The sequence below is a fragment of the Furipterus horrens genome, unplaced genomic scaffold, assembly GCF_987537825.1.
Source record: "Furipterus horrens unplaced genomic scaffold, mFurHor1.1.pri manual_scaffold_10, whole genome shotgun sequence".
In the NCBI taxonomy this organism is placed as follows: Eukaryota; Metazoa; Chordata; class Mammalia; order Chiroptera; family Furipteridae; genus Furipterus; species Furipterus horrens.
The window spans coordinates 13635047-13779225 of record NW_028327180.1 but is presented as its reverse complement, the minus strand read 5'-3'; the positions used below and the strand labels follow the sequence as shown (position 1 = coordinate 13779225).

General features: G+C 40.2%; 1 protein-coding gene, 1 long non-coding RNA gene and 1 pseudogene across 2 annotated transcripts; 1 reads left to right on the top strand and 2 right to left on the bottom strand.

Annotated features, from left to right (window-relative positions):
* Positions 1-31645: 31645 nt before the first annotated feature.
* On the bottom strand, positions 31646-110569 carry HHIP (hedgehog interacting protein). The gene is made up of 13 exons (XM_090288650.1): positions 109763-110569; positions 103866-104058; positions 97866-98022; positions 96845-97046; positions 54730-54881; positions 54148-54321; positions 53556-53699; positions 50175-50296; positions 47748-47871; positions 46699-46829; positions 44551-44632; positions 35694-35842; positions 31646-32580 (listed from the first exon to the last, which is right to left on the bottom strand). Exons 1-13 carry the CDS (start codon positions 110042-110044, stop codon positions 32387-32389), a joined length of 2106 nt encoding a protein of 701 aa, XP_090144776.1. The 5' UTR covers positions 110045-110569; the 3' UTR covers positions 31646-32386.
* A 98-nt stretch (positions 110570-110667) lies between these two features.
* Positions 110668-113600, top strand: LOC149999259 (uncharacterized). Its single transcript, XR_016513353.1, has 2 exons — positions 110668-110969; positions 112855-113600. It is a non-coding gene; the product is annotated as an uncharacterized LOC149999259 (long non-coding RNA).
* A 3944-nt stretch (positions 113601-117544) lies between these two features.
* Positions 117545-118068, bottom strand: LOC149999258 (ferritin light chain pseudogene; annotated as a pseudogene).
* Between the last annotated feature and the right edge of the window lie 26111 nt (positions 118069-144179).

The window sequence follows — 144179 nt, the reverse complement described above, 5'->3', positions numbered from 1 at the left end:
TGTTGTTTAAGCCACCCAGATAGCCCTAGCAACAATGGATACAACCACAAACAACTTGATGTACTTTTCTGGATCAATAAATATTTTTGTCCATGTGGAGTATTAGACAAATACTGAGTGTTGTAAAGACAACCAGGAGATCATGCCAAATAGCCCCTGCAAATTTTCTTCACTAAAAATGGACTGACAACAATGTGAACTCATCCACACACAACACACGTGTTGTCTTAATCTGAGTTCCCGCAGAATCACATATGTAGACGGAGCTGGGGTGTATGTAGGTTATTTGGGAAATGACTGGAGGAAAGCATGGTCAGGGAGTAGAGAAATGACACAGAAAACTTAGGTTAAAAAACATTGTAGGTAACTGGGGCTTAATCCCATGGAGAGCGGTGGGAGAGGGCATAGGACATGCATCAGCGTTGTTGCTTTTGAAGAGTGAGGCGAATGGAGTATTTACCAACCAAATCCCTTCATCAGTGGTTGAAAGCTGTACCTGTGAGTGGAAAGAGGAATGGGCAAGAAGGAGGGAGGGAGCAGCAGTAAAATAAAAGATGTGCCAGGGTCCCTTTGACTTCTGGACGCCAATCCAGGGTTTCTGAAAATTTGAACATCTGCGTACATGTTTTTGGGTGAACATATATCAGATCTCTTGGCTTTATATCTAAGAGCAGAATTGCTGAGTCATATGTTCACTATGTTTAATTTTTTGATTAAGAGTCAAACTGTTTTCAACAGAGGCTGCATCAGTTTACACACCTACTGGCAATATACGAGGGTTTTAATACTGTTCAGTGCTCAACACTTGTCATTGTCAGCATTTTTTGTTGAAGTCATCCTAGTGCGCATGAAGTGGTATTTTACTGAGGCTTTTATTTGCGTTTTTCTAATAACTAATGATATTGAGCATTTTTGTATGTATTTATTGCCACTTACATGTTTTCTTTGATGAAATATCTGTTCAAATCCTTTGCCCATTTTTAAATGAGGTTATTTGTCTTTCTATTGTTTAGTTATGAGTTCTCTAAGAACTCTGGATACCATTTGTTGAAAAGACAATTCTTTTTACCATTGAATAGTCTTGGCACCCTAGTGTAAATTCATTGACTATAGATGTGTGGGCTTATTTCTGGACTCTCAATTCTGTACCGTTGATCTGTATATCTGTCCTTATGCTAGCACTACACAGTCTTGATTGCTGTTGCTTTTTGTAAATTTGAAATTAGGAACTGTGAGTCCTCTAACTGTTTTTTCCTAAGATCTTTTGTTTATTCTGAGTCCCTTGCACTTCCGTATGAATTTTAGGATTAGCCAGTTAATTTCATCAAAAAGAAAACTTCCTTTGGGTTTAGTTTACTTCTCTTAAGATAGAAGGGCTATTGACTTGAGATCTTTTCTTCTTAATATAGACATTTATAGCTATGTATTTCCCACTAAGCACTGCTTTAACTGAACCCATAAATTTTGTTATGTTGTATTTTAGAGTCTTTCATCTCAAAGCATTTTCTAATTGTCTGGTGATTTCTTCTTTGAAACATTGTTTTTTAAAGAGTGTGTTATTTAATTTTCACATATTTATGACTTTTAAATTTTCCCTTTGATACTGATTTCTAAGTTAATTCTATTGTGGTTAGAAAGCATACTTTGTATGATTCCAGTCCTTTTAAGTGCATTGATACTTGTTTCATATCCTAACATATGATCTACAATTGAGAAGAATGTGCATTCTACTGTTGTTGGGTAGAGTATTTCATAGATCTCTGTTATGTATAGTTGGCTTAGAACGCTATTTAAGTCTTCGATTTAGTTGTTGATCTTCTCTCTAGTAGTTCTGTTATCAAAAGGAGAGTATCGAAGTTCCCAGCTATTATTGTAGAACTGTCTGTTTCTGTCAGGTTTTGCTTCATGTGCTTTGGTGCTCTGTTTTTAGATGCAGTTAAATTTTATTTATTCTTTTATTTCTACCTGTGTAGTTACCTTTACTGGAGCTCATTTTTCTTCACCTAGATTTGAGTTACTGTCCAGTGTCCTTTAATTTCACCCTGAAGGACTCTCTTTAATATTCCTTGTAGGATAGGTCTCAGGTTTATTGACTCATTTCTCATTTATTTCTTTGAGAAAGACGGCCATGTAACCATAGGAGTAGCAAGGAAAATCATTAGAACTGACTGATAAAATGATAAAACAATAATTAGCTTGTGGTAGAAAAATATATTTCACGTTCTTTGGAAATACTGTAGTTCTTTTATTTTGAAGCAGTTTTAAAGGTTTTCTTGTTTTTAAAACAAACAAAAAAATTCTTTTCTGTAAGAGTGATGGAAAAACTCTTCCTGAATGTAGCAATACTAATAATTAAATTATGAAAAACACTTTAGTCTTAAATTACGAAATAAATTCTCTGTGAAAGCAAATCTGGGTCTGTAAACAATGCTGTTTATTTGAAAAAATGAACAAATAATGGAAAGTTTGAATAAAATCACATATTTCTTGAATATTGAGTGGTAGGTCTGTTTCATAACTCCTTTCAAAGTGCTTTATACATGTAAATGTAAACCTCACAAGTGTTCACTGGTAGATCATTTATCTACAAGTATTTGCCAGTAGATCATTTATCCCAGAGATAGGAGATGAAATTGAAGATATAACTAATAGAGTTTGTAACCATAATTTTCTTACCAGAAGCAAACGTTGTTTCCCTCTGAATAGCCCCAGACTTTTAGAAAGAACTAGTAGGCACTTGCCTCATAACATTTGAATTTAAGGATAGACAAAGAAGAATCTAAAATAGGCTTCAGCACATGGCAAGTGTGTCATAGAAACATGTTCATTTGCTGTGTACAGTAATCCCCCGCTCTATTTCTGATGCTGTCCATCACAGAGTCATGTTTCCTCGGCCACGCAGGCAGGGAGGCAACTTCACGCCTCCCAGTCATGGAGAAACTGCTGTCATAACACATCTGCTGATAACGCGGGAGCCAAGCATGCACTGTGGATCTCACTCAAGAATAGTACTTTGCTCAAAGCCTTTCTGGAGCCTTCCTTTTCAGCATGACTCATCAGGAAGTTTTCTCAGAAACTTAGCAGCTGTCTGTGAGGTCCAGCCACTAATGATCTACCTTCCTGTTCAGGCAGGATATTTTCCCTTAGCCAACTACAAAAATCCCCTCTATAAAGAGTTCTCCTGCTGAGCCTTTGGAGGATTAAGTGCCTAGCTGAGTGCCCACCACCAGGGAAAGCTGGAGTGGATTATGTTTATTTCCGAACTCTGTGGAATCCATTTTTGAAAACTGTCAACCAAAGCAGATTAACAGAACGATTACCATAAGCTATTTGTGGATTCCAGCTATAGTTCTGAGGGCTTGTGCTGAAGGCTTTCCTATCTTGAATGTGATGCGTTTGAACAGGGAAGAGTAAAATGACTCATTTCTATGAATCTTGGCGTTTTATGAAAATCAAGTCTAAAGCTAACCCAGTAGGATTTGTCAAGGAAAGCCTTGTTGATAGAGGAGCTCTTTTTCTCAATGTCTCCCCATCCGGCAGGTTACCTGAGGTCTAGCTTATTTACTTCTTCCACTAGGTGGCAGGACTTTTAAGCAACGTTGCAAATGTGTCCCAGAAAGTTCCCTTGTTCTAACAGAGCAGACAGAATTGTCAACATCTGATGCAGGTCAAGGAGTTGAACTGGATTTTGCCTCTGGGTTTCTGCGATGGCCTTGCTCTACATTCCTCCCTGTAATGCAGTTTATTTTTCCAGGCAAACATGCATTAAGAATGTGTTTTTTGTTTTTGCCATCATGTCTCAATTGCAGAAGTGATTTAAATCACAGATCTTTGAAACATCTGTGGTTTCTTGTTTTCAGGAGGAAAAGGAGTGCAGTCTTTACTTTGAACTGACAGGGATAGGATCTTTCATTTCCATTTAAAATGTAGCAAGGGAGGAAGATGGAATGTTGGTGTTGGTTGAAGAAGGTTGGAGTGTTTGGGCCTGAATAGAATGAAAATACTTAAAAACAAATAAAAAGAATGATAATTAGGATATGGCAAATACTGCAAATATAAGAGAAAGTCCGTTGCTTTTATGAATTAGGATCTTGTGGGTTATTGGGTTCAAATTCAGTCTGGCTTAAATTTCATCACTGAATAATGGCCTTTTGGGCCAATGATTCAATGTAAGAGGCATTTGGGGTGATCCTGGCTATTAGTTAGTATGGTTTAGGAATCATATCATCAAATACAAGTGGAAAATATTTTCCCAGCTATCTGAAAATAAACTGGTGAAAAACGAAAAGGTCAAATTGCCATAAACTCCTTGGCTTTTGTTATGGCCAGTTGTGAATAGCATCACTCACTCGCAGGTAACTGGAGCTTGAGTTACATGAAATAATCCTTTGGAATTAAGTTGATGGGTGGTCTTTAGTTTGTTACTCTGGCACTTGGGTACCAATACTTAATATTCATGATTAAATCCAAGGAGGAAAATGCCTGAAATTACAAGTTCCTTTTGTGTTTGGAGAAGAGTCTGGTTTCAGCCAAACTTTTCATTTAACCAACATGTTTTAACCTCCCTTCATGGAGAAGGGCTAGAGTCCCAAGTACTATTAAATGTTTACCTTTGGTTCACTTGCTGTAGAATGTGACAGGTTTGCAGATGTGTTTCCAATACAAAGACAAGGAACCAGTTTCTCTCTCTCTCTCTCTCTCTCCTGCAACACAAAACCTCGCCAAAGTCTGTACAGAGCAGCTACAGCCGCTGGGAAAGTTCAGGCACATAAACTCCCCCAACATGGAGTCTATTGTCTCCTCCGCAGCTCCTGTGAATGCCTGGCTTTCACAGACAGGTGCCCTTGTTGATAAACACCTCCCATGAAGACAGCCAAAGGTGTAAGGGGTGCCTGTCAGCGTGAGTGATGGGTGCCCTGTGAATGAGGCAGTTGGCGGGGGGAGGGGTTGAAACTTGAGCCCTTCTCATCCCTCGGAGCGGGACACCTGGAAGCTCCTCCCGCCACTGCCCCCTACCAGCCCCTGGTTTTGTCAGATACGGGAGGGTGGAGAGAGGTAAATAAATAGCCAGCCTGTGTTTGTGGGGGGAGGGTGGGATGAGATGTTTGGGGAGTTTAAGCCCAGCCAGTGAACTTCAAAAAGCCTCTCAGGGCCGAAAACAAAGCTATCAGGGGTCGTTCTTTGATTTTTCACTTCGGTGGTCCTTACACTCTCCAAGGCACGCCTTTGACCTGCTGCCCTGCAGCCGTGCTTCTTCCTCCCGCTTCTTCCGCCCCTTGAAACTCTCTGGGTTGAAGTCAGGCTGAGGTAGGGGGGTGTTTGAAAAGAACGACCGGGGTGAAGTCTGCTCAGCCTGCCACGCAGTCTCTTCTGTGACTTGAAACATTGGTTGGATCTTCCGCCAGGGGGATCATACATCGCTTTTCCTACTTGCAAATAAGAATAGTCCTTTCTTCTTTATTTTGAATTTAGGTTAGTACTCACCAAATCCAGTACTTGATGCCTGACAGTTTAATAGTGTTATAAGATTTTTAGATTCCTCTGTATTCAGTTACCTTGAGAAAGGAAACTTAGATAGCATGAATAGGCTAATCTTCTCCAAGAGGCAAAGCACTGCATAAACAAGCTCCTGTGTTGTAGAGGAAAGGCTTAGGAATTAGGCACATTTGGTGTGAATTTCTGTTTCAGCCTTGATGGCACATAAGCAACCTTAAATAAGTGATTATACTTGGTGCCTTAGTTTTCGACCTCTGTAAAATGAGGATTTCGTATTCTCTCTTTAAGTGTTGTGATTAGATGAGTCAGAGAATGTTAAACGTGGGCGTCCATTCTGATGCAGAGTAGGGGCTCAGCACATGCGGGCTCCTTCCTTCAATTCCCGATGGAACCCGTTTTAAAAGCAGGATTAATCACAAAGCAAAGCCTCCAAAACGTTGTCATCTTGGTTGATTTTTTTTTTTAAAGATTTTATTTATTTATTTATTTATTTATTTATTTATTTATTTATTTATTTATTTTTAGAGAGAGGGGAAGGGAGGGAGAAAGAAAGGGAGAGCAACATCTATGTGCGAGAGGTACATCGATCAGTTGCCTCTCGAACACCCCCAACTGGGGACCTGGCCCACAACCCAGTCCTGTGCCCTGACTAGGAATGGAACCAGTGACCTTTTGGCTTGCAGGTTGGCACTCAATCCACGGAGCCACTCCCACCAGAGAGGTTGATTTTTAATCATTGTAGATAAAGTTTCCCTGGATGCACTTGAATTTTCTGCTGTTTTCACTCTTGGAAGAAACCCTGGGTCCAGAAAGCAGGGAATGTTTGGGGGCTGGGAAATCGATAGAAATATGAGTGGTGTCCTAATCAGGAAGATTTTTTTTCTGGTCATAGAACTTTTGTTTTCCCCTTAATAACCATCTCCAGATAGAAGCATGTACCCATGTGACAGTCATTCTTGAAGATATAGATGTGTTCCTGCCTGTTTAATAGAAATCTAGTTTTAGGGATAATAAAATAAGCATCAGAGCTGGAAGAAATGATCCTCATTATTAAAACAGAACATTAGAAGGCTCAGAAGGAGTTTGAAAACCTGGCGATGCTGGCCAACATGTGCATGGGGGAGCAGGAATGAAAGTCCAGATTATTTGACTTTTAATCTGAAGCCCTCTATTTTGGAAAGGGTGTTCCAGTATATGCGTTTGGTTGGCTGGCTTTTCTCTCAGTTGCCTCTCTTGGTTGACCAGAAAGATGAAAGCCAACAGTGAGAAGATAGGCTTTTTTACTGATTTGGAAGAGAGGAGGCAGGTGGATTCAAGTTGAAAAAAAAAAAGAAAAGAATCAAGAATGGCCTTTCCAGGCTGGAATTCCCACAGCAGCTTCTGATTGGGGCAATATTTGAATATTGAATCTTGAGTTGGTTGTTCATTCTACTAATTAATGATAAGCACAGATTCGCTGATTTGAGGAGCAATTAGCTCATCTCATTTGTGGGAAATCGGAAGGTATATTTCTTAAAGCTATAGAGAGACTGACTATCTTGTACACGGATGTGTTTTGATTATTATACAAACGAAGTCACAGTGAGATTTCTCAGGCTTCATAACTATGAATTAAAAATGAACAACCAGTCTCTGGCCCAAATCTTCCCGCTAACCTGTGTTTTGCATCTTGTTCCAAGAGCTGGTCCCTGCCAAGCATACCGGACGCAACATCTGCAGCAAGGATTGGAAAGGAGAAGTTGGCCCGGAGTTGGAAGGTGTTGTTTTTCCCATGGTTTGATTTGCCTGGCATTCTTTGCCTGGCCTTTTTCCCCCTTTTCCTTTGCAAGGAAAGGGCGGAATGAGGAGCGCTGGTTGCTGACGAAGTCAAGAGGGCGCTGAGGCTGGCGGGCTTATTACTTTTGGCAGATGAACGGTGTGATGTGGTTTCACTTCCCATTTGCAGAGCCTTTCGAGAAACCTGGGCCCTGTTCTTCAGTGAGTCCTCCTCGTCAAGTTCTATATATTCGAAAAGGAGTGAATGAAAGTCCAAACAGAGGAAAGGAATTTTAAGATGCGGATTCTGAAAGAGAACAAGGAATGTAAAAATTCCCTTTCTGTCCAGTAGAGAATGTCCAGAACTCGCACACCTCGTGTGTCCCTCACAGCCGAATGCAGATAATAAAGATAACAGCATCAATGACAACTGACATTTGTGTATGCCCCAGTTTATAAATAACTTGTTTGCACACAGTTTCATTTAAATAAAGAAGGTATGAGATGCAAAGCTGACTTTTTGAGTATTCATATTAAAACCCACAGAGCTAGAGTCCCTGGATGATGGGCCGGCATGGCAGAGAGGAGGTGACAGGGGACTGGGCACCCAAGTGTCTGCTTTTGACTCAGCTCAGTCATTAAGACCCACCCAGGCCTGCTTTTCTCATCTTTAATAAGATAAAATTATACTGGGTGATCTCTAAGAATGCTCCCGGCATTGCTTGTTTGAATTCTACGGTCCATTTCCCGGGGTGGGGAGAACTTTCCATTCCAAACAAGGCACCCTTCGAATGGGGAAAGGCTGACTCTGCTCTTCAGGGAAGTCCCTTATTGTGGCAGCAGTTTATTCAGAGGTTTAGGAAACCATTATCTCGCCCTGGCTGGTGTGGCTCAGTGGATTGAGCATCAGCCTAGCAATCGAAAGATTGCAGGTTCGATTTCAGTCAGGGCACATGCCTGGGTTGTGGGCAAGGTCCTCAGTTGGGGGTCTGCAAGAGGCAATCATTCACTGTTTCTTTCTCTCTCTTCCTCTCTCCCCTCTCTCTAAAAATAAATAAAATCTTAAAAAAAAAAAGAAAGAAAACCATTATCTCTTCAAGCATGCAGCTAGCTAAAAAATACTACTCTCCACACCACCATTTCTATTTTGAGACGGGCAATCCTCCCCGACGAGATGTACATGGGAGCGTGTGTGGCACATAGTGAGTAAGCTCCCAGCAGCGTAACTAGACGAACAAAACAAGACTCACTTACTTGATGCCACAAGTCACGTCTTCTTGAAAGAGCTTCAGTCTGCACACATAAATACTCATGTTACTTACAGAGAAGGTTCTCCACAGCTGGGCAGGTGCAGGAAAATGAAGAGAGTGTGCAGAAAGGAAAGGACCAGTTAGGTGTGCTTCAGCAGTTATCGGGGGGGGGGGGGGAGTGTGTGTGTGAGAGTGTGTGTGTGTGAGTGTATGTGTGTGATTGTGAGTCTGTGTCAGTGTGCGAGTATGTGTGTGTGTGAGTGTGTGCCTGAGCACATGCGAGCGTGAATTAGGGAAGGTGGCAATGATGGAAAGACCAAGTGTGCATTGAGGGTTAAAAATAAAAAGGTTGGACTCTTGCTTCTTTAACTTGGGACATATGATTCTTCCACACACTTGTGCCTTTTTCACACACCTTAAGGGGAGATCTTAAAACTAATGGGAACAACCTGAAAGCAGCAGGAGAGAATGAGGGAAATAGTGAGAATATTTCTTTAGCAGAATATCAGCTTCTGGGTTTTGGGTTTCCAGACATATTTCTCCTTAGTTTCAGGAACAAAATAGCAGCATGTCATTGGGACCTATATCTATTTTCCCCATGCCTACTGGGTGCTTTATTTATTTATTTACTTATTTATTAATTTACTGCAGTGGTGTTTTGTTATGCATTTTAAGGATTCTGTTTTGAAAGCAAACATTTTTAACATGCACTTTTTTTATTTTGGAGAACTTTTAGAATTAGTTACCGAGGTAGTACAGAGAGTTCCTAAATATCCTCACCCTGTTTCCCTAGTGTTAACACCTCCATTGCCGTGGCAGGTTAGACAAAACGAAGAAATTGATGTTGGCATATCGCTGTCAGCTGAACTCCAGACATGTACAGATTTCGCCAGTTTTCCACTCAGGACCCTCCTGTGTTTCGGAAAACCACATTGTGTTTGGCCTGCTGTTTCACAGAGGCAGACAGAAGGGTCTGGGGAAATGGATTTCCTTGTATCTGGGTTTTCCACGTTATTCTAGAGGTTGCGCCGCACAACGATTAGCTAGGCTTCGCTTTTCTGACCAGCACCCATTGACCCCAAGCTGTCCCTGGAGGCTCCTCCTCCATGATAATGCCGGTTACACCTCTCGATCAAGGTGCAACCTCACAGTTAATGGGAGTCACTTAGCATCCAAGCTACATGTGGGCAGAGAAGAAATTCAGGCAATGTAGTGCATTTCCCAGGGGCTTGGTAGTATTGAGTGTGGGAGTCTTGGGCCTTTATTGATAGCTAGATCTAAAACTATTAGCCCCATGAAGCAAGGGACTCCTTCTGTTTAGGTCACTGCTGTCGTTCCAGGTGCACCTGGCGCCTGACTCAATAAGGACTCGTTGACGGAACAAATGCATGAAAATGTGTAGAAGGCGCAGAGCTGTGGTAACACCAGCAGAGAGAGGGAACATGCATTTGGCAAAGGAAGGGCGCTTGGCCCTCTCAGTCCCCACCCAGGTGGCCTTGGCAGTGAAGAGGAAGGAATCCTCCCCGGTGGGGGGCAGCTGGGAGTTCTTCAGCTGTTCACAGTTGGAAGGCTCACTTCACTGCATCACACCTGGCTGTATTTCAGAGATTAATGAACAGCGTCTTGTCAGGTTTAATATATTACTTTGACGATGTAATCATAAATTCCCCGAGCTGCGAATTACACCTTAAGGACTTAAATGAAGTTCTAGTGAGAACCAAAGAAATAGGAATCTCCATAAAATGTAAAAAGTGCCAGTTTTGAGAGAAAACTGTAAATTTTCTAGGACATTAGGTTTCAAAAGAAGGATTACACACAGACTAAACAAAGTAGAAGTCATAAAAATTTAAAGACACCACAAAACATAACAAAAATAAGATCCTTTTTAGTTATGACAGAATTCTAACAGGAAACTTACACCAAATTATGCCACCCAAGCAGAGCCATTAATTAACCTAATGAGAAAATATGTTCCATTTCCATGGCCAGAGCATGTCAGGAAGCCTTTGACATTTTAAAATAGGAAAGGAGAAAGAAAAAAAAAAGGAAAAAGGAAAGAAAGGCAATTGCACCATTCTAAAAAGTTTTAAATATTAACTTATCAGTTCAGGAAATCTGAAGAATTTCTGATAATGCCCTCAATGATCCCTTGGGGCAGTTTTTGCAATTGTTACCTAAATAAAATGGGGATTACAAAAGCAGTATTGGGAAAAAGAGGTTGGAATCTATGAACAGTCAGGAAACGATGGATCAGAATCCTAAGTGTGAGCTGAGCTACAGACCTTCGGGCAGAACTTCACAAGATGAACAAGAGCAATGAGGAGAGATAAAGCAATGACCTCCCTACAGTGACCCGAATAAGACTAAAGCAGAGCACGGGGAAATAAAAACATGTATTCTGAAACCAAACAATAGCAACAGCAAGCCAAAAGCCAAGCCTCGTTCTGTTTTTTAGTAATTCCATTGGTTCCATGGTCACTGTTGCTTACATTTCAGCTGCATTGCTTTCTGTCTGGGTGGCCATTCTTCTGTCCTCCCTCTTCCTGAGCCCCTTCCGTGCCCCAAATCTCTGCCTGCTCTTAACCTGGAGCCTAGTTATGAGCAAGGAGTGAGACCTGGGGCCATAAACAGAAACTCTTTTTTTTTTTTCCATCTGAGAAATGGAGATAAAAGCATCTCCCGTTTATGTCACAGAAGTTGTTTCAAGGATTTGAGAGATCCTATGGGCAGAGTGCTTTGAGGTCTTCCCATGAAAAGGGCTACAGGAGTCTAACATATTATTAGTCAGCGTTATTCGATTGCTGCGTAGGCTTGTACTAGCCTAGTTGTAGTCAAGAAGGTATGAGTCAGGGGTTTATGTATTTCTCCCCAAGATTACTCTTAAAACTGAAATTGCAAAGTGGTCCCAGTTGTGAAAGTTGAAACCAGAGAAGGTACGAAGCCTGTAGGCCTGACTCACAGGCGTCCCCGGTGGTGTGAAGGTGGCCTGGACAGGCTCCAGGTCCCACCTTCTCTGGTGACCTGTGGGGTAACATGCCCTTTTGCACTTTCAGAGGTGAGAGACAGTTAACGGGGTCCTGGCAGCCCTGGAAATCTTGCCTCCAGGCCTGAGGTGAGAGATGTTTTTCCAGCCTATGCTGGGAAAGTCATCTAATTATTACTGGGCGATTGATCCTGCCAGTCACGTAAGGAGGTCATCCACCTGGTTTATTCTGTGTGAGAAGAAGACGTGCCTCCTGGGACCACCCTTTTTCAGTCTGCGATATCATTGAGCTGCCTCTGTGCCTCCCTTTGGGGACAACTGCAGGTCCCTGGAAAAGTTCAAGGATGTCCCTAGACTCCAAGAACACCAGTGCTTCTTGGCCTGGTTTCTACACCTGGGCATCGAGAGCCTGGCTTTCAAGGTGTTGGGCGTGTCCAGAGTTCATATTATTGAACCAGAGGATCATTAAATGAGGCCTGAAAGGATTAATCTTTTTAAATGCAAAAAAAAAGTGCTGAGGATTTTAATGTGGAAGTTGCCTGTTGATGATAAAGATGAGATATTTTGAAAGGAATTTAAATCCTAAACTCTATGGATTTCTGTTAAATACCTCAGATTATTGATTCTAGAGTTGTTGATCATTAGATCAAAATTTGGAGGCAGCGGCTAAAATTCTTGAGTTCATCTGAGTGAATCTTGATTCTCAGACTTGAGAGCGCGCAAAATCCCCAGAGGGCCCACGAACGCGCTGAGTGCTGAGCCTCGCTGCTGCAATTTCTGGTCTGGGGCGGGGCTTGAGAATGCTCATTTTTAACAAGCTCCCAGGTGATGCCGACGCTGCTGGTTTGGGGACTGTGCTTTGGAAACCGCTGTGCTAGGAGCAGGGGCTATAAAATCTAGGGCCTACAGCAGATTTTTTACGCCCCTAAGTGTGGTCCTGGACCAGGGCATCAACATCGCCTGGAAGCCTATCGGAAATGCAGAGACCGAGGCCCCACTCCAGACCTACTTTATCTAAATCTGCCTTTTCTAAGATGCCCAGGTAATTAGTATGGACAAGAAAGTCTGAGAGGTGCCACTCTCGAGACCCCTCAATACTTGTTTTTGTCCAGTAACCTGTGCTTCTCAGGATGGAATTCTTTCTCTGAGTCACATGCCCTTCACTTTGAATACAGCTCTGATTGAACAAGGCCAAGCTCTCCTTGATAGTCAGCTTAATACAATATAGTCTAGGGTTTCACTCAACTCTCACTCCTGTCTCATCAAAGAGTGAATTGATACCTGTAAAAATGGCCGGTGAACAAAATCAAAAGGCTTAAGTACACTGACAAGCTTGCTTTTACCCACAGGAGCTAAAGGCAAAGGAGGGTCTCTAGTACTTCTGTCATTACGGTTGGAATGATTCCTTTTGAGTCAGAACCCTATGAACCAGGCAGAAGGCCGTGGGTGTCCACTTTTCAGCCCCCTTGTACAAGTCTATAGAGCAGGCACGACCACACTGCTCTTGCTTGGCAGGCCTGGCCGCTGCTCTGCCTGTGTGAAGGCAGGTGTTCCACATCAAATAACACTGCCCTGGACCTGAGCAACCCAGAGAAAAATGTAAATGAAACTAAACAGTTATGATAAGAACCAGTCGACCACCTGGTCCACGCTAGCCCAACTCATCCCTCCCCCCTCCACCTCTTTCCTTGCTCACTGAGCTGCAATGCCTGAGAGTATCTTTAGAATTTCCAATGTTCTTTAAAAAAACAGACACTACAAACCTGGGAAATCAGGGCAGATTTAGGGGAGGCCCCGGGTACAAAGGATTTTTCCCAGAAGAACCCATCAGGATATACAGTTGAGGACAGGGTTTTCAGATTACAATTTACTAAATGTGCAAGATTTGGCCGTGAAATCAAGCATTTGGTGTGTCTTTCACGGTTTTGCGTTGTTCTAGCAAGTCATTCATTCAACGAGTATGCATGCAGTGGTGGGGTCTGTGGGGAAATACAAAAATGAAGTTCCTTGTAGGGGAAATGAGCATGAAAATGAAAAGAAAATATAGTGCAAGGTTGAGAGAGTTCAGGGCCAGATGTCCTGGTCACCAGGAAACTGTAGAGAATAGAGTGCCAGTCTCTGAGCTAGGGAAGACACGGGCTACAGCAATGTGAGCAGAAATTGGTGATCAGGGTTCTGCATGTACTATGTCTTGATGTCACTCAATTGTAGGTTCCAGTGGACACTGAGCCCATTTTCTGGGAATAATGATCACACCTCAAGGGGGCTGCACCCTGGAGGAGAGGCTTGAAACCCAGGCAGCTGGAGGAATGAGTATGAACTGGCGGGAGTGGCTTTAAATCACACGAGGGCTTTTCAAAGTAGTTGAAGTGAAACCCAAACTCTTTATCAGTGCCTACGAGACCTTGCATGGTGGTCTCCTGCCTACACCTCCAACCTGTTCTTCCCTTTGCTTTCCACACTCCAGCTAGTCTGATCTCCATGGCCCCAACAGTCCTTTCTGCCCCCCTAGGTCTTGGCTTTTGCTCCTGTTTGGGATGCCCCTTTCCAAACTCTTCACATCTTCCTCCTGAGCTGAAATGTCTGTGGCCTCCCTCTTTAAAGCAGCTCTCACTCCCACTTTATCCCTATACCACCACCCAGTTCGTGCCCTCTTAACTGTTCCGTTTTATCAATTACCAAGCAAGATCTCACTCCAAAGATTACTGGTTGAAAGCAAAAGCAATTATTTTGTTATATCGCTGAGTTTCTTTAGGACAGAAATTGAGGAAAGGCTTGGCTGGGTGGCTTCTGCTTGGCGTTTGTCATGCAGTTGCAGGCAGGAGGTGACTGGAGCTGGGACAGTATGGGGCTGGAGCAGCTGGCCTGGCTGGACATCACTGTCCTTCATGCAGTTCCGTGGTCTGTTCAGAAAGACTAGTTTTAGCTGCTGCTTCTCAGCATATTGGGCTCAAGGGAGACCAACTGCTTGTATGAAAACCGAAGGCTTCCAAAGCCACAAGTTCCCTGTGAGCAAAGTGGAAGTTTCGTAACCTTCTATAACAGTGACATTGAAAGTCACTTAGCATCATTTCTACTTTTCAATGGCCCTGATTCAAGGTTGGGGGGATAAGACTCCATGACTTGATGGGGGAGGACTCTAGGAAAGCCTGTGGGAGGGGAGATCTTGTTGCACGCAACCTTGGGGAAGAAGTCGGCAACAATACCATTCCTTACAGTATGTAATTATAGTGTTCATTGTTCATTTCTCTATTCTGTCTCCCTCCTTAGAAGGTATGTTCTCTGAGGGCTGGAGCCTCGTCTGTCTTGATTATTCCTGTACCCCTAGCCTAAAGGGGTGTGCAGTCATTGAATGAATGCCCACATGCCAGGGCAAGTTGGTGCTTCTGCTCAATTCTTTCATGAAACCAAAATACGTCATTTGTGAAATGGTCTCTCTCCTCTGACTCGCCCAGTTTCTAAAGGATGCAGCCATAACTGCACAGCAGCAGTAAGAAGTCTCCCCTACCTCTCCCTTTTAAGTCGACATTTCTCCAATGCTGTTGAGTCCTCAGTTGAAAGACAGACATTCTGAGGCTCTGTCTGTGTTCTTTGGCATTCTTACCCTAGGAGCCCATGACCCAGACCTAATTAGAAAAGCAATGTTTGCTAATCAAGTACCTTCCTTCCTCTCGTCTTCTTCGTCCCTAGCTAGTTTTCCCAGCAGAACTCCAAGTCCTCCAGGGCAGGGCAGTGAGTATGCCAAGGGAATTCTCTCTCCAGACACCTCATTGAATGATTTTATTGGATCACATTTTACCTGGCCAGGTAGTGAGACTTTTGGACACTGACTAGCCTTCCATATAATTTTCCACATCTCATTAAGGAAGTCTTTGCTGGGCATTTTTGGGCTGCCTTCAAGTTTTTTTCCTCCTTAATTAGCTCAGCTCTACTGCATATACCCCGAGTGTTTTATTAAATTGCTTAGAAAGTCATTTGGGAACAAGTGGAATTGAGGTTGAATATGCCCAGTTTTTCAAGAAGGTATTTGGAAGAGATCTTGTGAGCACTCTTTAGGGATGCTGTACATGGAATGCATTTTGATGGTCTCCCAGAGGAAGTGTAATGATGTGTCTTCACATGGTCATTGTCATGTGAGGGTTCCTTACCAACATTAGCATTGCTGCTCTTCTAACAAGGAGAGAAGAAAATTGGATGATGTAAGACTGACAGTATGAAGTCCTAATCTTGAAAAGCTCCATATTCCTGTTTTGCTTCTGTAGCAATATTCAGGCTGTCTTTTTTCATTAGGGAATTTAACTCTGTAGAGCATTAACTGAAGACATTATGTTCAGAGCAGTGTCACCATGCCTTACTGTCCCTGGCCCTGGCTACCCACCTGCAAATAAACTTGCCTGACTCTGGGTTTGTATCTTGCTGCAGCTGCTTCTACCTCTCGTGGAGTGGCTCATAAACACGACAACAAGAAGAGCAGAAACCTTGACCTGCCGTTGAAGAGACAGGCTGGCATACGGGGCTGAAACCAGGAGCTTGTGACATCAGATATTGGTGGGAAGCTATTATTAGGCTGGCCCGTCCTCCAGTAGGCCTGGACAGTGATATGGGAATGGCAGGGAATCCTACTCATGCTCAGGGTGACCAATGATGATGCATTTACTTAATGGACTATGTGAAACTCTCACCTGGAGTCCGGATTGTAACACAAGATCTCATGCTTCTCTCTTGGCTGAGGCCCCAAACACAGGTCTTAAGTAAATAAATAACCAGTATGGATTGGATTGAATAAAACCTTTTGCTTTGGCTTGTCAGTACTTTTAGACATGAGTAGTGTTATCTTTACTATCTGGGTGTTGTCCCCCCGCCCCAGCCCCTCCAACAGTCTCAGCATTTTGAGAAGGAACAGTCTGCCCTATGTGCCCCTTTGCTTTCCCAGCAAGGCCCAGCTTAGTCTTCAGTGGTGATTGTTAACTGATTGGTGGAGTGTTCTGTGCATTCTTTCTTAATGTGATCCTGGGATGAAATCACTGTTTCCTGGTCTCAATGTCAGGCTTTATTGTGTACATGAAAAGGGAGAATGTATACAGAAAGCAGGCCTCCAGATTTCTTCTTCTCTTCCTCCTTCCTTTCCTTCCCTCTTCTGCTTTTGCTCTCTCTCTCTCCTTCTCTTTCTTTCTTACTTTCTCTTTCTTCCTGCCCTCTCCCCCCTACTATCTTCCTTCTTTGATTTTTCTCTCCCTATGGGAATGTAGGGCTGGGTTTATTTTATTTTTGTTTTTTTCTTTAACTCTGGTAGTCAAACTTTCCTTTCTCCCTCAACATTTGTGGTTTGTATAGTACATTGATATGAGTGTTTTTGGGGAAATCTAATACTGTAGAGGGAATCAATTAAGGGAAGCACATTAATATGAGATCCCAAGTCAAAACAGGTGAAAGAAGCCAACAGAAACAAATAAAGTCATTTCTTACAACAAAACAAAGAAGTGTAGAGGCCAGTCTTCACATATATCCATGGCGGGAAGGGGGTTAAGTGAGCTCAGGTCCAGGATGATAGCACAATGTTTTGTAAAATAAATGCAACAGACCATCCACATGGCTGCCGTGTTCAATACGCAACATGCCTTTGAAAAACCCTGTGGACTTGGTTTTTACCAAAGTTGGTAACAAAGCGAGTCCAGCTAGATAACGAGCAAACTTACCAACAAAGCATGACTGCATTGTCGTGTATTAAACTCATCATCAGAAAGAAATGTTTGAAAACAAGATGAGGATAAATATTATCATTAACTTGGCAGTCACGTTGCGGGAATCAACACAAATACCTAGAAATTTGGAGTGATTAAGTCATTGCAATTTTAATTTGTTTTTTTAAAACAGATAGACAAACTTAAATAAACTCCAAGTCCCCCTTGTCTTTTTTTCCTTATCAGAAATAAACAGTGCTGTCTATTTTGCCTAAGAGATACTGGAACGGTTTGGTCCGTCAGACATTAATACATTATTTTCATATCCATGAAACACTTTTTGGCAAAAATGTGACAGTTATCTTTATATCCAGTTAGCCAAATATGAAATAAGTTATAGATGATAATTTCTTCAAGTCTTAGCTTTCCAATGTGTCTTGACTGTGACATTGGAAAGACCACGGATCAGTGACTGCTGAGATTCTGACTCAGTTTCCATTGCTGGTCCACAACGCCACTACCATGCCATTATGTAGTCCAAATCATCTTGGGCCATGAACTATGAACGCAGATAAATTTATGTAGTTATCACTACTTCATAGATAATCTATATTATGAGAATAGCATGTGACCTTACATCACATTCTGAAGTCAAGGGAATATGAGAACTGCCACATTGACCCATCTGCCCTCTCTTTCTCTTGCTGGGCCGCACTTCCTGGTAGAATACTGTTGCTCTCTTTGAAGGCATCCTTAAAATTCCAGCGTGTTTCAGCTTCAGCCTCGTTTCAGGCTTTTCCTACTGCATGTGCCCATAGAAGAAAGAACACAACATTTCGTTTAACACTGCAAATACCTTATTCTAGCAATTTGGAGGTTACTTTCAAAAGAGTTGGAATGATGGGTCAAATTTCCTAAAATTTTGCTACTCAACGAGGGTCCGTGGGGCGGAGATGTTGAAATGACCTGAGAGATGATTACAAACGCAGACGCTCAGGCTTCGCTTCAGACTTCGTGAATCATAAACTGCTTTTCGCAAGCTCCCCAGGTAACTGGCAAGAAAGGACATTAAAGTGCCACGAGGACTTGGCGTGAAAGACAGAGCACTAGTGACCCGGGCTGGGGGTTCTGGGTCAGACACAGCATGTGAGTTTAGGAAATGGAGACCGTCTTTCGGAGGTTTGGTGGGGGACGCCTGCTGTTCAAGGTGTTAGGCACTAGAGGGTGACATTGAGCTGCACAGATAAGTGGGCAAGGCCTCTCTCCAGGAAGCAAATGGGCACCTTAAAATGGTGTACTGGAGTTTTCTGGGTCTCATGTTAGACTTACTGCAGTTACCAAATGGCGACTGACGTTTATTTAGCGGGAACTGTGTGCCAAACACTGTGCCAGGGCCTTTGCGTGAATGGCTTCATTGACTCCTCGGAACTGTGACTATTGCCTAACGTTAAAGACAAGACTGGGCCCCGGGCGGCCAGGAAGGATGTTTGTGGTCACACAGCTGAGAGGTGACAGAAACGACGGAGCCCAGATCCTACCCGGGCTGTGACTGGGAGCCTTTGCTCTGAATGCCAGCCGCTGCACCGCCCTCTCCGAACCGCCCTGCCAGCCCTCCAGGGCAGGCACCAGGGAGTAAACAACTGGGACTCTGTCAGACAATTGCAGTAGAAGGACAAAGAATTAAGTAAAGGTTATGTGCACTTTTAATGCACTTTCTCTGTGAGGCAGGAGAGCACAGAGGTGGTGTGCGTGGGTTCAAAGTTATTCCGTGCAATAGAGAAGCCATTAGCCAGCCAGGTGTGGCCTTGGGCACTTGCAATAGGGCTACTGTGACTTCAGAACTGAATGTCGAATATGCTTAATTCTAATCCGTTTACCTTTACACCTGATACTTGAGTCAGTTATTGGAATGGTGTTAAGTATGTTTGGAACAACTCGGGTATGTGAATCTACCTTTTCAGCTGTCAAGTATTTTGATAAAAATTTCCTGAGTTAATATATTGCTGTAAATGTAGAATATACACTGGCTTTCAAAGAATGTAAAATATTTCATTAATGATTTATATATTGATTACATGTTGAAATGATCATATTCTGGGTACCTGGAGTCATATAAAATATATTATTAAAATTACTTCCACCTGTTTCTTTTTACTCTTTCAATGTGGCTACTAGAAAATTTAAAATAATACATGTGGCTCACATAATATTTCTGCTGGACCCTGGTTCAGGGGTCCCTACCTTATGTGGTTGCTGAGGTTAAAGAGTTTGTATTGGTAGAATGCTCGTTGGATGACAATCGTCCAAGGGTCCTTTGTGTTTCTGCACATCTTGTAAGCAGAAGCACTCACTGCCTTTCTTCTGAACTATTTTTTCAAGGGTGCTTGTACAGCTAACAGCCTTGGAAGACAGAGATAGCTTCTCCCTCTAATGCAAAGGTCAGGTAGGTTTGTCTACTGTCCGTTATAAAAGATGTAGTATCCCTAATCTCAAAGTTCCTCTTCTGGAACTCAACCCACTGCTGTGCAAGCATCACCTGGCCCTTTCTTGGGAGTTGGGGCTCAGAGAACTAGTTCCTGGCTATGGCTAAGTCCCAGGAGTCTTGTGTCTTCCGCCAGCATCCATGAAATCATGGCAGGCTACTTTTCAGCTCCAAATTAGAGTGGAATCTTAGACTTAGACCCTTCCCCGTTCTTGATGGGACTTAGAAGAGGTACCTCGCACACAGCAACGGGTAAGTGGTAGGTGTCATTACTGTTACCCCCACTTATTTCCATTGAGTTTTGCTCAATCACTACTGTCTTATGCCTTTTGTGTCTATTTCCATTTAGGGAGAGATCTGCTCTGCACTCTCTCTTTGGGCCTCTGACACTCCCCTTGGCTGTAACTTCTTTCTGTGCCTCATGGTTACTTCAGGTTGCATGTGGTGAAATTGTTAGACAACCAAATGATTTTACTTTCTCTCTTTAAATATTGTTATTGCTCCAAAATTCTTCTCTTTGGGAGAATTTTATAGAAGGAAATGTAAAGGCACATAGCGCACTCTTATGCCCCTGGTTCCCTGGCTGTGTTTTCTCCAAAACAGGGGAGAGTATGGCACTTGACAAGTGTCGGCCCCTATCACTCCTATCCACCAACAATTCTCCGTGCATGGGGCAGCGCTGCTTCCCTTGTTCACACTCACAGGGGCATGTACACATGATCACAGTCCAGTTTCCACACTACACTGTACTATAAAACTATGCCTAGAGTTAAGAATTTTTGGTGAAAGGCCAATGTAAAAAAATTAAGAGCAAAGAGTAGGTATAGTGCTATTCGAAATAAGCTACAGGATCAAAACAAAGTAAAAGGGAATGGGAAGCATTTCACTGTGAATTATATTCCAGGGACCATCAAACACACACATCACCGAAATGTTTTAACTCAACTGTCTGAATTGCTTTTAGCACTGATTTTTGAAGTAGCCAATGTGAAAAGACAGTCTTTTTATACAGGCAACTTAAATTTAATTAAAATTAAATAAAATTAAGCACTTATGTCCTCATTCATACCAGCTGCATTTCAAGTGCTCAATAGTCCCACGCGACCAGTGGCTACCGTGTCGGTCAGTGCAGACATAGGATGTTTCCTTCATCACAGGAAGTTCTGTTGGGCAGCCCGGCTCTAAAAATATATGTGTTTGAATCAAATAGTAAGTGTTCCTCCATAGGGAAGAACACTAAGAGTTGCTTCCAACACGTTTTGATACAATTCTAGATGTGTTTACAACTTTAAATTGCCAGATTATGTCTTGGTGTGAAGATGAAGGTATAAAATCTTGTTTCTGAAAATTCAGTATAACACATAAGTTTATTTTCTTTTTTTCAAAGTTTGTATCTTTATTTAAGTGTGTTTACTCATAATGATATTTTTCTTTTAAAGTTTTTTTCTCCAGTTAGGAGTTGTTCATTGCTTTCTGTTACTACGACACACTATCTTTGCAGAACTTACATAATTTAAAAAAACAACGTACATTTTATTTTATGGTATGTACCACTTAAGCAACCCTGTTGATTTTGAACGTTCCAACATTCATGAAAATGTTTTCCTTGTTTGGAGATCGTGATGCTATTGCAGCTGCAGTCACAGCAGCCAGTGGCCCCAGCATGAGGACAGTGACAGACTGCCCCGCCCACGTGGTTACTCTGAGTGGTTGTGTAGTATGCATTCCACCAAACTAAGTGCAAGGTGGGAATTAAGATATAGGACATACCGTTGTCTGCTTTCTGGAGGCAGAAAGCCATGTTTCCATCAAGCCTTTTTCAGTACCCTTATTTGCCTTGAAGTTAACACGGTCGTAAAGCGTGCTTCAGATCTAGTTTCTTGGAGTGGGACCCATGGACCAGCAACATTAGCATCACCTGAGAGTTTAGTAGAGATGTGGGACCCCAGCCCCACCCCAACCCCACTGAGTCAGAATCTGTATTTTGGCCAAGGGCCCAGGTGACTGGAGGCGCGCTGAAGTTTGAGAAGCCCTGCTTTAGACAATACAAACTAGACCTCAGAAAGTCTGATGTGGTTTCCGGGGCCTGGTGTTATGGGTTGGGTTGAATTGCATCTCTCCTCCTCTCCCTCTCCCTCCTCACCTACTCAGGTCTTTACAGAGGTAATCAAATTAAAATGAGGTCATTAGGGTGAGCCCTAATCCAGTATGATTGGTGTCCTTATAAAAAGGGGGAATTTGGACTCAGAGGCATGTATAGTAGAGAGACTATGTGAAGATCCACGGGAAGACGGTCGTCCACAAGCCAAAGAGAGAGGCCCGGAACAGGTCCTTCTCCCATAGCCCTCAGAAGGACCCTTCTCTGCTGACACCTGGATTTCAGGCTAGAAAGCCCACAGCGCTGGCAGACAAGAAGGTTCTGTTTTTCAGTCCCAGCTGGTGGGACTGTTAGGGCCACCCTAGAAGGCACGTGCGTCCACATTCTTCTGTGTCATGAATTGGGTGCCTTTTAGATAATGCCTTGCAGGCATCAATGTCCTCTATCTGCCCAGAATACGGTATCTATCTGGTGGGTAGTGTGCCTACGACAGTCCTGAAAGCACAGTTCACGGAAGAGAGAATTACGTTTCTGACAGTTGTAAAACAAGACACGTAGGACCCTGGTGGGAGTGGCAGCCTCCTTGTAACCGTGTACTTGTTTAGCACAGAGGCAAAGGATGACAGATCAGAAAGTGTTTCAGAAATTTAGAATGAGAGCTGTAGGGGACGCTAAAGGGTTCAAAAACTGCCTTATGACCCAGCGGTTCCACTTCTGGGACTATATCTGAAGGAACCCAAAACACGAATTTGAAATAATATATGCACCCCTATGTTCACTGCAGCGTTATTTCCAATAGCCAAGATACGGAAGCTGCCCAAGTGCCCATCAATAAACAAATGGATAAAAAAGCTGTGGGACATATATACAATGGGATATTACTTGGCCACAAAAAAGAATGAAATCTTACCTTTTGCGACAGCATGGACGGACCTAGAGGGTATTATGCTGAGTGAAATAAATCAGAGAAAGACAAGTACCATATGATTTCATTTATATGTGGAATCTAAAAACAATTTAAATGAACAAACAAAATAGAAACAGACTCATAGATGCAGAGAACAGACTGATGGCTGCCAGAGGGGAAGGGGGTTGGGGCACTGGGTGAAAAAGGAGAGGGGATTAAGAAGTACAAATTGGGAGTTACAGAATAGGGAATAGAAGGAATATAGTCAATAATATTGTAATAACTGTGTATGGTGCCAGGTGGGGACTTGCAGTATCAGGGGAACACTTTATGAAGTACATGATTGTCTAACCACTATGCTGTACACCTGAAACTAATACAAAAATAATATTGAATGTCAACTGCAATTGAAAAATTGAATTAAAAAAAAAAAAAAGAATAAACCATACATGGATAGGAGGACCAGAAAAAGACCCAGAGAACACATCAGAGAAAGCAACCAAGAACCACAGAGGGAGGCAGAGAGCAGGCTGGGAGACTAGAGAAAAATGAGTAAGAGTGTTTTTTCTAATTAGCCACCACAAATTAATCAAAAGGAGTAGTTACTGGACTCCTGTCTGAAATTTACAATTTCAATTTTGCAACACATATGTGTGTCCCAGGATTAACAGTATTTAATAATAATACCTGATAGAGCGACAAGGAACCAAAGTCCCACGTTATGCGTGAGGACACAGTCCCAGCGCAGTGAAGGACTTACCTACTAGCAGCTGGTTAGTTATTTGGAGACACAAGGCCAGGATGCACATTTCAGAGCCCTGGCCCCAGGGTTCCTGCAAGTACCCCTGGCATGCATGGCGTTTGGTAGCTGTAGACCCTGAAACAGGGTATCAATGATCATCTAAATTGCTTTACATGAAGCATATGGATTTTGCATCAAGTAGTTTTAATTATAAGACTGTAAATATGTGGAAGGGATCTGATGACATCTTATTAAATTGGAACAGTGAGCTCACGTAGTTTCTGATGCAGGCAGAGTCTCAAGAAGAATGAGCTTCATAGTCAGGAGCGACCAGGTTTCTGCCTCCCTCTTCCTACCCCTTCTTTCCCCCTGTTAAATTCTGTCTCTTGTTTTAACCATAGAAAATATTGTATAGCAATCAAACATAAATCAAATTGTGAAAATGCATATTTCATTCAAGTTGGTTCTCTTCCTTTTACTCTTTCATTTATTTGAATGATAGTAGGATTTAATCTCCAGAGAGAACTCTTTAGAACACCAAATAGAAAAAACTATATATTTTTTGATCAAATACTACATGTGGCTGCTATTTTAAGTTGTACTTCCATTGTTAATAGTACATTATTCTAAAAAATTCTTTTACAAAAGTGGATGTAAAGAAGCAAGTTCATAGAACTCTCTCTCACATTAGCAATCAGTTTCCTGGACAAAGTGGAAACTGATGGTTTTAAGAGTACAAATGTGAGCTATGAAAGTTCTCAGGGACAATCAGGGGCATAATGGCCTCTTGCTCTGGGAGCCGCCTGGATCATTTAAGGGTGACACCTCAGGTTTGGAGGTGGGGCCCCTCTGACCACATCTCGCTCTGATCACAGTAGGGTTCAAGGTCATGGTTTTTTACTGTGTCCTCCTGAGGACAATCTCATCATGCCCCTTCATAATTCTACCATGTTATCTCTCTTCTCACATGTCTTAAATTATGTATATAGCTCACACAATCTAAAAAGGGAAAACAGAAACTCCTTCAGGTGTTGACCATAAAGGGAATGTAGGGCAGGGAATTGATTCCAGTGGTGACAGAAGAGCTGCAAAGTCAGTCAAGGGAGCGTGAAGAAACGCGGATCAGCAACAGCAAGAAACCCCTTCCGCCTCTAGGCTGTTATAGACATATTATTGTTCTATTCCTCACGGCAAGTATGCAGGAGCTGCTCCAAGTCTGCCAGGGTTTCTAAAAGTAGGAGACGTGCCCTCTGGAGATTTCTTATCTGGTTGTAGAGACCAGATGTGCACAAGGAACAAAGAGGGTGATTAAGGGCTCAACCACTGGGACAGATTCTAAGCTGCGGGAGGGCAGAGCCAATGGAGAGAGAGCTCTCTCTCTGGGGTTTCTTGGGCCACAGGGGAGTGAGTAAAAGGACACTTCTCATGGTGTCACACTGCCTAACAAAACTTCTAGAGAGTTACCCGAGCCAAGGAAATCAGTGAATAAGCTTGTAACATATTTTATTCTCTTAGAAATAGTCATCTCTTAGAGAGAAACGGCTTTTCCTCTCGATGAGTCAGAGTTGTATTTTTTCAGGGAGAAAGCAGATTTAATATCCATGTTCAAAATAGTGTATCTGACCTATAAATACTCCGATGGGGTCAATCGGAAGCTAAATGGCAAGGTCAGCAAAGCTTTGGGGTATCTGCAATCCCCTTTTCTCATACCCCACCCCCACCCGGCTTGCCTCTTCCCTTCAGGTTGGGCGCTTGGTCCCTCAACCCTTTCACATTCTTCACTTAGTAATTCTTTCTTATGTGAAAGGATCAGATTGAAGTCACTGACAACTTACAATAAATTAAAGTCAATATAACATCTTATGGCTGCCTAATATATCCATACAATGAAACTGACCCTTAACATTGGCATATATTGTGGGGAGTAAAATTTCAAAATTAGAACATGAAAAATGACAAAAGGCAAGAATATTGTGAAGAAGAAGTTTGTGTACAGACTATCTAAAAATTGGTGTTCATATAATCAGTATGAACATTTAGGAAAACTTTTAAATTCTAAAATAAAAAATGAATTTTAAAATAGCACATGTATATCAGGTCATAAGATAAAGTTTAATACATTTGATCATGTTAAAAGGCACAAAACACAGTCAATCTAACCAAATTTCAGGCATGCATTTACATAAATATATTAAATTAAGAAAAGAAATTATACACTTAAACATCCTTTTTCACCTAAAAGAAAGATCATTAAATCCACAGATCAACAATAAAAACCAATTTTCTGCATTTACCACTTCAAGATACAATTGTTCTATTTTGAAGATAACACAAATACACTTGTTAGAATTTATATGCATTATACATATATTATATATTACATAGTGTGTGTACATATGTAGTGTTTGTACAGATAGATAAATATATATACATGGGTGTGTGCACACATACAGATACACACAGATGTACTTTAGGCCATCTGTACTCTTATTGCTGGTCTCTAATGTTGAGCTGAATTGGAGCTGGTTGGGTGTGATTAGTGTCTTTTGATTCAAACATGTTTATCATAGCTATAGGGCTCACAATTTCTCACTATAAATGTCCTTGCCTTTCCTATATCACATAATCATACTAGGCACTTCAATAAATATTTGTTGAATTAATGAATGGCTGGCTGACTGAATAATAGAAGATTGATCAAAGAGAAATATATATTATAATAACTTGGTTAAATAAATCGGAATAATGCAAATGACTTTGTGTGTTACTTTTCAGAAGAACATTTATAGAAATCCCAACTGGTACATATGTTAACTCTGCTCCCTCAAACATGTACCTGTTTTGATACTTGTTCACACAGCCTTCTGCCTTTTATTAATAGGAATTCAAGAAAGGATTGGTTCTGGTATCTTCTGTATATGAGATTATGGACAGATTACCCTAATTGTCAACAACCTGAAGGAAAATGAACAACTAGGAAAATGAAAATGTATTAGAAGAATGATAGTTAATCATTCTTTAAAGCTGCACAAAATTAACCACAGATAAAGCACAGAAAACCAAGGGAGTTTCTTTTCAGATTTCACTTAACGCTTATTAAGGATAATAATTCAGTAATTTTTTCATTTTAATTAGATGGGTTTCTTTTAAATAGTCTCCTTTCACATATCCTAGGGACTCAAGCTCCAAAAATCCTATAATACCTCGGTGTCATTGACCTTGTTACTACATAGTTCTTGGTGAAATGCATGTCCTAAAATGTCCTATCAGTATATCTGATATCTGATCAAAGTTGTCAAAGTTTCTCAATAATAGTACTATAAATAGAATGTATTAATGTATTAAACAGTATTAGGCTCTACTATACATGAAATCTTACTTCATTCTAGGAAAGTTATGTCTCCGATTTTAAGAATATGATGTTAAGAAATATCCAAAATATATTTTGGGCGTAGACTATACCAAACCTGATTATATACTGTACATGTGAATGGAGAGTATTGGCTAGCTATTTTTTAGTTCAAAAGGAAATGTACAAGAATTAGTTTCTGTGAAAACAAAAGTTTTTATTTTTTATTTTTTAGATTTTATTGATTTATTTTTAGAGAGAGGGGAAGAGAGATAAGAGGAGAGAAACATCCATTAGTTGCCTCTCACACAACCCAGCCGGGGACCTGGCCCCAACCCAGATGTGACCAGGAATCAAGCCAGCAACCTTACGTTTCACAGTCCAGAGCTCACCCACTGAGCCACCACCCCAGCCGGGGCCAAAGTTTACTTTATATTTAGCTATTACGTATTTCCCATTACTGTTAATGCTCTATTCTTTCTATCCTATGTGCTAAAATATATTTTTAATTTAAAAGGTTATAGTCAATTGTGATAACTCACCAAACTTTTAAGTTAACTTGCTTTATATAGATATGTGTGTGTGTGTATATATGTAGTTTGATTTTAAGTAATACATCACCTACAAGTGCAAAAACATCCTGACTGTAACATGATGTGTGATTCTGTGATGTACATGAGATGTAACCTTAGAATTCATATTGATACTTTTTGTGGTGGGGGAGGGGTAAACAAACCACTATGTAGTCTGGCTAAAAGAAGCCATAACAGGTTTTAAGCTCAGTTTTGTGTTGATGCAAAGGATCCATTAGTTATTTTTTAAAATGTTTCTAACCAACTTATATGTGACCTATATAAAAGAAAGCAGGGTAAATGCTGGACCTCTCTTGGGTTTGCAGAAAATGAAGAATTTAAGAAAAGTGCTAGTCTGATAAATGAACAGATCTCTCATGGCAGGAGGGGTGCTACCACTATGACTAAATGTGGGGATACATCTTACTCTCTTAAACACTTACTGTAAGGCAGTTTTCCAAGCTGACAAGGAGATATTTAAGAGAAAGAAGTGTTGAAGTTGACCAAGACTAGTGTTTGACAGGTACTATGGTCATGTTTTTAATCTTTTTAATACCAAAATGTTTCTGTTCTTAGGTTTCCCACCTTCTTTGACCTTGTATGAAGTATTGGAGGTGTGACTAGTTCTTGTTGGTGTGATGAAGAGGACAAAGGTAAGAAAACAAACATATATTTCTTTTGGATATTCTAAAAAGGAACCGTCTGTGAGTATTGCCAACATTCACAAGAATCAGTCCACTAATTTCCTGGGGATGTTATAGAAATATGCACATTTTCTGGGCATGGAACTTTTGTCTGAGTTCTCTGTGAATTCAAGTCTCATCTGAGGTGGGAAAAAAAGATTCTAAAGTCTCCACTGAGGAGCTATTTCTTATTTTTTCTTAATATATTTGGAATAATCTTCTTCAAAGTAAACTGCATAGATGTAAATGGTTGTTGCTTGAACAGGAAATAGCTACTAGCTTTCTCTGTTATTAGCTGAAGCTCTCTCCTGGGGATATTTTCGTGTCTTTTCTGTCTATGATGGAACACCAGCTGAACTGGAGCATCTGGGCTGCTTTTGGCCATGCCTTTCAATGATTGTAATAGATCAGTCCAATATGTTCATATTTATCTACTATTCCTCATGATATGAAGTCTAAGCAAATGTGACACCAGGAGAGGGTGTTTTCCAGGAAAATTAAAAAAAAACATCATAACCAGCAAAATCAATAGCAACCTACCCTGGGCATCTTCATTATGGTGCATGGAGGACATGATTACTTAGTTAAAAAAGAAACAATAGAAATAGATAAGGGAGAGGTTAAAGGGAAGAAGGCTATATGGGGGTGGGCAAGAGGAGAGAGAGAGAGAGAGAGAGAGAGACACAGAGACACAGAGACACAGAGACACAGAGAGAGAGACAGAGAGAGACACACACACAGAGAGAGAGAAATAGGTATCATAGGTAACATTCTGTAGAGATTATCAGAAACTTTATTGATCAACCAACTATAACTGCCTGTGCTATACCTTATTTTTTCTATTAAAAATTTGGACTTGGTTTCTCTTCTTTTAAAACTAAGCAAGTTAGACTAATAAAAATTTAAATGAATATGTACTTTAAAAGACCCCAGATGTAGCAACTAGCCTCATGTCTTATAGCTAGTAGGCTTTGTTGTATATGATTCAGAAATTAAAAACAATATTAAAAAGAAATATATTAGAATTGATAGTCCATTACTGTCTCATTATTTTCAAAGAAATAAATACAGAAGTGCCTGTTCGGAAGTATGCAAATGAAAAGGAGTTTTCTATTTGGGTTGTGTGAATATACTGTATGTATAGGTTTCTTTGCTCTATAAGAGATAGTCCATTAATCTGAGAAAACGTCTGAGTACTCTGTGATAAAATAAAACATATTTTATAACAGCCACATTAAAACCAAATTCCAAGATGAAGCGGTATGGATGAATGTACTGTTTATCATTACTCAGGTTTCTGACATCGTTTCTTCTTTTCACTTTAGTGATGTGTCAGTTCTGTTTTCTTCTCATGACCTGATATAACTGGCAAGAAAACAAGGCTCTATTAACCAGGACAAAAGTGTGGTAGAAGCAGAGACAGAAAGCTTTTTTCCAACTCTTTATAACCTACCATAACAGCATTTCATATTAAACTGACACCTAAATATTAAGCTCTAGAATGGACAAAGGCATAACCATATACGTTTTCCTATTTTGCTATTTTTTTCTCCCACATCTGTGTTCACAACGAAGACATTGTTCTTCCATGTGGATCATGTGCTTTATGAACCGAGCTGGTGCAGATGCTGCCACTGTGTGTGGAACAATAACTTTTCCTTAGCTCATGCTTTTTTAACCAGTTTCTCTTTGTCCCTCATTATGAATCATTTAAGACAATTCTCCAGTCACATATTTTACAAATCTACTTGAGAAGTTTGAAAGGTTTTTGAAATGACCACTGAGTTTTAAAACATGTAGCCATCAGGTAACCATTGCTATTTACATCTCTCCTGAGAACAGAAGATGGCTTTCCTGTCTTTGCTCAGGTGTAATATCCACGGGCCTCGCTATCTTCTTTTTGGAAGATTTTGGTCTTTCATTCCCATGACTCACAAAAGAAAAGGCAATGACACCTGGTGTACATGTGTTTCTCTAAGTCATCTGAAGCTCTTTCACTTGGGAGAGACCGTGTAAAGCTTGTGGGTCTGGTCAGTTTAATAGAGATATTTTTAAACAGGAGAACTAATGGCAATATAACACGTTGCTTTTGGGAAAAGTTGTTTTGGAAGAGATGGAGAGATTAAGGATGTAAGAAGAAACGCTGGATTTTCCAGTTTTGCTGACCATATAGCAGTATCCTTGTTGTTTTCGGTGAAACGGTGACTGGGAGAATGTGTAATAAAACCACACGATTTGACAGATTTAGACAGCTGGCTCCCTCACAAGAAGTTCACATTTTGTTAATGTCACCACGTTGAATAAGGAACGATTAGATGGTAAGGTCCATTTACAAAAATGGTTGTCAGGACATTTTTTTTTTTTAATTGTAAAACTTTCTGTGATGGAATTCAGTAAAAGGGCTATGAAGAGAAAGCAATGGAGACAAAAGACTGCTATTAACCTACAGATGAAGGCTACTGCAGGGTTCATTGCAAGATTTGTCACACTGTTGGTCCAATGAAGTGTTAGCGTGACTCGAAGGGACCACCCCTTTTCTGGGGTAAGAGGGCAATTTGGTCTCCATGCTCATTTAATCCTGAGACTTCTTTGAATAGACTGTCAATTGAACCTAAATTGTGCAAAATTATGCATGCACTTTTTAATGCAGGCTATTGTTCACTAAGCACTGAACCAAGGTTTCTCAACCCATTTCCATTTGGCATGAGGTCACTTGAAACTTTAGTAATCATATATGGAAGACAAGAACAGTGTACTTAACCAATCTTTCCACATTGTGGTTTCTGGATAAATGTGCCCTGTGCTTTAATTGCAACTCTCCTGCTTTAAAACAATAGAGAAATACGAGTTACAAGATTTTATTCTTCTTAATTGAGGTTCGTATTCCTAAAAGTAAGGAGCAGGTTGGGAAAGTCAGCCCGGGCTGCATAATCTATACTACTCTCCAATTTAGATTCTGGAGGAAGAGCTGTTTACTGAAGGCCAGCCTATAGAGGGTGTGCGTGTACCATGTATGTGTTGTTTTGGGTAGTGCAAAGAGGCCTGACAATTTTGTTATAATCCAAACACGGAGGGCGGGCCTGGAAAGCCGTGAAGAAAAATGTCTTGTCAGACTTTTTGCAGCTGTAAGTTAGAACATAAGCATTTCTTTCAAAACCTGAACAGAACATTTACAGAAATTTATTCATACATGAACCAAGGAGGATTTTCATGGAGCCCTGAAGGAACATATACATGAAAAGTCATATTGGGCAAGAATTATTGTATTAAAAATGCACACAAGTGATCTCTTACGTAGCCAAGATTTGTTCAGAGCGACTGAGCTCTTGTCCAGTGAGATGTGACTGAGTGGGCGACCTGTAGCTTCCTAATCACACACACTGACAGTCTCGCTACGGCGACAAGCACTTGACACATGTTTAATGCTGGAATTTTATAAAGATTGGCCGTTCTCTTGCTTTTTCATCCGTCGTTAATGATTACATGTTGGTGCAAGGATACATTGCTAGGTTAGATCCACAGCACATTTAGGACCGTTTGCTTTCTCACTCCCCTTCTTTCCAATTAAGTTGGTGAAAAATGTAACTTTAGTATTTTACAGGACAGGGTAAAGGTGTTTCATCTAGGTGATGTCTATATTATAAAAATAAAATAAAAAATATAAATAGGCAACACAAACCCAGTGGCTATTGTTAAATAAAATATACAATAAAAGCAGACCTTTTAGGAAGATTGGTTTTAGAATATGCTATTATGATTTAATTATAAAACACTTGAACACAATCTTGATATTAAGCTAGAGTAACCAGATTTCTCCGCCAATAAAAAGTTAAGTGCATAACATTCTGTAATTGGATACAATGATAAAAATGAAGATTACAATTTTATATCAAGTTGCCCATAGAGAAACTCATCAGGGAGTTCTGAAACATTCTCACATTATAGTCCTTTAATATAAAAATATTGCCTTTTTTATTAGATCCATCAGATTGCACAGTAATGTTTCAAAACTCCATTAAAGTTGACCTTAGTTATTACAGACAGAAAATTCCTGGGAAGTCAAATAATCTCTTCTGGTGATATAAAAATTCCGTTATCAACTTACAATGGAATTTCAGTGTAAATTGCTCCACACAAGGAAATATATATTTTTAAAACCCATCTGTTATGCAACCACACGTATAGGGGTCGTGAGTGTGTGTACGTGCGTATGTGAACAAACGTGCCAACATACACACACAGAAACTGCACATTTCTGGAAACTATTTTTAAATTAATCAAACAAAATGAAATCACAGGAGTGTGTAGCAGGATAACAGTCTTTCTTTTTAATGACAGGATAAAAAATAAATGCCCATTGGAAAGGAATATTCGAACAGTCCCAGAAACTATACAATGTAACTTGTTAGATCCAGCAAATAAGATGTCATGTCAATGATCTGATCAAGAATACCTGCCCTGGTCACTCTGCGGATGTTTCTGTCCACTTGCTCACATTGAGGACCAAGATATCCTTTTTTACAGAGGCACTTGTTGGGTCTGACACAGACACCTCCGTGGCGACATGCTGGCTCGCATTTTGCTGGGAGTGGGGGAGAAAAGCAATAAAATCACATTCACATTGTGTATGTCAGAAGCAGCACAGATATTTGACGAGTAAGGGAAGGGAGGGAAAGAAGGCAGAAGCCTGTCACAAATGATCTAAAAGATAATAAAGACAAGAAGGGACGAACGCTCTCAGACCCACAGTTATTTGGGGGCCAGATCTCAGCAGAGAATGGGAGGCATTTCCAGAGACGCACAGATCATGGGAAACAATGTCAATCCCTTGCAAGACTGACTCTTTAAAACAAGGATTTCAGTTCTTTCAAGTCTTGGCTCCACTAGGGCATTTCTAGTGTGTGGCCTACTAAGAAAAGCACTGTACCTGCCTCACCAGGGTCTGATCTCAAGGTGCCAGGGGCCTGGCCCACAAGAGAGGCCCCGTGGCTTGAGCATCTCCAACGCGACATAAAGGAACGGTCAGATCTCCATTCCAGCTAGATGGAATGTCTACCACTTCAACTCCCCAGGATCCCTCCTCTATCCTCCGGGGGGGCCCCAGCTCATGCTGTCTCTCCGTATACTTTGCAGGTCCTTCCTGGGTCAGGGCCGTTGGCTAGCAAAGGATGTTCATTGCAGTCCTTTTCAGGGCTACTCTACAGCACAGATGCTCCTCGTGAAAGGACTTGACCGCTATAATATTGGTGGGAATGGAGATTTACTGCTAAAATGAGATGAAGAGAGAAAATTGGGTCTATAACCTAAATGTCTTTTACTGATAGGATACGTCTGGGCGTGTAGACAGAATCAAATGCCTTGAATACATTTCCTTATATGTTCAGGGGACAGGGTCATTTTAATCTTTGCAAATGCATTAATCAAAATCCAAGGGAAGAACAAAAAGGAAACAGATTCTTTTCTTTTTTAAATTTGCGGGAGATGAGTAAACTATTGAGTACAGGCATAAAATTCTTGTTTGGGTCACAAATATCATGAATGGTTTACTTTTATAAAATGGTTCTGGTTTATCTTCTATATTCAAATTATTTAAATTGGTTGAGTGGAAAGATTAAAGTACTTTATTGAAAGAGAACTTCAGGTTAACTCAGAGAATATCTGTGTTCAGTTATATCACATTATTATTATTATTAATATTTATTATGGTGTATATATAATGCCATTCATAGTCAAAAAAATTTGTTTACCTTCACTTTAAATATATTGTTGCTAGAAGGCACTTGATAAATATTTGTTATCAAGTAGTTTGAGAAGTTAAGCAAAATGCAAAGTAAGGAATAAAACAGAATGGATACTATACAAAAGAAACAGAGAAAATAGATATGGTCAGGCATCAGAGGAAGCAGAGGGAAGATATATTATCAGAAAGTAGAATATTAGTGCATTTGAACACTGATTCTCATTTTTTTGTCAACTAAGAAAAAGGGAGACAGACTGGGTCAATAAAATATAAGCATTTTAAAAAATAATGTAATTACTTAATTTCTATTAAGTTTTAATTATGATAGCTCTTTGCTGGGTAGGTAACCATAATATAATCAATCATGTGATGTTATTAATGCTGAAACAATTTAAGCTTAAAATGCAAATTGTATGTGTGACTTCAAATTTGGCTAGTTTTTGTCCTACAATAGATAGAGTAGACAAGTTATGGTTGTAATTTTTCTGAAACAAATACATGTTTAGGATTAAAAAGGGTAATATTTATGAATTAAGAATGGGGCTTCTAATTTCCATTGACAAGAGATACTTCGATGTTCAAAATAGCAGAGATCAAAATTTTTTTGTAAGTGATGTGTATATGCTGGTTGTTGAAAATGCATTATTTTTGGTCCTTATGTCAGCCTTTTTTCCATTTTAATTTGAGAAAAAAACAACACATATCATGGTATAAGTGTCAGGTTTACATCATGATGCTTTACTTTACATAGATCGTGAAATGATTACCACAAAACCTTTAGTTCACATCCACCATCTGATATAGATACAATGGAAAGAAAAGAAAAAGATTTCTCCTGAAAATGCACTGTCAACACATACATCTTCAACTCTTAAGCATCTAAATTTACGTAGGTTTTCAAGTAGAATTTGGACATCATCGCAGGTAAATGAGGAAAACCCTAGCGGAAGGACAGAGGAACCCTGGAATAACTGCATAGCTGGTTGACAGTTCATAAGGGAGTGGCAAATAGGATTTAAAAATCTCATATATGCCTCTAGGTAATTGTGTTTCCCCCTTTTATTTAATAATACCCACTGAAGAACCCTGTTTTTAGTGCACTGTAGCCAGAAAGCAAAAGAGTGAAGTGAGAGAGGCACTTAAGGGTGTCCGGAGAACGCTGACATTGGGCCAGGGGCTGTGGCAGGGAAATCTCAAACCCAGGACTGAGAGCCTAGAGAGATGATCTGTTTTTAATTCCTACTTTTTGAAAGGATGCAATTATTTAAGTTTTTATGTCATGGCCAACTTATGCATGCGAATTGCTTACATTAAGAAAATGGGAACGATTTCATTTATTGCTTCAGGAGCAGACTGAGCATTCGTCGTCGGCAGCCGTCCGTCTCGAGAGACGATGGTGTAGCTTCTTAAGAGTCTATCTGCACCGCCGAGAATGGCTGTGCAGTCCAACTCGGGAGTGACACGGTATCTGTCTCCTCCCGTGTTGAATCGACATCTTGCGATGACGCTGGAGTGTCCTCTCCAGTGAAGCTGAAGCTACAGAGCCTGGGCAGGGTGATATGGAGGGTCTGCTGTTGCCCATGCAGCAGACCCCCCCTCTCTTCGCAGCTGAAGGGTCCAAGGGAAAGATGGAATCAATACAGCTTGGCTTCAGGTGCGCCGCAGGAGTTGCCGGTGTTGACTACAACGTCAAACCGCCTTAGGGACTCCGGCTCCGGATTTTCTGTCGGGGTTTACTCCCCTAGCCTTTCCCCTGAAGAGGTATGCCGCAAGGCAGCGGAGGTTTTTTGGAGTCAGAGTTTTCCTTCTCTGATGTAACTGAGCATTAATAGTATTGGAAATGCCTGAATGTGGAACACTCGATAATTCTAGGAGAAATAACCCGGTGTTAAGTTTTTGAGTTCCTGAGGACCATCCCATGCCCACTCTTTCCCGGGGACAATGGAAATACTTACCGACCCTGCAAAAACCCCCTTCCCATCCTGGGCTGCAGCAGCAGGTCCCCGTGGGGGTACAGTAGCCATTGCGACAGAGCCGGGAGCACTCGGAGGCCAGCGTCTGCGCAGGCTGCACGGCCGCTCTGCACGCCTCGGGCACCAGAGGTCTGCGTCGGGAGAGCGATAGAAAGAGTATTTTGGTTGAAGGTCAATACTGGAATGAATCTAGTGATTTTGTAGCTGACAAAGCCTATCTCTTGCTTTCTGAGCAGACCTTTCTTTTAACTGACTCAAGGAAGATTGGCAACCTTTTTTCTTTCTTTTTTTTTTGACAACTTTCTAAGAGTAGAAAATAAGCTAGCCAGTGTTAAACTAAAGGGAACATGACAAACATCACAAGAAACTTTATCGTGATCAAAACTCATGGATCAAAAATGTAGTTATATCAATATTTTACATTTACTGGCTAAGAATTTCTAACAACTATAATTTAAAAAATAAAGATGTATAGATTTTTTAAAACATTTTTTCCCCAGATCTACATAAAATTTTAGGAATAGTATCTGATATAGGTTTCACTTGCTATTGGCACATTTGGCAATATCACACAGCTGAACGTATTCATCAAAATGAATGCTTGTAGCCTAAAGAACTTGGGAATCCATTTTGTTTCAGGTTTACATTTGTTTGCAGACACTTTTTTTAGACTGAGTTTTTTGAAAGGATACCACAATGCATGTGTGAATGTGTGTTCTATTAACTCAAAATTTCAACTCCTTAATACAAAGAATGATACATATATAGATGAGTGTGTATATATACATTTAAAGTTTTAAAAATTGGCCCTGCCTGATGTGGCTCAGTGGATTGAGCACCAGCCTGTGAACCAAAGGGTCACTGGTTCAGTTCCCAGTCAGGGCACATGCCTGGGTTGCAAGCCAGGTTCCCAGTTGGGGGCGTGTGAGAGGCAACCACACATTGATGTTTCTTTCCCTTTCTTTCTCCCTCCCTTCCCTTATCTCTAAGAACAAGTAATAATAATAATAATAATAATAATAATAATAATAAAAAAATCTGCCTCCCGTTGGGCAAAAAGTAAATAAATAAAATAAAATAAAAATTTTAAATTTTGTCTTGCTGTGAATAAAAAGAATGTTATTGGTAGCAAAGAGAAACATCTTATCCGCCAAGTAGAAAGTCGTAGATTTTCTTTTAATTGCTCTATAACCAATATGCCTGCAGGAGATTTTTATAGTTCTTGCTGTGTTTGAAAGAAGAGGCGCTGTCTTTCAGGCTGGGTCAGGCTGAAACCACCTTCGCAATTCTTATCAGTCCCTGTTACCTGTTACCTGTGCCACAGTGTGGTGAGAAAGGAATGCAAACAAACACATCCTTACCAGTCAAATTGCCATCATTAGAATGGCCAAGGTGATTGGATTCCTTAAGGTGATAATTATAGGTCAGAACAACCATAAGAGGTAAATGACATAGCTTTCTGAGAGAAGAGAATAATTAGGCCCTTTAGACTCAGTTTTCCCGAGTTCTGTTCCTATAGGCACTGTGAACAGCAATAATAATTGGGGGGGATGACCTCAGGATGTTTCTCTCGTGACTCAAAACCATACTTAAAATATATAGTGACATTTTAGCTTCTCTCGCCAATAAAAGTCCCAACCTAAATTGAAAGCACTGTGTTTTATAACTAATGTCACAATTCAGAAAAACCCCTTACATCTAATTCAATCTCTTATTTAAATCTAGAAATAGTCAAGTTTGATAAAGATTCCTAAGGCAGTCCAGGGACTGAGCACATTTTTACTCAGAAAACGTTAGCAGTCGTTCCCATGTGCTTCCCAAGGAGGTCTTCCTGTGAGCATGGGCAGCGGGGAGTAAGCTGGAGAGAACGTTCAGTGGTTATGCCCAGCAAAGGGGGGGCATGATCTCTGCCTTCTTCTCCCTGTTCTGGAATATCCCCACGTCCGCTCTTGTTCTTCCTCATCTAAAATTCTTCCTTTGTGAGACGGCGGTGGCATTTTTGACCTTCAGAAAAGGTGTTTGTCAAGCAGCCATGAAGTTCCTGAGTCAACAGGCCACGATCACTTACCAAGTGGCATTAGGTAAACAGGTGTTGTTCAAATTTCACTGGTCACGGAAGTTCAGTTTATCCAATTTCACTCGTTAATCGCTCATTTGCCCTTTTTATGGCTTATTCAAGAAAGGAGACCCAGAAGTAGAGTGTGTCAAAAATATCTGATATGTTATATGGGATGCTCGTGTGTACTCGGCAATATGGCTTATGCCTGAGCAGAGGAAGCTAAATAAAAGACCCCGTTTAGATCAAGAATGTAGGGGGCTCAGGTTAAAAGACAAAAGCCAGAAGATGTTGCCTGTTTGAGGCAGAGTGTATGGGAGTTGATTCATGTGGGAGTTCACTGGGGAAAGGAAGCCGGAGATGAGAATAAGGATCCAGTTCTGAAGAGCCATTCTTTGGGGTGGCTGTCTGATCCTGGTTCTCATGCTGACCCTCCAACTGGAGGCTTTGACTACTTTTTGCCAAATATTCATATGTATGGAAATACAGATTATGGGTGGATTTCTAACTTGTTTTTCTGCCTAAGATTTAGTAAATGCGTATCTACCTATGGATAAAACTATTTCATATTTGGGCTTGTTTACCTTAGCTTATATAAGATGCTGTGGCTGTCACACAGTTTTTATTTGAGTGCCTAGGAAAATTATCTTTTCCTTCTTTTATGAAGTTGACAACTAACATTCCTCAGGGCCAATAAATTTTTTTCTTTCTCTTTTAAACTGTTATCCTATTGAGAATACTTTCACCTGAAAATTACATAAAACATAGCCGATTTCTTATAGGACTTCATTTCTCTTAAAGAATGGCTTATCCTCTCTTTTTTCCCTTCCCAACTGGAATTAAATCTTTCTGAGGACAAAAACTATCTTCAAGTCCAGTCATTACTCAGGCAAGTACTGTGCTCTTCATGGGGATAAGACAAAATAAGCAAGACAGAATCCCGATCCTCACGGACACACCCACCGTGGGGAAGATAGACGGTGCAAACACGAAAGTCCAACTCAGTGTGACCTCTGCTCTGATACAGATGCAAAAGGAGTAACACAGGAATCCAGATGAGGGAGCAATTCATTTAGGATGGAGGGAGGTTATAGAAAGATAACACTGAAGCCACCAAAATATTTTATCTCCTTCAACCACTTACATTCATAGGGGCTAGGAAAATACTTTATAAGCATCCAGTGAAATTTTGTTAAATTGAATTGAATGCATATAGGAGAAACGTTCTCAAGTACTTTTTCTGGACTATAAACTGCATGAAGATAAATCCCCACATTTTGATGTTACGCTGTCTATGTTGACAAAAGCAAGTAATTTAAGCAACAGATTTTTTAACTCGACTGAAATGAATTAATAAAAAGAAAAAAGATGCTAATATGCAGTTTTTTTCTTAGAAAAGTGCACCTTCCTCTAGAAAACATCTTTTTACAAATATATGTGGCTGTTTTATGCAAGATAAAATCTGCCTTTGTCTCAAGTACTGCGACATTCGATAAAAAGGCTGCCTTGCAATAGAAGTAGAAGGTATTTAGACGGTCCTGATACTATTATCTTCCACCGGTACTCCCAGGCAGCGGAGAAACATGGGGATTCAAAGGAATGTTTGTCAGAGTTTTCAGCTCTTAACAAATGAGTCTCATTTTGAAGAACATATTCTTCACTATTCATATTCTCCATTTTATGTCTTGTTAACAAATGCCATTTATAAGTGGTAATTCAATCAAGTTTTCATAGCAACCTGTACAATTACTCTAGGAACTGAGATTCCAACATTTAAAATTGATAGTTTAGTAGAGATTATAATATAGTACGAAACAGAAAATTCCTTTAAATTCTCTGGCCATATATCACATCTCTAGGAAATAACATAAACATATAAGAAGAATTTTATAACCATTTAAAAGTCACATGATCATTTAGATCATTTTTTCATAAATTATAATATTATAAATTATTTTCTATTTATTTTGAAATAGGTGATGGTTCCATGTAGCATTGTATGGATTACATAAGTATGATTCAGATATAAACATATGCAAATCTTGGTAAAGTATTAATAAGATTCTAGTTATACTTAGGTCACTACTATATATTATGCATGCATGCTCATCCATTCATTAGAAATTTTTACTTTGTTCTCATCCCATTTTTTTGTAGTATCTTTAAAGTTTTAGATGCTATATTACAGCTTAGAAAGGATTTGTTAGTTAAAAAGGTATTGGGCACCACAACATAAACTATGGTACATTAAGAATAAAATATAACCTGGTAGATAGATACATTTTTAGTTACTGGCTATGTACAAAAATAATAATAGCAAAGATGTGGAATATGCTTCCTTGTCTTTTAGACTCCAAATCCACCACGCTGAATGGATTTTTATAGGGCATATACTTGTTCATGACCTCTAGTGTTAAGAAATTCTGTCATGTTTGAAAACTAGTCCCTAGTGGGCCTGTGTCCCTGTTAATAGCTGAAAGGTCAATGGAGCTGCTAAACAGTTTGTATTACTGTCAGGGTGGCCGTGAAAACACCGCCCGCAGCAAGAGGACTTGGCAGCTGGGTCAACAGGCACTGTGGGGATTTATCAACCTAGGGGGGCCACTTGCATAAAACTTTGACTGATGAATTGGGACGAGACTGGCTCATTGGGCTAAAGCCTCTCTATTATGCATGACTTTCTTTGGGAGGGCAGAGCTGCCTGCGGGCTCTGTGAGACATATGCCAAGGATAAACAGAACCCATTTCCTCTGACGAAGTGATTTTCTTTTCTTTTTTGGGGGGGTGGGGGGAGCACTCTTCAGCATCCAGTATAATAAGGAGTAGGATGAAGATATTTTAAGAAAATAAACAAAGGGCAGTAATTGGGGCCTTGGAGGGCGGCCGAGGGAGGAGGCAGGAGCAGCAGTTTTGGATATTGGTCACACAGGAGTTTGAGGTACAGCATTTCTGTAAAATGACCTCTCAAGCCTGGAATTTGCATTGTTAATTTATAGACCTCTTAAGGGAATGGTCTGTAAGGCTTCGGTAACAGATAAGCATAAGCGGTGGGTTAAAATACAGTACGACTGGCTACACAGTAATTAAATCAACATGATTAAGAATAATTTTGTTGTACAAATTCTTGGAGAAATAACCCTGGGAACATTTTTTTTAAAAGTCATTTGACTTACGGTCATTGGAAACAAAAGTGAAAGACTCTTTTTCGAAAGTGCAAAATAAAGCGTTCTATAACAATAAAACTTGGGAAATTCATAACTCTCTTAGAATTCTTCAGTTTCTATCCCCCAGGAGCATTGTTTGACCCTGAAACGATTTCATAAACAGCAAGCATCCAAGGCATGTCTTGGATATTTGAAAAGTAGGTATGAAGAGCTCTTCATAGCTCCATGGACACTTTTACCCTAATTTTGGAACCAATACAACCTTAAATGTTGAGAGGTCACCTGAAAATAATTCTTCATTGCATGGAATGAACACCAACAATACGAAAGAACTGAATATCTTTTAAATATATTATTTAAAGACCTTCATAACACACTGCAGAAAGGAGGCAGGGCAGAATGATCATCAGCACCTTATCCATGGGCAAAGGGACGCCCTGTGGGAAATTACTTAGTGCAGGGTCTCACGGGAGAAGACTCAGACAAGACCAATTGACTCCCAGTCCTGCCAGGGGGGACTTGCTCCTACTGTTGACTAGTCTCAGATGGCACTTCTAAGTGAAACTAAAATGACTGCCCAGCTCTTGTGCTTCCTGTATTGGAATCTGTTTTCTGGAACTGCCGGCTAAAAGAGCTCCCCAGATTGGGCGTGCAGAACCCCCTACCACAGACCTTGGGGGACCCGGTGCATTGACCCTACAAGCTGGGTGATTGGTATGGACTCGGTGCTAACGCCACTTGACTGAGACGTGACTGTGACCACTCCCCCTTGGAAGGCTCTCCCCAGGAGCAATCAATATTCTGACCTGGAGGCAAAATTCCTCCCTTTTCTGCGTTTTCCTTAAATAACTCCTGAGTTCTAGTTAAGCCTTAAAAAAATCTGGTTGTTTTCTCACTGAACTTTTTCTTTTTCTTTTTTGCATTTTAAATAACGGCATTTGATTTTTATAAGAGGTTATCAGGCCATCCTTTTCTGAGAAGGAGGCCCACTGTAAGTGATTTTACACGTATGTAAATGGTTATGTAACATGTAGCCTTAGACCATATTGTCCTTATGGACTGAGTTGGTAATGCTGGAACCTCGCCAGCTTTTGCCAGAATGACTTAAGAATATTGCATATGGTTTATAACTCCCTTATCTTTCTTAAATGTGAGTGAGTGGTGTGTGTGTGTGTGTGTGTGTGTGTGTGTGTGTGTGTGTAGGGAAGAATAGAAACAACAAATCCTATGGTAAGAAAGTAACTTCTATGACATCTAATATAGAATATAAAAACTGTATAATTTGTTCCTCTCTTTCAGGGCCAGGACTAAATGGATGTTTGAAAGTTATTCTGAAAACATTATTCTAGCAAATCTGGCTCCTCCGTAAGAATACAATTAATTTAAGATTTTAATTTGAGATAGATTTTTTGATATAACAAGAAAGGGCTGTATATTGTTTTTTCGGTCGATGAGGCTCTTTCTTTAACTTCTCCCTCAAAGGTTTTAGAAAAACGCTTTGCTTTGAGGCAGACAGCCTGAAAACTGTGAGGCTAGTAATTAGCTTGTGTTTTCAAAATAATCGCGCTCACATACACTAAAGTGTGTACTTATATAGAAATTCAACTCATCTAGGCAGAAATAGCATCATAAGAAATGTTGGCATCCAAATCAAAACAATGCAAGGCTCCCAACACATGTTTATGAAAACATTTGTTTTCTTACAGTCGGTTTAATTTTGAAATGGATGCCTATGCTTGAGTACAAGGACGGTGTCTTTGGGACTCCGTTCCCCCTCCCACCTTCCGAAAGCCAAACACACATCTTAACCCGGGCCCACACATGACACGACTCACCAGAAACAGGCACCATAATGAGAAGTCAAGCCTTTCGGGTATGTCACTCTGAGACCACCCTACTAGAGGAGGCCCGAAGATCACAAAGCCAAGGTCCCTCATGGCAACCCTGGTAATTAGACCCTAATAATGGGTTGAAGGTGTAAAATTCACCTCTGTGCACCACCAACAGACTAAACAGTCCAGATGAAGAGAGAAAGATTTTCGGGAGGAGGAGGGAGAATTAATTGTAACGCTACAGGAAGCTTGCAAAAGCAAATAAGCTTTGACAAACGTAATAGAATAACAAGGGCTATTTTGAAACTAATGGCATTAGATCGGAGTGAAATCCCTAGGCCTCATTATGAATCATTAGAATGCTGATATTTTGATGAATTAACATTAGTTTGAATTTTGTTCTTCATATTGCCAACTTCAACAATCACAGAGGTGTCTGATTTTTTTTTTTCAATCATTACTTTGCTTTTCATAAAGAGAACATTGGTTTCACACTCAACGAGGAAAAGAATCCCCGCAGGGTACAGATGGCTACTTGTCTCACTGGGAATGAAAACGTGCACCGTCAGAGTAGGGATGCAATCACTGTGTGGTCAATGTGTGTGTGTGAAACTGTGGAGAGACTATTTAGAACTGGGTATTCTTCTTTTTGTTCTGCAGTACCAACGTCAACCTCTGTTTTTCTCAGAAAAGAGAGTGTTTTGTGGCATGGTAAAAGGACAAGAATCTCCATTTTGTTAGTCGGTGACTTTTTCAGAAAAACGTACACAACTTAAACTTGCAAATAATTTAAAAACAGAGCTTAATTGTTCCTATAATTATTGCTTAATTATAAACTTTCCAGATTGCTAGAATTTATTCTTCTCAAAGATTTGAAATTCAGGAATTTAAATTAGCAAATAGGCTTATGCAGATAAGTTAGTACAGAACTAATTGGAAAGTCTCAGCGCGGTGTAGCTGGACCCCAACAACTGCTGGTGTTTGACCACAGTCATCTTTATGAGGACATGTGGGTTCTGTGACAGTTGTTCCTAAACTTGTGGCTAAGATCTATCTGACAGTATTTAATTTTCGTGGCTTCTGATAGTCCAGTTTTAACTATGAAATTAACAACTGACTAGTTATGATTCAAGATAATTTGAACATTGTGTGTGTGTGACGGGTAGGTGCAGAGGCCAGGGGAGGGACACATACTCTTTAAAGGATTATAACATTCAAATCTTCTTTTTGCTGAGGTATATGACAAAACCCTTTTTCCGTTTCCATTTGTTCCATCACAGAAGCCTGCATGCGAGCTGTGAGCTTCCAGATAGTTTTGAAACAAGGCTCAGGTGTTGAACTGCCAAAATAATTTTATCCTGATTACCTAACAAAAAGCATATTAAGCAGCTGTAACATCTGCCAGCATGTTTCTAGTTTTCTTGAAAGACAAGGAGGGTTTACTGTTTCCCACAGGAGAGCTGAAGCCACTTCCTCACATATCCGGGTCCTCCTCTGGCATTTAACTGAGGGCTCATTCCACAAATACAATGCTGCTCCCATATGTCAACGAGAATGATGTGAATACGTGATAGCAATCAGGCCTTTCGGTGTTTGCATATTCCAGTCTAGCCCTCCTAGACTGGGATCGAGGGTCCCCTCAGGACAATGCGTGGCGTGTGGACAGGGCAGAAGCATTCATCTTTCTTGATTGTTAATTGCAATTTGTCTATCACTAATATGAATGCACTAAAATAATGCAGAGAATAGTATTTTATGACTGAAAGGAATAGAAAAGAATATCTCACCTTTTGGGATCTACAATTTTGTAGAGTTTTCCATTGTGAGTCTGGGTCATGCTTTTACTACTTGATAGAATGTAAACTTCCCCTGTGTAGAGAGAAATATATAATAAGTTAATTCACAGTATTACAAGGCTCTACTTCCTGTTGACCAGCAGATATTTTATCTGTATAGTATATGCATTTGAATATATGTATGTATGTGTGTGTGTGTACACACACACACACCCTCAGGAAGATCACTTGCCTAAAGACTACGGCGATTTCACACGTCTGCGTTCACAGTGCACCCGGATTCTGCTCACCTCTCTCCGTCTCCCACCACTACTCTAGTACAAGCAGGTATTAACCTCTCACGTGGGTTATGGCAAAGCCTCCTGACTGATCTCCCTGCTTCTCTCCTGGGCCTTCTATGTTTTCTCTCACCATACCAGCCACTGTGATTCTTGTAAGCAAGTTAGATCCTATAAGTTGGATCACATTTTTGTTTTGATAGCCTCCAATGACTTCTGATCTCTCTCAGAACAAAAGGAAGTTCTGACAGGGCCTACACTGTCCCTGCTTATTGCTCTGACCTCATTTGCAATGTTTTACCCCCTGGTCTGCTCCTTTCTAGCCTCGCTGACCTCTTGGCCTTGAACACATGGGGCAGGTTCCTGTCCCGGGCTCCTGCTTCAAGTTCTGCTCTCTCAGGAGATCACCGGTAGGTTCAGCATCTGCCTCCTTCACGTCTGTACTCACATATCGCCTTTCTTGACTGTACTATTGAAAACTGCACTGTCCCAATCTCTAGCCATCTCTGTCTCTCTTCAAAACTAAGATTTTCTTCTAAGCACTTATTACCAATGGGCATATAGTATATTTAAAAAATATATATTATTTTTAATATCCTCCTTTAGAATATAAATTTCATGACAACAGTTTAGATTTTTTTTTATCTGCTGCTGTATCCACAACACCTAGAAGAGAGCTTTGCACAGAACAGAAGCTCAGTAAATATTTATAGAATAAGGGTTGAATGGCAAGTTTTATCTCGATTTATTCTGCCCAGGACTGAAAGGTTTGATTACCATGTTGTCATTATTAATTGAAAATGTGAGGCCAGATGGAATTGAGGTATTTCTTTTTAATGTTCAGCTTTTTAAAACAAAATAAATGAACATAAAAATCTGGAAAGAGAGAGGGAGAGAGACCCTGATGCTCAGTCCCAACTCTAACCCTTGGGGCTGGTCTGTGTTCACAATAATGACATACAACAGATGAAGGACCTGCCAGGAGAGAACCACTCTTGTTTATTGCCAATACTTTCACGTAATTCAGTGTTTAACGTGGATCACGTGAACAGGGAATTATAAGCTGTACTTATGATTACATGTTTATAGGGTTTTAAGATTTATATTTGGTTCTCATTCATGAAATAGTCCTTGATTTAGTCAGTACTTCTCTATTCCCCATCATTACTATGTATTAAGTGAACTCTACTACTGTCTTACTTCTGAAAAGCATGTTACGGGGTTTATGCTAAAAACATAGACTCAAAAGAAAAAGTAAAAATGAAGCTAAAAAGCAAAGGAATATAAGTGACAAATTAGTATTTATTTCATCAAGTACTTTAGATAGTTTACCTCATTTGATCCTTTCAACAAACCCATTCTGGTTTTATAGTTAAAGAAAACAACAACAACACATAGTAAAAATAGACTCTCAATACTTTCTGTTTCAAAGAATGCAAAAATTTGCTCTTTGTCCTATATGGCTCTTAATTAAGTCCAGTTTCACTTAAAGGATCATTCCGTGAAAGTATATTTATTTTTAATTATGACGAATACAGGACGTTGTGGCTTTTGGTCAGTAAGGATTGTGCGTGCTTCATTTGTTGGTTCTGCTCCTGACATGGTCATTAAGTGTAGATAGACACCTGGGTATTTGAGCCAATGATGGTGATGCTAATAGGAGGACTGATGGCGAATCATAGGTAGTAAGGTCTGGGGAAGTCTAAATGATTCACTCATAACATCTAAATCTTCATCTCTAATTCTGCCACAAACGGTTTAATCCAAATCTGTATCTTAAAATAAGAATACGCCAACAAAATTTAAATGACATTGCAGAGGGAGTGAGAAAGGAACTTGATAGGAACAGTCTGTATGGTACCTAATTCGTCTTCTCCAAATCCCAGCACGTGACCTGTAAAGTACCCTCGACAGGAGGCACCGTTGCCCAGACAGAGTGGTTTTTCTTGCCATTGCCTGGTCCCAGGACTTTGCTGGAGAGTTAAGAAATTCCTATAACACAAACATACCACAAACCTATATGACTTGGCTGAAAAAACACAATCAGATGTTTAAAATAACACTCAGTGCGTAGTTGTTGTGCCATAGACCTGGCTTCTAAAGGGAAAAATAGTATATAGCTTGTAACATGTGTGAATGCTGTGGAATTCCCATGTGGGGAGAGCGTACTTGGAGATGAGGCCACTAAAAGTACCTGAGTCTGAGAAAAGCCCTCTCCTTCATCCAGAGAATGATACTTCCTCTCCAGGACTAGATTCACGCTGTGCTATTGATCCGAGAGAGAGACAGGGGGAGACTGTGGAGTCAATATGCTTTTCCTGTCCCTGGCAGCTGCCAACTAGCTCAGCTCTGCCATAGGTCCGAATGCTGACGACTTGGGAAACAAGATTCTTAATTGGGGTTTCATCCCAGAATATCTTAAAATTATCCTCAAGGTGACCTCTAAACGTTAGGCTGACATTTAATTTTGGAGTATTCCTACTGACAGACACAAATTAACTTGCTCTAAGTCCTGAAAGTCAGGCAAAAACAAAAATTCTCAGCCTTCCAAGATAATCTTTAAAATACTTAAAAACTCATGTAAAACAATAGTTTTCAAATCACTCATCATCATGGTAAATTTACGGTAAGGAGGAAGGGAGGAGGCTACATAATATAAAAAGTCCTTCTGAAGCCTTCTTTGCACTTAACAAAATTATTTTACGAACTTGATCAAGTCTGTTTAAAAAGCATCTTTTAGGTAGTTTCTGAAACCACCATACATAGTGGAAGTAAAACTAAATAATATTTATGTGTGTCCCAGAGCTGACTCCCAAAGGGAGACACTCATTTGAATATTTTATAGCAGTCTGCCCACTAGCCAATGGATATGTCATCTGATATATCAAATTGTGGAATCGGGACACCTACCCATCACGGTCTCCAAACACGTAGTTCCCGTACAGCCTTTCTGACTGGCAGCCTCGGTAAACAAACCCGCCAACCAAAGGACCATTACTGAATGGCTTGAATTCTAAAAGCGATGGCTCGCTTTCTGGAAAGAAAGAAACAGTAGCATTAGATCAAAGGTAACATTTTTATAAAGTGAAGGTAATAGAGACCGTTCAACAATTACTCCAGTCATTTACTTTAACTCTGAAGTGTGTTCCATGGTGCACAAGGTGGAACCCTGCTATAGATATTTAGTGAAACTAGTCACTCCTTTTGCTTAAATGGTATAAATTTAAAGCGCTTCCATGTACAGCTAAATGAAATGGGAACGCTCTGAAATGTTTGCTGTTATTGTAACTGCCAAGACATAATAAGTTTTCAATGAAATTCAAATCTGGACATTTTGGAAATCATGGTTATTTACTTTAGAACCAAGATACTTAAAAAATACTTAAGTTTTTTTATAGAAATTATTCTTCATCTATTTAGTTAATTGAGCCAGACCTCTATTACGTTATACAAAATGTTTAGAAGTCCACACTTCAACGAAAATAAAAATAAAGTACATAAAAGATCTTTAAAACCACATTTGTACATTTAAGACATTGTCACTTAGGTAATATCTTCATTGAAAACATTTTAGTAGCTTTGCTAGAGTTGCGTGGGTAACAAAGTCAGCTGCAGTCATTCCTTCTGTATCCCACGTGTATGGAGCCGTAACCCAATCTTCCCATGCATGTCATTATACACTTGAATATACATATGCTAATTGCAATGGAAAAGATCTAAAGCCAGTTGCAAATCAATCCGAATACTTCTTATTGCTTATTAAGTACATTATGTGCTTAATTTCAGTAAGTCACTATCACCAGGCAGTATTTTAGGCACATACTTTGTGGAAAGACAATAATTTAAAAGTACTCCCCCCCTCCCCATGTGATTATGGTGAGTATGATATTATGAAAACTAGAAAAGATAGGTTTTAAATAACCAGTACACTGAGAGGTAGAATAACTGAATGACGGAAGACATACACTCTGGAGTCAGGCGGCCGGGGTTCAAATCCAGGCCCTGCCACTTTACATTGTGTGATAATTAACCTTTGGGTTTCTCAGTTTCCTCATCTGGACAGTGTGGCCAATAATAGTGCCTATCACATAGGCTTGTTCTGGGGATGAAATGAGTAAAGTTTATAAAGTGCTTACTGCCGGGGCTGGCATATACTAAGCACTGTGGATTTGGTTCTTTGCTTTTGCTTTTTTTTTTTCAGTTTTATTGAGTTATAATTGACAAAGAAAATTATAAGATACTTAAAGTGTCCATCACAGTGATTTGATGTATGTATACATTGTGAAAGGATCCTGTGGATGTATTTTTAATACACAGATGTAGGGCTGCCAATATTGTAGCCAGTTTCAGCTGAACCCCAATTGATGTGCTTGTAGAATTTAGCTCAATCTACAAATATAGCTGGAATTCCATCAAGCTAGTGATTCATTAGATTTTTTATTGTAAGCCACATTATTCTTTGGTTTGGCTTTTGTAAGATGCACACATACACATACATAAATACCTGAAAAAAAATGTAAGTGAAATAACTCAATACCACATGAATGAACACAGCTGCTTCATTCCCGGTACTAAATAAATATCTGTATTGGATGAGTAAATAGAAGAAGCAATCAATTTAATAACCTTAATCTACTATGTTCCCTGAATCATAATATTTGACATATTGCTTCCTCCACAAGGAGTAAATACTAAAACATTGAAAAATGTTAAGTATCTTTGACTTCATATTATTCAACTTTCTTTTTTATATGTATCTCTAAATAGTAGTCATGTTAATTAAAAATAATGTCTAAACATCCCATTTCCATGACTGGAGTAAGTAACATGTTTTTATAAGGCTATTATTTGTTTTCTCTAAAATAAACACATTTAAAAAGTGACATTCTTATTTGAGACACTTATAATTTTCCTAATTGCTAAGACTAGCATGTTGGTTATTGAAAAATTTCTTGCCTCTAACACTTGCTTTTTCCTCTGTATATAAGATGATAAGACAAGTTCTCCCTTATATACTAAATAAATAGAAGTTATTCATGTTGATTCTCAGATGAACAAAATATAAACTGCTAACTTTTGAGGGTCCATTACATTTTCTGACCCTACAGAGCACCATTCAATCTGTGGGAAAGGTAATTACCCAGATGGAACCCCGAGGGCTTCTAAGAGTCACTGGACCTTTAAAGAGTGAGCAATTGACTCCCTCACCTCCGTTTGGCCAGTGTTTTCCTGCTTTCCCAATGCTCACTTTGCAGAAATCCTTTTCTCTTTAATTAATATACTGAAATAAGATACAGCCCGAGCTAAAGCAAAATCCACAAATGATGCTCTACTTACCATAATCTTTCCCCTTAATGATCTGTAGGATTCTGGCTGATGATCGGTTCTTTCCATTGGAGTCTGAACAAAGTATCGTTAGGTTGATGTTTACGTCAGTGGGATGTCGGTCCACAGCGCATCTGCATAACAGAAGGGGGCGCCCATGAGTTCCTACACGCGGCTCCCAAGCTCAGCCTGGACAGTCCGACACAGGACCGCTCTGTGGGTTGGCAGGACCCTTTGGGCTGCTTAGTCTGGATCCTCTAGAAAAGGCTGAAGGAAATATCCTGATGTGTTTGTTTACTCTCTTGAAGCTTAATCATCTTAATTTCCTTCGGTATCTCCCTCCATTGCGAATGTATGCACTGACCTCAAACACTTGTTAGTCTGTCATTAAGGAATATCCCATGTATATAAACTGCTAACGTGTAAGAACAAGGCTCAGCGGCAGCATCAACCACGTTTGCGACATACAATATAAATTAATTATAGTATTAGCTTTGTGTGTCTTCCATGGAATCACTACATCCTAAAACTCAGGCGGCTCTAACAGAGGGAAGTGTGCACTCCAATTTAGGGAATAAAATAAACCTGGTCCCACCACCTTGGAGGACTTATAGCGGACACTTGTCCTCATGTTCAGGACCAGAATTGATCCATGACTTAAGTTACTGACTATTAACTCTACTCGAGGACAGGAGCCACTTCCAGCTTTTTGATCTCTGTATCACCTAGTTGAAACCTGGAAATATAAAAAGAGCTCCCTATTTGTTCAGTGTTTAAGTCGATGAAGGGCTCAGGTTGGGGGGAAAATAAAGTTGAATAATGTAATGGTGAAGCTCTCACAGACAGTGCTGCATTGTTTTCAGGTTTCTCAAACTTGGCACCATTGATTGACACACTGGGTGGTGGGGGAGGGGCGCAGTCCCGAGCATTGTAGGGCGTTGAGCAGCATCTCTGGCCTCTACCTGCTAGGTGTCAGGAGCACGATCCCTTCCTCCCAAGTTGTGAAAACAAAATAATGTTTCTAGATATTGCCAAATCACCCATTAAAAATCACTGCTTTAGGCCACACACACACACACAAAAAATACACTAATGACTTAAAAACAAAACACAACCCTTGGGGCAATTAAATAAATTAAAAAATAAGATAATCTGAGAGTAGGTTCTGGGTCTTAGGCAACACATAGCAATTATTTAAACAACAACAGCAAAACAAAATCTGTTGCCTCCAAATGATCGTGTTCATCACAGGGAAACTATCAGCCTGACCTGCCAAAGGCGGGTTAGTTGTTCTGTGGCGACAGTCCTTTCATTGTCCTCTTTAACTGAAGGGTTCACAGCATGCGGAGCCTGGCAGGGATCGGGACATGGCCATGCTGTGACTTCAGGTGGGACTGAACCCATACAGGGTGGGAAAATGTCCCTCTACTGCTTTTCTTGTTAAGATGGAACTGACAATAGCAACAGAAAAGGTTGGACCTGTTTCTAACAAGAAAGAGCAGGTCTGGAAGCAAAGGCCAGGGCTCCCAAAGGCTCAGCTGCTGGCGGCCGTCAGGTTTTTACTCTGGCTGAATACTGGGTCCACTGGGAACCACTGGACCTTTCTAACCTTTAGTTTCTTATGTAAAAAAGAGTCTGAGAGTGAAACTTCTGTATGATACTGCAAAGGTCGATACATGTCGTTACACATTTGTCCAAACATTATACATTATACCATGCGCAACACCGAGGGAGCCCTAATGCAAACTGTGGGCTTGGGGTGACTGTGATGAGTCAAGGTGGCTTCATAAGCTGTCACAAGTGGGCCACTCTGGTGGGGAACAGCAATGGTGGGGGAGGCTGTGCATATGTGGCAGCAGGGGGTATATTGGAGACCTCTGTCCTTTCCATTCAATTTTGTTGGGAACCTAAAAGTGCTCTAAAAAAATTAAAGAGGTGGGGGGCCTGATGCCAGCCCCCTCGGAGCAGTCATGAAATGCATAACGAGATAATGAGTGTAAGATACTTAGCTCAGTCCTGTGCACCACAGTGCTTCATAAAAGTCAGCTTTATGTGTAGCCAATAATTATTTTTACTTCCCTTTCTGCTTTATTAAGTCTTCCTCTGTTTACAATAATCTTGGAGGGAGGCATGACTGTGTCTTCAGCCGTCTGCCGCCAGGGGAGGTGGGACCCCTCAGCTCAGGCATCCTGACACAGGTAGGTCCGTACAGAGCCTCACCCTGTGCGTTTACCCTGAGGGTCCAGGCCCCTTCTCCCCCGCCCCTCCCCCCCACCCCCGAAATTTGCACGAAGCGCCAGTGGGATGTGATGACTCAGGCCGCTTGACTTCAAAGTGCTGCTTTGTGGTGGCATCTGAGAGTTCTGAGCTCCGGGAATGGAATGTGACAGTTTCCTCCACATCCTGAACCCACCTTAAGTATTCCCTGTCGCACAGATTTTAAGATCTGCTGAGATGCCAAAAAGGAAATGAAGTGTAGACTTGGACTTTGATGGAGGGGAGATGAAGGGCATGAGGGATTATAAAAATAAAAAGTTCGAAAAATACTCACCTTGCACACAGTGAACACTCAATAAACATTAAATAGCAATAATACTTTAGCTGGTAAATGCACGAATGTGGCCAGAGGGCCCTTAGTGTGACTAACAGACTGCAGATTGGAAGAAGCTTTCATCACAGAATCGCTGTATTAGAATTCATAGCTTTTTAAAGCGTACCCCCAATTTTTCACTCTACATACTTCTAAGTATTCCTTTCTTTATGGTTCATTATAGTAAGTAGTCAATATTTCACTTAAAATTCCTTTAGTATTTGTAATTATTGTTGAAGGAAAAGAATGTCAACATTTAGTCAATTCCTTACAAATTGGTATCCTATCATCATATATATTAAGTGAAGCTATGATAATAAAAACTATAAGTTATTTAAAAATCTACCACGTGTGTCACACACTCCGTTTCATGCTTTACTTACCAATATGTTTTAAATCATTACAACATCCTTGCAGGGGAGCTCCAACCACCCCCACTTAATGTGTAAGGAAAGTATCATTTAGACGGACGGAAGGAGGCAGGGGGTTTATTTGGGCTCTCATTATTCGGATTGCAGTCTGAATCATTCATTACCCTGGTCCCACAACGTCTCTCTAATAATAGCCCTCCGAACTGGAAGGCGGTTTTCCTCCATGAATTTGTCATTTTCCGTCTCTAATCCGCCCCGTAATCTGCTCCGGGCGTAAAGAGAAGACCGTGCTGAACGCTGGCTCCGATGACAGCCGGTGCGATGGCAGGGGCACAGCCTGGCGCCCCACTCTCGACTTCCCTGTGCCGGGACCCCCCGCCCCCCCGCCGCCCCCTTTCTCCCCGGTTCCTGAGTCCCGGCGGCTGTTCTCACCTGCCTGGATCGTGGAGGCCGTGGGCGAACACCTCGGGGGGCTGGTTGGTGCTGTTGAAATGCGGGTTGCTCCTCGGGATGGAGTACGGCACGCTGCACACGTCCGTGTCCACATCCAGCCGGAGCACGGAACCCGTGAAGTCGCTGAGAAAGGGGAGGACGACGTCAGTGCTTTCGTCTTTGTCACATATTTCACCGAAAGCAAATGCAGCGAGGTTTGCTCTACAGCTCGTCCCCCTGCTGGAGACCCAGGGCTGCAAGTTCCCCGTTCCGGACGGGGACGGCCGCGGGGACGCGCAGGGCAGCTGCCGGGGGGGAACAGGGGCCGCGCGCGCGCTCAGACCACGCGGCAGCAACCCGCCAGGACGCCTCGGGCTTCCGTGCAGCTGTCTTTAGAAATACAACGGCCGCGTGCTATTGAATTCCTGCCTTTTCACGTTATAAATGCAGACATTGAGAACCAAAGTGAGGCGTTTAACCGCTGCGAGGCAACTCAAAGACTGCTCTTCGCTCGCTGGCCCCGACCCTCTCTCCTGGCACTTACGACATTTTAGCATCAAAGGGAACCTGTATTTTGTTTTTTGTTTTTCACCTTAACCCATCCATTTCTTCCATATCGTCCAGCGTGATCATGCCATCGCCGAGAATGATGTAAAGAAAGCCGTCGGGGCCGAACAGGAGCTGCCCTCCCAGATGCTTTCTGTGGAGTTCGGCGACTTCGAGAAATACCCTGGCGGTTCTCAGATCCACCTGGTGGGGGTTCTTCCTGCACAGGAGGGAGGAAATGATGGCATGACGGTTAGAGCTGCAAGGGGAATCCACTGGAAAGAAAAGAGTACACACCTAGGGAAGCAAACACCTGGCCTGTAAATAGGAAACACATACTTGAAGTGGGGCTAGTAAAAATGACCAAATAAATTACGTGATTTTCCAAGTTTCAGAAGTAGCATGGAAGTTGAAAGGGAATTGAGGTAAGGCACCAACGCTACCTTTTCTCTCATTTCTTTTTAAAGACACACATGAGGTTTTAAGCAGGATGGACATTATGGGTTTAATTATTGTCGTTGTATAGCTATCTATAATTTCTAAACAAGCAAACAAACAAAAAACGATGAAGAGATATAGAGAAAACCAGATTTAAAAATGTTTATGCCTGCCTGCATTTCAGTGATACCTGGATACTGTGTATTCCACAACTCGAAGAATGTGGTCGTGAGGCCCGATGGCCCACCGTTCTTGGTTGGTGGTATAAGACACGTACAGCTTGCCGTTTTTCTTGTAATTGGGGTGGAATGCGAGGCTTAGCAGTCCTCTTTCATCTCCTCCCTGCAGTCAAATGAAAAACACAAAGAATTGCGAAGTTAATTATGTTCTTTATTGTGTTTCAACGGGAACCCCAAAAGAGTCTTTCTTTCTTTCTTCTGGGTAATCTTTGCCCAAACTCTTTTCTTTTCTGCCTTGCCCACTGCACAAAAAGGGCTTATAAAACATTTCGCTTTGCGGAACTCTTTAAGGGTTGGAACAAGCCAGTTGTCTTGTGTGGTTATCGATGCACAGGACCCTTACACCACTTTTGTCAAGTGATTTGTGCCTGTAATCTTGGGAAGCTAGGAAGACAAGTTTAAGTGCTGGGAAGAATTCTCTGCTGGGTTACTAGGTTGCTTGTAGTCCATGGAAGACAAATAAAAAGGTTCATAATCAGCAGTCACTTCTAATCCAAGTCTCCAAAACCTAAAACACAGTGTGGGCTGCCAACTCCCACTGTCTTGGCATTATGTTTAGAAAACAGTTAAATTGCTTGTGTAATATGTAAACCTTTGTTTTACCCCAGAGGCAACTACATTAGTTGTCACAACGATGGTGGTCTGTTCATCATAGCTAGGTAATAAGCAGCTTTGGCCTATCTACATAGAAATGAGGCATTTTTTACATGTATCCCTTCACCACTCAGAGTGTTTCTTTATAGAAGGACGAGGAAATGGGAGGAGAGCTAAAAGCCAGGGCTGGGATGGGGGTGGGAGAAATACTAGAGAGGAAAGGGGACACTAGGAAATAAAAATCCCAAACAACTTTCTTTTGTTATTATGTGACTGTCAAGGACTGTGTACGTTAGGCATGCCAAATGCTGTAACAATTAAAACATCATCATGTTCTTAAATAGAAAGGCATTTTTATCTTTATCTTTTCTGCTAATTCAGCTTGAAACTCAAGATGGTCTTAGCATTTGCTTTATCCCACAAGTAGTCTAGGAATTTCTATAATGAAATCAAAGTATTTAAAGTTACCTAGATCAGAGACTTAAGTTCCTATCCTGGTAAGCCAGTGCGCACTCTCTGTGTAGTCTGACGTTACCCACAGGGGTGAAAGGAGTGACACAGAAATTGAAGGCTGCGAGTACATCACCTTAGACACACTCTTTCATTAAAAACACACCTCCTACGGCAAAAAAGCTATAAATCACTCCCGAGAAGGGTTGGAGGAGGGCAGACCATCTCTGATACTGCAATTCCCTCACAAGGTTATGCCCAGTGACGGGGGCATGTGTGTACGTTTGTTCCCAGAATAGCATCTGTTACTAGCAACGCATAAATCTCTTTGTAGTTTGGATTCTACATGGATTTGAGAATTTTAAGATTTAGGCATAAAAGCTCAGTTTTAGTAAACATTGCTGATTGATTTCCTGGATTAGAGAAAAAAAATGCTATCAATATATGCCATCTAAAGTGGAACCATCCAAACAGTAAGACTGTATAAATAAGAAAGTTGACACAAATATCCCAGAACTACCAAATCGTCGTTCAAATGTCAAAAAAAAGTCAGCTTCTTCATTTGCATATCACAATATGCATAATATTAATCAAAAGAACAATCTCATTGAAGGGTAAGGCTCTAATGACTCATTTATGTATGAGCCTCTATTTTTTAGGATTATCTTGTTATGATGATTTTAATATCAACTTGATGTTGCTGTTTTTCTTTTGAAATCTTCATTAAGCAAATATCTCTGGCCTTTCTTGTGAAACTTTGAAAGCTGGGATGTGTAACTAAGACTGGGCTGCAGAAAAGCCACTGCACATTTAAACCTTCTTGCCAGCTGCATAAGGAGGCCCGGGGGTGGGACTTCGTCTGTGGTTAATTCCTCTTCTGCAGAGACTTCCCTCTGAAGCTGTGAGTGCAGGAATGGTCTACGTTCCCACTCCACAAATGTTTGTGTTCCACTCTAAGGAGCTTTTGTTGAAAGTCGTTCTTTTGTAGTTTTAATCAAGTCATCTGAAATGCAATTGGAGTTGGATCACAACATGGTTTAGAACTGTGCTGGTTGCTTTTCAGGAATTAGAAATGCAGAAATCATGGACTGTGGGGTAGGCTACTGGGAAGAGAGATTTACACAAACCACGAGTGTCACCTGTCACATGAGGGAATTTGGGGCTGTCACTGACATTTATGAAAGTGCCAAATATGAGACATTTGAATGACAAGAAATAAATCAAAACAGCAATTTAAAACATGTCAATAATTTTGAAAATTTCAGGTTATAGATTTACATTTGTTTAATCATTACATATGATTTCCTATTTTTTACATGCAGTTTATTATTTCTGTAAATTAAAAAAAATAATTTCAACCTTAGAGGGAACTTGTAGAGCAATATAAAGAAGGCCCACATACTCTATATCCAAATTCACTAATGGTGAGCACATTTTTGAAATACACTTTTTCATCACATATACATTTATATATGCATATATGAAAGTATATCTTTTCTTTCCTTCCTTTTATATTTGTTTAATCATTGAATGTGATCTCATATCTTTTAAGTCAATGTCTAGGTACAAAGTAGAGTTCTGGTTGGTTTAGAAACATGACTAATTACTCTTTATCAGAGAAATATTAACTTTCATAATCATATTGATGAAAAATTGAATGTATTGTATAAATATCCTAGAGCGTCTCTTGAAATTAGCTTTTCAAGTTATATAGTATAACATGACTCCTAACTGTTCACAGATTGGGAATGAGGGATCTATGACCATCAGGAGAGGAAAGTATTGACAGGCTCACCTCTCAAATGCAAACCTATCTTTGAGGTCTGGGTCATTTTTCAAGCTTTATAGGGAGAAGTATGTTGACTGGCCATTGAAGGCTGAGCTTCGGACCAGGTCAGAAGCCAGAGTGCCAGAAACACCACCAGGCATTTGAGGCCTCGTGGGTTCTGTGGTCGCTTGGCCAGCTCTCCGGGGTCTCAGAAAGCCCTTGTGCCAACGTTACTGACTCTCTTCTTATTCCTTCTCATTCTCTCCCCTCGTTATATGCAGTTTATGGAAATGTCAGATGACGGGACTGCTTCTAGCGAACACCTGGGGGGAATGAACCTTGAGGGCTTAGCTTGGCCATGCTGCTAATAGGGAGAGACACACATCAACAGAAGGGCAAATGGAAGACAGCTCTCAGAGAGACACTGACTTCTAACATTATGCTTTCGCAAACTGTTAACTAATGTCCAGAATGTTTACGCTTACCCTGTGAACAGCAGCAGTTTGCCCAAAAGTGCCCATTATATCGTACTTTGGACTGCATTCTGAATACCGAACGCACTGAGTAGGCACTGTGCTCCTGGGAGTGGACTCTGCTAGACCCAAATGCAAGGCAAGTGATTTACAAACACATTAGGGTTTCCTCTGTCTGGGTCATGCCTTTTTTTTTAACTGACTGAAGTCTCCCCAGAGCATCGTAGACTACATGAGAGCCTCGTTCCCCTTTGCTCAGCCTTCCCAATACTGCATTGACTTCTAGACAGCCCCACCACCCCAAGCACAGATGTCTCCTCAAAACCAGGTAGTCGAATGATTTGAAAATAATATCCCTATACACTTTGGAACTTTGAGATTGAGCCATATTTCCGAGGAAATGAAAACCACTACCACCCGTAGTGACGCTTAATAAGTAGTTAATTGCCATTCAATTATCATTCAGTTCTCAGGATAAATTTCACAGAGTCAACAGAAAAGAGGCAACCCCCCCTCCCAAACAAAGAGTATTTATGACTTTACTCTAAGTACAAGATCAGGTCTAGTCTTATGGTTTTGGAATATATACTCTACCCTGTTGGACAGATCAAAGTTCTGACCACCAGTTGACTGAGAATCCTTCTGGTCTTTGAAGAAAACAAAGTATCTAGTATTTGAAAAAAGAGAAGTAATCACAAAATGATTATACCACAAAGTATTTTTCTTTTTTAAGAGAAATTGTGAAGCATAGTCTTTCATTGTGATATTATTCTGAAGGAAATATTTCCTTCATGCTTTCAGTGTGCTTATTAAAGTTCATTTTTTCTTGATTGCTGGCCTCTTTAAAAATTTTTCTCAGCTCTTTTAAGGAATGTATACTTTAGGAAACTGGACTGGGTGCCCCTGAATAGGAAGCACCATTTTCCATTTTTGCATAATTTTTCGTAGTGACCTTTTTGGCAACTGACTGGCTTCAAATTCAGTAGTCTACAAAGCAGCCCTGTAGCATTGAGAAATCAATGAAACGTCCTTTAAAGTAAACAATGTAGTTCTAAGTTCAAGATATTCCTTGTTATGGCCTTGTCAAAAAAAAAAAAAGTTTGTATTTAACATTTATTCAACAAATATTTATTGACTACCTTACTATGTGTTAGGCATCATGCTTGGTGCTGGGGCTAAGACATAAAAACCAACCCCCGCCCTTAAGGAACCTAGTCTGTATGAAAGCAGATACAAAGTGCAGCTCTGAGCTGTTTTATTCCCACCATACTTTCTTACGATGCTGATTTGCGGGGGAGGCTAAGCAATGCTGCGCTATTAGACATGTACATGCCCAAAGACGAATATTAAAGAAAATAAATAAATATTCTGGGTACCTTTGACACAAAGACTGATTAGTATATTAGCACCTGAGGTTTTTCCACTCAAAACTTGGCAATGAAAAGAAAAAAGGTTCGGTTATGGGAAAGCTAAATTACGTGAAGAATTAGGCAGACTCTGTAAACAGGAAGACCATCTTCTGATTTACGTGCATGACACAGGCATGCGGGTATGAATGAAGACCTCCAGTAGCCTTACTGTCCTCTTAAACATGAAGCAGCTTCTAAGAATTACCATAAGAACAGAGTGGCGGTAATTCTAATTCTCTGTAAAACATATTTTTATTATGAGGCAAGTCATCATGTTTCCTTGATGAATGGTCATTCACATGTCTGCATTTTGTGGGCACTCATCGGGAAAGAAGCATGAGGACTTGGAGACTAACATGGGCCCTCCCTCATGCAAACAAACCTTTCCTTCTCTTAGGCTGGGACCTTTCGCAGTTGGGAAATGTGAAATAGATTTGTTTTAGAATTGTTCGTGCAAACATACTACCAGATTGTATTAGTGTATTAGTTTTCTACCACTGCTGTAAAAAAAAAAAAAAAAAAAAATCACCACAAACTTAGTGGCTGAAACCACACAAGTCTATTATCTTAAACTCTGTAGGTTAGAGTCCAACATAGGTCTCCTTGGGCTACAATAAATGTGTTGGTGGGACTGTGTTCCTTTCTGAAGTCTCTTGGGGATAATCCATTTCCCTTTCCAGTTTCTAGTAGCCATCTGGGTTTCTTTTATGTATCTTCTTTACTCCATCTTCAGAGCCAGCAACAGCGGGCTGAGTCCTTATCCGGCACATCTTGTACCTCTGACCTCCTCTCTTCCACTTTCCAGAACTTGTGCTGACACAGCGTTCAGCCAGGGAGTCCATCCGTCACAGCCTTCATTTCCCTGTGCCATGTAGGGCAACGTAACACGGTCCCAGGTTCTGGAGACTAAGATGCAGACATCTTTTGGAGAAGGTCATTATTCTGCTCACCACTTGGATGTATCGATCTGTTTTTTAGAAAGCATCCTTTACTGATGACTTAGCTTGAGCCCTCTCGGCCATGCCCAACAGTGAGCACCCTGAAAGAGCTGACCGGGGCTGCTCACCTGTAAGGTTACAAGGAGCTGTGGAAGGAAAGCTCTGTCATTGTAAGCGTTCACTTTCAGAATTGCAGAGGACGAGGCAGAGGAGGAGACCGCCTGATGACATGAGCTCAGGACACTTTCATAGATGGACTCAGGCACAGGCAAATCTCCGGGGTTAATCAGAGGGTGCAAGGAAGGGAAAGAGTTAAATGTTAGTACGACTAACTGGAGGATATTAAGCTCACTGCCACTGTATTACTTTGCTTTGTTCATAAGTTTAGAAACACGGTAGAGTATTCTTTCTTTGCAATCCCTGGGAAAGAGGAGAAGCATTGCTTTTCACTGGTTCCCAAGTCTAATTTAGTCTCAGAAGAGGAGTCAGTCCCCTGAGGAGCCCCAGTTAGCTTGGGGAGTTGTTGCATGATTTGTTTCTGTGATAAAACAAAAAAATATATTTGGTCTTTATCCCCAGTTCCTGGCACAGGGCTCCTAAAACCATTGGGATTTCCTGAATGCTGCGAGTATCTTTTGTTATTCATAATGAACCCCTGTCAGCCTTACAGGAGTTTTATGCTAATAAGGTGACTTGGTGGGTCCCTGGAAATCTTCAGGATGGGGGCTGGTAGCTGGAGGAACCAAAAATATGTGATACAGGATTGTAACTTTCAGCCTCACCTCCACCTGCCCCCAGCCTGCTGGGAGTGGGGGAGGACTGGAGGTTGAGTTCAGGCAGCAATGGCCAGTGACTTAAGTGACTTAATGAATGATACCTATTTAGTGGAGCCTCCATAAAAACCCTGAACAATGCAGAATGGAGAGCTTACGGGTGGTCCCCACATGGAGGTGCCGGGAGGGTGGTGCCCCTGAGGAAGCATGGATGCTCCCCGCCCCTGGCCCCAAACATTGCTTCGTTCATGACCTTTAAAATAAATCAGTAATAGTATGTAAAACACTCTCCTGAGTTCTGCGAGTTGTTCTGGTGAATGACCGAGCCCCAGGCAGGGTGCTTAAGCAAAACCCTGAATATATAGTCAGATGGCCAGAAGTGTGGGAGGCCGGGGCACCCCATTTGTCGTTGGTGCCCAGAGTGGTGGCAATCTGTGGGGCTGAGCCCCTTCATCTCCGGTGACTGTCAGGATGGCGTCACAATTGAATGCGATTGTTGGGCATCCAATTGTTGTCGGATAACTGATTGGCAAGAGAAAAAAATCTTATCTGATGTCAGAAAATATTACCTCCCATACCCGCCCCAAAAAACAGAGGTTCCTTAGCCCATCCCCCCCTGTAGGGAGAAGGCAATCATGAACAACTACCGAACTGCACTGAAGTTAAAGTTAGAGAATAAACAAAATAATATGGAAGGCTTCCTTTCATACCAATCTTACTTTGGAACTCAACAGTTTTATAAAATATCCTGTGTCATTTTATCATTCACTCTCAGCTTTTCTTACCTTTGCTGTTCTCTGAGGGTGAAACCAGTCATTGAGGACCTATCCCTTATAGGACTAATTCTCCCCCTTCCTTTAACATTTCCCTCTACTTTTCCAGGCTTGACTTTTCTTTTGGGTAAGTCTTTCACTCACTGGAGTCATTCTCTGGTTTCCTGAGGATGGAAGGCTGAGGACCAGCTCATCTCTTCAAGGTCCCTTTCTGATTAACGGTATTTACCCGCCGCTCCAGATGCTCTAAGAAAGTACATATGATTTTCAGATACTGGCCAGACCCAGGCTCGCCTCCGCCTCACTCCTCTTCAAATGCAGAGCTGCTAGGAAGTACCCAGCAAGTCAGTGGTTTTAGGGAGTGTCTCATGGGGTATACAATGTCTGGTATGTAGCAATCGATCTGTGTCATATGTGTGTTTAGGATGACACATTTTCTCTTCCAAAGGTGGCAAATGCAAAGACAGCTTCGAAAATGTACTAATGTTGAAATGTATTCTAGATGGAGACCAATTACCAGAAAGTCCCACTAGCTTTCTTCAATGATTCTCTTCCCCACTCTCTTCAAATATAAACAAAATAAATCAGTCACCCAGGGTCTGGGTTACAACCTACACAGAAAGAAGGCACTAGAAGTGGTTATTTTCTAGAATTTCTAGTTTCCCAGCTGCTGCTTATTCCATATACGAATGTTCTTTTCACATCTCATGCCTATAGGGTACAATGTACATACATACTCAGTTATATACGTCAACATGATTATGGTTACAACAGTTGATTAATGTACATGATTTATTTTGTATAAGCTATGTATTTGTCAAGTGGAATTAAATCTCATATTTGTATTTTTCCCTGGGCTTTTTACCTGTTTGAACTGTGACCTTCGACACACTATGGCATATTAGTTAATGGATTGCTTGTGTCTTTTGCCCTGTCTAGGTAGTGGTTAGCTGCTGTAAGGGTGAGCCTTCGCTATACGCTGCCCAAGGAATCCAGCATGATATCAGGGAATGGTTTGAACCCTAGGGACTATGTGTCTCAGTATTTGTCAAGTATTAACAATATCTGTGATTTTCCAAAGTTCAGTTCTCCAAAACATCTTCTCTAAAAGATAAAATGCTTCAATAAAATCAAACCATGAAATACCTATTTGAAATAATAAAATAACAAAATAAGTAAAATGACAAAAAGTCTAAAGTCTTCTCAAAAACAAAATCCTAGCACTAAGTATCTTTTAGAAAAAGGAACATTTATAGAAAAATTGGCAACACATAGACGAAGCAAAGCTCTCATGCTTGTGTGTTTAGGCTTCATGAAAATAAATTCAAGGTTTCACAAAAAGTATAAGAATGTTTATGGGAAATTTAAAATAATAAAAATGGCGATTTAAAAAGCTTTGTAACTACACTTAACTCTTCTATTACAACCTACAGGTGTAATACTTCTTAGACCTTAGATTTTTGAAAGTATACATTTTTAGACTAAATTGCAAAAGGGTAAATATTGGGCTGTTATATTGCTAGACATGGCAAACCCTCAGATACGTAAATTAAGAACTAGATTAATTCTCTAGACTGTACGTTTCCTGAAGGCAGGGCCTCATCTTGGTATTTCTGGTGTCTTACAAAGGATCTCAGCTATAGTAGAAACGATGTCATGAAAGGTCACGTGTATTGTGCTCTTACTGTGTGTCAGAGAGGATGCTAAGTATTTGCCAAGCATTATCTTCTTCAACTTCATTACAACTCTAGAGTTCAACGCTATTTTATATTATCCTTATTTTCTGGGTAAGGGATTTGTGTAACTTGAACATGCACAACCAGAAGTGGCAGAGATTCTCTGGGATTGGAGGACAAATAATACCAACTATTGTTACATCACCCCACCACATATATCCTAAATGAAGCAATGAGCCAACAAAGACTAGATTGTCTTCCCCCATCACTACCCGTTGTTCTCGGACCGAGGTTTCCAGAACTCTCCTGGGGAATGAAACGAAGCTTACAGCTGAGTCATTTTCACTTGTGTGAAATATAATAAAGCTTATATCTGTCATGTTAACACAAGGGTTCACTTCGGTTTTAGGGCAATGTGCCAATAAACAGACAACCTGGGTGGGGGGATCCTGACTTGTGTACTTTTTTGTGGCACACATACTCTGCACAGCTGATCTCAAGTGAACAACTTGATGTCACCGACTGGTGTGCGGGGTGAGGAGCCACGCACAGTTAGCTTTCACAAACCCATGACAAGCATCGTGGGATTTCTGTTCTTCTCCAAACCCCTTTGATTCTTTCCTTCCATTGTTATTTTGCTCTTTTCTTTTTTCTCCTGTTTTCAAATTTTTCTCGTACCTGTTCCTTTCAACATGAAGCACCCAAATCTTTTGGGAAATTACACTGGGGTTTAACTGATTAAATCAACCGTTAATTAAACATGAAAGAAAAGGTATCTCTTTCTATATTTTTCAATGACACATACATAAAAACTAGCATACCACCAAGAAGTGAGCAAAACACTCTACAGCCCTTTCAAGGAGTTCATTTGGTTAGTTAATGGGGGAGAGAGGCAAAAGAAAACTCTTTGCTAAATATCTTTACTCTCTCGCAGAAGGCTGCTCAGATAAGTGAAGTCACTCTGTAAGTTCCAATGTGGTATTTGAACTGAAATTATAGCTATTACAACAGAGATAGGAGAGCTCTCCTTAAATTCCATTGATCCATGATAGGAGATTTTGGTAGAGAATATGTAGCCCTACATTTTAGTCTGATAAGGAATGCATTTAAATTATGTAGGAAGTATTATTATCTTGCTGCCTACCATCCAAAGAACTTTTGGACTTCAGAAAATTGCAGGCATGGAAAGGCACATTTATACCTATATTTAGCATCAGGCTCACCACATAGTTTTGATAATGATCTGTCTATATCTCTTCAGGAGATTTAGATGGTATATGTTACCAGTGGCTTATTAATTAATGACTTGCAAGACTTGAAGTAATCCGAATTCTTATTTTAGAGTTGAAACATACATGCTTGGCCACTGTAGGAATATTACTTTTTTTTTAGTTAAAAAATGTATACGGTGTTTTTATCCTCTAAACTTAGACATAAAATAATGCCTTTAGAAAACAAAGCAAAGGAGTAGTGGAAACAAATCGACCCCAAAATGTGTGTGTTCTCTAATAATACTGATGGCAAATCACAAGGATATTTTCTCCCACATCCAAAACAAACTCTATGTAAAAATGCACTTCCACGATTTAGATATGCATTCTTAATATTGGCAAACAGTTGTAAAAATTACCTCAGAGCAACATTTACACATATTTATATAAACAAGATATATTTATATAAATAAGGTACTGAATTTAGATTCAGACTTGGATATCCAATTAGAAACTAATGAAGAATATAAGCTTGCCCAAGGATTGTGTAAGAATACGCATATTGTTAAAAAAAAATACACATATCCTCCCAAATTAGAGAATGCTACAGAATAAAGGAGAGTTTGATTATGTTTGGGGAGTTTCAATTTTTGCTTTTCTTACTCTCTTCAGGATTTCCTTCTTAGGATCATTCTTAAAATACAAACATTTCAAAAAATTATTAAATTGACAAATATGGAACAAACCTTGTTGAAAAGCAAATAATTCCTTTGGAACAAGGAAGACAATTTAGAAAATGCTTTAACTTCTTGACCCCCACCCACACACACACCAAATTTATTTTGCTTGATGGGTAAGAAAAAGAAGGTGTCCTATTGTCTTGCAGCTTGGAAATAGCTTTCTTAGGATGACTTAGACACCTATAATAAAGAAAACTATTTTTTCCCAGTTTATTAATAAAAGTCTTATGAGCATAAGGACTATTAACTTTTATAAGAATAAAAGTAAATTTTTAATGGAATTATTTGGAATATTAAATTTTTGTATTAAAAACGAATGAAATAAAATGGACTCATATGATTTCATTTACCATCTTGATAGCTAAAATCTCTGTGGCATAAAGTCTGACCATTTTGTTTTAAACCTTAAACCCCAAAATATAAAGTATGTTTCCTTGATAGTTTCATCTGAATTATACCATTGTAGTTTAAAAAATGCCTTTTTTCCTCCTGTCAGAAAATGGAACAAAATTGTTTTTAATGAATCTGACCTCTTGCTTTTATAAAGTTTGTTTTTTAAGATGTGTGGCTAATGTCGTGGTCATGCAGCTAAAGGCATTATCTTCACATCATTATATAGAAATATAACCCTAGTATATTTGAATTTCTTAGTCATGTTTCACTGCTTTGTCTTATTATGTATTTCCTATTGTTACTCTGAAGAAGAACTCAAATTGACTTATACGAGAACAAACATTAAACAATTAAGTAAGATTATTGCTTTCAAAAAGAAACCTTGAAAAAAAAAAAACCCAACAGTTTAGACCACCAAGAAGCACTAATAAATTTAAGAAAATATGAGGTTTCCTCTATTGTGACTTCTCTTGAGAAGTTATGTAATAGATTGCTGGAACTTCAAGGTCATATAAAAATTATGGTAGTTTTAAAATTATTTTCTGAGTAGAGTTTGTGTTTACGTGATTTATATGTCAGTTAAGCTTGCAATGTACCAAAAGAACAAAATCAAATTCTTTGACTCTTTGATATTTTCATTAGTCACTATTTTCCAAAATGATCAAATGCAGAATTTTAGCAACACTAGACTAAAAAACGATCAATCTAACCATCCATCTTTATATTAAAAAATCATTCTAATTCTAAAATATCAGTAGTTACAAATCAACATTTAGAAAACAAACATTTGCCATGCCTCAGATATCCAACTTAAGCAACCCTTTTTCATGTTTGGTATATTACATACTTATACTAATTCTGAATAAAAGCAACTAATATATACTTCTTAAAATGCATCTTTAATATTAAATTATGTAAACTTTAAAATGTAAAGTTTTGCAGTTTCATGTTTTCTATAATCAGGACACTATGCTATTATTCCATTAAGATAAAATAAGTGTAGGGAGTTACATATATTATGGGGGTCTGAAAAATCTGAAGTCCATCTTAGAGATAGGAAAGTAATTATACAATCAGAGTAGGATTTATGAAGAAAGACTAAAGGAGGGTGGGTTGGATTTCTTAGGTTTAAAAACAAATCTGAGTACCCTTAACTTGCTCTAAATACATGAAGGTTTATTTTAAGGAGGACAGCGTCTGGCTGTTCACCTTTTCCATGGAACTTTTACTAGTAGGTATTGTCAATGCAAAGGGAGCTGTGTTCCCTATAATTCTTAACATAATGGAAGTATACTTTACATATCTAGGGATAATATAATTTTGGACCAAAAGGCAGAACTTGGGGGGAATTTCTGATATTCAAATTGCATGAGATTGCGTTCTTAGTTAACGGAGGGAAGAGCCAAACAGTGACAGGCAGGTCAGTTTCCCTAATATGTTCATAATTTAACATAATAAAGCAATTCAGACAAAATGGATGGCACATTAATGCCGCCTCTCTTCATTCACAGAATCACCACCGGAGAGACAAGTCCCTGGTTCTATACTGCAGGGCAAATGAAGTGTTTATTATGAAGGCTGCACCTTCCTACCACCAGCCCCTACTCTCTTCAACATCTACGTCATTATCGCGTACCCTCGCTTCCTGCACAGACTTCTTCTCCGATTCCAGCACTCTGCTGAGCCATCAGGCGGCGACCACGGTAAGCCAACTGTTGCTTCTGTGTCATGGTGCCTCAAATTCCTGTTCACTGGTGCTATAGGGAATGGACTCAGGGGTCTCGATGGCCTAGGGTGGCAATCTGGCTCCTCCACTTGTTGGCTTTTTGACGTGGGAAGGTTACTTAGCTCGTCTGTGTCTCAGTTTTATCATTGTCAAAATGGAGGCTATTTTTTATCCCATTGGTAGTTCTGAAGTAGTCAAAGGACAGAGCGTCCAGGGGGCCTGCATGCGCTGTTGCCGCCCAATAGAAGTTGGCCATCGCTGCTCTGCACCACGGCCAGGCTAGTGCATTCTAGCTGGGGTGAGAGACTCTGAACAAGCGTGCAAATACATATATACGTTTTGAAGAGGGCTATGAAAGAAAAGAGAGGGAAAGCAGGCTGGGGGAAGTCTTATGTAGAGCATGGCATCAGGGAAGGCCTCTCTGAGGGTGTACATTCAAGCTGAGGCTGCAAGAGGGAAGAAAATTCCAAGTAAAGAAAGAACAGCATCTCCCAGAGAGACACGTAATTGAGTCTGATTCTTTGGGAAGAGGGAAGTGTCAGGGAAGAGGACAGGAGTCCATACACTGTCCCATTCTCACTCTCTGACTGGGGAGAGTTTTCTCTGAGGGCTCATGTCAACAGAGGGGATCGAGGGTGGTTTCTCTATACTGGGGCTGGGTTTGAATCCTTGCTTTCTGATTTACAGGATCTTTGGCTTTGGGGGTAGCTTAGCACCTTTGAGCTTCAGGTTTTTTTTCTTCTTCTTCCTATTGTACATGAATTATAACTGCTACTTCATAAAGTTTCTTTTTAAGTGAAAAAGACATAAAATAAAATATTTAACTTACTAACAGCCAGCTGGCAGTATTAGCTATTCACTTCTCAGTTCTTTTCTTCCTCGTGGCAGAGGGTGGGAGTGGCCTTGTAGTTCATGCACAGGACAGTGGGTGATAGGAGCACTGTCCTTAAATGTCAGGGGAAACAGAGTTTAAGAGTATATGCAGGGATCAATAATCATTTATTTGTTTGATTGTTCTGTCAGACTTATAACCCCAAACCAAGATGCCTCCCTTAAAATATATAAGGTCAGCTCTAAAAGAAATGATAATTCAATTTTTCCACCTAAGCACTTGTAATTTTTTCATTTTGATAGAAAAAAGTGTTTTTCCCCATTTTGATGGTATCAAGTGGACAACTATAGTTGGATGAAGTATTTGATTTTTTTCCCCTTATTTGATGGCACATGTGGCAAAACGACTTTAGGAGTGAGAGTCCTAGTAGGGCCACTGCTGAGGGCACTTAATTCTCCATGTGTGACATTTGCAGCAAAGCTACTTGTTTTACTGTGTATTTTTAATATTTGAAATCAAAGGATCCAATTAAGAAAGGCCTTTTTATACATAAAATCTAAATTTACATAGACCTATTTAATTATGTCAATAAACAAGGATACTTATATTTATGAATATAAAAAAATAAACAAATATATTAGCAAAAACTACGTAAGTATTTCAAGAATCATCATATTAACAGAGCAAGTTTCTAGAAGCAGCAATTCATCAGCCTAATTATGACATACACAAATTCATCAGCAATATCAAAAAATTGCCTTATTCTGCTCTTTCTTAAATAATTACAGATGCAAAAAACATATTGTCTTTTATGTTACATCTATATGCTTGGTTAGTGTAGGGCATCAGGAAATACAAAATTACCTATCAAAATTAATATGCATGATATAAAATGTTTAAAGGATTTTTCCTTACACTTATAATGAATATTAAAAATCCAAGTGTCTGGGAACCCATATTTTATATGATTTAAAAAATTATTTTTTTTAATTGGAAAATTGACAATCTTCCCATCATGTGAGAAACAGTAGACTATCATGGATACAAGGAGATATTATTTTGTATGATAGCATACATCATTCCAGAACAGTCTAGAGCAGGAAAGAGCCTGAGATAGGACTGCCCTGCCCGATGCTGGGAAGACTGGCATCCATTGCTGTTGAGCTGGTTAAACACAGGTAAAGCTAAGTTTTCTTTGAGTCAGTGAATTTCCTCATATGAATGTAAATGAAGGTAGGGAAACCATGGACAAGATGAAGGACAGCTTGTGTTCCTTCTTTGGCTACATGAATTTTTGGTTTCTACTAGCTGTGTGTGATGGTAAGAAAAGCCTTACCCTGCTTCCTTCCCACGGGTTTGTAAATGACTTAACACCTTACCTCCCGAAAACCATTGCAAAACAAAACAAAACTTTCTGACTCTCATGAAAATAAGTCCAAATGACTGAACAGGGAACATGCAGCCCTTTCACAGGATGGCCCCCGCCTCTCTTTCTAGCCTTGGTTCTGCCATTCTGTCTCATGTTCTTATTCCTGCCACAGTCAAGTTCGATGCGCCCTGGGCTTCACATCCCGAAGCCTTTACATTTGGTCCCTCCCTCTGTTTGAACCCCCATCTACATAGTTGCTCAGGAAGAACCCCTCGGCAATCTTCTCTGACTTGAGTTCAGCATGCCCTTCTCTTTACTCCCGAACACTTTCCATACTATCATATCATTTTGTGTTGATTATCCTTACCAGTCTTCCTACCCCGTAGAGAACTCTTGAGTGGAAATCCAGTCTTACTATTCTTTGTATCCCAGCACTTAGTCCAATGGCTGCAGCTACTAGGCTCTCAAATATTTGTTGAGTGTATGAATAAAAGACAAGACTATTAGCTCCATCTCATGTATTATGCATATCTTTACCCCACACTCTTCTAAGGCTCAATTTTATCAATGAAGTCATTTAAAAGAATTCATTTAGAAAAGGTACTAGCATAAAGCTTCAGTAGTAATAGACTGTTAATGACTTCCACTTTGTAATAGTAGAACAAAGCAGCATATTGCTAAAATATACAATAAGCAGTATGAGAGGTTTCCCTCTGACAGCAAGAAGTGAATGGTCTATAAACTATTAATCTGAAATTGTTTTTTGGGCTGTAGACTAATTCAATCAGTAGTTCAGACCAAAAATAAAGTTCATTATTTCCCACTATGAGTTTTAAGAAAATTTGCGCTTTACTACCATGTTGTTTTTCATAATAAATGTGTAAAAGAAAACTAAAGATAATATGGTAATCTTAGAGTTACTTCCTAAGATTAGTGTTACTAGAAAACATCAGGTAAAGTGAAGTATTAAGGGATAACACCAGAAAATTTTTTTCTTTATAACTATTTGTCCAGAGCTTCAGAGCAAAAACACTAATAAAAGTCAGTCATCATTATGATGTCATTTTCATAATTTCCTTAGAAATAAACTAGCAAGTACAAAAAATATTTATAATGTACGACATCATCTATGTGCCTTTCCATTGCTTAAACTTCGGGTTATATTTAGTGAGGCTTCCTGTTTGTTATAAAGAACACTTTCTGGGTGAAATAAAATACATTAATGAAAGCCCTCTGATGTCAAATTATCTTTGAAAATCACAAGTGTGCATATGTAGCTTAAACACTATGGACTGAGACAACCGTATGACCTAATCCAGCAACTTATGAAAAGCTTTTTTTTTTCATTTTTGCAGCCCAAGCTCCTTGGAAAGATTTATCTGTCGCTGAAATGGTCTCAGTATCCAAAACCAGCCCCCAAATGATATTTGCCTACTGGTATGGTGTGGGCCCTAGATGACATTTCTAAGCCACCAAACTTGTTGGAGAAATGAGTGCTCTGATTACATTTATGGTTATAGTTTTTGGTGCTCCTGCTCAAAACCCACCAAACATCCATGGCAATTACCCACATCCAATTTATAAGTAATTACAACTTACACAGAACAGGAGACACAGAAGAATTGAGTTTTGTGTAATGAGAATGAATTCTCAACCCTTCCCGTCTTGCCTGTAACTTCTTAGATGATGCATTTCCTCATTTATCTCATTCTGCCACTGTTTCGTCTGGCAGAGTTCATTAACGTCTACCCATTTACAGTTTCTGTGACATTTAACACACTCCCATGACATGTGTCTTTTGGAGTATGACATGGACTTGGGAAAACAACAGAAGAGCCCCAGATTTCTTAAAGCAAGTTAGAAGGGCATAACCCTCCTCCATAAATTCTAATATGTAGAGTCTCAGTTTATTTCGGTAGGAAAATCAAACTTTTCACCCACCCAGAAAAGGGAAAGGCTCACCTCACCACGTGAGCCTTTTCTCTGAGACTTTCATAAGTAATGTATTTCCACCTGTTGGCTGCCTGGGACACCTCTGTCAACCAGCCTCAAACCGGGGCTCCTCTAGCAAGTCACACATAACTTCCTTTACAATTCATGTTGCTCAAGGCCAAATCAAGTGTAGCTTCCTTTTCTGTTTCAACAAGCTGTTCCAAGGTTGACACATACTTGGAAACAGAGGCCGATGGAGCAGGAGCATGATCTGAGTCTAACTGTGTATTTGTTTATTATGTAAATGCCCATAGAAGACAGCAGAGCTAGGCATCAGTGCTGATTCTGGAGCATATCATCTTCAAATGTTCACAGGCTGGATTTTGCATGGTTGTTGGATGGATTCTGCACAGTTACTAGTCAGACAGACATGAGTTTGAATCTTAGTGACTAGATGTAGATCATTGAGGAGATTACTAAGTTTTCTAAATATGAATGTTCTCATCTATAAAATAGGACTCATAATAGCCAGGTTATAGGACTATTGCAAGGATTAGATAGGGTGTGTCTTGTAAAGTCTCTGGAACCAGCTGAACTTGGAAAAGGTGCATGGCCTTCCTTAAGTTAAAAAGTGTATGCAAATAGAGTGTCAGGTATCAACTTTAGATTCAGCTTTGCTAATGCTGAATGGCCCATAGGCCAAGAGCAAAAATAGTCCAAAAGTTAGCGGGCACCTGGAACACCTAAGGCACTCACTAGACCCAATGACTCTACAGCTTCATGGTGGGAAGAGGATGTGATGGAAAGCGGGAGGAAGACATCAAAGCACCAGCTTAACCTGGGGCAGCTCCACGCAGACAGAACCCAAACTCTGCACGGGGCGGGCTTCTCCTTTCCCAGGAAGGCTCGATGACTTCCAAGCATATCTCATAAACTTTCTTAGTTCCTACTTGTAGGAGGCTGACATATCCTCTGCGAAGCTGGTAGAAATTAAGCAGGGATTCAGCCTTACGTATTATGCAAGTATACGGTTAATGCATTGTCTAAACTAAAGGTATGCAGAAGGCTGGCTGTGTGAGAGATGGATTTGCCAGGCAGTACATTCATTCAGTTCCTTGATTTGTCTGACCAGCACCATTGTGGGGTCATACTTCACATTGAGTGACAGTCCTTCTCCTCTACCCCATAACACTCTACATATATGAAGGCAATGTTTATTGCAATGTAGCCTTCCTGAGCAGGATACATAAAGAGAATATTATTAGGATATCGAAGGAGTTATTGCACGGATGGCTGATGCCTAGACAAGACACACGTAAGTAGGATTACCCAGTTATTCAGCAATAACCAGTGAGTGGTATGAGGACTCGCTGAATGGGACAATTATGTAATGTGACAAAGCTGTGGTATATTACCACAGAATAAATCACCCTTGTTTCTGATCATAAAATAAGCCTCGATTGTTTATTTTCAACCCATCTGCCAGGGAGCCTAAGAGATCAAGAGCAATGCCCTGAACAGCAATGGAAGGAAATCCAGTCTAAGCATCTTTCTTTTTAGTGTTTAAGCGTTCATCCGTATTCTGAGAAACCCTTGGTCCCTGTGTACCTCTGACAGCTACACAGGTGGCCTTGCTAAGATGCTGTGGCCTGTAGTGAGCCGAAATGCTCTCTACAGTTTCATTCGCCTGTCCCTGTCTTTCCACTCCGAGTCCTTTATGCCTTTAATAACCTCTGAATAGTCTATGCTAAGCCTGTAACTTAATAGTCCAAGTTGTTATCAGAAACTTTACTTTTAAGTACAATTTCACTTGGATAAGCAGAGAGCAAATGCCTTCCCAATAATTCCTTTTAGGACCATTTCCTATTTTTCCTGTTTTCAGCACTTCAGATGCATCCTGAATCTCCCTTTTCTCCCCTGTCCTCACTCCAATAGCATCTTTAAGCCTTAGACACCCTGCTCTTTTGAATGATATTGACTGAGCATACTCAGGATCACAGAAAAGAAAATATTGTATTTTAACCGGCCTTTTTCCTTGGACAACTTTTATGCTGTTTCTACTGCTTTTTTTTTTTTTTTTTCTAACTTTGCAACATTTCCCCAAAGACTGCTTCTCACTAATTTCCTGCCTCTTAAAAAATTCCTTTTCTTTAAGTTTGGTGTCATAATAATACTTCTTAGGGCCTCCAGGGAGGATACTGAACTTAATTATATTATGGCCACTGTAATTTGGTGGGTCAGCCACACTTACTTCCTTAACCAATTCATATGCTACTCAAGGCGAAACCAAGAGTAACCTCTCTTTATGCTTAAGCAACAAGCTGTTCCAAGAAAGCCGTTGTTTATAGTATTGAGAAAGTGTTCCTCCAAGCCACATCCCAGTGTAATGTTCAGTTGGCAAAAAGAAGGTTGTATGTTGTTCAACAGAGAAATCTGTCTCATTCGACCACCCAAGAGGGCAGCAAAAATAAGTCACCTAGTAAAGGTGGTCTTTTATACAAAGGTCAAACAGAACTTTACTGGAAACTTTGGGTGGACTGGAAAGTCCTGGCTTAATATAGTGAACTGCATAATTTAACATGTGCTCAAGTTTTACTGGATAAGTGAGGCTTACTGAAAGATCGATGCATGCTCAATTATGCCTTTTTTTCTTTGAAAAAGCAGTGATTAAAAAGGAAGAAAAGCGAAACAAGATGCACCCAACCCTTCACACAGCCCTTCATCAGCCCCCTTCTTCCTTCTGCTCTTTTCCTCCCACTTTTCGTGGCAATTGTCTGTGGTGACAGCCACCTGCTTTTCCTGACGGGAAGGAAGAGAAAGTCCCGAGACAGTATGGAAGTGGGAAGCAGAAGGAAGTGGCCAGGCCAGCCTGTTGCTTTTCACAGGCACAGAATACTGAGTGCGAGTTAACCGACATACCCTTAATTTTTAAAACATCTTTCCTTTTGGCAATTTGGTTGCCATGGTCAAGATCATTGTGGTGTTATTTTATGATAAGTATTTAGTAATCAGATATGGTATAGTTAAGGATACTTTTTAATTTGACAGTTTATGAAACTTAAGCTGACCATCTATCCTGGTTTGCCTGGACACAGTTCTGGTCTGTGTTCTAGTGAAATGATCACAAGACTGTCTTTACTCTCAGAAGTATCCTAGTTTGGATGATAAATTAAATGGTCACCCTTATTTTAAATACATATTTCCAGTAATGAGCATGGACAAAGGAGGGAAATTCTAAAAGTATGCTTTGAGATGAAAATATCAGCTTTGCATAGTAAATGGTGCCACAGGCTGGCATGTAGATAGATGACATCAGTATGGTCCCTGTACTCCAGGAACATGTGGCAGACAATGGCATGGCAGGTGTTTAGCACCACAGTAAAGGATGTAATTCACAAAGAGCATTCTTGGGCTATTTCATATCGTGCAGAAGGATGCAGTTATGAACTCAGTGGTGCACTTAGTGATGGGGAGCCACAGTATGTTCAGGGGGTCAAGACAACAGGGCTGGGATTTGAGATATATGTGCATAAAAGCCCAGGCGTGCCCATCGCCGATGGAAATCTCCCATAAGTCATTTAGAGGAGAAAGTTGCAGAATGCAATCAAAAGCACCGATAGCATGTTCTTTTCACTAGTTCCATATATGGAACTCTCAAAAATAGTTCTTTGTAATAATATCCTAAAAAATTCAAAGCCTCCCATATGCTAAGGTTGTGGGTTTGATCCTCAGTCAGGGCACATACAAGGATCAACCAATGAATGCATCAATCAGTAGAACAACAAATCGATGACTCTCTCTCTCTCTCTCTCTCTCTCTCTCTCTCCCCCCTTGCCCAATCCCTGCCTCTCTTAATATCAATAAAAAATCAATAACATATAAAAAAATTCAAAGCCCTAGGAAATATAAACCATAAAAAAAATTAGGATTCTTTTTGATAGAAAATGTGCATTTAGAGAAATATTCTAAGTTTTCGAGATATCCCTAATCTGTTCAAATATCACTGTGTAAATGATAGTCTAATGTCTTCAAAGATTTAAAGCAACATGACTTCTCAGAGAGGAGTATATTGAGAATAATTAACTTGGGATCAGCCTTTTTCTTAAAGGGCCAGATAGGGAATATTTAAGGATTTGCATGCTATATAGTCTCTGTATGACAACTCCTCAACTCCACTGTTGTAGTTCAAAAGTAGCCATAGATAATATGTAAACAGGTGGTGTGGCTGTGTTCCAATGAAACTTTATTTGTAAAAATAGGCAGGGGGCCAGATTCTGTCTATAGTTTGCCAATCCTTAATCTAAGTCATTACTACGTAGTATGTCTTAAGTATACTTTACTTTGGTCCACAAGCTATATAATATCCACATATGTGGTGTAATTTATTGCAAGGTTTAAATTAAGTTATTTAACTATAATCTTAAATTTAATTTCCAAGAACCAGCCCTTGTAACCAGAGTGATCTTTTGTGAATTCTTTAACATTACTAAAACAAACAAACAAAAAAATTATGTAATGAACTCCTTTTTTTTTTAACCATGGGTCAATTTTATATTCATAAACTCCTCATAATTATCCCACATTTATTCATTATTTATTCTATAAAAATGAAGAATAAAGTAAATAGCATTTGCTCTGGTCATTTATCCAAGTGAGGATTCAGATTGAGAAAACATTTTATCTCTGTTCAAGCTGATCCAAGATTCTTTATTTTAAAGAGGAAATGAGAAATATCAATCAGATCGCAGGTCAATAGTCTAAGCAAATTAATAAGGTTTACAAATTCTTAACTAAGAACATAGAAGATCCTATGCTCCAACAATGGGGCTCGATCTGGAAGTTGCTGTCTTCATGTGGGCCAGATTACAAAACCAGAGATTTGTTTTCAGTACCACATTCTCCCGGGTTTTGCCTTTCTTTCTGTGCTTAAAGCTATCTGTTTCTACCGTTCTGAACCCAAATATCGTCACGGTTTCTCCCCATCAAAATCCACATGAGAAAAGAGCTGAAATATGTCCTCTCTAAACTAAAAAGCCTGGTAAAGACAAGAGTCATCTTGCCAGGGACGTTCGCATTTTAACAGAGACCAAGCTATAAAAAGTGGACTGATGATCTTTACAAAGTATATGTCATACATCCTTGTTTTCGTAAGTACAACTTTAACTTTTTCTTAGTATCTTACTATCCTCCTTTAAAAACGGGATCACTCACTAGCTATCAGAGAGATGCAAATTAAAACCACAATGAGATACCACCTCACACCTGTCAGAATGGCCATTGTTAACAAATCAACAAACAACCAGCGCTGGTGAGGATGTGGAGAAACGGGAACCCTAATGCACTGTTGGTGGGAATGCAGACTGGTGCAGCCACTATGACACGTAGTATGGAATTTCCTCATAAAACTAAAAGTGGAACTGCCTTTTGACCCAGCCATTCCACTGCTGGGATTATACCCTAAGAATCCGGAATCACCAATTCAAAAGAACCTATGCACCCGTATGTTCATTGCAGCACTGTTTACAATAGCCAAGTGCTGGAAACAGCCTAAGTGCCCATCAGTAAATGGGTGGATCAAAGAATTTGGTACATTCACCCAATGGAATACTATGCAGCAGAAAGAAAGAAGGACCTCCTACCTTTCACGACAACATGTATGCAACTGGAGAATATTATGCTAAGTCATAAGAGCCAGGCAGTGAAAGACAAATACCATACGATCTCACATAAAAAAGGAACCTAATGAACAAAATGAACAAACTAGCAAAATAGAACCAGAGGCATGGAAACAAGGAACAGACTGACAGCAATGAGGAGACAGGGTGATAAGGGTGGAAAGAAGGGGAAGTGACTAGTCAAAGAGCACGTATGAATGACCCATGGACATGGAGAACAGTGTGGGAATTGACTATGGGAGTGGGGGTGGGGCTGGGCAGAGGAGAGCAAAGGGGGAAAATTGGGACAACTGTAATAGAACAACGATAAAATATTTATTTAAAAGAAGTGATCTCATCTGTATTTTGCTTCACACATACTTTTTTCCTGCAAATAGCTATCAAAAACAACACTTAATGTTCCTGTTTCATATCTCCCGAAGAAGTCTTGTCTAATTGAAATATCATTGACAAGTGGAGGCAATTCTTTTTTTCTTCTTTGATCTTTGGGGATGTTTTTTGTTTCTTTTTAAATTTGTTTTTTAATTGAGTTTATTGGGGTGGCATTGGTTAATAAAATTATACAGGTGTCAGGAAAAAATAATTCTACAATACATCATTTGTAATATTGCATTGTGTGTTTACCACCCCAAGTCAAGTGGGGATGTTTTGAAAGAAATAAATTTCGGATGGGCTGAATAGGTTGGCAACAAGTTGTGCCATGTAGACATTCCCTTTGTGTTCACGGAAAAGCATTGCATCTCCTTTGATTTGGAACACCCAAAAGATATTGTCACCCTGATGTGAAGCCATTAGTTGCGCTGTCTAGCCTTCAGGGTATGTTATGGTATGAAGTTTCTTCTGCCAAGCAAATCTGCTGCTTCTCTCCCTGCTATCAGTTTCCACTTCTCACTAAATCAGTCTTTAGAGCCCCCTCTATATCCTCCATGTTCCTAACCCACTGTTCACTGTTGCTCAGAAACATGAACATTCTGGGAAAACCCAGAACAAAACATCAGACTTGTTAACTAATGAAATTACCTTTACTTATAATTCAATGTCAGTATGGTTCTGTGTGCCTAACTGACCTCAAATTAATCATTTCACCTCTGCAGGCTCTAATTTTCTCAACTGTAGAATGATGCCACAGGCTCCCTTCAAACTTCTAAGAGTTGTATGATTTGGGGACTACAGCACTTAAGTGACAGCTCTTTTCTTTGAAGCTCAGGAGCCCTTTCTGCTAGACTTTGCTTTCCCAGCTCCATCCCTAACAGTCGATGTCGACCTGACTACCACACGAATGAGCCGCTAGAGCACAGTGCTGTGACCAAGCCGTCCACAATATCTTCTTGGCAATTTTGAAATCCAGAAAGCTTTGAAAAGCTTTTTTAAAAAGAAATTCAGTGGAAATTTATTTGTCAGAAAAACCAGACCTGAACTATTGTGAAGCAGTTTATAGTCTCTATTTATCCTACACAGTCTGACTATTCAGATGTTTTTCTGCAAATATACTAATATTAATAATAATAGTACGATCTGCTATCCCAGACCCCACCAGGAGTCTATATCTGAAAAATCACTGCATTCTGAAACTTATCTAGTCTCAAGGGTTTCATTAAAGGATGCCAAGGGATGGCGAACTCAATATATTTCTAATGATGACCTGAATACTACAATATTTAAAATTTCGCATCTAAGGATAAATAGTATTTGGTACTGTTTTCATCAAAATTTCATGTGTGTTTTTTTTAAATTGGTATTTTTCACCATGTATCTTTTCAATTATTATTTAATAAAAATATTAAGTTAATAAGATGTCCCCATTCCCTGTTACAAATAAATGGTAAGTTTATCCATTTCAGTATTTTGCAGGTCAATATCGGGAACAAGGAGACAGCTTCATGCCAAACAAGCGTGCAAGTAAATGGGGAGGCATTTTCCTGTCTAGAAAGTAACCCTGAGACACTAATCCAAATGCCCTATTTCCTCCACCCTTCTAAAATGGTAAATCTCTATCTGAATGTTTAGTTAATTCATTGTAATCCATCAACATATAAAGAATTTCTGGACTTTTCCCAGTTCCTCTGGCTCAGTTAGAAGTCCAATAGACGTTAGCTTGATGAACGAATCGTCAGTGAATGAATGACTCACCCACAGCCACTCCCCCACGGGGGGCTGAGCCATATTATTTTTTGCAGATCTACAAAGCACAGGGAAAATAGTCAGTGTATGCCTACACAGAGCCTTTGGGACAATCGGTTATTCCTCTGAGCTGAATTCCACAGCTCTGTCAGCTTTTTGATCAAACAGAGAGTAGCTTTATTACCATCTTCTAGATTCCTACAGTTTCAAAGGAAAATGCCTTCCCATCAGTTGACACAATCAGGTGGCAGAATGAGTTGTCTGACAAGGGGCCAGTGTGGTGAAATAAAGCAGAAGGGTCAAATCATTTCAACTTTTTACGTGAACACACTGAACACTGCTTTTAGGAGGAATGGCTATGACAGACAAAGGTATAATAAATGCTAAGGGAAACAAGTAGACTTTTTTTAGTGAGGGAGAGTGAGAACACAGGCCTGCTTTTAGGCAGAGGGCTAATGAGGAAGTCTGTCATACGTATGTAATACTATTCCTACCTAAAACTCAGACATAAGACAGAAACTAGTTTTTTTTCATTAAAAAGAAATTAGTTTTTTATATTTGAATGCTTATTGCCTATAGCCAGCATTAACTCGAAGAACGTGTTTAAATATGACAAAGGCTTTCAATAAGAAAATAATTGACTACTTTAAAATTTTTCTGACATAAAAGTATACACATTCTTGAGTCGAGCTAGAATTTGTGCTGTTTAGACTTTTTCTTTCATTTAATTGAATAAGTAAGAACATATTTTAATATGCATATTAAATACCTAGCAAAGACATACTGACAGACTCATGGGAATGAATATTCAAAGTGTATAACATGACAATATTACTCTTTTAAATAGCCTACAGCACACTGATCACACTGTTTCAACTAAAGAAAATTAAAACATATCATATTTGGTTACCAAAGTTAATTAAATTGCACACAATGGAGCTCAACATCACTGGAAAGAGAATGTGAACTTTCAGAGGCACAGAGTGCAAAATATTCCGGAATCATGTTACAAAACTACAAAACCTTATCATTAAATGATTCATATCCTCTTTAAGCATTTTGCAGGCAGACCCCATGTACTCCTGGTATTCTCGCAGATTTGGATGTAAACTCTATAGTACTCACTAATAAATACGATTAATGGATGGGATTGAAATAGAAATTTTACAAAAGCCTTTTATTTTTTCGAGATGAGGCATTTTCTGCAACTTAGTTGTTAGGTCAGTGTTTTTGACCCCATCTTTCTGGTGATTCAGCAATGCTTCCTGATGTATATTTTCCTTGTACATCAACTCTAGGTTTTATTGGTCTACATGTCTTAAAAATGAAAGTAAACACAAGTAAGAAATTAGTATTGTGTGCACATTAAGAAAGTGCCCTGGTCAGTGTGGGTCTGTAAGTTGGAGCGTTGTCCCAGACACCAAAATGTCAGGGGTTTGATTCCTGGTCAGAGCACATACCTAGGGTGCAGGTTCCATCCCTGGTCAAGGCGTGTGTGGGAAGCAACCAATCAATGCTTCTCTTTCACACTGACCTTTCTCTCCCTCTCTTTCTCCCTCCCCTCCCCTCTCTCTAAAAAGAAATAAATAATTTTTTTTTTTAAGAGAGCATGGTGATGAAGGAAGGCAGGACTGACTAGGAAGAGAATAGACTCTGATTTAAGGGAGGCTTATTTGTCCAAAGAGTAGTGAACGTCTGCTGGTCAGCACTTTGATTTTCCTGTTGGGCACCAACCCTTTCACACCTGGCCTTCAGTGCTTTCGACCAGTAATATTCAACCTCTTTCTTCTCATGGCACACATACACTAATTACCAAAATTTTTCAGCACACTAAAAAAAATTTCTTTTTGCCAATCTGACCAAAAAATAGGTATAATTTTGATTTGTTCACACTGGATGGCTATTGTTGTATTGGCTGTTTTTTTTTTTTTTGTTTGTTTGTTTTTTAACAATCTAAGGGAAAAGAGGTGAGTGCTCCTGACCAAACAGTCAGGTATTGTATATTGTAAACATTCTTGGGGCACACTGGCTGAAAAAATCACTGCTTTAGACCGTGATGACCATGTCCCCTGGCTGCAGAGAAGGGCACGTGGCTCAGGCTGATCATGGTAGCACAGGATTGGAGCCCATGAGGGGCGTCGGTTCAGAGACTTCTGTTGCAACTCGCGGGGAAAAGCTGCTCTTGCTCCTATAGCCCGGCTGAGATGGCAGGATATGAGCCTGGAGCTGCTGCAGTGTGTGCCAGGAATGAGGCCAACATGAGGGGAAAGGAAGCACTGGCAGGGGAAAGCAAAGCCCGTGGTTGTCTGGTTTTGTTTTTTGATTAAGCCCATTTGAACTGGGTTTCTGTTTTTCCTAGGATCTTCTCCCCTTGCGTTCACTTTTATTCATTTTTCATTGTTTCTGGATTCAGTTCTTAAGCTGCCTTGCCCTTCAGACCAGGAGAAGCTCCCAAAACCCGTCCAAGGGGAAGCAGGACGCCCCAGCAGCCTGAAGAAACTGACGGGTACTGTGAGGGCCTAACGCATTGCTGGGTGCTCGCCGTAGGAAGACCCTAGGAGTCCTAGCCGAGTGTGGAAGACCCCTCCTGGGCCCTGTCTCTTGCCTCAGGCTCCATGTCCAGCCTGGTCTCAACCCTCTCATGATGCTTCCTGCATGAAAGGCTCTTCCCTTTGTCTGTCCATCCCCTTTAAAATCATTCCCTATGTGAGGTGTCACCATCCTCGGGTGGAGTCACCTGCTCGTTCCACTGGGCCCTCCCACACTTGGCCTATACTTAGCTTTGACAATAGCACATGCCAGCTCATTTATTCTGTTTTTTTCTCCCTCATTAGATTTGAGGTTCTCATATTCCAGTTGCTTTTCCTGACCACCATGCACTGCTTCTGGTCGGAGAACTTGGATTTTCCTGCGAGGAACTACCTTCCCAGCCCAGGTTCTGTGTTTTGCGTTGGGTTCCAGAGTTGGCTCCAGAGACGGGCCCTCTTCAGTACCGAACACACATCATGAATGAGTCTCCTAGTCCATGTTTAATGGTAATTGAAGAGAAAGTCTCCAAACAATAATAATGTGGAACAGGCTGTAGTAGTTAAAGCCGTCAAGACAGTTTCACACAGCAATTGTGACAAAGCTGAACAAACATACAAACAAAAACCACAGAGCCCCATCTCAGCAGTAGAAGGCATGATGGCAAAAAAAAAAAAAAAATTGCTTTTGGTAGGACTGAAATAAGCAAACATCATAGGACAGTTTGAATATTAGTGTCTTAATGTGTCATCTGTTTCATTTTAATTTCAAATGTGTTTCAAAATAGTGACATGGAGTGCCCTTTTTCTCAAGTAAAATGTTCCTAGAGTTATCAATGAGTTATGGCTACATTGTGTTTTGCTACAACGTTTGCCAGATCCAAAGATCAACAACAGAGGTGGGGTCGGGGGAAAAGGACATTCTGGGCTGATTTGTTGGAAGCACAGGCCTGTGTCCTCCTAGCCTTCGTGTCCTTGGTTTAATATTTTCCTCCTCATTTAAAGAGTGTTCTCTGTTGACAACTCTTTTACCATTGAGTTTCACTCCTGGGTGGCATTTAAGCTATATTTAAAACTTACATCTTGTTTATATATGCTCTTGAGCCAGATCCTTTGGTTTACAGGAAAGAATTTGCTGAACTCTTTCCTTCCCCACTAAAAAATTACTGAAGTTACATTAATTGCTGCTATGCCTGCTTATTGTTGATCTCCTCAAGGGGTTGATATCAAAGGCAGAGCTCTCACTGCTTGGCTTTGCTTATGCTACAATATGATCTATAAATCAAAGAGATTATGGAAATATTCCACATTTAGTCTATGCGCTTATACACCTAAACATTGATTAAAAATTAGGTGTGTGATTTTTTGAAAAGTTTATCTTATTAGTATTTAATTCAACCACCCAGTGTACTATTTTATATATGTAACTGTATACACACACATATGTGTGTATATATATATATTTTTTTGAATCATATAATACTCTTATAGATAATAAAACTGAGCAAGGAAATATTTTTCTTTAGGGAGGAATTAAAAATACCGGTTCATTAAGCGTCATCCAAAAGTAATGGGAAAAGAAGAAAAATTAGACATTCATGGAACTAAAACATAGATATCTGGGTCCACATACCTAAACTGTGCCCTAACCATTAATGGAAAATTAATGATCACTTTATATTTCATATCCTGTAAAAAGCATTATTTTCCAATGTTTTCAGTCTAATATAGTCAAATGAGGGTATTTTTTCATCCAAAACTGAATCAAAATTCCTCTTATAAGTTCCGTGTACATTATTATCTCCAAATAGCACAATAAAACCTCTCTCATAATGGACACAACAGCAGGATTGACAAGACCTGTTTTCAAAAACTATTTAAACAAAAAAAAATTTATTATGATGGAATATCATCATTCACTGTAATGGCTCATAAATTTTCAAGTGCCACAATAAATTCAAATTAGCAAAATTACAGAGATTAAATTTTCTACTGTGTTTTCCAAATGGCACCCAAGACAGTCCTAATTTAACTATGAATCCGTTTTGAACTCATTCATATTTCAACTAATTAAATGTTTGGTATTTAAAATTAAACTGTAGAAATAAAAAGAGCCCTGGCATGCTTCACCTGGAAGTTTTAACAGCAAATGCGTGGTTAACATTGTCTTATGGGCACAGGAGAGGTCTCTCTTTTAATATGACCTCCACCCATGTGACTAAATGCCTCCCAGAAATTTAGAATTAGAAATGCAAAGGTCAGATAAAGTTAAAGGTCATCCCCCTGCAGGCAAGAGGGGGTCAGCTTCCTACCAAGTTTCTAGCAGACCTGCTTCCCTAGGGCACATCATAAAAGTAATTTACTGACAACTCACCTTACCAGGGGTCACTTGGAGCCTCAAGTCTTCTGGAATTCACTTTTAAGAAGCATGATTAAGTAGGGACAACTATTGGCCCTAAAGTATTTTGCTGAGAACAAATGTCTGTCAGAATTAAATTCTTGGTGTGTGGTGGTTTCAGACTTAAAAAAGATGCGTGGCCTGATGAAAAGCACATATATTCTGTTCACCAAATTAAATCTTAGAGTGAACACTGGTTAATTGATTTATTGGGTTTTAAAAAAATACTCCAGAAATCCAAATAGCCAAAACAGCCTAATAAAATAGAGAATGTATTTATTACCAAGTAAGTTAAATCCTTTTCAATCTCTTCTCATCCAGTTTTGTCTGACACTGGAGGGAAAATGCACTCGCCATATTTCAAAGAAAAATGAAGATGCCATTTAAGCCAAGAAAGTCAACGTACTTGAAAATTTTGCAAGAAAAGCTATTTCCTGATTAAAACAAATCTCCGGCATTTAGTGTTTTTGATAATTTTGACATGAACTATTTGGCTTATTATTAGGTAGAGATGGTTTTTCCACATTTAAAAAAAAAAATGACTAAAGGTTAAAATATGTGTGCACTGGACAAAATTAAAACAGATTACCTGACACTGTGTGGGGTAGAGCTCGGATCTACGCAGCCCGTGGAAACGGAGCTGGGACGTTCAATTGCAAAGCACACATCTCAGTAATAACAGGGGAGGAGGCATACAATTTCCAGGAACACCCACAATGAAAATTATTCTTTCCAAACAGAGAATTGTTTTGGAATAAGTTAGGTTAATTGGCACCATGGGATTTCTCTCAAGGAAACACAGAACCCTGAAAGTCTTCCATGTGCAAGGAAAACGGTCAAGCACTCGCCTCCTTGGCTTTTCAGTTTTTCACGGCTGGTCTACTCTGTCCACAACCGAATTAACTTTTGTAGTTCACTCGCAGGTAGAAAAGCAGCCGGTTCACCCCCCCCCCCCCCCCGGCTTAATTTACAGCCGGAAAGACTGATTAGCTAAACGAGGTTCCATGGCCAACAACAAAGGAAAAAAGAAACTCACTGAGGGTATATCTGGGAATTTCTACGTTCGAGAGTGAATTATGGGTACTTTATCAATCAGGCTGTTATTTTTATAATTTAAATAGTTAGAAATCCCCGACAACAACATATGCCCTTCCTTCTTAGCAGAGTCCCTAGTTTTGTAATTCCATCGTCATTTTAATCCTCTCTGACTTCAAGATACTTGGATTTTGGCCTTTTATATGCTAAATCCAAGTATAATTCTTTTTTGAAAAATAATCATCTGACTGACCCCTCTTTTTCTACTTAAATGTGCATTTCTCCAAGAAGGAACGTGTTTGTACGCTCGTCTTTAATTGTGGTTACCATTTTCATGGATTACCATTTACAGTTGGCATAGAGCAAGCCCCTCCGTTACATCACCATGCTGATATTCTTCTGTAATTCAAAACCTTCCACCAGAACCCGATAAAGGGCCTCTGCTGCAAATATACTAAGTTTCAAAGTTTGTCTTTTAAAACAATAGGAAAGAAGGTGTACATTTAGTAAACATCGGGTGTAAAACTGCTTACACTTAATAGGGTCCAATTATCGACCCACTGAGATTGGAATGGGTAGGAACCTCAGCTATTACAGATCCCCTCATTTCACAGATGGGACATCAGGGCTCCAGTGGGCAATGACTGGCCCAAGGGCACACAGCAAGTTCAGAGCAGAGCTGGTGCGGCGAGTCAGTCTTCTACCCGCTATCTGTTCTCTGGTTCCTCCTGGTCTACTTTCAGTGTGGCTGCTATTTACTTGTTTAAAAGGTTGTCAGATCCTGCTGCTCTTCTGTTCGAAATTCTCCAATGATTCTCCATTTCACTCAGAGTGAAAGCCAAAGACACTGTTCCCTGACGCGCGCCTCCCGCTCCCACCAACGCACCTGCTCAACTCTGCACACTCATCGGCCGCAGCCCCTGTCCTCTGCCATCACTCAGTCCACAGTGTCCTCCTCAGTGCCCCTAGTGCTGCCCACTTCAAGGTCATGGTATATCTTCCTTTCAAACCCAGTTTGAAAATGTACAACCTTGACAATCCTACACATGAAAGACATTCTCCTGCCGTTAACTAGAAACCTGAGGCCTCACTTAGGCTGAGCTAGGCGGCCCCTCAAAGTTTAACTGGAGGGATGGAGAGTGCATCTATTTGTCAGCATGGTGGGTGCTCAGTGGGCTCTGCCCTGGGAGAGCCTGACTGGGCTTCTGGATCAGATCCCAGGGGAAGAAATCAGACTAAAGCCGAGTGAGCAGCCCACTGAGCTTCCAACACCAGAGCCACACTGACTGCTTGCTCTGCTCTTTACCATAATTCTCCTGCATTGCTTTCTATTTTCAGAGGGTTTGAGAGCTAGAAGGGACCCAAGGTACCATTTAGCCTCGACTTCAAAGATGAGGCTTCCGAGACCCCAGAGAGTTAAATAGATTGCTCCAAGTCATTCAACCACTGGCAAACGGGTGCCCTTGGCTTGGCAGTGGGTGAGGGCTGTGGCCCCAGTGGCTAGTTCTCCAGCTGAGGTGGGATATTCCAGGAATGTGACGCATCAGGATCAAAGGAGTTGACAATTGATGCTGCCACCAAAAGTTTGACTTAGTAGTACCTCTAATAATTAATTCTTTACAAGGGAAAAAGCTTACATGGATAGTTATATCCAGAACTTGTTTTTGTTTTTGTGCAGAGGTTTTATATGTATTGATATTTAATCAAAGCCAAAATCTTAACACACACACACACACACACACACACACACACACACACACACTCAAAGAGACATTGTGTTTAGGTTGCAGTTAAGAAACGTATGCAATTAAGGAACTATGTCAGCTACTGGGTAAACCTTTCTGGAGTTAGCCACATTACTGCAAGTCACAAAATCCTAGGATCAGCCCCAGGGTAACACTCATAGAAACCCTGGGTGTACATACATTATTAATGTCATAGGGTCAATCTGATCTTCCAAACTCCTGGAGATTTAAACAGAAGCTTTAATAGGGGTACAGGGGAAAACCACAGACTGAGCAAGAGAGCGAATGAGCTATGTGGCTTTTTCAACCTGAGGTCACAGGCTTGAGTCCAGTCTAGGCTAGTAATTGATAACTTATGACAGATGTTTGGTGACCTGTGTGTGGAGGGAAGTCAGTTCAGGTTTTTGTTTCACTTTTCCTGAACAGGTGTGTTCACATCCATCCACAAAGACATTTCCACTGTGGGAGTCTTGTCGCCCTGTCTTTTGTAGACAGGCGAAATATTTCACAGGAATAAAATCTGGTTATCTTTTTATCCTCTTACGAGTAGTGCTTTTCTAATTTTTTCCAACCTCCAGCATCTTCTCTTCATATTGTGCACACAATTTTTTCTTTTCTTTTTTTAAGGAATTCTTCTGAACCCTTTGGCTAAGGGTTCTTAGAACAGATGTGTTTTCCCTATCTAGAAATAGCCTGAGGACAGATGTCATTTTATTTAAGTTTGTGATCCATTTGGATCAAAGGTGCTTTAGGGTAAGAGGCTGGTTTAGAAACAGCTTATTAGAATTTTTTAAAAGGAGTTTAGCTACTCTTAAAGAGAAAGCCAGAATATTTCATATTTGAATGTTTGAGAGGAATGTTCTTTCCTTAGGAATTTTGTGGCAGTATATAAATCTTTCAGATCCTTTGTCATAATGTTTTATTACTGCAGTAGCTTCAGTTTATTGGGTTCAGTTCTAAAATCAAATTAAATAATTTCAACTGCTAGTGATGATAGCATTAATTTAGATCAAATTTGTTGATGGTCTCTTTTTCTGTTCTTGTCCTACCACATATGATAGAATAATGAGTATATATTTTATCTTACACAACTAGGGATTTTTTTTTTCTTTTTTTTTACAGATTTTCTGTGATTTGGAGTTTAGGCTTGTGGCATTACACAATATTTTAAAATGAGTGAATGGATGGACTTAAAATTAAATTGTATATGGCATGCCCAGATAGAGAAAAATGAAAATTCACTTGCTTAGTGATTTAATTTTTATCTCCCTTTCAGTGGTAATTCCTGAGAGCCACTGTGACCATGTGAGGTGCACTGCCACCTGGCATCACAAAGTCATGCTAGGATAGAAAATTACACCATTTAGAAAAAGATTTTGTCAAGCTTTTCTCACTATAACATATTACAGAATGGTCTCGATAAATAGCACCTTATTTCTCAAAGCATATTTTGACTGAAAAGTCCAAAGTTGATTTCAATTTCTAGGCAATGATGCAGGTTTAAAAAATACCTTAGCCATGGGCCCAATTCTGGCCAACTTTACATTATGATAGTTCAACATAATCATAGACTTTAAAATAACTAAATGTCAATTGATGAATACTACCAAAAAATATATTAAAGTATATTATAGTAATTGATAACATTAATTATATATAAATTTCATATATTGTATAAAGAAATCTGTATACTTAATTTATAAATGTAAAAATGAAAGAAGCCAGTAAAAGCAAATTGCTACTTAAACAAACTCCCCAAATTGGTCAGAGGACAGTGGAGACACACCAAAGAGCATAACATGCCTGCAGATTTGGGAAATTTTCTCTAGAACACTGAGTTAATATGATAGAAGTGTCTGATGTAGGCTGGGTTCAAGAGGGTGGTAGCGCTGGTCATTCCGCATAAATATGCTCACCCCTGATCTTCAGCACACTTCCCGGATAAATTAAGTGATGTTTGTTTGTTGTTGCTGTTGTTTAATTTTGAAACCTTTCTTTAAAGTTCTCCCTCTCCTGACTACCTGGCACATTTTACTGATCTGCTTTAAGAAAAAAAAATTTTTTTGTTTGAGTACTAAACTCTCTGGATCATGGCATTACATATTAACTTCACAGTAACTTTGCTCAGGGACTCCCCTCCCAGATCCTGAGATTCTAAATCTGTGCTTTGAGCAGTAGTTGCTAGTGAGCAAAAATACGTGCCTTCTTAGTTTTCAGTCCCAGTATATTTCCTTTGCAAATCCTACAATTTATTAACTCCAGGGCAGATTGACACAAACCATGTTCCAAAATAAACACACAAAAAGACATACATTACTATAATATCCAGGTTTAGAAAAACTACTCTGAAAGCAAGGAAATTCTGATGAAAGGTTGCTGCCGGCCTCGTGGGTCAGCTGGTTTGTGCTTAATCACGGTTAGGCCTGTGCTCTGACCAACCCCGGAGCTGGGGGCTTTTGCAGAACGAGGTAGGCAGCGATGCCACGCAGCTAACGTCAAAAGGCGATGCTGTAAAAATGAAGGTGCTGTCTTTGTCTAGTTACACAGTTAAATAAAAACATTTTCTAGATTTATCTGTTTGAATTAAAGAAAACCCACACGCATCCATCAATGTAACTGTTTCCGCGAGCCTGCCATATAACTTTGGTGCAAATGCTAACACTGTCACAGAATTTCCATAAATTATTATTCAATCCCATAGTAAGGGGCACTGTTAATGCCAGGGAGTATATTCCCAGCGGTTGCTGGAGCTTTTGAGTCATTCTCTGAGCTGGCACGTTTTCCTTCCCTTCCCCATCTTTTCACGTTAGTAAGACAGACGATGGTGACAGCCAGTGCGTATAAAGTACTGCAGATCCATGTGAGATCATGCGTGTACAGGACTGGGCGCTGCCTTCTATTATCTAGTTTGCAGATGGAGAAACTAAGCCTAGAGCCCCCAACCCAGCACACGGTGTCAGTGCAGAGTCTGGGACCTGTGCCTGACTCCACATCTAGGTCCTCGGTCTCCTCCCTGTCCCACCCGTCAAGACCAGCGGCACTGAGCGTGCTAACACCAGCAGTTACAGATCTCTGTTTCTTAAACATCCTCCCCAGTCTGTCCACAGCGCTGCCAACAGGCGGCTCTGAGCGGCAGTGCATGGAGGCGGAGAGCCAGCATGGGACACATTGCCTTCAAGTCCAGCCCCAGGAACACGCTCATGTGTCACCTGCGGGCCTCAGTCTCCTCATCTGTGAAAGGGGATGTCAATACCTGCCTCATGGGGTCACGATAAGGATTATAGAAATAATCTGTGTACTAGCTTAGCAAAGTAAGTGCTTAGAAAATGGGGGTTATGATTAGTAAGAAAGAAGACCAGAGTGTGAGGCTAACAAGATGGCTTGCTTGGAGACGAGACTGTAGCCTTGGGAAAGAAAAGCTATTGCATGTCTCTGAAAGGGAGGGCTGTGCCACCTTCTACCGTTTAGAGAGTTTTGTGACGCCTGCCATTTCCATCTCATTAGATGAACTGGCCACTGGAAAACCGTCACCACTGTCACCAGGTACAGTGAGGGGGTGGCTGCCCTATCAGTCGGATGGGTTTTTATAGGTGGCAGAGACCTTCTCAGGGGCCAGATTTCTTGGTTTTCACTGGTTTTAAATGATTACCATAGGACTTGTCAGATTGATAGACTATATCCTCTGCCTTTCAAGTTTCAGACAAATATAAAGACGCTAATGTGCAAACTCCCCTCACCCCGGCTGTGACTTGCGAGACTCTCCTGCAGGAGAGGGCAGGCCTTTCTCTCCTCAGTTGGAGGCCTTGCACGCATTTAATTTTGAAACCTTCCTTTATGGAAAATAACGTATAGATTACACTGGCCTACATTGGCACACACCACCTATGCGTACATTCGTAGTTATAAAACTGTTTTAGCGATAGAATTGCCAATGCCAAAGTGAAGACCTAAGCCCGCCACATGCGAAAACTAATAACTAAACAGAAAATGACACGGGGGTTATTTCACATCACTAAGGGAATTTTTGCTTTTCTCTGTGGACATTCCTAGTCGATTTAAAATGAAAATTGATTTAAAATTGAAAACATTTTTCACAGAGTACAGGGCATTCTGATGTAAAGTGTCAGCAATACTCAATAATAAAATATAGCTGGGTTTAATACCATATCATTACTACTTTGATATAAAAATTAAGTGTATTAAAATGTTTTACTTGTAGACCTACATTTTGTTTACATTTTAACTCAGTGGTTTGGAACCAGAATTTTACACTACCAAAAAAAGGGGACATGGAAAAAATTTTAATTTAGGGGAGACTATTCAATTTAAAGTGGTAGGCCACTTTTTGAATAAATTTACCTGATGGTTATTTCCAGCACTATAGTAATTCTCTTTTAAGATGAGGTTTAATGACTTCAAATGCAGTAATTTGCTAGGTCAAACACTTTCGACATTCCAAAATGGTGATTCTTCTATTGTAATATTTACCACATATACTTTGCTGCTTTCTGTCAATGAACCCATGCTTTCTTCCAACCTAAACCACATTAAAAGTGGAGTTCTAACAGTTTTCCTGAAAAAGCATTTGCTACACGGTCCAGTCATTACCATGTGTACGTGTGCGTCCTATGTTTTCAGTTCTACGGTAACTTTGAATAGTCAATCGCTTCTAACTGAGGCTGTGAGTCATTTCACTTTAACAAAAACACACGAACAGTCCCCTGGGCTGTTATAAGATCGCAAGTTAACGACAGAGGACAATGCGAAAGGTGAGGTCTCCGACAAACTTCAGAAAAGCAGGGCGTCCACCATGAGCCCTTGATTTCACTGATCTGTCGATGCTCAGGATTATGCGTGTGATGTGCAAGTCGTGGAAGCAGAGGCGCCCGGCAGGGCTTGCCCAGGCACACCCGGCCTCCTCCCCACATGCTCCTGCGGCTCCCGGGCGCCCGGGCTGCTGTCTCTCAAGAGCCTCACCTCAATGGGCTCAGTCACCCGGACAATCAGCAGCTTTCAGCCTTACGCCCTCCTCCCTCCGGTAAAAGGACCGCTTCAAAAAGCATCTTTTGAAATGAGGATCCAAGTAGATAGAGAGGGACAGGAGTCCAGTCACACTTGTCCCAATGACAGACAAGTCTTTCAGCTTTGTCTGCTGCACACCGCAAGCCGGGGGCTGGGGCTGCGAGCCTCGCCTCCCCTGCCCGCCCGGGAGAGCTCAGCAGCAGAGCGCAGGGCGTGTTAGTTCCCAGGTGACAGGTGCGGGCTTGTTTTCCCTGCTGTGCCCATGAAAAGCTAAGGCACACTTTCCGATCCTTGGTGGCCAGGGGAGGCGTGGTGAACCTACGCTAGAGAAACGTCTGATGTCCTTGTCATTTTTTATAAGGGATTTTCAGGTTTAGCAGACTACATATTTAAGGAACGGGAATGACCACAGTTCTATCAACTAGATGAATACCAGATTCCAAAAGGGAACAAAAACAGGACAAATTTAATGGGCAAAGCAATTATCCAATTAGAATTAATTGTTGAGATATTTAAATACCATTTTTCAAAACTTTCTATTAAGAATCTTACCTGCTGCCAGAGCTAACGCACCTCCTCAATCAAAGTGAACAAGTACTATGTGGAAGATCAAGTAAATGCCTAAAGGCAGAGGACAAGTGACAAGTGGTATTCAACTATTTGATCCCAGTGGTCATTTCAGTATTAGGATTTGGGCATACACTGGGCTCTTGTGGATGGAATCATCTCTTCCTAAGTGAAATGGCAGTTTAAATTCAGAGTATAGAATTTACGCCACTCACCCAGCTCTACAATTTATTTCCTAGAGCTAAAAGAAGTCAATTCTTTAGTTTGTGCTTTGCATTTCTGTGTAGTACTTTCGCTCCATGAAACTACAGACGGTTACGCTCACAGGATACCGGAATCTCCCACAATCTAAGGCAGCACAACCTGGTGTTTAAAGCGAGGCATCATTTTGAGCTTCAGTTAGGACACATGTTGGGAGGAGCTGTCTGAGGCTCCTGAAGAACTGGCTCTTTGCTGCCTCTAAGAATCAGGGCTAGTACAGGTTTAAGGAGATCAACCAAGTCTAGTTCCTGTCACGAAAAGGTCAGTCCTTTTTCACGTGACAGAAATCACTATCAATTCTTAATTGACAATTAGCAGAAAAGAAATTTCAGATTCCCTTCCAGCCACCATGAGCTTTAGAAACTCCTATAATCAGAAATTCTCCTTTATGTCTGATTTAATATACTCATGCTGGTCACTAATTAATATCATGGGGAATCCCACTGTGGTCTCTCTTGTTTTCATTTCAAGCATATGAAGGTTGGGTTTAGTATACATTATTAATTCTGTGATCTGAGTATTGCCATCAATACTGTGCTCTGTTAAAACAGCTCTTTCCCCTCTCTTGGGATTTTAAAACTGAAAGAATAGTAAAGAAGTGATATGCATAATAATGTATGAAAATCCCTATTTGCATTACTTATACAAAATGACTGTTGACAAAGAATATTTCCATGGTCACAATAGCTATTCATATATCAAAGAGCCTGAAAAATTACGGTGAAACAACTGTGAAAATGTTTTCACTTCAGAACTCTCTGAAGGGCACACCAGGAAAGTCAATGGTGTGATCAGCTCATGAGCAAACTGGCACCTGCTCCCCCATCCCTACAGTTGCTTCTTCTAATGCTTCCAACCCATGACTTGTGGCAGGAGTTCCATGGAAACTGAGATGAGGGTCAGTAGCGGTTTAACCTCCCTGAATGATAAGGACACGGTCCCATTGCTCATTCGAGTATACACTCAGATATCCATGTGATAGAGTGGTATCTTACTGATACCACAAGGGTCCAATACTAAGGGAATTCACATACTGCACTTTAAAATACGTCATATAATGTTCATAGGGTGTTCCCAGGTGGCTGCAGGCAGCAACCGAAGCATCAGGCTTTCTTGTTCCTATCTAGGGAAAGAGAAAGTTCATCCTTAAGTGTGGAATAAGAGCCCTTCTGAGAGTTTAATTGGGCCACACCCCTCTTCCTGCACCAGTTGCTGGAGGTGACTGTAACTAAGCAGGATCTGCCCTTGGAGCTGGGGTCAGCTTCCCCTGGGAAGGGGGATTGCTGAGAGTTACCCTACCGGGTCCATTACATTAGATGTCCTCTACGTATGCAGGATAATGGATTTTGTAGTTGGTTTTAAGCCCCCAGAGCTCTCCTAGGAGAGGAGGGCCATAGGGGGGGGGCCTGCAGGATTCCTGGAGGCCTGCAAATGTGGGTACGGCAGAACCATGGCCTGTTGTAGCCTGGCCGTGCGATGCTATTGCATGATGCAAGGTCTCAACCACACAGAAGATAAACTTCCACTCAATATCCTGATGAATGGGCATACATTTAGAAAGAGGGACTCTGCAGTAACTCTAATTGAAAGGAAGACAGTCTTTGGACAGTTGAAGTAGAAATAAGAACATCAGTTGTTGTTTTTTGTTTCTTACAACAGAATTTTCAAGTATTCTTAGCTCATTTCTTTCACCTATACTTTATCATATGTTATCTTTTCAATGGCAACATTTTTACTAAAATAATATTTGAAAATTACACATTATTCTTTCAGATATCTGAGAACATATTTTAGAGCAAACTGACAATGTGTATGTATATGGTGTATGCCCTTCAAATCAGTAATGCACTTGAGGAGAGTGAATTTTAAGAAAGTCATCCATTATCAGGTTAAATAATATATAAGAATGACAAGTAACATTACTTACAATGATAAAAAAAAAAAAAAAAAAGACTGGAATCATCCTAAATGTCTCATAAAAAGGAAATGGAGTTTCTGAGAAAAGTTTTCAGATCTGGTAACATACTCACGGCATTTATTGTTTGGTGGGAAAAAAAAGAAGTCTAAGGAGATGGTTTTATGGTTTGGTTTCAGCTTTATTTTAAAGCTCTTTAGAATAAAAACGACAAGGAAACATATTCTTTCGTGTGTTTCTGCAGTTAATATGGACCTGTATTACCTTTATGGCCAGGAAAAATTCATTTAATTTTTATATAAAAACTGGAAGAGAGATAATTAATAGTGATATTCTTTATTTAATGGGATTATAAGTGATAATTAAAAATTTTTTTCCTCATTTTTTTCTTTTATAGAGAGCTTGTTTAGCTTTCATAGTAAAAAAACAAAACAAACAAACAAACACACTCCTAGTGAGTAACACACCTGCAGCTGCTGCTTTAGTCTTTGCTCACTAGATGCACTGGCAATGGGTTATCAGAACACATTTCAGCATGTAGTTATTGAACTCTGGTGTGCAAAACACTAATGCTTTATTTTAAGAGACCTGTGATTGCAGTGAATTCTAAAAAAAAAAATTATTGGAAGAAAGTTGAAACTACTGAGTTAAACAGATCTTCCCAAATGACCTGTGTCTTGGTGCCAAAGTCCTCTCCCTTAAAGGACCAGAAGGGCAACAAGGCGCTTCTCCCAGGTCATATGTCTCGGTGACACTGTTTGTTGACACATGAGCTTGAGGTTGAGTGGTCCCAATATTCTAGTGGGGTCATTCTAATGATTTTACATGGTAGGTACCAAATACATAGATATCAGGAATATATTTGTATTTTTTATGACTTTTTTGTGCTGGGTTTGATGGTCTTACCTTTGAGTTGAGCTCAACACAGCAAAGAGGAGTTTATTTCTGTATTAGTAGAAGAGTATAAATCCTCCTTTCATGTCTTTTTTCCCCCAGTTAAGAAATGAAAAAGATAACCAGTTCTTCCCAAATAGTATTGTTTCATTCTAAAATAGTCACAAGTTGTTCTATGTGTCTTAATTTGAGGACACCAAAATTAGCTTTACAGCTTTGTACTGCTAATATTATACTGTTACTGTCTTGTGAAAAAAATCTGATCATTTTATTTACATACCTACTAATTACTTAACATGAGCACTCAAACTGAAGAAGTGGGAAAGAAGGCAAAAGATATGCTAATATATTATAAAGACGGCTTATTATAGATAAAAATATTTGACTTACCTGTAAAAACATTGTACAAGGAAGTCATAACGGAAGTCACATCTTTTATGACACAGGCTCAAAAGCAGGTTGTGGTAAAGAATGATTCGCAGGGGCCAAAATAACCCAAAGACCTCTTTTTCTACCAGCGAATGCTGATATACGATTCTATAATTGCAAGTATTATGCCTATTAAACAACATTTCAACAAATACTTTATAAAACCAGGTCTTATTTTAAATGTGTAAATTACAGAGGGAACACATGTCAAAATACCAATCTGGTTGCACTGCTTAATAGTCACCAAATAGCATTAAAAATCTAATGTCATTGTTAATGTCACAGTTACTGTACCCTTATGTTGTCTCCTTATTTCCTCCTTAAACATTCTTTTATTATAAAGAAATACCTTCAGCAAGGATAACACTAAAGTAAAAATTAACGTAGGCAGAGCAAAGATAAATAAAATGTAAAAAGCCAACCTTTATTCCACTTTGAACAAGTTTGTGAATGTCCAAATAAGGCTCCTTGAAAATGTCTCCTTCGGGTGTGAGGATCTTCACGTAGCCTTCTTTCTCCAGGATGAAGAGCCGGTGGGAGCCGTCCCCACTGTGGAGAGCGCCCACGGGCTGACGCAGCCCACTCACAACCTCCTGGATGCAGAAGCAGCTATGTCTGTGCTTTCTAAACAAAGAAAGAAAACCAGTCAGTTTTGCGTAAGGGAGGGAGGGCAGGGATGTACTTGGCATCCTTTTCAAAACATGTCGCCTCTAGGAATCAATGGTTTGGACAATCCTGAAGGGCTGCTAAACCCAAGGGCACAATATGATGCTTTGAAAATCTTTTCATTTGGAAAAAAAACAAAAAAAGCCTTCTATCAAAAAGTAAAAGAGAGCATCAAATGTGTGTTGAACATTAGGGAGAACACTTTGTCAAGTATGTGATTGTCCCACCATGATGCTGTACACCTGAAAATAATGCAAAATGGTACTGAATGTAAACTGTAATTGCAAATATTTTTTAAATTAAAAATGGAGCTACCATTCACACATCACCCAGCTTCAAAAATTACGGGAAAAGTATGTATTTTAAAACGTCGTAAGCTCATTATCTCATCTTCCAGTGACTAAAATTAGCCTTACTCACAGTAATTAAACCTTCCAGAAAGGCACTCAGAGAGAAAGTTCTAAGATCTGTTTATAAAACTCTGATTTGCTAATAATAATTGTCCTGAATATTTCCACAGTGCCATAATGTAACAACCATCTATTTCAAGTTAATACTATACTCATAAATTCACATGAATCATAGAGAAGCCAAGCTCATAACAGAAGATTAGTAGTCTAAGCATTAAAAGCATTTAAGCTAATATGATCGTAAGGAAGCAAACTACAAAAAAGAAAAAAGGCATCAGCAGGAGTCAGCAAAGAGGCAATTTGCCTTCAAAACCAAAGGATTTGTCAGGTTTTTAAGGAAAGATGAAAGAGCATTCTCTTTATGAACCTGCTGATCTCCTCTGCTTTATCATATTCTTCCGTCTGGTCCAAGTAGTTAGATGCTGGTCCTCTGATTTGTTTTCTCGGAAAGTCTGGAAAGCACAATCCACCGTCTCTCCTCGCGTAGTAAAAGCAAAACTCCTCAGCAGTCGTTTGAAGAAAACCTTTAAAAAATGTAGAAGGACTCATTAGCAATATTCAGTGTCATGTAAAAACACCCTGTTTGAAAGATAGAATACAGGGAAAACATTTTTAGAAACTGTATGAATATTCTAGGAAAGTATATAAACAAAAATAAAAGGAAAGAAAAACATTGGGTATTTTTTTTTTGCTTGGGATTTCCATTTTTTTAACCAAAACGTAAGAAGTTTGGTAAAATATGAAATAAAACTGTATTGGACATTTTAAAACAGTTCTATGAAATACATATTATACAAACCCAGCATTAATCATGTTATTGTATGTGACTTATTTTCAAGCTTCCTCAGTTACCATATGGCACACCTGGGAGCTTATCTGATCACAAGTCAGCATTTTCTGCTTTACAGTACTAATAACTTTCTGAGAAAAACAAATTAGAATCAAGAAAAAGATGGACTAACGGGTGCTAGTTTGGGCCATTTTACAATTCTTATTGCACTGTCACTCACGTATGATTAAATAACAAATCTAATGATGATCACAAGGTCCATATATGCTATAATAAATGACTGATTCACTGTGCAGTGATTAAGCAATGAATTGATGCTAATTTAGAGCCACTATTTTCAAATATGTTGGTGCCTTTTTCTTACACCTCACTTATAGGAGATAATGAGTTTTTTATAAGACAAAAATTATATTTAAAATATCCTTTCAATCTTCTCAGGCAGAACAGCTGACATACCACCCTTTGCTGAAAAAAAAATTATAATGAGCCAAAACAAAAAATGAAAAATAAGCATCCAAAAGATAACTTTTCTTGCCACATTAACACTTTTTATGAAAGAAAAACAGCTATGTTTGAATAAGAAGAGGATTTTATTATAAAACAGAATTTTGACATTGCTTTTATGATTTGAGTTAAAGTGTTGGTTTGGGGGGAGGAGAACATATGAATTAATGATTCACTTCCATATTCTGATAATTTCTGCTATCAAAAGAGTTTGTGGCTACCAGACTTGACTTTACATTAGGTCCTAAATTACTGCTTTTGGTCTCTCATAACTTTAATTATGTTTAATGCCTTGATTTTTACCTAACAAATCAAATTATCATACCCTGATCAATATTGTGATAAAGGTACTTGGTAACTCAGTTGACGTTCAGAAGCTGTATAGCACATTCTAGTTTGTGTGGATTTCTAAGAACAAGAATTTGGGGACAACCAAGCGAGGCTTATCCATGGAACATGTAAAACACTAAAGTTTATGTTCTGTGATCTTGACCCCGGGCCCCTCGAATCTAAAACTAGTCTTGGGAACTGAGGGCCCCAAATGGTTAAAATGATGTAGATTTTTGACCTAACTTTTGGGTAAAACATATCACCCTTAAATTTCTGAGACAGACTCTTCAAGGCCAACATCTGATTAGGCTATTGAGAAACATCTTATCTTTGGAGCCAGATAAAGGAGGCAAGGCAGCTGGGAAAGTTGCTTCATGGGAGGGACGAGGCAGCTGGACGGAGATTATCTTTCTTTGGAAAAAAAAAAAAAATCCAGGATTAGAAATGGAGGAGAGGAACAAAGATTGCAGACCATGTACTCATCTGCAGAAATTCACTGTTTACAAAAAATCACTTTTCTCCACTCATCTTTAATGGCTAAGCATCCAGAGGAAGGCTGCCTAGTAGTGTTCAACAAGTCTGCTGGAGGTAAAAAGAAGAGAAGAAAAACTGAGTTGCTAAATCAAACTTTTTGAATAGTTTTGGGTTCGATCTCTCTTTTTTGGAGATGTATATATGTATATACATGTAATATAATATATTATATATAATTATATATAATATATAATATATAACATATAATATCTTTATATTTATATAATATATCTATATAATTTATATTATATATAAAAGTATATTACAGGTTTATATAATGTATATATTTTATAGATATAGATACTTACTACCAAGCAGAAGGGTCCCATGCCCGTCTCCATGCATTCAGAAAGACTGTCAGACTACAGATACCTATATAACTGAATGTGTGAAGGAGAAATTTTGGGTCACAGAAAGAGTTCAAAGCACAATTCAGAAGAAATTTCTATTAAAAAGAACAACTGCATTCTAGCCTTACAGTCTGCAAACAAATACCATCTTCAGGGGAAATGATGGAACAATGCTGGTGGCTCAGTCCACTTTACCCATTTTATATGGAGTTATTAGCTGGGGATAAACACGAGGAAATGAGAAATCAGAAGATGAATGGAGCCAATTCATAAACTCTGTAGCCCCAGAGGTACCATGCTCTTTTAGCAAATTAGAAACAAAACAAAAACAGAAGGTTAACAATGAATTACTCTGAGCTTTTTACAGAATCTAGATACAGTGAATCACCTACGTGTGAAAGAGGAAGCCAATCAGAAGACTTCTGCATAAAATATGGGCATTTTTCTCACAGCCGATGAGTAAGATATGTTTTTCTGGTAAGAGCTAAAAGGGATCTTGTTCAGGACATTGGGCTACCATTTATTGCCAGGGAAGATGTAATTTACCAGCTGGTACCCTTCTGTTTGGGAGACTACACTGAAGAGCATGTCACTCAGAGTGAGCGTTTAGCTCACCTTGGATTATCATAATAAGATCAAGTCTACTAATGGTGGAAGTTCACTGATTGTTCTAGCAACTGTATTTTTTGTTTAAACGTCTGATAACTTATCAACTGTCTTGGACCTGGAACTATTCTCCTGGGTCATGAACCCAGTCCTACCATACCATGCAGCATCCTATAAAACACTGACATGTAAATAAATATTCTCCATGAAAAATTCTAAGCTCTAGCTTTTCTCTTAGCGTGTATGCTACAGAAAAGTTATTTTTCCTCATTACATGTGGCGTTCATCCTGATAAGGAAAATATTGGGGGAAAAAAAACCCTGTCAGTAAGGCCTGTACTCCAGAGCACTTTTCCAGTAGGGGTGGTAGCTTTAATGTGTCCATCTATTCCCTCCGGTTTGCTGCTCTGGGGACTAATAAGACACATGTGTAAGGTATCTGATTGGGGTCAGGAGTGGCTGTGGACTAGAGAAACTCAGTGGAATCAAATCCTTGACCTTGGCCTCATTACCAACGGGATTAAACCAATTGAACTAATTGGGCACAGACATCTCACACTACAATGACCTACAGACGATGGTCTAAGAGAAATAAAAATCATTTGGATAACGAGTGGGATGGAAGAAGCAAGGCTTTACAGAGTGAGGTATATAAACCATTATTTAGTGAACAGTAAAGCAACCAGTATGTTCATTGTCATTCAGGCAGAAGAAGAGACCTATGGTGTTCAGAAAGGAGCTCGTGTGTGTGTGTGTGTGTGTGTGTGTGTGTGTGTGTTTCTCTGTGCGTTTAATGTAATTTTGGTATTTTTGGAAGTTTCAAGAATTTACTTCCCAAAGTAAATTCACAAGTGGAGAATATGGTTAATAAAACTCTAATGTATCCTCACTATAGCAATTTTTAATGTAACTTCCGTTCTCATTTTTGGTAAAATAAGCAGACTATGAATATTTCTGAATTAAAATTTCTAGAAAGTAGCTGTCTGTCAGGGGTACATGTATTCCAAAGTGGCCAGCGTGTTCTTAAAGCCATGAAAGTGAAGCAAAGGGATAGATCATTTATATATTTATTTCTTTATGTATTGGGCAAGAGAGGAAGACATGGAGGTGTCTCTGGAATTATTTTCAACCCCCTTCAGCATTTGCATTAGCAAAATACATACCTTGTGGTACCTTCCTCTTCAAGTTTTTGATTTGCAGAAAGATGGAGGTTATTGATGAGGATAGTCAAAATATGTTGACTAGTTTCTTATTAAAAAAGAATCACAAAGTAGCCTTTTTTTTTTTACCATTTGGAACTTCGGAAAAAAGTAAACCATGTCATGAAATAGACTTAAGAAGGTGAAAATATTAAAAACTTGCCTTTTGACCAATTTCTGAAAAATCCATGTTCTAGAATTCTAAATAGCCTTCTGGGTTAGGGGCAAGGACTGAGGATCAGGCCGGCTAACAAATTGATCAATGTAAGTAACACAAAGAGTGCGTTATTACAGCTCACTTTGGGGACATGTGTTTAGAGCGATTATGAGCGTCTGATGGGTCCAGAGGAAGCCCCTCTGCTAGTGGCCGGAGCCCACTGGCCTGTCCAGGGAAAAGCACCCTGGCGGCTCCGTCCACCGCTGAAGCGGGGCTTTCATCTGGTTATCTTTCAAGGCAGCCTGGGTGGCCACCAAAAGCACTTGACATCTTGATGCACTTCAGCAGTTTTACATATATACAAACTTTGTAGAAAAATAAATTTGTCATTCGTCACCACATATGTTGATCTGGGGAGTGAGGTGCTTGCCGTTCTGGCTCCTGAGCTGTTTGCTGTGCTCTCTCCCACAGTGGATATCGCTTTCTGGTGTTTGTTTTGGAAGCTAAAATAACTTCAGTACAGGAAGACCCCCCCAGATGAGTTTCTAAATCCAGCATGATTGTCTTTATCTCAAGGAGATGGAGGGAGATGAAAATGCTAACTGTCGATATCACTTTCAACTTAACGGTGGTAAAAGCGAACCTTCAAGGCTTGAAATGTGCAGCAGACCTTTATGGAACCTAATCTGCTATCGCTTCTCGACAAGCTACCTAGGCAACCACGATCCATCCTCCTTTGCTTTGGGGAACCGCGATAAAGAGGAAGAAGCAGCTGGCTTCAGAAAAGGCCTGGAAACATAGTTGTAGTTTATAAAGACAATAATAATATTTTCACATGGAATGGGTTTACATATATGTTATGGTACACCAAAGGAAGCAAGCAACGCTAGTCAAAATGTTTTCCTAGGTTATTAAGAGAGCTCTATAAAAAAAAAATACAACCCCCCCAAAACCCTACATTTCTGGGTCAGAGAAAAAAGCGAAATATGCATAGTAGTTAAAAAAAATTCTCCAAGTGCATCCCAGAGTTCTTAAAGCTTGCTTTTTCCTTCAATGCCATTTAGTTTTATAAACTGTTAGCTTCAGTAGGTTTGTTTGTGTGTGGCTTTGCCTAACTAAACAGAATCTGTCTCGTTAAATTCTTTTCTACCTCTATGTTGATTCTTCCCACTAAACCAACAACCAAAGTTTACAAACTTTTGATGGTAAAATTAATCAACGCCCAAGACTCTATATGTTTATTAGGGTCCAAAACATGATGGTGACCAGGTATATTTGGAATACTCTGAGCCTAAGAACTTCCACATGTACCCTATCACCTTCTCACTGTACAGCTCTGGTTAAGGCCTTGGACGACCCCTGAGGCTGGGTTGTCCTCATCTGTTGAGGGGAGATGACTGCCTTTCCCACCTCCCAGGGGTTTTGAGGAGCAAATTAGTCATTATAGGTGAAAGTGCTTTGTAAGGTGTTACCTTTTTTGGATTTTGAATTGTAGTTTATTTAAGCAACTACCTTCAAAGTCAGTGGACAGTCTGCATTTAGGTGTGTAGAAGACGGGGCTGTCTTGATGCTGACATGGATGGGTAAAGACACCAGCAAGAAATTTGTTGATAATCCAACCAATAATACAATGTGTATGAAGACCACGAACAGTCTCATCAGTTCAACAACAACAAAAAAGAAGAACATTTCAACAAAACCAGCATACTGCTTGTGGACTGATATGACAGTAATCCCTTTTAGAAGCAATAAAAGGCTACAAATTTGAAAAGGTTACTTATGAGGGAAGAATATGTATTTTGAAAGGTGATATATTTTACACTCTTGTATGCAAGCATTTAAGAACAAGTGTCTTGGAAGGACATTCTGCCATGGTTTATTAATTTGTGCATTTTTACCTGGAATATGGCCTCGGCAAGTATAAAAGAATTCTTTGCAATAGTCTTTGCAGAGCAGGGGCAGTACTAGGTCTCGGTCCAGGGCTTCCCGCTCAGGCGAGGGAAACAGGCTCTGAGAATACGGAGAGCAGAGCGCACATTTGATTTCTTCCAGTAACTTCCCGCATTCGGTGTTGTTGGTCACAGAAAATATCTGAAAGCCACAAATCAGAAATAAACTTTTTAGGTATGTTAAGTTAGAGTTAGTTACTTCTTTTTGTGCAATCATGTGCGTACAATAGTATAATTTAGCCAATACAGTTGTCGGAAAGGAATCACTGGGTGACAAGAGAGAATGTCTTTATAAGGCTACAAGTACTCTCTTGTGTGGGATACGTGAGCCAGGGGTGGGGATGGACGAAAGTCTTCTTACTCTTGCAAATCAAAATAGTTGGTCTGTCTCTCAGGTGTAAAAAATTAAATGACAATTATATTTATACACGTTAACTCTTTATCACTTTACTCTGCCTCAAAGTGCATACTGACAAATACTTAACTTCAAAATTCCAAATACTTTTATCCAACTGTACAGAAAGCACATTTTTTTTTAAAACATGGTTTATTTGTGTCTTAGGTAAAAATCGATTTCACTCCTGAAATTCCTAATACGATGTTCTCAAAAATGTTAACTTGAATTATATTTTTCTAATTTCAATTAATTTTCAGTCTACAGATTGCACAGGGAAAGTTTTCTGAAGTGGGGGGAAATATTTCCCTTTCATCGTCAATAAAAATGATACCTGAAGCTGAACCAAACAGGTTTAAGAGCAATTTGTATTATTCGTTGTAACTTAACCAGGAAAAACTTTCTAACTAGCTCTTCAGGTATGTTATATGCAAGAATAAACACAAGAATCTAATAAAAGTACTTTTGTATAGTATTTAGTAAGTACTAATGGGAAAAAGCATACTTTTATCTTTATGCAGTATTATGCATTTTATTTCAATAAGACCACTTGGGCATCATTGATTCATTAAGGTTAGGTCTTGGTGTCTACTATAACTTTAAAACACCGACTTCAGGAGTCTCTCTAATAAATGTAGAGAAACAATATCAGCACAATATTTGAGATGTGAAATGTCTAAATCAATAACTGATTTTTCATATTAAAAAAATACCATAATGGGGTTGAACTTTATATCTTTTCTCAATTTATGTAACTGCATCTATACTTAATCATCTCTTCAGAAATATAAACTGAAATTAATATTTTAATCTCTAGATCACTGCTTAAAGCAAATATTTCATTCCCAATTTGAGGTTCTAATTTGAGTACATTGCATAGCTTCTATTTTTTAGAAAAAGATATTCTTAGTGATCACAAAATTTGTGTCTAAAAGAGCAAAGCAACTAAAAAATATAGTTGAATACAAGCATGCTGAGATTTTAGCATGTAGTAATTAAAAATTCAACAGGAGTTACCCGATTTCAGAAAAAAATCTGTACACTATGTTGTAACTATCTAGAATATTCAGAAGTCATTTTAATCACAATTATACTTACATATTAATTTTTATCAATTGACCGAAATGGCAATTGCTTAAATGGTTAAAGTTTTCTAAAAGGAAGCATGCACCAGACACTTAGAATTTGCATTCCAAGAATATTTTAAATGTCTCTTGTTGTCCATACCCTGGCAGACCTCCCCAGATGTATTCAATATTAATACTGTTAGACTTTGTTCTGTTTGTTTATCACACAACAGTCCTCTAAGGACAAAACAACTGCAGGGTGCTGAAACCACCTCTTTTGCTGGCTGAAAAACTGCAGTGCAATTACCTTTGGTTTTATGGAGAATATGCATGCTTCCTTTTTTTTTTTTTTAATAGCTGAGGCAAAATGATCCCCATGTACTCTCCCAGCTGCTATCCAGGAAGAGCTTGATTTTAGTGCCTAAAGAATTTTGTCTTTTACAATTTTTGGAATGTGTCCTGGCCACAAGATCTCTCATCAAAAGTTTCAGAAATAGGATTCAATAAATTATCTGAAATCAAGTATAATATTATTCTTTGTAAAGTTCCATGCTGTTCCGGCCCAGCAGGATGGTAACATTTTGCTCTGTGTGAGGTCTGCAGTGTAAATACCCATTTGAAGATAGATAGAGCCATCATTCTGGCTTTGGTTTCAATGAACCAATAGTCTTACTGAAGTCAATTAAACTGACTCAACCCAAGTTGCAACACTGTTTTAGACAGATGTGTACTGCTGTGTGTGTGTGTAGGTTTTTTGTTTTTTCTTTCTTTCTTTCTTTTTTTTTTTTTTTTTGGCCTATGTGTCTGTATCTATATAGGTCCTTAACTTTATGTCTGACAATGTCATCAATCTTAAGAAGAAATTTAAGCTAATTTCCTGTTTTGATTTTTAAAAGCCATATATGAAACCATCAAATTATAGTGGTTTAAACTAAATATACTTTGGAAATCATGTAAAACTTCGAAACATTATTACAGCATGCCTAGTAATGATTGTGGCTGTTGCTAACTAATTTATAACATCTGGCAGGTCATCCTTTAATCTTTAGCCACATGAAAGTAAAATCCCTAGAAGAAAGGTAAGATAAATCCTGGAATCCACAGTGAAGCGTGGCCTACAACTATAGCTTATCAACAAATAGTAAAATGGGTGACAGAGACCTTCTGTATTTCTCTTTATTTATCAAGTAACTAAACAAAGAGAATAAAAAGGCCCCCACATGGGACCGATGAGAGGACAAAAGGAGAAAATACATGACAGTATATTAAGATGTCACCTTAAGATCACTTCGTACATAAAAAGTTATTTCTAAAAATCATATGCCTACAAGGTTCTTCAGCTGTTGGGTAGAACACATGGGTCTCTGGACTATAGTGCTGGATTATGTCATTAAAGAGTTCAGTTTCAATTTTAGGCTAATATGTAAATAGATCATTGTACTAAGGCAGCTGTTAAAGGGACCCCAGGATGAGTTATTTGTTTAGTTGGATGTGTTCAACAATAGCCTTTGTCCCTGAAAGAGCCAGAGCAAACAAATGATTGTAAAAGGGCACACTTGAAAACAATTACTTTTCACCCATTCCTTGACAGCTTTGGCTGTGAAACCACCCAAGGTAGAGAGAGATCTTCTATGCTTCTGTGGCTACAAGCTAAATTTTAGAAATGGGAGTATTTCTGTTGGTTGCAGATTCAATTTGGCTAATGGGAATTAGATCCTTTTAGCATGTTGTACTTAGGATCTGCAAAAATATTAAGACAATATAACTTCCTAAATTTTGGCAATCATTATTTATAGTGGTAGCCATCTTGTTACAATACACAAAACTATTAAAATGTACAAAAAGTTAAAATATAGACGCATAATACCACAGCTAAAGAGCTGAACTCAAAGCTAGTTCATTACATGAAAGAAAATGTGTTAGTCTGGATACTGGATTTAATGTCACAGCTGAGCATGCTCAATACTCCTACCTAGTTTGCTGCTATCTATTTGTTTATGAAGTTTTTTTTTTTCCCAATAGGAAAAAGTTACTCCTGTAATTTCTTCAAAAGTTGAAGAAATCTTTCTGGGAAAAAAAATTTTTTTTTTCATAAAAAAGAGCCCTTTCAAATAGCCATCATCTCTTCTGCACACACATTATGAAATAAGACCCTAATATATATTATAAACCAGGAAGGCTTAGGGAAAGAAGGGAAACAGTGAACTTTATTATGAAATAACATGTTTTAAAAACTATTACAACTTGAGACCTAACACAGGTCAAGAACGCACAGGCATAGCTACTTCAAGTCTCTGATTTGAACAATTTGAGTATTGTTGGTTTATATACCTTTTGTAATGAAACCTGCGATGTCCAGTGTACCAAATTTAATTCAGACACATTTCCCAAATGCGTAGGGATTTGTTGAAGATTGGAAGAACATAAAACGGGAAGGAATGTGGGTAGCTAATGTGGCTGATTACTTCCTAAAGAATATTTATTTAAAAACTAAAAACTTTATGTAACTTCTCTTAAGGATCATCACTCCCATCAGCCCCTCTGCCCCTTGCCCCATCTTCACTACATTTAGTTAAGGACAAAGTTTTCATTCCTCATATTCTTCTACAGTATGGCAGGGGTCTGGAAATCATGGGTGTGCTCACAGTATGCAACGCACACAGGGAGACTTAATGGAAACTATTTCTAAAGCTTCCTCTGAATTTCCTGGTTCTTTTGGGATCCCGCTAAAACCCTGCAGATGAGGTGAATGTAGCTATTCTGTGACTTAATTCAATTACAACACAGGAGCTTAATGACATTGTTTTGAATAAAATGCCGGAATATCTGTCCCCTGAACCTCAGACTACTGCTGCATATGGTAAGAATAAAGAGTGAGTTGCAGCTGAAAACCCGCAAGACAGTTCTCACTCATCTGGGAATAGAGGGAGTTGGACAAATGCTCCCTCAAAAGGCATGAACATTTGGACAGAGCTGGGGACTGAAAGAGGATGATGTTCTCCAGTTTCACCCATTAGTGAACCAACTAACAAACACAATGGTGTTGTTGTTATTCTTTTGCCATAAGCAACAGGACTCTGTGTGTGGGCAGCAGTTTAGTGGGGAGGAGGATAAGTCGACCCCTTTTTGTCCTATTGATTTTTTCCTATTTGCATGACTTGAGCAAATTAAATGATGCAATATGGCTTTTTGTTACAAAACAAAGTGAGAGATACCACCCAGACACATATGTTGATTCGTAGGCGCTGTTTACATGAGAATAGAGTGAAATCTACCGTGAACTGAGCATAAAAATTAGATTCAGCCTGGGTATTTTTTTTTTTTTTTTTTTTTATGCCTGGGCCAGCAAGACTGAAGCACAAGTTTTCCAAGAGTCTCTCAGACCTTGACAACTGCAGTGTTGTAACAGAGGAATTCTTAATTAAACCTAAAATGGGGAGAGGGAGGGGGAGCAAAGACACCTGATTGTTTATTTCACGTGCAGTGATTGTTAATGACGTGATCCCCAGCCTTTTCTTTGGAGTACAGTAGACAGCACACATTACCGCCTCCCGTGGCACGAAAGATGTCGGAAACTCAGAAATAAGCTTGTCTTTTCACTCAGCCAACACTATTTTCATATTTGTTTCAACTTATTCACACGAGGAAAATGTAAATTGCCCTTACTCCTGAAACACATTTCTGGAGGAGATATTCCCGGACAACTAAATACCACCGAAAGCCTGAACCGATGATATTTACAAAACATGACCAACAGAGACGGAGAATTGTCTCCGTTTTATGTGGTAAATACGCCCCAGCAAAATCTTTGGCCAGTTTTTCGGGTTCCCCACTGGAGTGCCAGGAGTTCCCTTGTCGCCGGTTAACGATTGTAACGTTAGACAACCCGCTCTGACGGGGCTGGGGGTCATAAACCAGCCGCGCCTCAACACCCTTTACGAGTCAGCCCTCTCCCGACCCGAGCACGTGGAGAAAGCTGCACAAATCTTTTCACTCTAGAAAAATAAACCGGAAACCACAGCCACCTTAATTTACAGTTTCACCGCAGCCAATGCCCGTTTCGATCCAAAACACACTGTTAATCGCGATTCTTTTAAAATATTTACCCAGCCCCGAACGCGGGTACCACGGAAGCTTCTCTTTTCCGAGATAGGCGGTGTGGCACAGCGTCCGGACCGCGGACTCTCGGGGGCGGGCGAGGCGTCTGCGCACCCCGGAGGCACCCACAAGGGAATCTCGCTAGCGCTTTAAAAAAGTTATCTATCCAAAAGAACCCCCCAAACAAGTGTCGCCCTTTTTCCAGCCACCAGCAGTGCCGGGGGCCGCGGGGAACCCCACCCAGCCAGCATGCCAATCGCGCGGCGGTGAGGCGGGTGCGTGCCTACCTTGTGATCCAGGCGCCCCAGCCCAGCGCTGTCACTCCGAAGGCAGCAGGACAGCCGCGGGTAGAAGCCACTGCACAGCATCTCTCCCCCACCGAGCAGCTCCAGCTGGGACATCATCCGCCTGTCTCTCCTTTTCAGGCGCTTGGGGGGGTTCCCATTCAGGCACCTTCTCCTCCTCGCTCCGCTCCCTTCGTTCCTTTCCCCAAACTTAGCATCTCCTTCGAAGAAGCCCAGAGCCACGGCCAGCAGCAGCAGCAGCTTAAATGAGAGCATCTTCAGCATCGTCTGCCCGGAGCGGCCGGGGCTGGGCGCGGGCGAAAGGGGGGAAACGCCACTGCCCAGCAGGGGCACTAGGGCGCAGCTCCGGGAGGAGGCTGCAAGGCGGCGGGACACTGGCGAGGCAGAGGGCGGTGGCGGGGGCGATGCAACTTTGCAAAAAATAAAAGACGATGGTCCAATGTCCGGGGAGAGCCCGAGGAGCGAGAGAAAGTTGTGGGGATGACACCGTGTACAGCTGTGCCAGTGTCAGTGGCGTTAGGGGCTTTCTGCCGCGGCTGGGCAGTGGGAGGAGGAGACGGAGCTGGAAGAGGAGGAAGAAGAAGAGGAGAAGCCGGCCACAGAGGTTCACTTGTCCGTGTAACGGGAGTTGTTTAGGTGAGACAGTGGCAGGAACAGAGCTGGAGGCGGCGGGGCAGGCGAACGCAGGGCCGGCGCTGGGCTCCAGATGATGCTGAGGTCTCCTCTGCCGGCGGCTGCAGCTTCTCACACAGCCTCTCATGTTTCGTTCCCTCTTTTCTTCTTCTTTTTAACTAGCGCGCGGGGAGGTGCTGCCACCGCGCGCCCCTTGACGTCACCGCTTCTCGCGCGCCCCCGCCCGGACTGGGGGGAGGGGAGGGGGCGGCCCCGGCGCGAGCGCGTCCCCAGGGCCCCGCGACCTTCGGGATGCGCTCGGAGGGGTCGCGGGCCACGGCGGTGGGCGGAGGTGGGGGCCCGGCCGAGCTCTCAAAGCCAGCCTCCAGGACGCGGAGCCCAGCGCGCGCGCCTTGCCGGGGCGCCCGGATGGGGGCGTCCGCGGCCCCGGTCCTCCCGCAGGTCGGCCTGGGGCCAGGTCATGGCCCCGACAGTCCCCACCGACTCCTTTATCCTGCCCGCAGCCCCTCCGCACGACCCCAGGCTAAAGGCCGCGGAGCTGAGGCTCCGGGAGAAAGTGAGTAGGAGTGGGCCGCGGGAGGTGAGAAGGGAGGGGCCCCTTCCACAGCCTCCCCATTCGGGCCCCGGCCCGCCCCTCACCCCGGGGGAGGATGAGCCGAGACGGCTGGAGGTGGCAGGAGGGAGTTTTTCGGCCCCTTTCCAACTGCTGGCCCGCACGGACTCTCCTTGTTCCCTGGTGATTTTCAATGTGAAGCTCTAGGCGATAAAGATCTTCCTTGGGGTCTGGTTTAGTGGCGGTTGCAACCCAGATGCTGGGAGCCGCTGAGTAGTTGAGGTGGTTTGAAGACTTCCGAAAAGGGTGCCCATCCTTGGCTAAGGCCCTGCGCGCTACTGGAACGCCACGGACGGGGTGCGCGGTGAAGTCTGCCTGCGGGACGGATTGCGACCACCTGGGCGGGCTGGCCCTGGACGCCCCTTGCAGGGCCCCACCTGTGCCCTGGAACTCTGCCAGGCCCCTCTGGCGATCCCCCGGAAGGCAGGTTTCCCCGGCCCCAGGTGGAGGAGAGGCGAAGAAGCTGGCCGCAAATCAGCTTCATTTTCAATGAGGGGGGAAAAAAATCCTGGGGAGATTTCCTCGGGGGTGTCTTAGTTCTGAAGGATGAACTCATAGCAGGTTTGCTGAGGTCCAGAAGCGGGATACCCTGTGTATCCCGTGTACCTGAATAAATTAAACTTTCTCCCATTTAGAAGCAGTCTGCCTAAAGAAAGGGTTTCTAAAAAGATCTGTATGTTATCAAGAGAGGTGACGACGTTTTCGAGATCCCCACACGTTGGGATTACAGGGGCCGCACACAAAGTGTGCCTAGTACCACTTGAGTATTTAACAGGGGAGATGATTTTCTGGGAGATGGATTTTAAAGAGGAGATAAGTAAGTCTTCCCCGTTCGGCAGTGGAGGAAATGCTGGCCATATTTGGATCTGCTTCACTATCGCGCCACAGATTTTGCCAAGCTCAGGGGAAAGTTGGTGATGGTGGAGACGGGTAGCTGATTGAACTGATTACTGTGAAAGTGGGTCCTGTGGCTAGATAAGGCTCTGCCCCCTTCACTTCCTGAGCCCAGAGTTACTAGTGGAGCTAGATCCCCCCTCAGAAGGTGACCAATGAGAAAAACTGAAAAGAATCTGCTGGAATATTTAGCGCAGTACTGAGCTGAGTGGAAGGCCCCCTCTAACAAACTTGCCGTTTCTCCCAGGCGCTGTTGTATACATATGAATCCTGTGTACACGTGATCTCACACTTGTCTTCTCATCCACAGATGCTTTATCGGACATTTCCTCTGTTTTAAGGACTTATAAAATAAAGGATAGAGTTATTAAGACTTTAAACTCTCACTTAATAAACAGATCTGGAGAGGAACCCCATCCAGATTGAATCACTTACACAATCTCATCTAATTACATTGTTTCAAAACCAGAACCCAGGGGTCCAATCTAGGTTGCACTTGGCTATCCAAGGCTCTGTACCCAAATATCAGTTTTACGTTCTGTTTTCCAAAATAAAAGTATTTCTAAAATGATGTTTCAGTGTTTTGAACTCTCCAAGGGATGAATTCATTTTTGCAGTTTCAAAACAGGCCTTCCTTATGATTGTATTTTGAGGCTAAGGTCACGAAAAGGTAAATTAATTTTGGTTATAAAAAATTATGGAGCTGTTATAACCTATGACCCTAAGTTTCAAGATTTAGAGAGTTTATAAAGGATTACAGAAATGAGACTATCACGACAGTCAATAAGTTGGGTCACTGATGAGACAGCTGAGCTTATTCTTAGTGTCACTGATAAAATTTCCAAATAGTCACTAAGCAGTGTTATACACATGAACTAACTGATGATGTGGGTTTTTCGTTTGTTTGTTTGTTTGTTTGTTTGTTTGTTTGCAGAGGGAGATTGCAAAGCTCAACTACAGCCAGATTGGCAGCATACCTTTCTAGGAACCAAGAATCAACATTGGCTGACTTCCTAAGATTAAACCTTGTTACTCACATGGAGGCTACACAGCCACCTGCACACTGGAACATGAAGAAATGGTCTTCTTCCGTCAGGGAGCTGTCCCTCTACAGAGAAGAAGAAGGGACCCACACCTGACCAAACTCATCCAGACAAATTGGCCTTTTTTAAAAGCAAGGAATGGAGCTGCCCAAGGGTGGCCAGATCCCCACGTTCTGCTCGCACCTGCACAGAACAGCCCCAATCCAGGACTGCCCTCTTCATGCGGGCCGTGCCCTGAACCAAGGCACCTGGCTGAGGCCACAGATGGGAGCGAAGTCCTGCTCGAGCTCCACTCACCAAGCACAGTGCATTGGTGCATGGCCCTGTCTACCCAGGCAACGTGGCTCCTTCTTCTGAGCTGCACCCTGTCTGGGCTAGAAGCAACTAGGCCCACCCCACCCCCATACACCAGTACTAGCTAGGATTATATTCTTTACCTTAGATAGGTTAACGATTCTCATGAACAATTTAGGTTTATCATAAAAGATGAAATATTTGACACAATTGAAGTTGAATAGGTAAAGCTCCAATTATTGCCATGTATGTGAGCTACGTTGATACACATCTCTATGTACCAGAAGTTAGCCCAACTTAAATCTGATAAATGTTTGAAATAAAATCATTTTTGGTATTTCAATCAGTTTTACATATGGATTTCTGGACTTCACGGAAATGTGCACTATGTATTTCATTCCATTTCTACAAATATATACAATATTCCCTCACTTATCACAGGTATTACGTTCTAGACATTCCTGCGAAGTAGGAACCTTGCATTTATTCTACACTCTTAAACCTATATAACTTTAACAACATACATATACAGTACCGCAAAATCCTGCGATATAGCAAAAAATCCGTGATAAATAATTAATATAATATTTTTAAAAATCCTCTGATACAATGAGGCCGCGATAAATGAACTGTGATATAGAAAGGGACTACTGTATTCAGTGTCAGGCACTGTGCTAAGTGTGTACAGTAATGAAAAAAATACAAAAACCCTGCTTCTCGGTAGTTAATAATCTAGCAAGAAAGACAGATGATAAGGTCACAAATTTATGATTATAAATTGTGGTAAGAGCTGTGAAAGAAATACCGAGGTAGAGAATAACAACGTGCACTTACTTCCGATTAAGAAACTGGATAAAGCCTCTCTATGAAAATAACATTGCAGCTGAGACCTGAGGATGAGTTTGGAAGGAGTTTATGAAGTGACTCCACCCTGCCATTAAAAGTACAGAAGCATTTAAATTCAAAAGAGAATGTGATACATTAAAGGGAAAGCACAGAATACAGAAATAGTCAATAACTAAGAAAGGAAGGCTACGGGCCAAATTCATAGTGTGGTTTAGAGACTAGGAAACCAATGAAATTACGCTCATGTAGTTGTCATTTTCTTTTGAATGTACCCTTTCTGCTTTCCTACCTTATCCTTATAGATCTTGAAATCCCAGCTTTTCAGTCAAGTTCTAGGAGTTATTCTAGTTTGAATGGCCCATCAGCCATTGTGTCTCATGTAACCAGCACGCGTGTAGTACATTTTCATTGTTTTTATTTGTGCATTTTTGATAACTGAGATTTATTTTACACGTGGGAGCTGGATATCCATGAGATGGTAAGCTCCACCAGGACAGGAATGACATTCCCTTCTTTGGTGACCCCAGAAAAGATTCTAGTTCAGTCTCATGCCAACTTCTCAGCAAATGCTGCTGACCAGCCAACCTTGTCTGGCTGAATACTTTATAAAGTTTGCAATGGAGGAAATACTTGCATTATAAAATTTTTAATTATTAAACAGAAAGGAAGACAATGTACATGAGATTTCAAAAGACACTGCTATCAAGTGCAATTCTGCAGAGGAAGGGCAGCCAACAGAAGGGCTAAAGAATAAATGGTGAACGCCAGATATAAAAGGTGGCTGCTGGTATTACATGGCGGAAAACTTTTATAAGTAGAAAGGGTACACTCTGAAATAACAATAGATGGTATATCATAGTAAATACATAAAGCAGTAACAGTTGTTTATTAACATTATCAAGCGTTAGGGACTGTACATGATCGTATGTGTTGGGCTTTTATAGATCTGGAAGCACAGTAGGTTTGTTTACACCAGCGTCATCACAACACATGAATAAATACCTGGCGCTATGACATTGTGACATTACCACAACTACAGCATTACTAGGAAAGAGGACTTTTTCAGCTCCATTATAATCTTACGGGACCACTGTAGTACATGTGGTCTGTTATTAACCGAAACGCTGTCATGCAACACATGACTGACTGTGCATTGTCAGGAAAGGTGTTTACAGAGAGAAACTTGAAGCAGCAGGTCATATGTTTGCAGATGTCGGCAAGCACGGAACGGCAAGTCAAAAACCACAAAGTAACAAGCTTGGTATGTTTAGCAAAGAGACCCAGGTGGCTAGAGCAGAGTGAGTGACAAGAAATGACAAGGAAGGAGGCCAGAGAAGGAGCCAGGGGCCTGGATAGCATAGACTCTGGTAAGCTATGCTACAGACTTTGGCTTTTTCTATGAATGAAATGGTCATCACTCAGGGGTCTTGCCAGAGATAAAGAAACTCTGCTAGTTAGTTCCCATTTCCATAAAATGAATGGAATACAAGGAATTGGCTAAATGGATATCAGGAAACTGAAAAAACCAAAAGGGAACACAGAAATACAACAGTAACGGCAGGGAACAGCTCCCACACCTGGGGACCGAGGAACGAGGCCAGTCAGGGCTAACAGCCTCGAAGCTGATTGGAGAGCCCTGGTGGGACTGAAGCGATGGGGCTGCTGCCCCGCTGGTGCGTAGGCCCCTGAGTTGGTGAAATGAGTTGATTATGGGAGTGTTGGAAGAAAACCCAAGACAACTGTCAGGATGCATTAGTGTCGTGGGGCTGCCCTAATAAAGCACCACGAACTAGGTGACTTAAAGCAACAGACGTGTATTCTTTCACAGTCCTGTAGGCTACAAGTCTGAAATCCAAGTATGGGCAGGGTTGGCTTCTTCCGAGGGATGTGAGGGAGAACCTGTTCTGGACCTGCCTGCTAGTTTTGGCAGCCTCAGGGGCTCCTTTCCTCATTTGGGAGATGGTGTTCTCAGTATCTTTACCTTGGATTCCCTCTGCCCATGTCTGTCTCTGAGTCTGTACTTTCCCTTGTTTTAAGGGCATCAGTCACGGTGGATTAAGATACACTTCATCTGAACTTCATTATCTGCAAAGACCTTATTTTCAGATCAGGTCACAGTCTCAGGTGCTGGGGGTTAGAACTTTACCACTTTTTTTTTTTTTTGAGGAGGGATGGGCACAATTTAATTCATAACCCAAGATCAGGGCTCATTGCCAGGGTGGTACAGGCAGAAAAGCAAGGTAAAAGGAAGAATTAAGTACAGTATTCGCTCACTTACCATGGGTATTACGTTCTGGACGCACCCCCCCCCGCCCTGAGAAGTAGGAACCTTACATTTATTCTACACTCTTAAACCTACATAACTTTAACAACATATGTATACAGTATCTCAAAATCCCGCGATATAGTGAAAAATCCGCGATAAATGATTAAATATAATATTTTTTAAAATCCCGCGATACAGTGAAGCCGTGATAAGTGGGCCGCGATATAGAGAGGGACTACTGTACCATCATTCATCCTTGCCTTCCAGCCTCTCTTTTGTGCTCTGTCTTAAGGCAGGTTATAAAGCAGAGCCCCATACAGGGGACCTTAGGCAAGTAATTTATTGAAGGAGTATCCTTCAATGAAGCAGGGGAAGAAAGCTAAATAAGGATGAAGCTAAGGATGAAAGCTGGTGCCTGGCTTCGGCCTGATCCCATGGGCCCTTGAGAACCTAAATTGCACCTTAGAATCTGTCCTCACCTGAGGAGAGAGCGGGATGGGGTGAATGATTTTTCTAACCCATGGATCTGTTGGTTAGTCTTTGTAGGTTGCTCCCTAGGGAGGCAGAAACCCCCAGGTAGCCAGGTCAACAAGCTTCCAAGAACAGTTCTCTGGAGAACAGACAGCTATATATTTTTGAGGAATTTGTCCATTTCAGCTGCTGGCATAAAGTTGTTCATAATGTTTCCTTGTTCTCCTTTTAATTTATGTAATCTGTAGTAATGATAATTGCTACTTTGTGTCTTCTGCTTTATTTTCAGTGTAGCTGGAAGTTTATGAATTTAACGGGTTTTCTCAAAGAACAAGCTAGCTCTTGGTTTCGTTGATTGTGTCTATTGTTCTTGTTTTTTATTTAATTGATTTCTTCTCTGGTCTTATTATTTACACTCTTCTGCTTATTTTGGGTTTAATTTTCTCTGGTTTTGCTAGTTTCTTAAGATGGAAACTGAGATAATTAATTTGGGACCTCTCTCAATTTTTTCCTTTCCTTCCTTCCTTCCTTTCTTTTCTTATTTCCTGCAAAAAGCTTTATTATTTCCATCTGGTCCAATGCACAGGAGAGGGTCCCAGGATGATTAAAAGGTTGCCTAGTGGTTGCAGGGAGAGGCTCAGGCAGAAGCCAGACATAGTGGGATGGAGGGGGGCCCCTCAAAGGCCTCTGGGCTCCAAAGGCTCCTAGTCGTGCTGGAGGGTGAGCCTTTCCAAGAGACGCTCTCCACCCAGCCTGGGGGCCTCCAGCCTGTAGAGGTTGATCAGCTGTCACCCATCTTCTTGATGAGTTTCACCTCCTCACCCAGGAAGTGGTTCTGCAGGAAGTCACAGAGATGAAGCTCCGTGCTGGCAGAACCCAGGCCCTGCAGATCCCAAAGGGCCTGGTTCAGGTTCCTCTCCAAGGCCAAGGTGGCTGCCATGATGTCCCGAGTCTTACCCCACTCATAGTGGGAAGGCTTCTGGGCGTCCTGGAAGAGAATGCAGCCACCGTGCTGGTTGTGCATCTTCAGGAGATGCTCGCGGCCCTTGCACTTCTCCTGGGCCAACTCGTGGAAGAAGTGGCCCACGCCCTGCAGAGCCCCATCATCGTGGTGGAAGCAGAAGCCCAGAGAGAGGTAGGTGTGGGAGGTCTGCAGATGCAGGGCGGCCAGGCAGTTGATGGTGGCCTCCAAATTGGTGGAATAATTCTGATGAATTTGGGAGCTCATGGTTGCCTGGCGATAAGGAGTTAAGGTCCCAAAGTGGTGTTGGCTGGTCTTGGAGGCTGAAGATGGCTGAGGTGGTTCCGAAGGTGGTGACTGGAAAAGAGGTTGGAGGGTGGTGGGAGCTGAAAGAAGGGGTGTCCCTGGGTCTGTTCCCCATAAACACTGTTGAAGCAAGAGAGATCCCATGACTGCCAAGGGAACTGCCTCTCATTTTCTAACATAGGCAGTTGGTACTCTCCCTTTTCTCCTAAGTACTGCTTTAGCCACGCCTGACAAATTTTGAAATGTGTTTTCAGTTTCTTTCTGTTCAAAATATTCTAATTTCCCCTTTGAGTTCTTTTTTGACTCGCGGGTTATTTATCCTAAATAGTTAGGTTCCTTTTTGCTTTTTTTTTTTGTGAGACCTTTCTGTTGTTGATTCTAATTCAGTTCCATTGTAGAGTAAGCATAATGTGTATGAATTGATTTTTAAAATTTTGTTTGAGAATTGTTTATGGGCAGGACAATGGTCAATCTTGGTAAGCAGTCTGTGTACAATTGAAAAGAATGTCTATTTTACTGTTGTTGGGTAGAGTGTTCTATAAATTTTGATTAGGTCAATTTGGTAGATAGTGTTTATTCTCCTGTCTCCTTATTGGTTTTCTGTCTACATGTTCTATCAGTTATTGAGAAAAAAAGGAATATCGACATTTCCATAATATGGATTTTTTGTTTCTTTTTGCAGTTCCATCAATTTATTTCATGTATTTTGAAGCTCTGATAATTGGGTGCATGAGCATTCAGGATGGTCATGTCTTCCCAATGTATCATATTAACTGCCCCTTTGGTCTTTATAAAGTGTCTCTTATCCTTGGTAATAATCTTTGTTCAAAATCTACTTTGTTATTAATACAACTACTCTTTCTTCTGATTAGTGTTAACAGATTTCTTTCATTCTTTTATTTTTATTTCCATTTTTATATTTAAAGTACATTTATTCTAGGCAGCATATTATTGAGTTTTGCTTATTTTTGTTAATGTGACAACTTATCACTTTGAATTGAGGTGTTTAGAGTCCTTACATTTGATATAACTACAGATCTAGTTAGGTTTAAAATCCACCACCTTATTGTTTTTTATTCCATTTATTCTTTATCCCCTTTTTATTCTTTTTCTTTTCTTTTGGATTATTTTTATTTATTCCATTTCTTTTCTGTTATTGCCTTATTAGCTATAAGTCTATTATTTTATGTGTGTGTGTGTGTGTGTGTGTGTGCTTCCATTAGAGTTTGGAGCATCTCTAGGTTATCATGTCTCTTCAGTTAATAGGATATCACTTCACATATAATATAAAAACCTTAACAGTATACTTTCATTTCTCCCTACCAGACTTTGTACATATGTTCCATATATGTTATAAAACTCAATATGTATTGTTATTTTTTCTTTAGACAGATATTTATCTTTTAGAAAGATTTAAAAATAAAAATAAAACCCTTTTATATTTACACACTTATTTACCGTTTCTGGTGCTCTTTATTCCTCAGTGTAGCATTCTTCTGAAGAACACGTTTTAATCAGTTCTTATAAATAAGTGTATAATTTTTATTATTTTATTTTCAGTTCTGGTATGTCTGAAAAAGTTTTAATTTTGCCTTTTTTTAAAAAAAAGAGAAGTCTGTGCCTTTAAAAATATATTTTATTGATTATGTTATTACAGTTGTCCCAATTTGTCCATGTTTGCTCCCATCTGCCCAGTCTCCCCAATCCCTCCAGCAATACCCCCCACCTTAGTTCATGTCCATGGGTCATGCATGTAAGTTCTTTGGCTACTCCCTTTCCTATACTATTCTCGACATTCCCCTGTCTATTTTGTTCCTATCGATTATGCTTCTTAGTCCCTACACTTTTCCCCCCACTCTCTCCCTCCCCCCCTCCCAGCTGATAACCCTCCAAATGATCTCTGTATCTATGATTCTGTTCTTGTTCTGATTGTTGCTTAGTTTGTTTTTTAGATTCAGTTGTTGATAGTTGTGAATTTGTTGCCATTTTAATGTTCATAGTTTTCAACTTCTTCTTTTTCTTAAATAAGTCCCTTTAACATTTAATAAGGGCTTGGTGATGATGAACTCCTTTAGCTTTACCTTGTCCAGGAAGCATTTTATCTGCCCTGACAGCTTTTCTAGCTAGAATAACCTACATTGTATGTCCTTGCTTTTCATCACTGTGAATATTTCTTGCCAGTCCCTTGTTGCCTGCAAAGTTTCTTTTGAGAAATAAGCTGACAATCTTATGGGAACTCCTTTGTAGGTAAGCCTCTGCTTTTCTCTTGCTGCTTTTAAGATTCTCTTTTTATCTTGAATCTTTGGCATTTTAATTATGATACCTCTTGGTGTGGTCCTCTTTGGGTCCAACTTATTTGGGATTCTCTGTGCTTCTTGGACTTGTATATATATTTCCTTCACCAAATTAGAGAAGTTTTCTTTCATTTTTTCAAATAAGTTTTCAATTTCTTGCTCTTTCTCTTTCTTCTCCTTCTGGAATCCCAATGATTCTGATGTTAGTACGTTTGGAGATGTCCCAGAGGCACCTTATACTATCCTCATTTTTTTTTTAATTCTTTTTTTTTCTTGCTGTTCTGGTTGAATGCTTATTTCTTCCTATGTCCTAAATTGTTGATTTGAATCCTGGCTTCATCACCTCTACTTATGATTCCCTGTAGATTTTTCTTTATTTCACCTAGTGTAACCTTCATTTCTTCCTGGGTCCTTTTTATTTTGTTGTTGTACTCAATGAGTTCTTTGAGTATCCTGATTACCGCTGTTTTGAACTCTACATCTGACAGGTTGGTCATCTCCATTTTGTTTAGTTCTTTTTCTGGGGTTTTGTTCTGTTCTTTCATTTGGACCATATTTCATTTTCTCCTCAAGTAGGCAGACTCCCTGTGTTTGTTTCTGTGTATTACATAGAGCTGACTTGGCTTCCTGTCTTAGAGTGGCCTATGGTAGAAAAGGCACCTGTAAATTGTATGGGGTAGAGCCTTAGGTAATCACGAGGGTGGGGTCACTTGGTTCCCTGCTTTGTGGCTCTTTTTGGGGGCAAGGCATGGAGAGGGGACAATGCCACTGCTTGGCTTCTGGAGGTTTTCCCGGCACTCATCCTGTGTGACTGGCTTCCTTCCAGCTGTTGCCCTGGTGCTGAACCCCAGAGGGGTCAGCATACATTTGAAGACCATGTAGGTCCTTTAAGCAGAGTCTCCTGAAAACCCAGCTGTTTCTTTTGCCACTCCAATGTGCACTGGTTTTTCAGCTAGTAGTTATGGGAATTTATCTTCCTGGCACTGGAACCTTAGGCTGTGCAGTCTGGCCTGGGGCTGGGATCACTTGCTCCCAAGATATCCCTCCTGATTTTTATCCACCACATGTGAATGTGGGACTGCTCTTTCCACTGCTGCCGCCTCTCCATGTCACACCATGACTCTGTCCCTCTCCACTCATCTCCACATTTCTGCCCCTCATACCCATCTGGATGAATGTGGCATCTTTAAATCCTTAGTTGTTGGACTTCCCTACAGCTTGATTTTCTGATGGTCTGGGTGTTACTTGTTTTGAGGTCTAGTTGTAATTCTTTCTATGGTTGTGTGAGGAGGTAAAGTGTGTTTACCTACATCTCCATCCTAATCAGAAGTCTGTGCTTTTACTGGCTACTTGCGAGGGATGAAGTGAGAGGAGTGGGTGGCCTCAGTGCTGGTCCAGCTGTGCTTCACTGGCTTGTAGGTGATGGAGAACTCACCCAGTAGTAACCAATCATCTCAGGATTGATTTCCACTGGGTTGAAGGTCTTGCCATGTAGAAGCCCACCATGCTGCCCACCATCTCCCACAAGATGATCATGTCCCACAGGATGATCATGTCTTCACAGCCTCAGGCTTCTCCATGGTGGTGGGGGGAGCCTTCTTCTTGGGTGCAGAGACACTCAGTGGCAAGTCCTGCTTCTTCCACAGGCCTGGGTTCAGCTGCCACTGCTGTTGTGTACTGAACAGTTGCATCAGCTGCTCCTAGGACCCATGCAGCAGCTGGTGAGATCCACGCTGAGGTAGGTGAACCTGCAGAAGGTTCGCTTTTTTTTTCTGCTCCATTTCCACCATCTTGTGGGGTCTTTGGGAAGGACCACCTCTTGCCTTTGGTTTTTTGGAGACATTTTGGCTGGGTATAAAATTTTAGGTTTAGAGAGTTTTTGTTTCCTCCACTGTCTTAATTATTTTTTTTCCAATGAGAACTTGCTCTTATTCTTATTTTGTTGTTTTGTATATAATGTTCCCTTTCCCCCTGGTTGCTTGTCACATTTTTTCTTTATTGGTAGGTTTAAGCCCTTTCATTCTAATATATCTCATTGTATTTTCTTGTTTCTTGTATTCAAAGTTTGTTGAACTTCTTGAAATTGTGGGTTTATAGGTGTCATCAAATTTGGAAAAAAACTTTTATATTTTCTATTGTTTTCTCCTCCTTTGAGGACTCTAATTATATGTTAATAGGCCACTTGAAAGTGTTCCATAACTCACTGAAGCTTTCTTCAATTTTTTTCTCTTCATTTTCTCTGTATTTTATTTTAGATAGTTTCCATATCTTTAAGTTCACTAATCTTTAATTCTGGAATGTCTAATCTGCTATTTAACCCATTCCACCTATTTTTAAAAAATATTATTTCAAGAATGTTTTCTTTTTATCTCAGAGAGTTAGAGTTGGATCTTTTAAACATCTTTCAAGTCTGTATTTACCTACTTAATCTTTCTATTACATACTTAAACATGTGGAATATAGTTAAAATAATTGTTTTAATGTCTTTGTCTGACAATTCTATTATCTATGCCAGTTCTTGATTTTTCTCCTTATTGTATTCTATATTATCCTACTTCTTTGCATGCTTGATAATTTTTCATTAAATTCCAAAGATTGTGATTTTTATCTTGTTGAATACTTAATATTATATTCATATAAATATTCTTGAGTTCTGCTCTTAAGTGCAGTTGAATGCCTTAGTAATAGCTTGATCTTTTCTAGCCTGCTGTTAAACCTTGTCAGGTCAAACCAGAATTGCCTTTAAGGCTAATTTTCTCCACTACTGAGGTGATTCCATTGTATAGGTGCTCTATCCAATTTTTCTTGAATTATTAGGTTTTCCCCTCTGGCTTTTTGGAACATGAAATATCCTTGCATCTGTCTGAGCTCTGAGAATGTGCTCCTTTCAGGTGGTTCTTTTCCTGTCCTTGGGTAATTTCTTTACAGTCCTGTATGCTTCTAAATACTCAGCTGAAAACTCAAAGGGTATCCTCTGTGGATCTCTGTAGCTCTTTTTCTGTGCAGCTGTCTTCTCTCAGGATTCTGCTTTTTGAATTGCAGTTCTTGGCCTCTCTAGATTCCATGTATTGCTCCTCAACTCATGGTTACTGCCTTGTTCTATTTGGGATCTTCTGCCCTATACCGCAGCCTGGAAAATATGTCTGAGTTGTAAACTGGGACAGTCATAAGGTTCACCTTGTATGATTTCTCTCTCTCAGGGATCAACGTTTTCTGCTTACTTACTTGATGTGCAGTTCCTAAAAACCTTGTCCAGTTTTTTTAGTTCTCATTATTATAATATTATAATAATAACAGTTCAGTTTTGTTCAGGTAGAGTGGTAAAGTTGGCCCCTGTTATTTCATCTTGGCTAGAAGTAGAATTCTAACAATATCTTTGTGTGTGTGTGTGAGTAGGCTTTTGATAACTAACTCAATTTCTTTAAAAATTTTGGATATAACAGGCTTAGTCACCAAGTCAGTGGAGGATTCCCAGCTTCATATAATCTGTACCCTCCTCACAAAGTAGTTGGCAGAAATTTATTTCAATCATGTTTCATGTTTGCTCTTCTTCATGAGTAGTGATCCTAACTACCTTCGCCCTTCTAATATCAAGCCCGTTGAGCTCTGCCCACCACCCTTTGTTCCCAAAGCTGTGTCCAAGCCTTCTTCATTACCCTGGGGAACGCTGACTCTCAGAATGTTTTTTCCCTGGTGCTCCAACAGCAACAGTTACTTCTTTTGTTTATGCTAGACAGTGTGTTAAATTTATGTAGAAAACACACAAGAAAACCCTTCTTCTACATTTTTTTTTTTTTTTTTTTGCCTAGAGGGTAACACCTGGCTGTGTATTCTGAATATAAAGATGGGGAAATGGGCAGCAGACTTTTCAATAAACACTTCTGTTCTCAGCCCTATGCTGTGCTCTGCTGACCACCTCATCTGGCATCCTTGAGTCTGCAGCCCTTCCCCCCACCCCACCTGCCCCACAAGTTCTGAAAGGCAGAAAGCTTCCTCTTGAGCTGCAGCCTTTTCATATTCATTCTGGGTTTTGTCTTCTCCTAGTCTGCTTCTCTCCTCCACTCGCCTTCCACCTTCTAGAACTGTGTTGTAATAGTTCATCCACTGATAAACTTCCTCATGTTCTTCTCACTGCTCTGTATTTGACCCTCTCCTTTTAACTGGTATATTACTATTTTAATGGGTTCTGGGGAATGTAAGGAGATACATTCATATGCTCAGATTGTCACCTTGAACTGGCACTGACTTGGTTGGAAAATAATGATCTTGCTTGTTTATATTCATCTTTCTTCAATGTATATATAGCTCTCATGTATTTCATTGTTTAATATTAAAAGTGTTTTTGGTCTTTATTTACAAGTTTGATGATAGTTTGTGAACAGAAATGTGCTGTAGGAACTTAATTCTTGCTTATATCTAATTAATCTATGGAAATATTGATTTCTTTATACATTATTTCACTTAGAGTCATAGTTTCCAAGAACCTAGCAATGTTGTTAAGTGAGGACTTAATGTATATTGTGAAATGATTGCCACAATCACACATCTATCACCTCACATAGTAACCTTTATTTTTTGTGATGTCATGAGCAAAATTATATTTCAAAATGTATTGATTATAAGTTTCACAAAAAATGCATATTGTTTCCTTAGGTTGTATTGCCTTTCTAAGCTTTTTTCCATGATACTTACTCTTAGTTGCTAATGTAAATGTAAGTAACTGTGGTTTAATTCATTAAATATGAAATAGAATTGTAATTCTATAATTAATTTTAATTCTATTCCATTTATATTTGTTTATCATTAATTATAATTATTGTGCTATATATAGCTAATTATGAAACAACTTTTAGAAACTACATATCAATTACACCTTATTTCTTATACTTACACATATTAATTTATTCAACTGAACACAATTTTATTGCTAGGTATAAATTCCCCAAAAGCAGCAGCACCAATTAGCAGATGGCATTTACATGAGTTTCCTTGTAGATAGCAGGCCTTTACTAAATATCTACAATTGGTCCTTAATCATGTTGGAATCATGATGGAATGATGGACTCATGTCTGAATTAGATGGATTTTTTATGCAACATTCCCTGCCCCTGGCCCCAGTTACAGAGGATGTGATGACCCCCATCACCTAATTTATTTTATGTGGGCAGTTCTGCATCTCATATGTATGTTTGAGTTTCCAAGATTCTGTGGATGTTCCATCGAACATCCCCAACTCCGTACATTGACTAGAGCTGGTGTCAGTGAGAGAGACTGAATTGGGACAGAGATCTCTGGGTGCTTGCAACAGGAATCTCTTGTACAGATTTCTTGTGATGGCTGGAAGTTGTGTCTCTTGGAATTGTCTTGTTGATTCACACTTATTTATTTTGTAAAAATAGCCTATTTATTGTAATGACTTAAACTGTTATTTTTATAGTATCCACTAGACTATTTCCTTAGTAAATGTCAATTTCTTATAATACCTAAATCAGCTGCAGTGTGTAATTTGCTAATGTGTTTTCCTTCGATGGAATTGGAAGGGTGAGCTAATGGGACGAGAGGGTGTACAGAAATGGGACTTAATTATAAAATAATGGAAAACAGTTGGCATCATGAAATTACCTCATAAACAGAACGATCACATCTGAGACGACTCAATAATTAATGATTACATCAATTAAATTAACTCATTTGTATCTCAACCCTATGTGAATGATGTGAGAAAGTACAATACCTTAACCATGTAAACAATTAATAAAATGTGGAAGACATTATAAATTCACAGAATTGAAGGCCCACACAGCTATAGAATTAATTACTTTTGTGTGCATTAGGTGTTTTGGAAACTAAGCATTAATTTTCTGGCTTTGACTCATATCAAGACCACCCTGTATGAAAGTTTAATTCCTCAACGTATCTATTTATCATTTAACTACATGTTTGGCAACTAATCCACAAAAACAACATATGCAAATGAATATTTACTGATGATTGAATGAAAACATGCTCTATTTTTAGATGTGTTTAACTCAAACATAATGTAAAAATACTAAGACTTATTAATGCAAAACAGGCTACCTTAATCAAGATACAGAATTAATCTTCAAAAATACTAAGCTATGTACAACTGTGGCAACTTGACAATCTGGCAAAACGTTTCTTTAAAATATAAAAGATAAATTAAGTATGAAACTACTTAGATCAAATCTAAATAAATAATCATTTAAACATTTTCAAATAAACATTTAAAACATTATTTATCTTATAAATAATTGCCCTGGAAAATGGTATATTATAAAAGCCTTTATCGTGTAGTTAAAAATGTGGATTTGCAATGGTTTTGTGGTTATTCAGTCTGAAAGGGGAGAGATAGATTTGTGAAAGAATGTTCTGACAGACTAAAACAAAAATTTAGTCATTAAATTTTAGGACCAAAGAAACCATTATATCTAAGGCAACTATATATCTGATTTGATAGAATGTGATATAATTAAAAGGTTATTTGTGCGGTGTGGTTTGAGACCACAGATTCTGTCTTATTTTCAAATTCATGAATAGCATGTATCCATTTATTTTTAAAAATGAGTGGTTTACTTATAAAGAAGTTCTTCAGTTCTTTGTTGGAAATATGTCTAAATTTTATGTCCTACCCAAGGGCCTGAAGTTCTGCAAACATTTTCATTTATTAAATGTTGTAAACACCTGGGCATTTTGTAGACATTACAGATATTTTTACATGCATAAATTTAGAATAAATTTGGATATAAGAGAAGGCTTTCTAACTTTAAAATCTACTTGTATGTCATAAAACCATAGGTTCTTCAAGATTCAGCCTTTTGGTGTTTTGGTTTGTTTACCTTACATAAAATGTGATTTTTCTACTTAGAATATCTGAAATACATATTCTCAAATATTAACTAGTCCTTGAAATATATTTGGATAGTTATAAATTAACCAAAATGTCAGGATTCCGTATTCTTTAAAGCAGATGATTATTTTTTTTCCTTTTTGGTAAGGGAATGGAGAATTGTGGGTTTATTTTGGGGAGCAGGAATCCAAAACATATGGAGCCAGACTTTATTTTCCTATGAAAAATAATTCTCTTCTAATCACCATATGTGCATTGTTTATTGCCTTTAAAGAATAGCTTAACATGATTAATATGCACCTGAGGAAGAGTGGTTTTATTTTCCTCCTGAAAACGTGCGAGGCTCTGCATGTGAGACTAAGCCCAAGGCCAGCACTACACAGGGAGATAGCCCTAAAACAAAGTCTTCCCTCACAGGTAGGGAAAGAAGCTTTTACAAATGTGCTGATCTTGTGAGGTATGGATGCCGACTTAGCATATCCTCAGGGGAAAATGAGATCACACTTCTGAAATTCAGTGTTGCATTCTGTAAATTTGTAATCCAGCCTTATCTCATTTCTCTTCAAAGTAGCATTTTTCTTTCTCTTCATGCCTTCTGGGATGTAATGTATTTCTCAATCCCTTTTGTGCTATTCTAGTTGTATAAACGAATGGCTATTTTTTTCATATAGGTTCTTTTAAGAGCTTTATCTGCTCCACACCTATGTGATATTTCCCTCTAGTCTTTGAAGTCATGTGATCAATTATTGCTGTGACATGAAGTTTCTTGTGTGAAAAGCCAGTAGAAAGAGCATATTTGAGCCCTTACAGTATGCCAGGCACAGCAATAAGTCTTTTACGTATGTCATCTCATTTAATCTTTGTAGCAATCCTACAATGAAAAAAAGTACATTTTACATAAGAAACACAACCTCAGTGAGCTGAAGAAATTTTGCATGGCCATATAGCTTGTAAATCACAGAGCCATGGTACGCACACAGGCTCAATCAGTTCACTGTGCTGATTCCGAAAGCTGTGATTATTGTTTTATTCTTTTATTCTAAGCACAGGTGTCCCCCCATTGTGCTCATCTTCTCATTACCATCCAGAGACCACACCTGTCTGCATGTGCAAGGCTGAGAGCTCCCAGGACCTGCTTTTATCATAGGTCTTGAAGTCTCAAGCTCACTGCATATATAACTTCTTGGAACAGATAATTCAACCTATTTCTTTGTATTGTCCTCATTCCCACTGACCCCCTCTCTCACCCCATCTCCTCCACCTCTTCTGAGATATACGTCATAGTTTATATATGCTTCATAACAATATCACCACAAAACTAGCAGCTTAAAAAACCCATTTGTTATATCTCATAGTTTTAATGAGTTAGGAGTATGGGCTCAGCTTCAGGGTCCCTCAGCGATGCTCTGAAGGTGGCAGCTGGGGCCCCAGGCTCAACAAAGGCAAGATTGGGGGAAGGATCTGCTTTCAAGCTCCTGGGATTGCTGGCAGTTTTCAGTTTCTTATAGGCTTATCACACGGCCCTTGACACGCGTCATCTCACAACACGCAGCTACAGTACTTCTTTAAAGCCAGCCGGGGTGGGGGTGGGGTGGCTGCTCAAGATGGCCATTACAGTCTTGGGTAGTGTGACCACATACATGTAATTATGGATGTCCCATCTCTTTGGCTGTATTCTGTTGGTTTGAAGAAGGCAGAGGTCCCACCCACTCTCCAGGGAAGAAGATCTTGCAAAGGTGTGAGAGGTGCCCCAGGCTGCTAGTGCTTTCTTAACTGATACCATTCCCCACCTGCTGTTTCAAGGGTAGTCGATGCTGAAGAATAGAAAGAAAATAAAATGAGTGTGAGTTGCCCTTAAAAATATATAGTCAAGGAATTGTCTAATCAAAAACCACAGGGGAAAGTTTTTGCCTTATTTTTATTTCAATACTAAGTTAAAATCCACTGGCAAAATCAGGTTTTTCATGTCTAGTATTCTGCTGATAATGCAACATATGCTGAAGGGCAAATATTGAATCACATATTTAGAGAAATAGGGGAAATAGGGCTTGTGGATGCCCTGATAATAGTTCCTTATAGAGCTGGGGGAAAACTATGAAAACCAGAAGAATCTAATTTTTAACTTTTATTCATCAATATGTAACTGTTAAATCAGATTTTATACTATTACCTGAACTAGCAGGGTTAATAGGAATGAAGAAGAAAGTCCTCAAGGCAGTGAAAAAGCTGGGATTTTTAATTATATTACAAACATGTAGAATAATTTTTTAATGAATACCCATTTAAAAAGAACCTTAAAAAGAATAAAGAGACTTGTCCAGGTCCCAAGTTGGACAAGTAACATTACTCTGATTGAGAGAAGCTAACGTGTATGTAAAACCTTTCCATTTTCTCAAATGTTTGGTGTTATGAAAACCCCCTGCCTGCTTTTTCTCTAAAGAAGTCCTCTTTAAAACTCCACAGGCATTTTGAGGAAAATGTAATAAACAAATGCTTCCCTGGCCCAGAAGAATCCTAAGCTATGCAAACCACGACAGGAGATGCTGAATGACCGCTAGGCCAGGTTTCAGTTCCGCTCCCTGAATAGCTTGTTCACGCACAGAGCTCCTTGGAAGTCAGTAAGAGGAAATTAATGCGCCACCCAGAGCAGGGAAAATTGAAATGTGCTGAATTAATATTTTGGATCATAAAAGTCACTCAAAGAAAATTCTTTCAATAGGGTGCCAACCAGAGACTGGTTATAAAATTCATATGTAAACCTTATTTTTTCCCCTTGAAAGAAAATTTGGGGTTTTCTCAGAAAGAATAATGATACTACTTAACATCTTTAGAGGATAATGTGAATAAGCTAACTTTACGAATAATTTTTAGTTTTTGTATGATTATAAAAGAAATACATTCTCAATGTAGAAAATGTAGAAAAAACAGAAAACCACAAAGAAAACAAAAATCATAATGATCCCCTTCTATCACTTAACCCAAGATAAAAACTGATAATATTTTGGTATATTTTAAAAACTGGTATTGTTTTGAAGCCAACAAAGTTGATACCTATTATTATTGAAAAATCTGAGTATATTTTATCTGAGTGATGGGCATGTATAATTTTTAAGTAGAAAGACAAATTTTTTTCAACAGATACTTCAAAATTTATAAACGCAAGCTGGCATTGTACGCTTGGAAAAAGTCACTTTGGAAAGAAAACTAGACACTTATTCCACTGATGCATTCTTAGCGCACCAAATTTAAAGTCACTTTCTTGGAATTGCCCTATGGGCCACTTTATGAGCCACCAAGCAAAATCATCGTGTTATTTCATAACCTAGATGCTCTTGTAAACAGTTTGTTTTTTAAAAAATGTCTCAGGTCATCTTTATCTAGAGAAGCAAAACAGTTACTTGCAGATCATTTGTGGGACACAAATGTCTTTGAGTAAATTATTATGGCTTTTATAAGTGTATTTGAGGTAGGTTAAACCTCAAATAGTTCTGCTAATGTGAAGTGACACCTCGCGTAAATACTCCATAATTTTACATTAGTCATTGGTTTCAAACTGTGCAATGGCTCTGTTCCTGTCCCATTTGCTAAAGAGCAACTCAGCAGTTACAACACCAACCCATCTAAAATTTAGTTCTCAATGAAATGCTGATGGAGGCAAACCCAAACTCCTTTAGAGCTCACTCATTTTGAGCACAGACATTACAAAACTTTGTGAAAAGACCGAGGACACGGGACTGCATTAACATGTCTTGGTCAACAACTATGAGTGACAGAGAGCTGTGGCTGTGAACTTCAAAGACTCAACGTGTCAGGGGGAATTGTAGGATGTCTCTAACCACACCGTGTACCGAGTGTCCGATGCATGTGCTGGTTGGACGGTGTTGAGTTTTCAACTTAAAGATCTTGTAATGGGGGAGGTAGGATTGAGAGACACAATCCTTTGAAAAAAGAAGCCGTGAGTAAATTCAGGATTCAACACTTCTGATTACTGCCGTCTTGAAACTCACCTTCTTAGGTGTTGGTGGGGTCAGCACATTCTAATTCTTTTCTTCTCTGATTACATTCAAGTAGACTGTACTCCATGGATCAAGAATTCTCTTGAGGGGTATTAACTAATTCCTGAGGAATGTTGACTAATTAGTCATGTGTCTACCTCATGAAAAGCACTGTTACACCTTGTTCCTGGTCTGTGTTCCATTGGGTATGGTAGTAGAAAAAAAACACATTTGTTAAAGGACAGAGGACTGAAGACCGAGATCCCCACTTTGCATCTGCTAACCCATGTGTCTAGGGCTTTATCTCTGGAACTGGTTGGCCAGTTTCTTGAGGACAGAAAGCTGTTTTGTCTCCCCAAGATACTCCATGCAATACACACGTGGTACATCATTGTCTACCCATTTTCTGTTTAACTTTGCCATTGCTGGGAGGAAAGGACCTGCACTTGTAATTTACAGCCACTGCTACTGGAACGCAGCTGTGGCATCTGGAGAAACGATGATCATCCGTGACAGCTTTTCTTTCCCCCTTGACTGTATGACTCAGTCCCACTTTGTCATCATTCCCATTAGCAGCCATTCCACATGACTCAAAGGGAAGGATGGAAATGAGTCTCACCCAACACAACATGAAAGGAAAGATAATATCATAAATTAAGACATTTGCTGAAACGCCACAAGAAAAGCGGTGATTCTGAGAAACATAGATGTTCCGTTTTTCACAATTTATTCCAACTACTCGCTCTTTTCTTTTTGCCTTCCAGAGACTGTTTTCTGAATGAAAGGGTAGGGGGACCAGGATGGTCTTGGTGAGTGATGGCTGTGGCGCCTGTTATGATAATGTCACTACTACATATGTGTCTTCTGGAATATCCTTTGGAAATTCCGATGCTAGTCGCCAAGCATCTCCTAGTTAATACAAGAATGTCATGTGCGGAGTAGGCCACCTTGTTCAAATTAGCAACACCCTGACCAAACTAAATTATTTTATAAATGACATTACTAAGCACAAATATTTCTGGTTAATTTACACTTAAGTCATTCAAAAGATGTTATTGAACTTCTTTATTAAATGAAGAAAAAAATCATCTATCAATTTAAACTTGGAAAGAATACTAATACTCATGTGCTTTACCCAGGCTAAGTCTTAACTGTTTTCTTTTCCATAGGGTTCTGGAAAAGGAAAATTTAATCTTGTAAGTCACATTCTAGAGAAATCATTTTATTTATGTTTCATTTTGTTTGCTTGAATTTTTAAATATTTTATTCACAAAATACTAACAAGTGCTGCTTTCCCTTGGATGCTTTTGAAGGCTATGGCTTTTAAAAAATAAAAATATTAACATGACTTGATGATTCTGACCTTTGCGTTGTCACTTTTCTTACCATGATCGTACTTCTTACATTGTTTTGCCACCTTTGTTCTTTTTGCCTCCCCTTCTACTAATAAAGGAGAGTGACCATATCATATACATGTATTACTCAGTGGCTGGTATCGTCCCTGTCACTTTTTACCTGAAACTTCCTTTCCACAGAGGAAAGGGAAATAGTACCAGCTTCCTTCAATGCCTGTAAGTGAGGCAGGAGGCTTGGGGTATGATCAAGACCCTGCTATAATATAGCTAAGAATTTGGAAGAAGGAGCTGTGGAAATCTTGACTCAGAACTTGAAGACTGTCATCCTTTCACTATGTGAACTTCATTCTTAAATAATTTGTCGGCAGCCGTCCGTCTCGAGAGACGATGGTGTAGCTTCTTAAGAGTCTATCTGCACCGCCGAGAATGGCTGTGCAGTCCAACTCGGGAGTGACACGGTATCTGTCTCCTCCCGTGTTGAATCGACATCTTGTGATGACGCTGGAGTGTCCTCTCCAGTGGAGCTGAAGCTACAGAGCCTGGGCAGGGTGATATGGAGGGTCTGCTGTTGCCCATGCAGCAGACCCCCCCTCTCTTCGCAGCTGAAGGGTCCAAGGGAAAGACGGAGTCGATACAGCTTGGCTTCAGGTGCGCCGCAGGAGTTGCCGGTGTTGACTACAACGTCAAACCGCCTTAGGGACTCCGGCTCCGGATTTTCTGTCGGGGTTTACTCCCTTAGCCTTTCCCCTGAAGAGGTATGCCGCAAGGCAGCGGAGGTTTTTTGGAGTCAGAGTTTTCCTTCTCTGTCTTAAATAATTAGGCTTAAAAATATTATATCACCAATCCTCTGTTTCACGATCGCTCTAAATGTTGAGACTAAAAGGGTAATATAAGACTCTTCATAGCAGACAAAAGGTAACAAGCTATTCAATAAACGTTTGAGTTCTTCTTTCTCTACTGACTACTGAGCCACAATTCTCCATGGGTCAATTGCAGTTCTGCAGGTCCTGAGAGGCGACAGCAAGTACCTAACTCAGAGTGTGTCATGTTAAGGATGTTTGTAGTGAATGGCCTGGGAAGATGCAGTATTCGTTGAGGTGCAGTAAATGAAGCACATGTATGAAATGAGCTAAGATTTATCTTGTAATTTTCATAGAAAATCAATGTCAGAAAGTGTGAAAGGTATGAGATTTTTCTTGTCCCTTTGCTAAGCAAATGAATTTTTATTTCAAAGCTAGTGGGTTGCTGTGCTCCAAAATTCTTTGGTCCTGACTTTTGTTTTGACCAGTGAGCTAAAGGGCCATTGCTCTGGGCTTCCCAGTCCCGGGACTGCAATACCAGCAGCTCAGCTCTGGGCTCATGCTGGAGTCAAGTTTACACCACTTTGCTTCTCTGAGAACTAGGTGGCTTCCTTTTAGTTCAGGGGTTTGGTGACTTTATGTCTGACCCCCTTACCTCCCAATTCACTCTGGCCACTGTTAGGGTTCAGCTCTGATTCTTTCCCTTAAATAATGTCCCTCCACACTCTGTCCTTGAAGTGGCTCATTAGTGGCTCCTTCCTGAGCTTGCCCTTTCCTGCATGGATTCCAGTGACAGCAGAGACACCGTCACTGAAGGGAGACTAAGGAAGGAACTTTATGTTCTAAAGTGAGAATCATTGGGAGGGACTTTTAAAAATTCCCCAAGAAGGGAATGACTAACTACTGGGCTTCAACCCTCTCTTCTCTGTTAACTAGATGATTTAGGATGATTCTCCACCCCCTTGAGTCTTAATTTTCCCATCTGTAAAAGGGAAAGATCATCCTCCTTCTCATACTCACATATACATTGAGAGGTCTGATTAAGGCTTATAAGCTTTGAGGTTTTGCTGAGCAATGCCATAGAAGTATAACATGTAATTGTAACTAATTACAGAGCATCTTGTGTAAAAAACACTCAAAATGATAATATGCTCACCTGGAGAGAGAGAAAGAGGACTTTGGAGATGGATAGAGAAAAACCAACTAAGAAAGGAGAAATAAAGGAAAAAAAAGAACCAACAAAGATATGTAATAGAGTGGAGTAAGGCAAAGGGAAAACAATTTTAAAAAACCAAGGAGAAGAAAAGAGATAAATTTAATATCTTTGGAAATTAACTAAAAGGACAAGTTGTTTAGAATTTATTAGGAATTTATCGTAGCTGTGATAGTTATTATAGACAATATTACAAATAATCGATCAAATATAATAGCACGTATGGCAGGCCGAATTCTGAGATAGCCCCATGATCTCAGCCTCCTGGTGTTATTCCTGTGATTGTGTTATCTACATGGCAAAGGGATTTTGGAGATGTAATTAGTGTTACAGCACCCGCTTTACAGGTTGTTGGCAGGATTAAATGAATTGATACTTGTAGTATCATCACTCCCCTTTGCCCAGAGAATGAAATTCCTATTCCCGTAATGTGGCATAAAAAGCCTTCAATTGCTCTCCAGCTTCATCCCTTGCTGTTCCCTCTTAAAATCTGGGCACCAAACATGCCATTCTCCTTTGCACACACTGCTCTTCTCCCCCCTCCTTAACCATTTTGCTTAGGTAATTATTTAAGTCTTAGATCTGATGTAACTTCTCTCCTCCTCTAGTCAAACCTGCACTAGAACACTAGATACTTCACATACAAAAGCAATCACTCACCCTCTTAGCAAATATTTATTAAGCACCCCGTGACTGCTCTGAGGTAGAGTGAACAGGAGGGACTCGGTCTCTGTTACATTCTATGGAGAGAAACTACAAATGAAGGGAGCCAATTAGTACCCAGTAAAATATATAAATATTCATAATAAGTTGGATAAAGGTTATAGCACTAATTACTTCACACTCAAGAGGGAAAATCTTTTATTTTTTAAGAGATGTTTAGATTTGGGAACTGGAGAGGAAAATGATGGGATAGAGAGAACCTTGTGGGAAGGGAAGGGGTTTGAGATTGGGCAACCCAAGAATGCCTCTCCTAGGAGGGGACATTGGAGCTGAGATGGGGAAGGTGCAAATCTGGGGCAGAACACCCACCCTGACAGGAACCCCTCAAGGGGGTCCCTGAAGGCTGAAGCTGCATTTCAATGAGTTCCCTCATTGTCTGCCTCCTCCTTTATGACAAACTCACTGACTGGGCGATCATGTTTGGTGGCCCACAGTGGCACTGTGTTCCTAGCGTGAGCACCAGTGCCTGACATGGAAGTGATGTTCCAGAAACATTTGTTGAAGTCAGAAACATAATTCATTAACAAAATAAAATGAAGTAGCTAATTATTAAAGTGGTAAGTCAGAGAAGACCAATATGTAACATGAGAATATCAAGATCTTAAAAAAACACAGAGGAAGCTAGTAACATTGACACCCAGTGGTCTCCAACGTCAACCATTTCACTTTGTCCACTAAATTTGGGAGCCAGAGGGTGTGCACACGTGAGCACCTGCGGTGCCTTCCCACGAGCAGGCACTGAGGAAAGAAAGCCCTCACTCTAGTATGCCTGCAGCGGTAAGAAGTGTTAGCTGAAGAACAAAGCAGGTGCAGAGATGCCATCATAACTAACAGCCATGTCCTGTTAGTTAGAAATGTGGCTTCCTGGCAGAGCCAGGACAGAGAGGACAAGCTGTGGTGGTGGCAGCTGTGACAGCTGCGGCAGGCCAGCAGAAAGCATAGTCACGTGTTTTAAGAGGTAGGGAGGGACACCTGGGGAGGACTCCCAGCACCAGACCAGACAGCACAACTCATGGTTCCAGCATCAGGGAAAATCAAGCCTCCTTGCTTCTGACTGTGCAAACTAGTGGGGGTTGGGGTAGAGGCAGAAACTGCTCATCTCTCAGGAGAGTCTGCTTGTTTAGAGGCCTCCATTATCCTAGAATGTCTGCAGACTGACCCACTCTGGGAAAGACAGCCAGGCAATAACTAGAGAGATGTCAGTCCCACACAGAAGTGGGAGAAGTGCCTGGAAAAGGGGCGAGTGCTGAGCAAGTGGCATTGTCCCCTCTCAGGCCCCTCCCCCACATACAGTGCCACAACGTGGTGAAATAGGTCGCCCTGTACTGACGAATCCCTAAGACTTCGCCCCTTACAACATAACAGGTGTGACAGCTTTATCAAAGACACAGAGGCAAACAAACACAGGAGCCTTCAAGTTGGGGAGACAGAGAAGTATGGCCCAAAAGAGGGAATGGATCAAGGTTCCAGTGAGAGAACTAAGGGACAAGGAGATAGCCAATCTAACAAATGTAGAGTTCAAAATGCTGGGGATAAAGATGCTCACAGGCTTGACAGATATTCTTAAGTATGGCAAATGGATAAGGGAAGAAGTGAAGGCTATGCTAAATGAAACAAAGGAAAATCTACACAAAACCAATGGTGAAGGGAAGGAAACCAGGATTCAAATCAATTATTTGGAACATAAAGAAGAAAAATATAGTCAACCAGTACAGAATGCGGAAACAAGAATTGAAAGAAATGAGGAGAAGCTTAGGAAGCTCTGGGACAACTTTAAATGTGCCAACATCCAAACCATAGGGGTGCCAGAAGGAGAAGAGGAAGAGCAAGAAATTGAAAGCTTATGTGAAAAAATAATGAAGGAAAACTCACCAAATTTGGTGAAGGAAATAGACATACAAGTCCAGAAAGCACAGAGTCCCAAAGAAGCTAGACCCAAAGAGGACCACACCAAGACACATCATCATTAAAATGCCCAAGGTTAAAGATAAAGAGAGGATCTTAAAAGCAGCAAGAGAAAAACAGAGAGTTACCTACAAAGGGGTGCCTATAAGACTCTCTGCTGATTTCTCAAAAGAAACTTTGCAGGCAAGAAGGGACTGGCAAGAAGTATTCAATGTGATGAAAAGCAAGGGCCTACAACCAAGATCACTCTATCCAGCAAAGCTATCATTTAGGATGGAAGGGCAGATAAAGTGCTTCCCAGACAAGGTGAAGATAAAGGAGTTCATCATCACCAAGCCATTATTATATTAAATATTAAAGGGACTTATTTAAGAAAAAGAAGATCAAAACTATGAACATTAAAATGACAACAAACTCACAACTATCAGCAACTGAATCTAAAAAAATAAAAATAAAATCCAACTAAGCAAACCAGATTTGGAACAGAATCATAGGTATGGGGATCATTGGGAGGATTATCAGCTGGGAGAGGGAAAGGGGAGAAACAGGGAAATGGTGCAGGGATTAAGAAGCATGATTGGTTGGTACAAAATAGACAGGGGGAAGTTAAGAATAATATAGAAAAGGGTGAAGCCAAAGAACTGATATGCACGGCCCATGGAAATGAACTAAGGTGGGGGGATGGGATTGCTGAAGGGAATGGGGGTCCTGGGCGAAGAGGAGCAAAGCGAAAAAAAATTGGGACAACTGTAACAACATAATCAATAAAATATACTTAAAAAAAAAAGAAAAGAAAAAGAAATGCGCCCTCCCTGCAGCTCAGGCCCACACCCTTTTCTCTCTCCCAGCCTGATAGGCCCTCCCTTTGGGCCACAGCATCCTGAACTTCCCAGCCTTCCCAGGAGTGGGAAGACACTGCATTGTTTGTTTAGAGCCTAATTCTATGTGCCAAACTTTACATCAGAGAAATATTCTCCCTAAGTAAAGGCCCCTCCCAAGAGAACCTCAGAGCTTGTTATTTCCTCCTACATGGCCTTACTACTGCTGGGTTTCCTTCTACTAGAATTCCTTCAAGTCTCTTCTTGAACCCTGTAGGGGGACAGACACATCAATCCTAAAATCAGAGGCTGAAAGAGATATTGAGAGGCAATTTGAGTCAAAGCTTCAGACACATTTCAACAAACTGTAGAAGAGAATCTACCACCTATATTATTTTAAGCCTTGAAGGCAGAAATTCCACAACCTTTCATAATAACTCAAGTTTATCGACAGTGGTGGAGGATTTACCTCTCATCACAGTGAAGACCATGAGGTAGTCTTTGCTTAGATTCAATAAAATTAAAAGTTGTACACACACACACACACACGCACACAGACATATATCTATATATTTATCATAATTTATAATGTCTATTATAGCTAGCAACTTAGATATTTCAAATCAGCTTCTGTGAATAGACTATTTCATGGATTTACTAGCTCTGATATTTCAGACTTGAACTTTATAATGATTGGGTCAGCAGAATCACTGCCCTCCAAAAAATGAAAAAAGAAAAAAAACTCTTATAAATTGATAACGGCTCATCTCTGTAATATTTTCTAAGACATTTGGTATAACTTTCAGTTTTTCTTTGTCTCTTTTTGCTTACCCTGGGAGTCCTTTCTTCAGGGAGAAGAGAAAAGACATATTTTGACTTGTGCTATAGGTCCTTAAAAAGATCTAGGAAGGAAGTATCTGCTAATTTGATACCGGGACAGTGGCACTGATTTTGGAGTCAGTGACCCAGGGTTGATTGCCAACTCTATCACTCCCTGGCTGTGAGCTCTTGGAAGGTTTTCTAATCTCTCTGAATCTCAGTTTCCCACTTGTAAAATGAGATAACATCTGCCTTATGTTGTGTGGATTAAGATCATACATGTGAAATATGCATTGAAATAATCATCCGTATGTGTACAATTAATATTAATAATTGACGCTGATGGGAATAGAAAAACTCTGAAAGTCCTTTACATATCAGATACATTCAGACTCGTTTGGGTGGTTGATGTGTGGAAGTTGACTAAGTGGGTTCTCTGGAATGAGAGGATAGTCCCCTTGTGCAGTTTTATGAAAACTGTGTCATAGGAAGTACAGTTGAATTCATGAGGAATTTGAGCACAGGCTAAAGTGTCTGAGAGCAATACCATGTTTAGCATTCAGCATGTCAGGCAGGTAACACATCTGAAGTATTTTAGTGATGTATTTGAGAGACTTGTGAAGCTGTCAGGCTGTCAGTCTGATATAAGGGGACAGGTTGTGACACTGATACATGACAGGCCACAGGAGTCAACAGAAGACCCAAGTTCAGCACATGGGCCTTACATAGTTCAGGGGGGGCAGAAGCATATTCAAGTGTCCTGGGGATTAGTACAGATTAAAAATAGATGATAGATAAATAGATAGAGAAGAGAGCAGAAAAATGCCAGCGGCTATGTTGCCTTAAATTCTAAACTACCGTTACGACAATTCAAATAGTATAAGTTATCAGTAAGGAGGGGTCCTTGGCAAGGCACCTAGTAGCGCAGGCTTTGGATTCAATACAATCTGTACTCATACTTCTGCTTTGATATTTTCTTGTCTGAGACCATAGGCAGGTTACTTGGTTTGAGCCTATTTGTATATCTGTAAAATGGAGATAGTAATGAAACTCTCATAAGATTATCGAATCAATTAAATAAAGCAGCGTGTATACATAGCCCAGTGCCTGAAGGATGAGCTCAATTAATGGTTCCTCTACTTACAGATTATTTCAAAACTTTAAAAAATTGATTTCTCTTAATATTTCTGCAGCATCCTTTCCCCAGAGAAGAGGCTTAACCAACCAGTAGTAAAATCCAATCCTGTAATTCCGATCCCATGTCTATTGCTTTCCTAACAAAAGGGTAAATGAAAGAAAAGAACTCAATCTCTCAATAACCAAGTCCACAGCCTGGTGACAACCCAGGCACCGGCAGGTGACTGAGCTTTTCCAAATGCTTGCCCTGCAAATGAAATGTGAAAAAACAGTCTGACATTGCGTGCCATCCAATAGCACTTGTGGTGTAGTGCTTTTTGGAAAGAACTCCTAAGTGGGGAAAAGAAATATTAAAGCAGTGGACCTTTACCAAACCTATGAGTGCGCAGAGGAAATCCTTTATTTGTTGAAGAAACGACACTCTTACTTTGGCAGAAATGGGTCAGGAGCCGGAGGGAGAAAAGGCAAAAACGAAACAGAACCAGGTAAGATACGCTGGGATAGGTAGGCGAGCCTCCTGCGAACCACACACGAGAACCTGCTTGCCACCTGCAGCAAGAAGCAGCAGGAAAAACTGGATCCTTTTTGTCCCAATTGACCTATTTACTGCCCAGAGGGCGCAGCCAGAGACAACTGCCATGTTGACTGAGTGGAGAGACGTCTCACTGGGGCCTGTAAGGGGAAAAAATCCAAAAGGACTTTGGGGCGGGGAGGCGGGGGTGTTGGCCTTAGAAAGACAGTAAAACACTTATACTCAGAGGTGGATCAACTATAGTTCTAGGCTGTGCTTCCTGGGGAGGCCGGGAGGGAAGACCACAGGCTTAGCTGCCACGGAGAGCGGTCCGCTGCCGCCTTGCTTGGCTCGGGACACGGGCATGGTTTATGGGGGAGCAGAAGGAGAACACTGTTTTGTACCTCCTGGCTCTGCTCTGCAGTGCCCAGTGGTTCAAAAGAAAACGCATGCTCCCTCTCAAGATGAATGGGTATGAAACAGTGAAGGTAAATAGGACTTGCCATACCTCTCTCTATTTCAAATACTCAATTGAAAAACAATCTTATAAAGAGAGCTTTATTGTACAATAGCACCGAAAAAGTGGAGTGCTCCCAGGATCAAGGATGCAAAAACATTATTTTGGGAGGCCTGTAAGCAATGCTGTTATTAAGCACCTAGAGGGGAAATAGCTTTGCTTTGCTTTGAGTATGGTTAATTGATTGGCTCCAGGGGCAATGGCAATGAAGAGGTGGGTCAAAAAAAGATATGGCACTTGGACCTTGAGGCGCTCTGGGCAGGCTAAAAGTCTTCTAAAATAGGCAAAAGGGCCGAGAGCTGTTGGGAACCTTGGCTACGAAATGGTGGGGCCCACCGATAGAGCTAGTGTTGAGGACGCCCCGGGCAGCAGCAGAGGGGGCTGGCAAGTTCGGTGGAAAGAATGCGCGAAGGAGGCAGGTGTGCGAGGTTCCCTCTGCCACCTGCGGCTTAGACCACAACCCTAGCTTTAGATACGCTGTGTGGTGTGTTCTCAAGAGGAAGCAAGGAGGGGGCAAGGGAAGGGAAAAATGAAGGTCAGGTAGAGGAAAGATAAGAAGCAATGAAGGGCACTTTGAAGTCTCTCCAAATGCAGAAGTGTAGTAACGTTCAAGGAACTGAGGTGTTATTCTTCCTCTTCACCCCTCTCCAAGCTTTGATACTGCTGCCTGTGTTGCAACCTCAAGTCACATGACAGCTTTGGGAGTGGAGGACTGACAACACTGGGCTGCACCCAGCTGTCGCCCACAGCCAAGGGCAGTGAGCGTTGGCAATGGCTGTCCTAGGTGCATGTCCATGTCTTCCCACAGGGACAGTTTTTCTACCTTTTTTCTCTTCCCTTCTCTTCTTCCTCTTCTTCTCCTTCTCCTCGTCCTCCTCCTTCTTCCTCTTCCTCTGTCTCCCTCTCATTGGTGTTGATTTTGTAATTACATTTACTTCAAATCCCACCCAAGGTGGCAGCCATTTATTTTCAAAATAATTACATAAGAGAGGGGAAACAGGCATTCTGGCTTCTGGACTACGGAGCAGCAACTCAGGATCCAAGAACTAACCTGAGCCAACCCCCCCACTCCAGACCACACTCAGTTCTTTCTGCTTGCCCCTTAGCCTCAAATGAAAGTAAAGGCACCGTTTAACACATAGTTATGAGAAGCACCAGGCCAAATACTAATCTCTGGCATATGCTGTACTCAGAAACAACACACATTTCCTTCACTGTCTGTCATGAGAGCTAAAGAAAGGAATACAGAGTGCTTGCAAGGCATGGCATTGGGGAAATGAAGACAGTTCAGCAAATATTGGTTCTTACGTGGGGATCCTCTCTGCATACACTTCGAACTAAAGCAAGAACCTCTTAGCAGAGTCGTTAAAATGAAAGTGTTCTCACAAACATGAAAGAAAGAACATTGAAACAGCGGTCTGACTCTGTGCTTATACAAAGCCTCCCACAAGGCCCACAGGATGAAATGAACGTGCTCTTAAGGCGTCTGCTCCTTGGAAATGAAGTAAAACATAATTAGTTACCAGGTGGCACTGGAATTCTAAAGGTGATAAAAGAAAAAAATATTCTGGAGTCGAGAGTGCCCTGTTTGACTACTGCCAGGGAGTTAATACATTAACGAGGAAAATATTGGGCCTAAAATGGGCTAAATTCATTATTTGTTCTGCTGCTAAAATTTTGTTTGGATAACTGAAAAAGATGAAGTGGAAAAAGGAGACATTCATGTCTCATATGGAAGGAAAGGCCTGGTTGTGTCTGATATTGGAGAACAAATTTTTCTGGGACTATTCATTCTAGTGAAAATATTACCTTTGTGTGTCTGCCAATGGGAGCATTCTAATTTGTGATTCAGGGTTGTTTGTCCTGTTGGGGCTATTTTATTCTCCTTTAAAATTCGTCCCTTTCTTCATTACTTGGTTTGCTTTCAAACTCCAGCTGATGTACGTGGCTGAACAGTTTTCCGGAAGGTGAACCGAGCTAAAATCTCAGTTGGCCCTCAGCTGTGGGACCATTGAACTTGTTCCAAGGTTTTACACCACCTCCCATTTGGAAATAAATTTGTGCATTTCTTACTTGCAATTAGGCAGCGAGGGAGGCCTCTTCCTTGGAATGGAGCCCTGATTTAATGTCTTTTGTTGGATATCAGGCTGAGGCATGAAAATGACACCTGGCAATACAGAAAGGGCATGTTGCTCCTGGGTTCATCAGCGGGTGGGTCTGCCTCAGGGTCTGAGGGTCAGAGGCTGGACTGCTGGGTCCAAATTGCCCAATTGCATGATGCTCAAGGAGTCTCTGGAAAACACCAGGATCATGCTGGATCCTTGGGGATTCTAGGGATGCACAGCTGCTCTCGTGGCTTTGTTTTGACCTTGGCCTTCTTTTCTTCCAGAGGAACATCTACTCCAGGTGTTTTGAAATGGACAGGAGGAAATACAGGGGTCCAGAGGATGGCAGCCAGTCAGAGAGTCCCACAAGACACTGATGGAAATTTAGTTTTATGCAATTCTGAAAGGGCTCACTCTGCTCGAGTAGGTTCCTATACGTTAGGAATTCTTCCCTCTGCACAGTGGTTCCAAATACATTTCTGGAAACTTCTGTGATCCAAAGTTACATCCTCCAGAGATCCCCCAAATTCCCAGAGCCTCAGCTCACCTGGATGTAAAGAAACTGAGTATTTATTTGGTTCACAGCCATCTGTGTCTGGCTTTTGGCCCATAGTCAAGGGTCCTCAGTACCTTCGAGTCTCTCCACTTGCTCTAGAATCTTAATTTGAAATAGTAGTGATTCAGAAAGGTTAAGGTGATTTATATTTGAGAAGAAAGGTTATATCACCAAAGTACCTTTTCCTGAAAATAATAAACCATTCCCTTTTCATTCTCTAGCAGATACCATTGGTCAGTGGATTGCTAGTTTCACTCAAGGCATTAGAGATCTTGCTCTTGCAGTCAAATCAGTCCTGTGTTTGTGGGTCTACGCTGCTTATATTTCCTTTGCTGGTAAGCTGTAAGTTCACTCAATTAAAAGTCGTGATATAGTTCTGATATCTGAAATGAGTTCTGCTGTCTGAAGTGAGAGACTCTTGTTCTTTTGATGCACATTGAGTATTAAGACTATTAC

Excerpts from the sequence above, each read along its gene's own strand:
- HHIP (XM_090288650.1), bottom strand. The coding sequence starts at position 110,044 with ATGCTGAAGATGCTCTCATTTAAGCTGCTGCTGCTGCTGGCCGTGGCT. Across the intron at positions 97,047-97,865 it reads AAAGCAGAGGAGATCAGCAG|AAAGCACAGACATAGCTGCT; the intron begins GTTCATAAAGAG and ends TTCTTTGTTTAG. Across the intron at positions 50,297-53,555 it reads GGCCTCCACGATCCAGGCAG|ATGCGCTGTGGACCGACATC; the intron begins GTGAGAACAGCC and ends TCTGTTATGCAG.